At 39.8% G+C, this 144179-nt stretch overlaps 3 protein-coding genes across 4 annotated transcripts; 2 read left to right on the top strand and 1 right to left on the bottom strand.

Annotated features, from left to right (window-relative positions):
* Positions 1–13413: 13413 nt before the first annotated feature.
* Positions 13414–14791, top strand: LOC123603365. Its single transcript, XM_045488188.1, is given in 3 exon segments — positions 13414–14017; positions 14020–14428; positions 14506–14791. Coding segments are annotated over 3 exon segments (1110 nt in total). The 5' UTR covers positions 13414–13446; the 3' UTR covers positions 14636–14791.
* Positions 14792–67648: 52857 nt separating this feature from the next.
* On the top strand, positions 67649–120336 carry APPBP2 (amyloid beta precursor protein binding protein 2). Its single transcript, XM_045488184.1, has 13 exons — positions 67649–68108; positions 89127–89215; positions 91707–91858; positions 94609–94732; positions 100710–100878; positions 105147–105236; positions 106902–106969; positions 107050–107155; positions 107850–107974; positions 111117–111202; positions 113330–113520; positions 114595–114760; positions 115778–120336. The coding sequence occupies exons 1-13, from the start codon at positions 67971–67973 to the stop codon at positions 116029–116031; spliced, it is 1758 nt and encodes a 585-aa protein (XP_045344140.1). The 5' UTR covers positions 67649–67970; the 3' UTR covers positions 116032–120336.
* On the bottom strand, positions 68509–141497 carry CE1H17orf64 (chromosome E1 C17orf64 homolog). Of its 2 annotated transcripts, none has more exons than XM_045488185.1 (6): positions 141348–141497; positions 140110–140211; positions 139677–139852; positions 139106–139205; positions 134595–134790; positions 68509–68605 (listed from the first exon to the last, which is right to left on the bottom strand). In XM_045488185.1, exons 1-6 carry the CDS (start codon positions 141396–141398, stop codon positions 68517–68519), a joined length of 714 nt encoding a protein of 237 aa, XP_045344141.1. In that variant the 5' UTR covers positions 141399–141497; the 3' UTR covers positions 68509–68516. The 2 variants fall into 2 exon arrangements, with proteins under 2 accessions (XP_045344141.1, XP_045344143.1); XM_045488187.1 differs by lacking the exon at positions 68509–68605 and adding an exon at positions 131637–131911.
* Between the last annotated feature and the right edge of the window lie 2682 nt (positions 141498–144179).

Raw genomic sequence — 144179 nt, 5'->3', positions numbered from 1 at the left:
AATAAGTTTACATTCCTCCCAGACCTGAGTTTGTGTACTCACTACATCTGGATGTCTCTGATTTTCTCCAAGACATTTTGCAAAATATTAGGTAAGGTTGTGTGATGGTACTCTATAGATTCTTGTTTCCTTTTCTTTCTTTCTTTCTTTCCTTTTTTTTTTTTTTTTTTTTTTTTTTTGCCATCTTAAGCATCCTCTGCTTGATTTTTGCATTTCCTTTAATAGATAAGTATCTTCTGATGCAATTGGAGAGAAATTTTTAAAACACTTTTTGGGAATCACCACCTGAAAACAGAAAGCCAGCAAACTGTCTAACACTTTCATAAACTCATTATAGTGGCTTTGCTTTGAGGGGATAGTACACTCATACAGAGAGAAAGGGAGAGGGAGAGAGGCAACAGTTAGGCACCATCTCTTACTCAGATATCCTTTCCTTGTACTTTGTCTTGCTGGGGAGTCTTGAAGGTAGTTGTTCTGGGTGGTCTATACTTTGCCCAGGTTCTAAGTAGGGATTCTAAAGAAGATTTAAGTGATCCTGAGGGTATAGAGAAGTAACAGGACCGAAAACCATAATTACAATGAAACAAGGTGTTCTGCCTAGAGAACTATAGTGATTTGCTAGACATAAATTCTGTAGTGGGAATACTGGTGGATCTGTCATACTATCAGTAAGATATATAGAGACACGGGCATTCCCTAAGAATCCATTTGAAATTATAGACACAGTCATCCATCTGTGTGACTGGTAAGCAGTGAACTTAGAGATTCTTTAAGAATCTCTAAGATTCTGTCAGGCATAGGATTGTGAGAAACATACTAGAGATACATGATACAGATACAACACAAAGCCTATTGTGGAAGAAGTTTATAGCAGAGTCAGCAGAGTGCACACAGTCCCCTAGGGTCTCATTATCCCATAGAGAGGTAAGCTTGGGTCAAGCTTGGTAGGACATTCTACAAATAGTGCTCCAGGAAAACACACACACACACACACACACACCCTGCACCAAGCCGCTCTTCATATTTACAGGGAAATGGGAGGGAGTAGAGAACACTAATCAACGGGAGTTTTTTATTTGCAGGAATGGCCATGAATACAAAAGGGATATTCTGTGGGACAATTGTCTAAAGGAGTTCAAACACTGGTGCTGGTATCTACTAGTAGTATTATAGCCCTTTGTGCTGAGACAGATCATTTCAGCTGACCCAGCTCTTTGTCAGGCTACTCAAGGGTAGAGGCGATTGCCTTTGCAATCCAGCACGTAAAGGGTTTGTCTCCCCTCACTTCAAAATCTGGGATTTAAAGTAAAGGCAATGCTTAGAAGGGAATGAGCCATTCATGCAGGCAGCTACCACTGAAAATTGAATGAATAGTATAGTGGGGACTGGGTCAGGAAATAAAATGTGCCATTATGAGAATTATATCAGATCTATAAAAAGTATAATCTCTGAGATAAAATCCAGAGTATTCTAGAAATTTTTGGTTGCCATTATCTTCATTCTTTGGGAAGTAGGGTTTCCCAGGTCAGTCCTTGAGCTAAGCACAGATATTCTAAGTATGGTCCGAGGCATGTGTGTCATGTGGAACTGGCCCAGAACACTTCTACTTATATCCTATTGGCCAGATTTTACTCACCTGAGCACACTAACTTATAGAAGGCTGGGAAATGAATTCCTCTTTCTAAATGGACCGTGTGCCCAGATTAAAAATTCTATGGCAGTCTAGGCCAAACTCCAATTCTTCTTCTTAAAAAAGAATTTGTTGTGAGTGGCTCAGTTGGTTAAGTGTCGATTCTTGATTTCGGCTCACATCATGATCTCCTGGTCATAAGATTGAGCCCCATGTTGGCCTCCAGCCCCACATCAGGCTCCAGCCCCACACTGGGCTCTGTGTTGACATTGAGGAGCCTGTTTAGCATTCTTTCTGTCCCTCTCTCTCTCTCCCTCTCTCTCTGCCCCTCTCCAGCTCGCACATGCATTCTCTCTCTCTCTAATATAAATAAAATGTGCTGAGTGTGGAGCTCACTTAAGATTCTCTCTCTCTCTCAAAAAATTTTTTTTGTTTAAAAAAAAAGAATTTGTTATACAAATGTAGGGGTCTCTCATGGAACCAAAATTCAGGAAGCCTACCAGGACGAATTAGGACCTTGAATAGGGACTTGTCAGAAACCAAACCAAGGCAATTGTTCTCTTTATCTTTCTAGGGGCATAAAGGGCCTCAACTATGCCTTTCTCAGCAGACCAGCCCTTTAATTGTTCATCAGCACACTTTCACTCATGAAATATTGACTGAGCACTTACCATGGACCAGGACTGTTCCATGCACTGGGGACAGAGAAAGAAATAAAACAGACAGAAATATGTATTCCCAAAATGTCATCCATGCCCCTCCAGTCTATGTGTCCTTGTAACTGCAAGAATCTAATTTTTGGACTTCCTGTTTCTATTTCTCAATTCCAATTCTTCCATAGGATTAAGTGGAGTTCTTAAAACTCCAAAGAAAATTGGTTTCAAGTTAGAATAGTTCAGTCTCCTGAAATAATATCAGCAGAGGGAACCACTGAGCCTCAAGTACATCGAAAGAGGGTTCTGGAGCCCAGCCAGACCTCTTTTCTGACTTACGTGTTCCAGGTGTCCCTTCAGCTGTGCAGAGAGAGTTATTTCTGAGGTTTCAGTTGAGCCCTGGGAGCTGGGAGTCATCAGGCCAGTGGTGAGATGGCTGGCCTCCATGCAAAACATGGAGAAAGAAAGAAAAATTAGTATCCACTGGGAAACTAAAGTAGAAAACCAAACATAAAGTGCAAATAAAACGTCAGTCTAAAGGGAACAAGCTGAGACAAAAAACAAGTATAAGGAAATGAGACAACAGGAAGCAACAAGATGAGTAAGTTTGGAAGGTATATTATTCAAGATTAAATCCACAGGAAGAACAGACATTAGAACTGGTTGATCCAGTGATCCAGTGATGTCATGAGACGCATCTCATTCTTCACTCAGAGTTATAGGATGGCTGCCTGTAGCAATCAACATTACATGCTTCCCACATGTAGTGGGAGAAAAAGAATGGCTTTCCATAGCTCTTTCTCAAGTACAGAACTTTCCTAGAAATCTTCAGGAAACCTCTCTTAGTGCTTATTAGAACTAGGTCACATTAGATTGCTTTTAGCCACTTTCACCATAGGCACTTTTACCATAGGCACTTTTTCTCCTGAGAAGACATTTAGCAATATCTGGAGACATTTTTGATTGTCACAACTGGAAGAAGGGGCCACTACTGGCATCTAGTGTCAGGGATACAACTAAACATTCTCCAATGCACAGGACAGCCCCCACAAGCGTCTGACTCTTGATTTCAGCTCAGACCATGATCTCACAGTTCGTTAGTTTGAGCCCCGTTTCAGACTCTACACTGACAGCTTGGAGCCTGCTTGGGATTCTCTCTTTCTCTCCTCTCTCTCTCTGCCCCTCCCCTGCTCTCTCTCTCTCAAAAATAAAAAAATAAACATTAAAAAAAAAAAGAATATTGAGACTGGGAAATCCTGTTTTAGACCAAGTAGACCCACTCCTCTGAAGCACCAAGACTAGGTGAGGGAGGGGTACATACCAGAGAAAGTCTGATAATGAGACTTTCAGAGAGGTAGAAGATGGAAAAAAATGGCCTGTTCAAAAGCCAAAGGAAAATTTTAAGGAAGATATGGCCAGTATAATCAAAGACTGTAGAGAGGTCAAGTATGTTTATGACTAAAAATCATCCATTGGATTCATCCATAAAGGTGTTACTTGTTACCTTTGCCCAAGAAGTTCCAGGAGGGTGGTAGGAGCCAAAGTTAGGCTGATATAGAATGAGTGAGAGATGGTAGTCAAGAGACTTTAATTATGGTATAGGCAAATCATTCAAAAAGCTTGCGTGTGAATGAAAGGAAAGAGAGAAGTAGATGAAGGGGTCAGGAAATCATTTGTTTTTAAATTATGAAGAGACAGGATCATTTTTAAAAAGTTTTTATTTATTGGGGCACTTGGGTGGCTCAGCTGGTTAAGTGTCTAACTTTGGCTCAGATCATGGTCTCATGGTTCATGAGTTCAAGCCCCACATCAGGCTCTCTGCTGTCAGCACAGAGCCCACTTCAGACCCTCTGTCCCCTCTCTCTCTGCCCTTCCCCTGCTCACTCTCTCTCTCTCTCCCAAAATAAATGAGTAAAAAAAAGTTGCTATTTATTTATTTTGGGAGAGAGAGAGAGAGAGAGAGAACACTGATGGCATAGAGCCTGCTTAGGATTCTCTGTATTCTTCTCTCTCTGCCCTTCCTGCGCTATCTCTCTCCCCCTCTCTCTCTCAAAAATAAATAAACTTTAAAAAAATAAAAGTAAAACTAATTTAAAAAACAATAAAGTAAAATGCTGATCAGAAAGATCCAAAGGAGTGAAATGTAATAGATCAATAAAAATGAGCCTGGTCTCTGAGAATGTCATCTACAGCAGTGCTTCTCAAACTTTATATATGCATGTGAGTCACCTGGAGATCTTGTAATCACCCCTGGGATTCTATTGAATGCATATTCTGATTCAGTGAATCTGGATTGGGGCTTACAATTCCACATCTCTTTTTTTTTCTAAGTTTATTTTACTTATATTTGAGAGAGAGAGAGAATATGTGAGCAAGCTAGGGACAGAGAGGGACTGTGAGATCATGACCTGAACCAAAATCAAGAGTTGGACGCTTAACCAGCTGAGCCACCCAGACACTCCTTGAGTTTACATTTCCAACCAGCTCCCAGGTGATATTATCAGTGCTGCTGGTCCATGGACCCGACTTTGAACAGTAAGAATTTAGACCAGCAGTTCTCAGCCTTAAGTATGCACCAGAATCACCTTGGGTGCTTGTTAAAACAGGTTGTTGGGCCTCACTCCCAGAGTTTCTGATTCAGTACATCTGGGATTGGGCACGAGAATTTTTTTTTATTTTGGGACGTTTATTTATTTTTGGGACAGAGAGAGACAGAGCATGAACGGGGGAGGGGCAGAGAGAGAGGGAGACACAGAATCGGAAACAGACTCCAGGCTCTGAGCCATCAGCCCAGAGCCTGACGCGGGGCTCGAACTCACGGACCGCGAGATCGTGACCTGGCTGAAGTCGGACGCTTAACCGACTGCGCCACCCAGGCGCCCCGAGAATTTACATTTCTAACAAGCTCCAAGGTGCTGCTGATGCTGCTTGCCCAGGGATCATACTCTGAGAATCACTGATTTACTGTATGTATAGAGAAAATCACCTTCAAAGAGAGATCACTTCACCACTGAGAAAATAAGGAAAAGGCAAACACTGACAGGGCTGCAGATAAGTTTGTAGATTTTGGGGGGAGGTAGGATGCTAAAGAATTTCCTGCCTATTGGCCTGTATCTTCTCTGTGAAGTAGGAGTGAAATCATCAGCTGAAAGCAAGAGAGAGGAGGATGGAATAAGGAACATAAGTATTAGGTGAAGCTTAATGCCCTCCAATTAACTCTCCTCATAACACCATACAAAAAGTCTATCTATTTTGTTACTTATTAAAGGAATGTTTGCAATTAATTCATCCCGACAAGTTGACCAGGAAGTTATGTGGGGCAGTGGAAGAATTAGCAAGATTTTCCTTTAGCTGGTTAACTGGAAACTCCTGCTTCGGAAATTTCCATGCTTGAATATTGTTGACCATGTACTTTGATGTAGAAATTTAGGAATTCAATTGGTTTTAAAAGGCAGAGTGACATAGAATTTACTAAGGGATAGACTCTAGAATGAGAGGCTCTGATTTCTAATCCTGCCTCACCACATATTAGCGGTGTTGGGCAAGTGTGTTAACTTCTCTTGGCTTCAGTGTCTCACCTGTAAAACGGGGACATGAATGGGAATGGTACCTATCTCACAGAGTTTGGGGAGAATTAAATAAGATTATGCAGTAAGTACTTCTGCCCAATGTGTGTCATAGGAAATGCTTCAAGTCAGTTTTTCTCTTTGAATCTGTTTCATGAAGATCTTGTGGGAGGATCGAATTAAATCAAATCTAGAGCTACACCCAACTTCATCTACAACTCTAGGTGACCATTCAGGAGAAGTTGTAGAAAATATATATATTGTTGTTACTGTAATAGCTAACATTTATTGAGCCATTTTTTGTGTGTGCTAAGTATTGTTTTAAGCCCTTTACACATATGAATTCAGGTGATCCTCACAATAGCTCCATGAGATGGGTTCTATTATTATCCCTATTTTGTAGGTGACACTTGAAGAAAATAAGTTGCTCAAAGTCACACAGAAAATAAGTGGTGGGTTTTGATCCCAAACAGTCTAAATCCAGGGCTATGCTCTCAACCATGCCATAATGTAGTCTTTTGAGGGCTCTGTAATGTGAATTCAGTTCAGATTAAGTGTCAAGTAAGTGGGTCAAGTGCGGTAGCTTTCTTCTTTTTTAATACTATAGAGCTTAAAAACTTTTTGTTTTAATGTTAATTTATTCATGGGAGACAGAGAGACAGAGCATGAGTAGGGGAGGGGCAGAGAGAGAGAGAGGGAGACACAGAATCTGAAGCAGGCTCCAGGCTCTGAACTGTTAGCACAGAGCCTGACACAGGGCTCAGACCCACGATCTGTGCAAGATCATAATCTGGGCTGAAATTCGACACCCAACTGACTAAGCCACCCAGGCAACCCTGAAATGGCTAACTTCCATTTGGTATTAATGAATTTTGGGATTCCAGAATCTAGGATATGGTTTCAGGAACAACCTCTTTCAGTTTTGTTCAGATCCCAAGTGGTGATCTCTAGGGTGTAGTACCAATTAAACAGAGATTAGCTTTAAGCATATTACTTCACACAAACTCTCAATAGTCTCCTATTTAGGTTGCCAACTACTTATTCTTATTCAACTGGACTATTATACTTAAAAAAGTATAGTTTATGGGGAATTAAAATTATAATACTGGTCACTATTTGTCTATTTTATGCTGGGTTCCTTGTATGCTTAATACAATAGCTCTGCAAAGGTAAATACTAATACTATTTTTTTCCTTTTTTTTTTCAACATTTTTATTTATTTTGGGACAGAGAGAGACAGAGCATGAACGGGGGAGGGGCAGAGAGAGAGGGAGACACGGAATCGGAAACAGGCTCCAGGCTCTGAGCCATCAGCCCAGAGCCTGACGCGGGGCTTGAACTCACGGACCACGAGATTGTGACCTGGCTGAAGTCGGACGCTTAACCGACTGCGCCACCCAGGCACCCCTCTATTTTTTTAATATTTACTTTTAAGAGAGAGAAAGAGAGACAGAGTATGAGCAGGGGAGGGACAGAGAGAGAGGGAGACACAGAATCTGAAGCAGGCTCCAGGCTCTGAGCTGTCAGCACAGAGCCTGACATTGGGTTCAAACTCATGAACCTTGAGATTATGACCCACGCCAAAGTCGGATGCCTAACCGACTGAGCCACCCAGGTGCCCCTAATAGATAAGAATAGAAGTTAAAAATTTGCTGGGAGTCAAGGAAGTTTTCCTATTTCCTACATTTTAGAACAAAATTAATTACTTCCAGAAACATGGTGTAGGGTTGTCTGGGTGGCTCAGTCAGTTAAGCCTCTGACTCTTGATTTCAGCTCAGTTCATGATCTCACAGTTTTGAGTTTGAGCCCCACATCAGGCCCTGTGCTGGCAGCACAGAACCTGCTTGGGATTCTCTCTCTCCCTCTCTCTCTGCCCCCTCCCGCTCAGCACCCTCTCTACTACAGCATAGTAAAGAGAGGAGGAAACAAATCAATAAACAAACATACACTACAACACAATAAAATCGCAGGAGAAGTGACAACATCATTGAGATTAGATCTGTGGGAAAAGATTCAGAAGATGAAGTGAGGTAAGGAAATGTCACAATTGTAGATTGATTAGATGGAGATGATGGTAGGGAGTGAGAGGGGCAGGGAAATTCTGTTTAAAAGACATTTCTTCCACCTCATCTGGTAATGAAATGATTTCCCTATGTTCTTTTCAGAAGCTTGAGTCTCATAGACTTTTCAGTGAGTGACTCTTTTGGACATGTTTCATGGGATAGAGTACAATGAATTCTTCCCTCTACCTCCTCTTCAACAAACACACTTTCCTACCCAAAATTAAGTTCATCTGGTCAATACCCTTGCCTTTGGGCAGGATGGTCTCTGCTATTCCAGTTCCCTAGGATAGGCCATTCCCATCACACTATGGGATAGGCAACTCCCACCCCAGTCCTAGGACTGTTGAAATGGGACAGATAACTAATACACATTGAACACTCACTATATACAATAGCTTGGAAGTTATTCAATGATAGAGCCAAACTAGACTGGCTCCAATATGATTGCCTCAGCTCCCCAGCTTTGATATCATGATACAAATCCACTGAGACCTTATCTAGATATAGCCATCTTAGGAGATATCCTGAAGCCAGACACCAGGATTTCATCTAGAGGCCAGTTGAACTCACCTATCATTCTCGGATTTTGCCCAAAATATAGGCAACTCATCATTTAACCTCTATATCTCCCATTCTTTTTTTCTTTTCTTTTCCATACTTCCAAACCAAAACCACTTTATTCTCTCTTTCCTGACTCATCATCCCACTGCTCCCTTGCCTAAATTGCTTTTCCACTGTGCCTTCTGGGTATTTATTTCCATTATAAACAAACTTTCCCACACTCTTCTCTCCTATATTCTTCCCTCCCTCCTTTCCTTCTTGTCTTATCCTGAAAATCCTATTCCGGTTGCTATCCTGTTGAAGTTAGGGGGCTTGTGGTCTCCCATAATCCACACAGGATAGGGGTTGAGGGAATTTTGAATTTTTCTCATTTCCATTATTGCCAAACCAGTATTCCTCTCAGGTGGGTAAAAATCCCTCTACTACTTTCTCTCTTATCTTCCAGTTTATGGTTACTGTTCTACATTTATAAGAATAGCATGTAGTACTAGGCTCCTATCTACCTCTAAATCCCATATTGTGCCAGCACTCTGATAACTTTCTTTTGGAAGAACCATTAAACCCCTAAACCTCACACTTCCATGACTTTCTCAACTCAAGTGACATACATCCTTCACTCCAGGTCAACCAGACTCACACATGACCATGCTAGAAACTGCTCCACATGAGAAATCTCTGACTCTAATGTACCTACCATTCTCTGTCTTCCACCTTTTACCTGCTCTAACTTTCATTACTATTGTTCTTAGGTCATACAGAGAGACCTATAGTTTATTTTCATTTTCCATATTTATTGAGGTTTAACTGTTAAATACTTATAGCTTCTTGATCTTTCTTCTTTTCCCCACCCACCAGCCCCATTGTTGCCTCACTTCTTTCACTCTTTAGTCTAACCTCCATGGCTTGTCACCTCAGCTATTCTTTCAGAACTGTCACCTCCCTCACATCCCTTCCTTCTTCAATCAACCTACACATTAAAACACCATCTCTAAAATAAATTCTGTGCCCTTTTCTCTGCCCCATACCAAGAATGATGAGAAATGCCATGAAGATGGATGCTGCTAACAAATTTCTGGATCTGCAGGTGCAGAGTAATGCTCAAGAACCTTATACTTTGTCCTTGGTCAGTCCCCTCCTATTCTTCTCTCCCACCATCCCAAGCTTCCCCCACTCACCTCCAGCCCCCTGAAGTCCAGAGCTACCCACTCTGCAGCTCACTCTTGACTAGTTTTGAAATCACTTTCATGTTATACCTTTGTTCAGATCTTCTTTTGGTCAGTTTTAGTCATTTTTATTTTCCCCAAATCTTTCACTTAATCTAAATTTCTGACATAACACATATTTCTTTTAATTTACATATGCAGAAGAAATGTGACAAAATCATAGAGAAGCAGATAAGAGAAGGGATAAAAAGTATGATATTGCCCCTCCTTTTGAAGCACCCATCCTCAGTTATCTGAATTGATAGTCTTTTTCTACTTAAGCTAGTATGAGTTGGATTTCTGTCACGACCAGAAGTATCTTAACTAATGTTTATATATCTTGTGTATGCTCTGTTTATCTTTTTCTTCTATGTTTCATAAGAATCACAGACTCAGTGTCTTCCCTCATTATTCATATTTGAGTGAGGATAAGTCTAGGTCAGCAAGCTAGAGCCCATGGGCCATAACTGGCCAGCCACCTGTTTTGAAATTTACAGCCCACAACCTGAGAGATGTTTTTATATTTTTAAATGATTACATTTTAGATGGTTATATAAGTATCTGTATAATAGTCTTGATTGTGTCTTTTGGCCCACAAAGCCTAAAATATTTACCTCTCTGGCCCTTTAAGAAAAACCTTGCCAACCCCTGATTTAGATAGACATGATAATTGACTAAAAATATCATGTCTTTATTTTTCTTGGGTCCCTCACTATTTACCTGGCTGCTGTGGGAGTCCTTCATTATGTGGGTTTAAATCACCAGTTCAGTGTTTCAGCATCCTGCACAGGGTTGAGAGGAAGTCAGAGTCATGGGTCTTCTTATTCAGAACTTTGTCTTGGTAGAAATTTTCCCATTGTTTGTTCAAATTGCTGCCGTAGGTAACAGTTTTTGGTATCAATTTTCTGTTTGGCCTGGTTTCTGCTTTTGGGACAGGTGTATGACTTCCTTCCTGGCTGTTTTGTAAGTTGCGCTGAGGGTAGCTGCCTCACAGGGTCAGTTGTCCCTGAAAATAAAGAAACTTCTTCCAGCGTTGAGATGAGCTACCTGCTCTAATGAGAGGTACAGTCAGGGAAAGATGTCCCCACAGTTTTGTTTTGTTTTGTTTTGTTTTCATGGCCTCCTTTTCTAAATTCTGCAACGGCCTTCAGGTGCTATTTATCTGCAGCATCAAAAGAGTTTCCAAGTAATAATGGCCTCAATCCCTCCAAAAAACAGTTTTTTCTAGGAGATTTTGTTTTTTAGATTAGTAGGTACTAGTGTGGCTCTGCCAGGATTTCCTCTGCTTAGTTTTCATGATACTACACTACTCTCTTGAGAATGATATGTATGGGTTTTTGCCTTACATTGAGTCCTAGGTGGCCATTATCTACCAAAAATTCTTCTATGATTGTGGAATATATCCACATCTCCCTTCCATCATTTCATCATTGGTGTTATTTTCTTTGATTATTTCAATCAGCTCCATAGAGATAGGGGAGTAGGTGTATATGTCTTTCACCCACTCTCAATTGTTGGAGGGTAACAACAAGCTCATTAAAGACAGAAAACTTTTGTCAGACTAGCACCTAGGACCTGAAAAAGGCATAGTTCATGTCCTAGCAGTAAAGTCATGAATGACATGGAAATGATATGAACTGATTCTTAGGGGAGGGACTGAGAAGTCTGCAAAAAAGGCATTATTGATTGGCTCCACTAATGCCAAGTGAAAGGTCCAGAGCTAAGCAGGAAAGATTAGCACTTCATTCCAAATAGCCCATGATGCTTTTCCCTTCCCCAAAGGTAGCAATGATGGGTCAAGAACACATCCTGGGCGATAGGATGAAAACAGAACAAGAAGAATCTACTGGGATTTGTTTCAGCTAGGGCAGTTGTACAGAGAACTTGACAGCACTCAAGTGATCACCTTTTGTCAGGGTCTGCTGTCAGTAAGCAATCTTCTGTTGCACAGCAGGCTAGTGGGATGCTCTTGATGAAATATGTTCCAGTGATCTCTGGAAGTTCCATTTAAGAGAACCATACACCTTAAAGATAACTGGGATATTTCATATCAAAATAATTTTAAATCATGCTGTGACAAAGACTCGCATTCTGACCTTGATTCTGATGGAAGCAGCACAAACTTTAAATAAAAGCTCTGTTGCAGAGATGTAGGATATGTGAGAAGAACCATGTTTAGGAATGAGCTTGCCGGGAAATCAACTTCCAGAATAGCAGAATGAGGACCTCAGTGAAACTTGCTTTTCCACAAAAACAATGAAGATACTGGCAAAACAACTAAAGTGAACCATTTTAGAATTTTGGAAATTAACCAGAACCACAGAACAAACTAGAAGTCATCTATTGAAGAGAAACTACTGAACTTCGGTTAGAAAGTGGGATCTGGGGTATTTTAACTTGTGGATGGGATGCTATTTCCATCCACCCTCCATTCCCAGCTCACTTTGTGGTAAAAAAAAGTCAGCAGTCTCATGACCAATGGAGAGGACTGACCTCTTGTGGAGCTCAGTTAAAAGCAACATCCTCAGAGCACAGACAGTGTCTTTGTCCAAACTTTGCAGCTCTCTGGAAAATCTTTCTTTAGGTTGTTCTGGCTGTTTGATTTAACTCAGAATTCTTTCAGCTCAGTAGAAAGAAAAAAAAAAGAAAAGCCCTACTCCCAGGGCATCTTCAAAAATAATAGCCATCTACTGACAACATTGCTGCTGCGTAAGTCTTTGCTTTTTTGGTTGCAGTTAGCAAGAGACAGGATAGGAATTTTAGAGTACATCCTGCAGAACTGGATAACCATAGGGAACTCTGAAAAGCTACATCATATTCCAGGGAATCTGAAAGACTGTGTAGGGGCACCTGGCTGGCTCAGTCGGTACAGCGTGCGACTCTTAATCTCAGCGTTGTGAGTTTGAGCTGAAAGGGCGGGCCTACGCCGGCCGACTCCATCTTGTTTTGTGTCCTTCATCTAGACCACGCCTCCTCCCCTTGAGTAACCTCCCGCTCATCCATTCAAACTTCCTGATCAAAACACGCCCAGCGACCTGCGTAACAGGACTCTGACCCTTCCCCAGCCAATCAGCCGAGGCCACGCCCCTTCCCCAGCCAATCGGCTGCCCCTAGACCCCTATAAAACCTTTGTGCTTTTGAAACTCGCTCTCTCTCCCTGGTATCTCACCGCTGCGTCGGTGCAGGTAGGGGACTGAGCTCCAGCTAGCTCGAATAAAGGCTCTTTTGCTTTTGCATCGGACTCAGCTCCCTGGTGGTCTTTGGGGATCACGAATTCTGGGCATAACATTTGGGGGCTCGGTCCGGGATCCCCAAGACCCCCGAGGGACCCCCGACCTGGAGAGCCTGACTGGCCATGGTTAGTGTCTGTCCGTTTATTCTGTCTTTTCTGTGTGAGCTCTTTTCTGGAATTCTGGTAGTGCCCGACGCGGTCTAAGTGGACGCACTGGAGGACCACGGGCCGGGAGTTTCGGAAGACGTTCCGATTCTCCCTTCTGGAGGGACGTGGAATCCCCTCAAAGGTCTGAGACAAGGCGGGTCGCTCCTGCTAGCCGGCGTGAGGCCCTCGTCTTTGGAGGGACGTGGAATCCCCTCATCGGTTTCGGAGGGACGTGGAATCCCCTCATCGGTTTTGGAGGGACATGGAATCCCCTCAAAGGTCTAAGCTAGCTTGCAGTTTTGCTTCCATGGAATTGGAAGACTTTCTAGGGGCCCTCTGTTTGTCTGGTTTTGTGTTTCTGTTTTGTTCTGTGGACTTACTGGACGGACGTTATGGGACAGACTCAGACTACTCCTCTAAGTATTATGATTGATCACTTTAAGGATGTGAGGGGAAGAGCTAACAACCTCAGTGTGGAAGTCCGAAAGGGTCGGTTGCAGTTTTTTTGTTCTAGCGAGTGGCCAACTTTCAATGTCGGATGGCCACCAGAGGGGACCTTTGACCTCCCTACCATCCACCAAGTCAGGAGTATCATCTCTCGGCCTAAGATGGGTCATCTTGATCAGCTCCCTTACATTATCACTTGGCAGGACCTTGTAGAAGACCCACCCTCTTGGCTTAAGCCCTTCCTAGCCCTGCTCCCTCTGGAGCCAAAACCCATTCTTGCTTTGCAGGGGACAAAGAAGAAGAAAAGTCTTATCCAGCCTTCAGCACCCCTCTACCCTGTCTTACAGGGGGGTACTGAAGAAGAATTAATTTTTCCTCCCCCGTATAACCCCTCTAGGATGCCGGAAGAACACCATCCCCCCCCTCCGGGGGAGGCAGACGCTGTTCCGAGAGCGGGAGGCGGAAACGCTCCAGTGGGAAGCCCGCCCTTTACCAAAGGGCTCAGAGGGAGCAATCCGCCTCCACCGCCGACTCCACTCTTCTGCCTCTGCGAGCCACCGGACCCCCAGACGCGGAGGGGAATCAGCCCCATCACTATTGACCTTTCGCCACTAGTGACCTCTACAATTGGAAAGCTCAGAATCCTAAGTTTTCCGAGAAACCGGCAGGGCTTATTGATTTATTAGACTCTGTTCTTTTTACCCATCAGCCCATGTGGGACGATTGCCAGCAGCTTTTGCAGGTCCTGTTCACGACTGAAGAAAGAGAAAGAATCCTCAATGAGGCCCGAAAACTAGTTCCGGGCGCAGACGGGAATCCCACCACCAACCAGGCTCAGATAGATGCCTTCTTCCCCTTAACTCGGCCCCAGTGGGATTTCAACACGGCAAAAGGTAAGGAGAGGCTCCGGGTCTACCGCCAGACTCTAATGGGGGGTCTCCGAATGGCTGCTAGAAAGCCAACCAATTTGGCCAAGGTAGGAAATGTACAACAGGGAAAAGATGAATCTCCGGCTGCCTTTTTAGAACGGATCATGGAGACATTCCGTACCTATACCCCCATGGATCCAGAGGCTCCGGAAAGCAAGGCAGCTGTTATCATGGCCTTTGTAAACCAATCGGCCATAGACATTAGGAGAAAATTACAGAAAATAGATAGACTAGGAGAAAAAAGTCTGCAGGACTTACTGGTGGTAGCTGAAAAGGTATATAATAACCGGGAGCCTCCTGAGGACAGGCAGGCTCGCGCCATGGTGGCTGCCAGCAGTAAGCAGACTCGAGACCTGGCTGGCCAGAATACTACTAGCTACCACTGCTGACTTCCCCGAGGAACGAGACCGCCGTCTCCGGCAGCTGGCAGACAACGCAAGAAAAGGTAAAGGAACCACCAAGGGGGGGAAGCAGAGGCTGCAGAAGGATCAGTGTGCATACTGCAAGGAGATAGGGCATTGGGCCCGAGATTGTCCAAAAAGGGCCGGTAGGAAGGGAAGCAAGACTGATCGAGTAAAAGCCCTAGAGCTAGATGAACTAAGTGATTAGGGGAGTCGGGGTTCGGACCCTCTCCCCGAACCCAGGGTAACTCTTAAAGTGGAGGGGACCCCTATTGACTTCCTTGTCGACACCGGAGCACAACATTCGGTCCTCCGCACCCCACAAGGAAAACTAGCCAACAAGAAGTCCTGGGTACAAGGGGCAACTGGTATGAGCCAGTATTCATGGACTACCCGAAGAACAGTAGATTTGGGAACGGGCCGGGTATCCCACTCCTTTATGGTAATACCAGAATGCCCCTACCCGCTGTTAGGATGGGATTTACTGACCAAGATTGGAGCTCAGATAACTTTCAGACAAGGGGGGCCTCAGGTCACCGATGGCAAGGGCCACCCCATCCAGGTACTGACCATGAAACTGGAGGCGCTCCACCACCTCCTCCACCAGGAGGCGCTCCAGAGAGAGGATAATATAGACAGATGGCTACAAGAATTCCCCTCGGTTTGGGCAGAGACGGGGGGGATAGGACTAGCCGCTCATAGGACCCCAGTCTTGGTAGAGCTCAAGCCAGGAGAGAGTCCAGTAAGGATCAAACAATACCCCATGTCTCACGAGGCCCGGAAGGGGATCCAGCCACACATCTGGAGACTACGAAGCCTAGGAGTACTAGTTCCTTGCCAGTCTGCCTGGAACACCCCCCTACTGCTGGTCAAAAAGCCTCACACAAATGACTATCGACCGGTACAAGACCTCCGGGAAGTAAATAAGAGGGTCGCGGACACACACCCAACTGTTCCCAACCCATATACTCTCTTGAGCTCCTTGGCACCCTCCAGGGTCTGGTATACTGTACTAGATTTAAAGGATGCCTTCTTCAGTCTGCCGCTGGCACCCCAGAGCCAACCCTTGTTCGCCTTTGAGTGGCATGATCCGGAGGAGGGCTACAGTGGGCAACTCACCTGGACACAGCTACCTCAGGGATTCAAAAATTCACCCACCATCTTCGACGAGGCACTACACGAGGACTTGGGTGAGTACAGAAGGGAGCACCCTGGCCACACCCTCCTACAGTACGTAGATGACATCCTGATTGCTGCCGACACAGCCAAAGACTGTGAGAGAGGGACCCAGGACCTGCTGGCTACCCTGGGGGCCTTAGGGTACCGGGCATCTGCAAAGAAGGCTCAGATATGCAGGGAGAGGGTAAGTTACCTGGGATATATCCTGGAGGGCGGACAGCAGCGGTTATCAGATGCCAGAAAAGAAACTGTCCTAAAGATCCCTACTCCCACCTCCCAAAGAGAAGTGAGGGAATTCCTAGGATCAGCCGGCTACTGCCGCCTCTGGGTTCCAGGTTTTGCTGAGATTGCCAAGCCCCTATATGAAGCTACCAAAGAGGGGAAAACATTTAAATGGACTGAAAAAGAAGAAATTGCCTTTAATCAGTTAAAAAAGGCCCTCTTAAGTGCCCCAGCCCTGGGCCTACCAGACATTACGAAACCCTTCCACCTCTTTGTAGACGAACATAAGGGAATAGCAAAAGGGGTTCTAACTCAAGCCTTAGGCCCCTGGAACCGCCCAGTGGCTTACCTGTCTAAGAAACTAGATCCAGTGGCTGCCGGCTGGCCGCCATGCCTAAGAATTATTGCGGCGACAGCACTCCTAGTCAAGGATGCAGACAAACTGACCCTAGGACAGGAAATCTGGATCACGACCCCACACGCCATTGAAGGAGTCCTGAAACAGCCTCTGGATAGATGGATGAGCAATACACGTATGACTCATTACCAGAGCCTCCTACTCAACCCTCCACGAGTGCGGTTCCACCCCAGTGCAGCCCTCAATCCTGCAACCCTGCTGCCCGACCCTGACCTAGGTGCTCCACTACATGACTGTGCGGGAATCCTGGAACAAGTACATGGATTCCAGATGGACCTGACCGACCAGCCCCTCCCCAATGCCGAGGCTACTTGGTTCACTGATGGCAGCAGCTTTGTGCAAGACGGACACAGGTATGCGGGTGCAGCGGTGGTCACCGAAACGGACACTGTATGGGCAGAGGCTCTACCCTCCGGAACGTCAGCCCAGCGAGCAGAGCTCATAGCCCTCACCAAGGCGCTGATGCTGGGAGCTGGAAAACGGCTTAACATCTACACAGACAGCTGTTATGCATTTGCCACAGCTCATATTCATGGGGCAATTTATCAGGAGAGGGGGTTACTGACGGCAGAAGGACGGACTATAAAAAATAAGCAGGAGATACTTAACCTGCTTACGGCCTTATGGCTTCCTGCCAAGCTAGCCATTATCCACTGCCAAGGGCACCAAAAAGCTGATAACCCAGTAGCTAGAGGTAATCGAAAGGCTGACCAGGCAGCCAAGGCAGTAGCCCTTACTCCAGTCCCCACCATGACCATACAACTACCAGACCCGGGAGACCCAGTTTTACCAGACCAGCCCAAGTACTCCCAGGAGGAGTTACAGCGGATCAAGAAACTCCCCATGGCCCAGGAGATAAAGGGATGGTGGTATACACCTAACAAGGAGCTCGTGCTGCCAGACCAGCTCGGAGTCTCAATATTAGAGCACATGCATCGGTCTACTCACATGGGGGCCCGAAAATTAAAAGACTTAATCCGACATGCCGGAATCAAGATTCACCAACTGGACACCAAAATAGAGCAAGTTGTATCTGCCTGCAAGACCTGCCAACTCACCAACGCGAGAGCCACATCAAATAAAAAAGGAACCAGGCTCAGAGGCACCAGACCGGGAGCCCAATGGGAAGTCGACTTCACTGAAGTCAAACTAGGAAAGTATGGTTATAAATATCTTTTAGTATTTACAGACACCTTCTCTGGCTGGGTGGAGGCATACCCAACCAAGCATGAAACGGCTCAGACGGTGGCTAAGAAGCTACTAGAAGACATCTTACCCAGGTATGGTTTTCCTGCCATGGTAGGATCAGACAGTGGGCCAGCTTTTATCTCGCAGGTAACACAGGCAGTAGCCAAGGCGGTGGGGGCGAACTGGAAATTACATTGTGCTTATACGCCCCAGAGCTCAGGACAGGTAGAAAGAATGAATAGAACCCTAAAAGAGACCCTTATCAAATTAACCATGGAGACTGGCGGGGACTGGGTGACTCTCCTACCTTATGCCCTTTACCGGGTTAGAAACACTCCTTACACTCTGGGTTTTACTCCCTATGAGATCATGTTTGGCAGGCCACCCCCTGTTATTCCCAGCCTTCGAGCTGAACTTATTGCTGAGTTTAAAGATCAAGAACTTTTTCTTTCCTTGAGAGGGCTCCAGAGGGCGCATGAGGACATTTGGCCGCGCCTCCGTGCCATCTACAAGGCTGGCCCGACCCCGACACCTCATCAGTACAGGCCGGGAGACTGGGTCTATGTCAAGAGGCACCACCAAGAGACCCTCGAGCCACGCTGGAAGGGACCCTACATCGTGGTGCTGACAACCCCCACCGCTCTCAAAGTAGACGGCATCGCGACCTGGGTCCATCACACCCACGTTCGGCCAGCGGACCCCTCCTCGATCCGGAAGGACTTCGTCACACGATGGGCCATCAGTCGGGACCAACACAACCCGCTCAAGCTCAAGCTATAGCGCATTCGATCCACCTAATATTGGTAACTCTGTCAACTCTGCTTGTCATTGCTCATGCTGCCGGGAGTCCCCACGCCCCCCAGAACATCACCTGGCAGATCATAGACACCAGCTCGGGGACAATACTTAATCAGACCTCCCAGAGCCACCCCAGGGACACATGCTTCCCAGAACTTAGCGTAAAACCTCCAAACTCTGTTCCCCTTGTCACCATAAATGCGGCTGTTCCCATGATTGGGTCCGTAAGCTACATGACAAGGGGGGAATGAAAGGGCGGGCCTACGCCGGCCGACTCCATCTTGTTCTGTGTCCTTTACCTAGACCACGCCTCCTCCCCTTGAGTAACCTCCCGCTCATCCATTCAAACTTCCTGATCAAAACACGCCCAGCGACTCTGACCCTTCCCCAGCCATTCGGCTGCCCCTAGACCCCTATAAAACCTTTGTGCTTTTGAAACTCGCTCTCTCTCCCTGGTATCTCACCGCTGCGTCAGTGCAGGTAGGGGACTGAGCTCGAGCTAGCTCGAATAAAGGCTCTTTTGCTTTTGCATCGGACTCGGCTCCCTGGTGGTCTTTGGGGATCACGAATTCTGGGCATAACAGAGCCCCACATTGGGTGTAGAGATTACTTAAAAATAAAATCTTTAAAAACAAAAGAAAGAAAGAAAGAAAGAAAGAAGAAAGAAAGAAAGAAAGAATAAATAAATCTGAAACAGGAAGAAATAGAAAATTAGAAGAGACCCATAACCAGTAAGGAAATCGAATTAGTAATCAAAAATCTGCCAAAAAACAGGAGTCCAGGGCCAGATGGCTTTACAGGGGAATTCTACCAAACATTTAAGGAAGAGTTAACACCTATTCTCTTGAAACTGTTCCAAAAAATAGAAATGGAAGGAAAACTTCCAAACTCTTTCTATGAAGCCAGCATTACCCTGATTCCAAAACCAGACAGAGACCCCCACTAAAAAGGAGAACTATAGACCAATTTCCCTGATGAACATGGATGCAAAAATCCTCAACAAGATATTAGACAACCGGATCCAACAATACATTAAAAAAAATTTTCACCACGACCAAGTGGGATTTATACCTGGGATGCAGGGCTGGTTCAGTATCCGCAAAACAATTAACGTGATTCATCACATCAATAAAAGAAAGGACAAGAACCATATGATCCTCTCAATAGATGCAGAGAAAGCATTTGACAAAATACAGCATCCTTTCTTGATAAAAATACTCAAGAAAGTAGGGATAGAAGGATCATACCTCGAGATCATAAAAGCCATATACGAGTGACCCAATGCTAATATCATCTTCAATGGGGAAAAACTGAGAGCTTTCCCCCTAAGATCAGGAATGAGACGGGGATGTCCACTCTCACCACTGTTATTCAACATAGTATTGGAAGTCTTAGCCTCTGCAATCAGACAACACAAAGAAATAAAAGGCATCCAAATCGGCCAGGAGGAGGTCAAACTTGCACTCATCATAGGTGACAGGATACTGTATATGGAAAACCCAAAAGATTCCACCAAAAAACTGCTAGAACTGATTCATGAATTCAGCAAAGTTGCAGCATACAAAATCAATGCACAGAAATCGGTTGCATTCCTATACACCAACAATGAAGCGACAGAAAGAGAAATCAAGGAATCAATCCCGTTTCCAGTTGCACAAAAAAACATAAAATACCTAGGAATAAATCTAACCAAAGAGGTGAAAATCTATACACTGAAAACTATAGAAAGCTTATGAAAGAAATTGGAGAAGACACAAAGAAATGGAAAAAGATTTCATGCTCCTCAATAGGAAGAACAAATATTGTTAAAATGTCGATACTACCCAAAGCAATCTACATATTCAATGCAATCCCTATCAAAGTAACACCAGCATTCTTCACAGAGCTAGAACAAATAATCCTAAAATTTGTATGGAACCGGGAAAGACCCCGAATAGCCAAAGCGATCTTGAAAAAGAAAACCAAAGCAGGAGGCATCACAATCCCAGACTTCAAGCTATACTACAAAGCTGTAACCATCAGACAGTATGGTACTGGCACAAGAGCAGACACTCAGATCAATGGAACAGAATAGAGAACCCAGAAATGGACCCACAAACATATGGCCAACTAATCTTTGACAAAGCAGGAAAGAATATCCAATGGAATAAGGAGAGTCTCTTCAACAAATGGTGCTGGGAAAACTGGACAGCAACATGCAGAAGAATGAACCTGGACCACTTTCTTATACCATACACAAAAAGAAACTGAAAATGGATGAAAGACCTCAATGTAAGACAGGAAGCCATCAAAATCCTTGAGGAGGAAGCAGGCAAAAACCTCCTTGATCTTGGCCGCAGCAACTTCTTACTCAACACGTCTCCAGAGGCAAGGGAAACAAAAGCAAAAATGAACTATTGGGACCTCATCAAAATAAAAAGCTTCTGCATGGCAAAGGAAACAATCAGCAAAGCTAAAAGGCAACTGATGGAATGGGAGAAGATATTTGCAAATGACATATCAGATAAAGGGTTAGTATCCAAAATCTATAAAGAACTTATCAAACTCAACACCCAAAAAACAAATAATCCAGTGAAGAAATGGGGAAAGACACGAATAGACACTTCTCCAAAGAAGACATCCAGATGGCCAACCGACACATGAAAAAATGCTCCACATCACTCATCATCAGGGAAATATAAATCAAAACCACAATGAGATACCACCTCACACCTGTCAGAATGGCTAACATTAACAACTCAGGCAACGACAGATGTTGGCGAGGATGCGGAGAAAGAGAATCTCTTTTGCATTGTTGGTGGGAATGCAAGCTGGTACAGCCACTCTGGAAAACAGTCTGGAGGTTCCTCAAAAAACTAAAAATAGAACTACCCTGCAACCTAGAAATTGTACTACTAGGCATTTATCCACGGGATACAGGTGTGCTGTTTCGAAGGGACACATGCACCCCCATGTTTATAGCAGCACTATCAACAATAGCCAAAGTATGTAAAGAGCCCAAATGTCCATTGATGGATGAAGGGATAAAGAAAATGTGGTGTATCTATCTATCTATCTATCTATCTATACATACACACACACACACATACACACACACACACACACACACACACACACACACACACACACAATGCAGCATTACTTGGCAATCAAAAAGAATGAAATCTTGCCATTTGCAACTACGTGGATGGAAGTGGAGGGTATTATGCTAAGTTAAATTAGTCAGAGAAAGACAAAAATCCTATGACTTCACTCATATGAGGACTTTAAGAGACAAAACAGATGAACATAAGGGAAGGGAAACAAAAATAATATAAAAACAGAGAGGGGGACAAAACAAAAGAGACTCATAAATATGGAGAACAAACTGAGGGTTGCTGGAGGGGTTGTGGGAGGGGGGATGGGCTAAATGGGTAAGGGGCATTAAGGAATCTACTGAAATCATTGCTTCACTATACACTAATTTGGATATAAATTTTAAAATATAAAAAATAAAGTTAAATTACAAAAAAAAGAGAAAGAAATGAACAAAGAACAAAAAGAGAGAGACCAATCAAAAAATAAATCCATAAAATAAAATCTTTAAAAATAAATGAAATAAATAAATAAATAATGAATGAATGAATAAATTAAATAAATAAATAAGACTGTGCAAATGCACAAGGCTGTGCACATGCCCAGGAGACACATGTGAATGGAGAAGATTCTAGTTACTAATTTCAGGCTGACTTTAAGGCTCTTTGGAAGCAAAGTGAAAGCTGAGTCTGTCTTAGAGACTGCTTGAGGTTTGAAGTCTGTTCCTAATGGATTTTAATTTTTCTTCATATGTTTAGGGAATGAGTAACAGTATCTAGAACCCCATTCCCAAAGAGTACAAGAAGAAGAGAATTACTCCTCTGGACAAATTAGAGGGAGAAATGGAGAAAGCAAAATAACAGTGTGATCATATAAGGGTACAAAAGTGACCTAGCACTGAGGCTGCACCACAACTCCTGAACCCGAGAATCACATATACAGGGTAAAAGTGAAGAGCTCAATGCCCTTTGCCTTCCTATAACCTATCATGAATGTCTACCTGATGACCAGCTGGGAATATCAAAAAAAGCAGGGAGATAAGGGGCTAAGGAAGGGTAGGAATGAACTAGGGATTCTTGGCTATAGGGCCTGACCCATGCATTCCTTTCTCTCCTTAGAAGTTTCATATTTGTCATATATCATCCCTGGAATGGAGGTAATAGCCATTATTGTATGTTCCTGCACGTGTCTGGGGCTCACAGATCATATCAGAATAAGAATTAGGGAAGAATAGGAAGGGGGAGTAATATGTCAATGTAGCCTCAGTACAGTCTTGAGCTAGTCTCCTTTCTAGAGTGAAGGTGTATGCTCCTTTTGGATTGTCCAGGACCCCCACTGATCCTCTTCTCCATTCCATGAAAACCCTTCCTCTTCTGCCTTGTCCAGGTCTGAATTCTTTTCTCTCCTCCCTTATCTGTCTCTGTTCACTGCAGTATTATCCTATACTCAAAGCCATCAGTTTGTTCCCACATATCCCCAGCCACATGGTTCCCTGGAGGGACCAAGTGCCAAGATATCTGGGTTCCTGTACAGAGAACTCAAATACCAATGATGACTATTCAGTTCATCTGAAAGCAGAACCTGTGAGAAGGAATTGGGTAAAGGTAGTTTGTTTGGAAGATAATCACAGGAGGGACTGAGAGAAGGAAAAGATCACATAAAGGTCATTAACTAGATTGTTTTTGTGCGCAACAGGGGCTCCAGTTAGCTAGGACCTCCTGAGAAACTACAGGATGCCTCTCAGAATGGTCCGTCTGAAGGATGGGAGCCTGGATCATCATCCCCTCTCATTCCCCTTCAGATGAGTTTGCCCTGGACTGCACTTGTCTATGGGTCTAGCAGACTCCTGTGGCACTGGGGACTGTCCTAGGGCAGAATATGGAAGATGCACAGTATATGGCCATGGGCACTGTCAGCGCTAAACACACCTGACTCACTCAGAACTATCCACCACAGCTGTGACTGAAAGCAGAGATGAGTTGAGGGGATATAAGGAGGAAGCCCAGAGGGTCTGCCATAGACCCCTCCCCTTATTTCTAAAACTTTCTCATCAGAAACTATTATTGATGACAACTTATAATGGGTGTTTATTTCTGTCACTTCCTCTAACTGACAACATTCAAATACGAAATTCCTGGCTGGGAGAGAGGGAGAAATGTACTATTCCACTAACCCTAGGAGATAGATCAACAGGAGGGAAGAAACACAAAAGGGCTTCTACATGACTCAAGAAAAGTGAGGGGCGCCTGGGTGGTGCAGTCGGTTAAGCGTCCGACTTCAGCCAGGTCACGATCTCGCGGCCCGTGAGTTCGAGCCCCGCGTCAGGCTCTGGGCTGATGGCTCAGAGCCTGGAGCCTGTTTCCGATTCTGTGTCTCCCTCTCTCTCTGCCCCTCCCCCGTTAATGCTCTGTCTCTCTCTGTCCCAAAAATAAATAAACGTTGAAAAAAAAATTTAAAAAAGTGTAGTCACTGATAATTTGATGTTTCAAGTGCTTCTTTAAGTTTCATATAGTTTTTCTGTTTAAACCCAGATTGGATTTCAGTTTTTCTCTGACATTTCTCAAGATAAGATTTCAAGGATCTTGTCTAAAATGGTTCAATGTCTGAGGTCAAGGAATGCTTCTTACCTTTGTTTAAAAAAACTTCCAGAACTTTTGGTTGCTACTCTTATGCGTGGAAACAGTCATGATTTATACTTTTTGCAAGTAATAAGGCATCTATTGAATTCTTAGATGATATATAGGATTTTTGGGTTAGTGGTTTTCCTGTTGAGCACAGGCATTCTATGCTGTTGGAGAGTGGATATACTAGTAACTAACTTCCTGGGGTGCCTGGGTGAATCAGTTTAGAGTCTGATCTTGCACATGCTCAGGTCATGATCTTGCACAGTTCGTGGGTTCGAGCCCCATGTTGGGCTCTGTACTGACAGCTCAGAGTCTGGAGCCTGCTTCAAATTCCGTGTTTCCTCTCTCTCTCTTCCCCTCCCCTGCTCTCTCTCTCTCTCTCTCTCTCAAAAATAAACATTAAAAAAATTTTTTAATGACTAACTTCCCATAATTGCATAGCACTTGACCTTTACTGCATATACCTTCCCAAAATATCTTGCTACCACAATACCTAAAAACTTGGACAGCATGATAAAATAAATTGGAAAAACAAATATTTTCCTCTTAATAATTGTATTATGATTAATGTAGAGGGAAGCAGAAAAGACAAACAAAATGGTGGTGGTCATCAAAGGCCATATTGGCTGGATTACACGGAGAGTGAACCCAAGTAGAGGGGTTTGTTCACTCCCTGTGCCTATTCTATTATCTTCAATGACTGTTGTTAACTGTTACAAAGGAAAACGATACTAGTTCTGTCCACCAGAGGGCATTTTCAAAATAGAATGGATAACATTATGTTACAAAATTTGCTCTTGCCTAATTGGGGAATGATCCAAAGTTCTAAAATTGACATCCAGTTTCAGAGAGGGTGTGTCTCTTCTGAAGAAACCAGGTCCCTTGAGGACACTTGTTAGCAGAAAAGAAAGATACTACATATCATCAGGATGTAAGAGAGATTTCTGTTGCTAGTCCACAGTGAGTGATACTAAAGTATCATCTGGGTTCTAGATCTTAGTACATGATGGACTTAATGATCCTGATTGTTCATAGGATCACAGGCAAGTTCTATTTAGTTAGGAGTACCTGAACTCTCTCATATTCTCTTGGATATTAGGTATAATGCTTTGATCCCAAACAAAGAATTTTCTTATTGCCTCACCAAAATCCTAATCCATCCAGTTGACAGCAAAGTACTAAGATTGAACTTTTTACTTATCTCTAGAAAATCAACAAGAAAACAGACAACCTCAATCAAATTTATACAGACCTGATGGGTGGTTTCTTTGTGGGATCCTCAATTACTGAAGTACTTATTGCTTTTATCTGCTTGGCATCTCTGCCATCACTTTCTTCTGCTAGCAGACTCACGTTCTAGGCAGAGAGAAGGCATATGACCAAACTAGGTTAATCATAACACCTCACCTGCAGGGATTAGGGCACCAGCAGTCATGAACATGTGCAGATTCTATCTCCCAGGAATTGCAATTTTGAATGGAGACACATAGAAACAGTCTAGAATGGAGATGCCCTATGTCAGCATAACAAGAAGTTCTCTGAGGTACCTGGACTGCTCTAGGGTCTATTCTTTCCAATCTAGGCAGAGTGATAAGAAAGAAAGAAAGAAAGAAAGAAAGAAAGAAAGAAAGAAAGAAAAGGTATCCAAATTATAAAGGAAGAGGTAGAACTGTCTCTACTTGCAGATGGTATGATCTTATATGTAGAACACCCTAAAGAGTCCATCTGCCAAAAAAACCTGTTAGAGCTAATGCATGACATTAGTAATATTACAAGATACAAAATAAACACACAAAAATCGCTTCTGTATCTATACACTAGTTACAAACAATATAAAAAGGAAATTAAGAAAACAATTCCAAATAACTCATAGGAATGTTATGTGCAGCATAGCGACTATAATTAATAATACTGGTATTTACAAGTTGCTAAGAGAGTAGATTCTCGAAGTCCTGTCACAAGAAAAAAAATTTTTTTAAGTGTGTATGATGACAGATGGTATATTAGACTTACTGTGGGGATCATTTCACAATGTATACAATTATCAAAATGTTATCTTGTACACCTGAAACCAATACAATGTTATAGGTCAATTATGCCTCACTTTAAAAAAAGATTTCTGGGGCACCTGGGTGGCTCAGTAGGTTAAGTGTCCAACTCGATTTCAGATCAGGTCATGATCTCACGGTTCATGAGATGGAGCCTGGCATCAGGCTCTACATTGACAGCGTGGAGCCTGCTTGAGATTCTCCCTTCTCTCTTTCTGCCCCTCCTCTATGCTCTCTCTCGCTCTCTCTCTCTCACCTTCAAAATAAATAAATGAACATTAAAAACTAATGTAAAAAGGTTGCTTGTATATATACACTCCTAATAAAGAGTAAGCTCCTTGAAAACAAACAGGCAAAAAAAAATTCTATTTGTAATAGGATCAAAAAGAATAAAATACTTGGGAATAAATTCAACTAGGAAACTGTAAGACTTGTATACTTAAAACTATCAAATATTGCTGGATAAAATTAGAGACCTAAACAAATAGAAAGACATTTCATGTAATGGATCAGAAGACTTAATACTGATAAGATGTCGATACTACTTGAAGTGATCTACAGATTCGATGTAATCCCTAGCAAAATCCCATATTCTTTTGCAGATGGAAAATGACAAGATTCTTTTATTTATTCCAAGATTTCTCATATGATCACATTTAAGAAATGCTTCATTAAAAAAATTAAGTTTATTTATTTATTCATTTATTTTGAGAGAGAGGGAGAGCAGGGGAAGGACAGAGAGAGAGAGGGAGAGAGAGAGAATCCCAAGCAGGCTCTGCACTGTCAGCACAGAGCCAATTGCGGGATTTGAACTTACAAACCATTATGAATCAAGAGATCATGACCTGAGCGAAACCAAGAGTCGGATGCTTAACTGACTGAGCCACCCAGGCACCCAAGAAATACTTTCTAAATCCCATAAGGAATCAGTAAAAAATAAATGTTACTAGAAGATAATTTATGGAAAATAGTATGGTGATTCCTCAAAAAATTAAATACAGAATTACCCTATTATCCAGCCAGCCCAATTTGGGGTATATGACCACAAGAAATGAACACAGGGATTCAACTAGATATTTGTACACCCATGTTCACAGCAGCATTATTCACAAGCGCCAAAAGGAACCCAAGTGTCCACTCACAGACAGAAAAACAAGTATAAAAAGGGATGGAATTCTGATACATGCTACAACATGGATGAAACTTGAAAACATTACGCTAAGTGAAATAGGCCAAACACAAAAGGAAAAATATTGTATGAGTTCACTTATATGAGGTACCTAGCGTAGTCAAGTTCATAGAAACAGAAAATAGAATAGAGGTTACCAGGGTCTGGGAGGTTGGGAGATGGGGAAGCTATTGCTTAATGAGTACAGAGTTTCTGTTTGGGGTGATGAAAAAAGTTTTGGAAAGAAATAGTAGTGACATTGCACAACACTGTGATTAGAATTAGTGCCACTGAATTGTGCACTTTGAAATGGTCAAAACAGCAACACACACACAAACAAAACAAAACAAACAAAACAAAACAAAACAAGACTATTTTTTCCAAGGCCCATGAGCTGCTTCAACATCGAATTTCTTCTCTTTCCCTTAGCATGTAGCAGTCACTTTCTGTTTAAATCCAAAGGAATTTAACTGATCCACCACCACCACTTTCCCATTCTTTGCTGATTAGGAATTCTGAGTAGTTGTTAGATAAGCCTTTATACTTCTGCGTTTCAGACGTCCATGATGCCCATGCAACAACAGTGAACGGAAAAATCCATGTGAACCATGTGTGGCTTCTTGAAAAAAGTGGGAGAAAAATGAGTGACATTTTTGACCTTTAGGTTTATGAAATTTCAGTTAAAGAGAATCTACATTTGGAATCCTCAGCTTTATGAGTTAGGCTGAGAGAGATGGAGGAAGGGCCTCTGGCAGAAAGAAGAATGACTACCGGAAAAAACTTTTAGTAAGTTTATTTATTTATTTCGAGAGAGACAGAGAGAGAAAGAGTGAGAGAGAGAGTGCAAGTGGGAGAGGGGTGGGACGGGGTGGAGAATCCTAAGCAGGCTCCACACCATCAATGCAGAGCCCGATTTGGGGCTTGGAGTCATAAACAGTGAGATCATGACCTGAGCCAAGATCAAGAGTCAGACATTTAACCGACTAAGCCACCCAGGTGTCCCTGTGACTATAGGAAATTTTAAACAAAGAAGCAAACAGTAGTTTGTATACAGAATTGGCAGAGGATAGACTAGGGGTTATTAGGACATGAGGGAGGAGAAAGCCCTATCAGAAAAAAAGACTGTGCTCTTACAAGTGAAGGGACACATGAAAAATCTTTACTCAGATATAATGGTCTTGGAAAACAGGCAGTCCATCAATTGTTACTATTTCAGGGAGGATTGGGGACCCCAAAAGATATAACAAAGGAAGAATCAAGCAGTACCCTCAGAAGTAGCTGAATCTCCTCCTGGAAAAAAGTTTAGGAAATTGTGGAAAGTTACCCTCTGAGGGGCTCCTGGCTGGCTCAGTTGGTGGAGCAAGTGACTCTTGATCTCAGGGTTGTAAAGTTTAGCCCCATGCTGGGTATAGAGATTTTAAAAATAAAATCTTTAAAAACTAAAAAAAGGGAAAAAAAAAAGCTGCCCTCTGAAAGCAGTAAATAAAGAGCAGGGCTGGTAAGTGAGGCACTAGAGTGTACAATTAAGGAGGTGTTCCCTCTCAGGCTCCCAGAAGTGCAGGCTGTGTATAAAGCAGACCTATTCTCTACAATTCAAGTGTATTTTCTGACCTTGAGTCTCCATCCTGCCTGAGGCAGAAAACAATCTTGCCAATTTAAGGCAAACAATCAAATTCAGTTATGTCTTAATTCTTGTAGTGTGTTCAGGGGCACCTGGGTGGCTCAGTCAGTTAAGCATCCAACTTTGGCTCAGGTCATGATCTCACAATTTGTGGGTTCAATACCCATGTTGGACTCCAAGCTGGCAGTGCAGAGCCTGCTTGAGATTTTCTTTCTCTCCTTTCTGCCTCTTGCCCACTCACACTTTCTTTTTCTCTCAAAGCAAGTACATAAACTTAAAAAAATTTTTTTTAATAAAATACAATGTGTTTAGTTTTGCTTCTACTTGGTCCTTCTTCCCTTTGGACTTTAACCTCCCTGAGTGGGGATAGGAGGGTGGTCATGGAAGTAAGAAGTCACTTTCTCAGTCTCTACCTATCTGGTCTTCTCTGCTGGCTGTTTTTATTTACTTTCTTAGTATTTTTTGCTTTACAATACAGAAATGGCTTTTGAACTTACAATCAGAACTTACTGACTTTTGTTTCAGATATTGCACAGTGATGTCCCCACCCTTTTACCCCTGTTTTCCAAAACAATGGGGGATTCAGAGCTAATTCTATGTTGTGGAAAAATCTCTTCTGGAAGAAGCAAAAAAAAAAAAAAAATTGTGTGTGTGCATGTGTGCGTGTGTGTGTGTGTGTGTAAGCCCATCTTACACATAAAGACATATGCTAAAGGAGCATGCTTAGGATGTATATGAAGCTGGGCTTAGAATGTATATGAAGCCAAGGGAACCCACAGACACTGAGACACATGAAATGGGAGCCAGAAAGCTCCACAAATGACAGCACCACAAAAAGTCATACATCAGACTGGGTTGAATCCCCAGCTGACAATGGAAAGCTCATTCCCTAAGAACCCCACCAAGGACATGCTGGGTTAAGAGGAAGTTTTCAGACCTTAGGCTCATTGACTTCATATCTCATCTAGAAGCTCACCACAAGACAGGAGTTAGAAGGGTATAGTATTATGAAAATAATTGTAAGTGCCCGTATTTGTTTCCTAGGGCTGCCATAGCAAATTACCACAAATTAGGTATCTTTAAATGCTTATTTGTTTATTTAAAGTTTATTTCCTTTGAGAAAGAGTGAGCAAGAGAGCAGGGGATGGAGCAGAGAGAGTGGGAGAAAGAATTCCAAGCAGGCTCCGCACTGCCAGAACAAAGCCCCATGTGGGACTCGAACTCACAAACTGTGAGATCATGACCTGAGCCAAAACGAACTTAGCTGGACGCTCAACCAACTTAGCCACCCAGTCGCCCCAAATGTTTATCTATTTATTTTTGAAAGAGAAAGAGAGCAAGCACGTGAGAGTGGGGGAGGAGCAGAGAATGCCAAGCAGACTATGCTGTAAGCACAGAAGCCTGAACCCACGAACACTGAGATCATGACCTGAGTCAAAATCAAGAGTCAATGACGCTTAACCAACTGAACCACCCAGATGCCCCCTAGGTGTCTTTAAACAACAGCCCCTTTTGTGAAGAAATTGACCATCACTTCATCTTTTCATCACTGGATCAAGGCTCAAATCCCTGGATGGGAGCATTTGTTTGATTTTGTGTTCTGGCTGCTGAGAAGAAGAAAGATGGAGGGAGGATTTGCCTCTCTGGTTTATGTAGTGGGAAGAGAACTGCTACTTCTTACCAGGAAATAGTTGGATGGTGGACAGGAAAAAACAAAGCCCATTAATCTGGGTCTTAGGAATAACTATTACAAGTTTCCTTTCTCTTTTTCTTTTAAAGAGAAAGAGGTAATTCAGATGCTATTGTTTGAGAAGGGGAAGTTTCTATGTGAGGTAAATTTTTCTTCTCAGGCCATGGGAAGCTTAGCGTCACAACTTCTTACTGTGGACCTCCTCCCACTTGAAGTTCCATTACATAGATGGTATGTTCTGAATATCTGGAAGGAACTGATAAGACTCACGGCAAATCTAAAACAAGGAAGCCCTTTCTTATTTTCTCTACTTTCTAGCCCCAGCAATGCAAACTCTCCTAGATTGACACCTAGTCTGTGGATTTAGACTGCTATTAGATTATGGAAAACACTGTTGCTTAGGAAGTGAAGTTTTGTGGACAAGAGGATTATGCTGAAACATTTTCATGTGTCCTTCTAAAACTCAGGAAAAGTATAGAATTGGACTGCCACATTCTGGAAAGAGAAGAACCACAGTGGGTCTAGTGAAAGATGGATAGAGCTGTAGTAGTCAAAGAAAGAACCCTGATGATAAGCGGGTACGTGAATGAGACCTTTCCAGCTAAAATCCAGAATTGGGAAGGGGAAAATTGGGGGATTTTAATTTTTCTCTGGCAGATTCATTTTGGGGAACATCAGTTTCTCTTAAAACATAAGGAAAAGGGATCATTCTGTTAAAATCCAAATGTTATGATTTTAAAAAGAGCTAGCATAGTATTATTTGGGTGGTGTCATCTAATAAACTAGACTTGAGAAAAGGGGCACCTGGGTGGCTAAGTCGGTTGAGCCCCGACTTTGGCTCTGGTCATGATCTCAAGGTTCATGGGTTCAAGTCCTGCATTGGGCTCTGTGCTGACAGCTCAGAGCCTGGAGCCTGCTTCAGATTTTGTATCTCCCTCTCTCTCTGTCTCTCCTCTCTCTCTTTCCCTCTCCCTCTCTCTCTCTCTCTCCCTCTCTCTCCTTCAAATAAATAAAAAAAAAAATAGAAAATATAACTGAGCAGAAAATAACATGACTTCTCAGGTAGTATATAATGTAGCTGTTGGATAAAAAGTGAATGTTCTGCCTTGACCCATTTCAAAGGCTTCAGAGGCCAGTATCAAAGAGGCATTCATAAAGGCTTTGAGGAGCTAAACTAACAAGACTGCTTGTCCTACTTGCTCCAGACCAGTGTCTGGGAGCCCAGTCCAGGATGTGTGGGTAGGACTTGTCTGATATTACTTGATCTCTTTCCCTAACACATGCAAAGTTTACACTGTTCCAGAAAAAACTGATACAAAATGGTCAGCACATGACAAATTCTGAAAAACTTGCCTAGTGGACTTCAAGTCTGACAACATACTAGAAAACATTAAAAATACAAAACAGGGGCGCCTGGGTGGCGCAGTCGGTTGAGCGTCCGACTTCAGCCAGGTCACAATCTCGCGGTCCGTGAGTTCGAGCCCCGCATCAGGCTCTGGACTGATGGCTCAGAGCCTGGAGCCTGTTTCCGATTCTGTGTCTCCCTCTCTCTCTGCCCCTCCCCCGTTCATGCTCTGTCTCTCTCTGTCCCAAAAAAAAAATAAATAAATAAACGTTGAAAAAAAAAATACAAAACAGAACACACAGAAATATAAATTCCTCCAAAGCCAAAAATAACCATAAACAAAGACAAACTACAAAGGACAAACCAGGAGAAATATTTCGCACCACTTGATACGGGGTTCCTATTCTTAATATATATTATTAGAAGTAAATCATTCCCTACAGGGAGAAAAAAGGAGAAAAAAATAAACAGGCATCTCATGAAAAATAATAATCAAATGGCTAATAATACGAAAAGGTTTTCAATATCACCAAAAATTTAAAAATACAAATGAATACAGCAGTAAGAAAATGTTTTCATTTCACCTACCGAAGAGGCAGCAGTGTAAAAGACCGATACTACCAAGTGAATTTTCAAGTTATGGAAATGAGCAATCATGTCCTGTGAGTGAAAATGCAAATTGGTACAGCTTTTTTTTGCAGGGTTATATGGCAATGCTCGTCAACCTTTACAACATGTACTTCTTTTAAAGCATCAATTCCTTTTCTAGGAATGTATCTTACAGGCATATTCATATACATGGAAAAAGATACATGTAGAAGGTTGTCCACTGCAGTATTACAATAGGAACTTTAAAAAAACTTAAAAAAAAACCCCACCCAAGTTCAATGTAAATATCAAATAAAAAGGAAATTGTTAAATAAATTAGTAAACATCAAATGTAAATATGTAAATATCAAATAAAAAGGAAATTGTTAAATAAATTAGTAAACATCCATCTAATGGAAGACTCCGGAGCCATTAAAAATAATGAGATCAATATCTTTTTACCACATCAATGTTCAGCTCAATAAATTATTACAAAGCAATTACACCCACTAACAGTCCAGGTGCCCCTTCATGCACTTTCCTAGTCACAAGCATCTTCTCCAGAGATAACCATTTCCTTCATTCTATCACTACAGATTAGTTTTGCCTGGTTTGAACTTTATATAAGTGTAACCATACAGAATATTTTCTTTCATGTGGCTTCTTTGGGCATCGTTATTTGTAAGATATAGTCACATTGAATCTTGCTATAATTTGTTAATTTCTGTTTTTACATGGTATTTTTATTGAATACACTAAAATTTATTTGTGCAGTCTGTAACTGGTTGTCTCTAGTTTTGATTTATTATGAATATTTTTTATTGTTTCTTTTACATTTTTTTCTTTAGTCTATATATATCTACATTTCTGTTAGATATATACCTAGGAGTAAAGCTGTATACATTTAAGTCCTTTAAAAAAAATGACAGCATTATTTATTTTTTTAAAAAACTAATATATAATATTTTTCTTCTTTATCTTTTCTATACTCTGTACATTTTATAATTAAAAAAAAAAGCATGATCTCAAATATAAGGACAGAGATCTTGTGCAAAGAAATGGAAAAGATGATCAGGGTAATTAATAAGAGTAATAGCAGTTCAGTGCATAGACATCAAAGTTAACTTTGAGCTGCCTGACAGCCCAGACAGGATATACTCTGAGTAATTCAGGGTAAATAGGTGTTCTCAATGTTGATAAGAATGTCAAGAACATGATTCATCATGTGTTGCCTAATGAGGCAATGGCCGTTTTTTTAGCATAATTGAAAACTGGATTTCAAAAAATAGGGGAGTGGGGTAGAAGGCAGGGTAAGAATAATGAAAGAGGTAAGAAATGTAGGTTTGGATTCCATTGTGAAGGCTTTAAAAGCCAAATTAGGAGAATGTAGACTTTATGATTTGGACAATGATGAATCACGAGAGGTCTTTAATCAGGGAAGTAAAACAATATATTTATACTTTAGAAATGTACCCTGCTATCAGTAACTATGTAACAGTAAGCCAACATCCCACCTTTATAACTACTTGCCCCAAGAAATATAGCTTAATATAACCACTGGCACCAAAAATCAAGTGTCTACTCCATCCAACCAATGGAACAACAGAACAACAGTGAAGCAGAAATGAGCCTTTCCAGTCTCTAGTCAATTATTTTTCAAACCAAGTCTGACACCAGGAGGGAGAGGTGTTGAGCCCTGGAAGACAGAGCTCAGCTTGGTGGGGAACAAAGGCGCTGGCCAGAGCCATCTCCCTCTCCCATCCCCCATCCGAAATCCCAAAGGGAACCAGTTCTCCTCACTGAACTTGCTTGCACCGGGCAAACACACAATGCTGTGCTTCTGTGGATCCATCCCTCTGACGGATCTGCCTTCCTCCCAGTGCTGCAGGGCCCCTCCCTTGCCACCGATGGCAAACTGAGCTAAGCCTACTCCTCCCGCCCCTGTGCACCTTGTAGACCCCCCCCCCCCCGCTAATATGCCAGATCCCATCACAGCAGCACCACAAGCCTGGCAGTGTGCAAGTAGCCCAGACAGGGGCCACACCACTCCACAGTGAGTCCTGCCCCTGGGAGAGGGGAAGATAAGGTACACACCAGTCTGACTGTGGCCCCAGCTGTGGGCTGGGAACAAACATCAGGTCTGACTGCAGCCCTGCCCACCAACACAAGTTATTCCAGACAACACAGGGGAAGTGCCCTGCAGTTCCGCACCACCTTAGGGACTATCCAAAATGATGAAACGGACGAATTCTCCTCAAAAGAAACTCCAGGAAGTAGTGGCAGCTAATGAATTGATCAAGAACGATTTAAGCAATATAATGGAACAAGAATTTAGAATAGTAGTCATAAAATTAATCGCTGGGCTTGAAAAAAGTATAGAGGACAGCAGAGAATCTATTGCTACAGAGATCAAGGGACTAAGAAATAGTCATGAGGAGCTAAAAAATGCTATAAATGAGGTGCAAAATAAAATGGAGATGACCACATTTAGGATTGAAGAGGCAGAGGAGAGAACAGGTGAATTAGAAGATAAAATTATGGAAAAAGAAGCTGAGAAAAAGAGATATTAAAAAATCCAGGAGTATGAGGGAAGAATTTGAGAACTAAGTGATGCAATGAAATGGAACAATATTCGTATAATAGGAATTCCAGAAGAGGAAGAGAGAGAGAAAGGGGCTGAAGGTGTACTTGAACAAAGCATAGCTGAGAACTTCCCTGATCTGGAGAAGGAAAAAGGCATTGAAATCCAAGAGGCACAGAGAACTCCCTTCAGGTGTAACTTGAATCGATCGTCTGCATGACATATCATAGTGAAACTGTCAAAATACAAGGATAAAGAGAAAATTCGGAAAGCAGCTAGGGATAAACACGCTCTAACATATAAAGGGAGACCCCTAAGACTAGTGGCAGACCTATCTACTGAAACTTGGCAGGCCAGAAAGGAAGGCAGGAAATCTTCAATGTGATAAACAGAAAAAATATGCAACCAAGAATCCTGTATCCAGCAAGTCTGTCATTCAGAATAGAAGGAGAGATAAAGGTCTTCCCAAACAAATAAAAACTGAAGGAATTCATCACCACTAAACCAGCCCTACAAGAGATCCTAAGTGGGATTCTGTGAGTGAAATGTTGCAAGGACCACAAAGTACCAGAGACATCACTACAAACATGAAATCTACAGACATCACAATGACTGTAAACACATATCCTTCCATAATAACACTGAATGTAAATGGACTAAATGCTCCAACCAAAAGACACAGGGTATCAGAATGGATAAAACAATAAGACCCATCATTTGCTGTCTACAAGAGATTCATTTTAGACCTGAGGACACCTTCAGATTGAAAGTGAGGGGATGGAGAACTATCTATCATGCTACTGAAGTCAAAAGAAAGCTGGAGTAGCCATACTTATATCAGACAAACTAGACTTTAAATTAAAGGTTGTAACAAGAGATGAAGAAGGGCATTATATAATAATTACAGGGTCTACCCATCAGGAAGAGCTAACAATTATAAATGTCTATGCGCTGAATATGGGAGCCCCCAAATATATAAAACAATTAATCACAAACATAAGCACCCTCATTGATGAGAATGTGGTAATTGCGGGGGACTTTAATACTCCACTTACAACAATAGATAGATCATCTAGACACAGGATCAATAAAGAAACAAGGGCCCTGAATGATACATTGGATCATATGGACTTCATAGATATATTTAGAACTCTTCATCTCAAAGCAACAGAATATACTTTCTTCTTGAGTGCACATGGAACATTCTCCAAGATAGATCACATACTGGGTCACAAAATAGCCCTTCATAAGTATAAAAGAATTGAGATCATACCATGTACACTTTCAGACCACAATGCTATGAAACTTGAAATCAACCACAGGAAAAAGTCTGGAAAACCTCCAAAAGCATGGAGGTTAAAGAACACCCTACTAAAGAATGAATGGGTCAACCAGACAATTAGAGAAGAAATTTTAAAATATATGGAAACAAATGAAGATAAAAATACAACAATCCAAACACTTTGGGATGCAGCGAAGGCAGTCCTGAGAGGAAAATACCTTGCAATCCAGGCCTATCTCAAGAAATAAGAAAAATCCCAAATACAAAATCTAACAGCATACCTAAAGAAAACAGAAGCAGAACAGCAAAGACACCCCAAACCCATCAGAAGAAGAGAAATAATAAAGATCAGAGCAGAAATAAACAATATAGAATCTAAAAAAACTGTAGGGCAGATCAACGAAACCAAGAGTTGGTTTTTTGAAAAAATAAACACAATTAATAAACCTCAAGCCAGGCTTCTCAAAAAGAAAAGGGAGATGACCCAAACAGATAAAATCATGAATGAAAATGGAATTATTACAACCAATCCCTCAGAAATAGAAGCAATTATCAGGGAATACTATGAAAAACTATAAGCCCCAAACTGGACAACCTGGAAGAAATGGACAAATTCCTAAGCACCCACACACTTCCAAAACTCAAACAGGAAGAAATAGAAAACTTGAACAGACCCATAACCAGCAAAGAAATTGAATCAGTTATCAAAAATCTCTCAACAAATAAGAGTCCAGGACCAGATGGCTTCCCAGGGTAGTTCTACCAGACGTTTAAAGCAGAGATAATACCTACCCTTCTCAAGCTGTTCCAAAAAATAGAAAGGGAAGGAAAACTTCCAGACTCATTCTATGAAGCCACATTACTTTGATTCCTAAACCAGACAGAGACCCAGCAAAAAAAGAACTACAGGCCAATATCCCTGATGAATATGGATGCAAAAATTCTCAATAAGATACTAGCAAATCGAATTCAACAGCATATAAAAAGAATTCTACACCATGATCAAGTGGGATTTGTTCCTGGGCTGCAGGGCTGGTTAAACATTTGCAAATCAATTAATGTGATGCATCACATTAATAAAGAAAAGATAAGAACCATATGATCCTGTCAATCGATGCAGAAAAAGCATTTGACAAAATTCAGCATCCTTTCTTAATAAAAACCCTCGAGAAAGTCGGGACAGAAGGAACATACTTAAACATCATAAAAGCCATTTATGAAAAGCCCACAGCTAATATCATCCTCAATGGGGAAAAACTGAGAGCTTTACCCCTGAGATCAGGAACACGACAGGGATGTCCACTCTCACCGCTGTTGTTTAACATAGTGTTGGAAGTGCTAGCATCAGCAACCAGACAACAAAAGGAAATCAAAGGCATCCAAATTGGTAAAGATGAAGTCAAGCTTTCACTTTTTGCAGAGGACATGATATTATACATGAAAAACCCGATAGAGGGGCGCCTGGGTGGCGCAGTCGGTTGAGCGTCTGACTTCAGCCAGGTCACGATCTCGCGGTCCGTGAGTTCGAGCCCCGCGTCAGGCTCTGGGCTGATGGCTCAGAGCCTGGAGCCTGTTTCCGACTCTGTGTCTCCCTCTCTCTCTGCCCCTCCCCCGTTCATGCTCTGTCTCTCTCTGTCCCAAAAATAAATAAACGTTGAAAAAAAAAATTTAAAAAAAAAAAAAAAAAGAAAAACCCGATAGACCCCACCAAAAGTCTGCTAGAACTGATACATGAATTCAGCAAAGTCGCAGGATACCAAATCAATGTACAGAAATCAGTTGCATTCTTATACACTAACAATGAAGCAACAGAAAGACAAATAAAGAAACTGATCCCATTCACAATTGCACCAAGAAGCATCAAATACCTAGGAATAAACCTAACCAAAGATGTAAAAGATCTGTATGCTGAAAACTATAGAAAGCTTATGAAGGTAATTGAAGAAGATATAAAGAAATGGAAAGACATTCCCTGCTCATGGATTGGAAGAATAAATATTGTCAAAATGTCAATACTACCCAAAGCTATCTACACATTCAATGCAATCCCAATCAAAATTGCACCAGCATTCTTCTCGAAACTAGAACAAGCCATCCTAAAATTCATATGGAACCACAAAAGGCCCCGAATAGCCAAAGTAATTCTGAAGAAGAAGACCAAAGCAGGAGGCATCACAATCCCAGACTTTAGCCTCTACTACAAAGCTGTCATCATCAAGACAGCATGGTATTGGCACAAAAACAGACACATAGACCAATGGAATAGAATAGAAACCCCAGAACTAGACCCACAAACTTATGGCCAACTAATCTTTGACAAAGCAGGAAAGAACATCCAATGGAAAAAAGACAGTCTCTTTAACAAATGGGGCTGGGAGAACTGGACAGCAACATGCAGAAGGTTGAAACTAGACCACTTTCTCACACCATTCACAAAAATAAACTCAAAATGGATAAAGGACCCGAATGTGAGACAGGAAGCCATCAAAACCCTAGAGGAGAAAGCAGGAAAAGACCTCTCTGACCTCAGCCACAGCAATTTCTTACTTGACACATCTCCAAAGGCAAGGGAATTAAAAGCAAAAATGAACTATTAAGACTTCATGCAGGTAAAAAGCTTCTGCACTGCAAAGGAAACAATCACCAAAACTAAAAGGCAACCAACAGAATGGGAAAAGATATTTGCAAATGACATATCAGGCAAAGGGCCAGTATCCAAAATCTATAAAAAGCTCACCAAACTCCACACCTGAAAAACAAATAATCCAGTGAAGAAATGGGCAGAAATCATGAATAGACACTTCTCTAAAGAAGACATCTGGATGGCCAACAGGCACATGAAAAGATGCTCAACGTCGCTCCTCACCAGGGAAATACAAATCAAAACCACACTCAGATACCACCTCATGCCAGAGTGGCCAAAATGAACAAATCAGGAGACTATAGATGCTGGCGAGGATGTGGAGAAACGGGAACCCTCTTGCACTGTTGGTGGGAATGCAAATTGGTGCAGCCGCTCTGGAAAGCAGTGTGGAAGTTCCTCAGAAAATTAAAAATAGACCTACCCTATGACCCAGCAATAGCACTGCTAGGAATTTACCCAAGGGATACAGGAGTGCTGATGCATAGGGGCACTTGTACCCCAATGTTTATAGCAGCACTCTCAACAATAGCCAAATTATGGAAAGAGCCTAAATGTCCATCAACTGATGAATGGATAAAGAAATTGTGGTTTATATACACAATGGAATACTACATGGCAAGAGAAAGAATGAAATATGGCCTTTTGTAGCAACGTGGATGGAACTGGAGAGTGGTATGCTAAGTGAAATAAGCCATACAGAGAAAGACAGATACCATAAGTTTTCACTCTTATGTGGATCCTGAGAAACTTAACAGAAGACCATGGGGGAGGGGAAGGAAAATAAACAAACAAACAAACAGAGAACAAACTGAGGGTTGATGGGGGTGGGAGGGAGGTGAGGGTGGGTGATGGGTATTGAGGAGGGCACCTGTTGGGATGAGCACTGAGTGTTGTATGGAAACCAATTTGACAATAAATTTCATATTAAAAAAGGGGGGGGGCACCTTTGGCTCAGTCGGTTAAGTATCCAACTTTAGATCAGGTCAGGATCTCACTGTTCTTGAGTTCGAGCCCCACATTGGCTCTGTGCTGACAGCTCAGAGCCTGGAGCCTTCTTTGGATTCTGTGTCTTCCTCTCTCTCTGCCTCTCCCCCACTCATACTCTGCCTCTCTCTCTCTTTCAAAAATAAATAAAACATTACAAAGAAAAAAAAAACCAAGTCTGAGAAACAGACCCTAGTTCTCTTCCTCAACAAAAAGAATCCTTTGGGACTACGTCTCCACATGCGCTTTTTCATTCTGAAGCAAGAGAATACTCCATCATCTGGGAGCTATTCAACAGGGAAGATTAATTCCACTTTGGAGGTATTTCAAAAGGGCTTCACTTTTGGGGAGAGGCAAGATTTGAGATTTAGATACTGCTATTGGAAACCAGATTCATCAGGCCTAATAGAAAGTGGGGAGGATAAAAGTTGGGGCTTTAATTTATAAGACTAAGGGAATTTCATTTTTTGACTTTGATTTCTCTGCAAGACTGGCTGAGTGTGTGGGTCACAAGATCTGAATTCAGGCCAGCAATTGGAGTCTGTATTTTGGCCTCAGACCTAAGCTAAATTACAGCTTAGCATTGAAGTAGTATGATCTTGTCCATATTAATGGAATTGCACTTCAATTACCATTTGACCAATTTTTGGGGGGTGATATTCTTCATTAATCAGAATTGGGGTAGATATGGAGAAAGGAGCATCTAAAATCTCCAATAATACAGTTCATGAAGCTATATAGTGGTATGACATTTTTTTGAAAAAAATCTGGCAATATTTATCAAATGTTTAAATGTATATACTCTTTCACTTAGCAATTTCATTTCTAGGAATTTATTTTAAAGATAGTGTATAGGTATGTAAAGATATAAGGAATGTTTATTAGTAATATTAAAAACTTGGGGCACCTGGATGGCTCAGTCAGTCAGGCGTCTGACTTGGACTCAGGTCATGATCTCACGGTTTGTGAGTTCGAGCCCTGCATCGGGCTCTGTGCTGACAGTTCAGAGCCTAGAGCCTAGAGCTTCAGATTCTACGTCTCATTCTCTCTCTGTCCCTCCCCCACTTGTGCTCTATCTTTCTCTGTCTCTCAAAAATAAATAAGTGTAAAAAAAATTGTTTTTTAATAATATTAAAAACTTGAGGGGGACATAGGTGGCTCAGTCGGTTGAGCGTCTGACTCTTGATATATCGGCTCAAGTCATTCCAGTGTCATGGGATCAAGCCCAAAGTCTGGCTCTGTGCTGAGCATGGAACCTGCTTTAGATTCTCTCTTTCTTTCCCTCTGCCCCTCTACCTCCTTGAGCGGTCTCTCGCTCTCAAATTAAACAACAACAAAATAAAAATAAGCCTTAAAATAATTTAAATGTCCAGGGACAAGACAGGTTAAATATGGTTCCTCCATCTTATACAATCAATATTCTTCTGATAGCATCAAAAAGAAACAGACTCTGGGGCACCTGGGTGGCTCAACTGGTTAAGCGTCCGACTCTTGGTTTCAGCTCAGGTCATGATCTCAACAGTTTGTGGGTTTGAACCCCACATCGGGCTCCAAGCTGATAGTGCAGAGCCTCCTTGGGATTCTCTCTCTCTCTCCTTCTCTTTCTCCCTCTCTCTGCCCCTTTCCCCCTCTCTCAAAAAATAAGATAAATAAATAAATAAGTTTAAGAAAAAAAGGAAAAAGAAACAGACTCTGGGCGGTTTTGGGGGGGAAATTAGAATATACTAAAAATATCTTGTATTTCATGAAAAGGAAGGAAAAGTTGAAAAATTAATACTCAGGAGTTGCTGGAATCAGGGCAGTTTCAGAGAATGAGGTATCCTATTTACTTCATATAATTCTGTACTCTGTGTGTGTGTGTGTGTGTGTGTGTGTGTGTGTGTGTGTGAAACAAAGACACATTATGTTTATAATTTTTAAACTTTAGAAAAGAATTGTCATGTTTTGTTTTATTTTGTTTTGTTTTCCAAAAGCTAGTATGAGTGACATATTTTTAGGCAGCAGTTCAGATTCGTTTGGCCCAGCTCTTCCTATATGTATAAACCGTGAGTTAACTCTTTGAAATTTATCCTGGACATAGTATATTATCTATTACTATTACTATTACTATTACTATTACTATTACTATTACTATTACTATTATCTATTACTATTACTATTATCTATTACTGTATAGAATATTACCACAAAATTTGGTGGCTTAAAATAACAAACATTTCTTATTTACAGTTTCTGTGGGTCAAGAATCACAGAAGGGGCTCAGTTGGGTGTTTTTGACTTAGGGTGTGTCATCAGAGTGCAATTCAAGTATCATTTCGGGCTGCAGTCATTGCAGACTTATTGGGCTCCCAAGATGGTTCACTCACATGGCTATTAACAGGAAGCCTCAGTTTCTTTCTTTCTGTTGGCTGGGGGCCTCAGATCCTTACTACATGGGCCCTGTATAGGGCTGCTTGAGTATCTTCACAGCATAGCAACTGTTCCTCACCCCACTCCCAGTAAGTGATCCAAAGAGTGCTAGGCAAAAGCCATAATATCTTATTATACCCTATCCTCAGAATGGACATACTATCACCCCTGCAGTATACTACTGGTCACACAGACCAACCCTGTACACTGTGAGGGGAGACTCTACAAGGAAGTTGTTTATGGAAAATACCCTGTTTTCCTACTCTACTTCTGGTCATGAATTATGTGTTTTGTTGTGTTTTTTTCCCCACATACTGACCAATAGTCCAACAAATCCATTGGGTGTCCTACAATTCAATTCAGTTCTGACACCATCTCTCTGGAGTTAGCAACAGATCCCATAAGTTAGGGGCTCAGTCCTACAAGACCATCTTCAAGACTTCAGATGTCAATCACAAGTCCCAAGTTGTCACTCATACTTCTGATGACTGAAGCTATAAATTGGAGTTCTCATGACCCCATCCTCAGGTTTGATAATTTGCTAGAATAGGTCACAGAACAGGGAAATACCTACGCTTACCATTTTACTATGTAATAAAGGATACAGATGACAGTCATTCAAACATAGAAAGAGGTTTGAAAGGATCCCCATGTAGGAACTTCTGTCCCTCTGGAGTTTGGGTGTGCCATGCTCCCAGTATGTGGATGTGTTCACCAACTTGGAAGCTCCCTGAACCCTATAGTTCAGGAATTTTAATGGAAGCTTCATAATGTAGCTATGATTGATTATTAACTCCTCTTCTTGGGTAGGGTGTGGGGCTGAAAACCTTCTCATCATGACTCAGTCTTTATGGTGACCAGCCCCTGTCCTGAAACCATCCAGGAGCAGACTAAATCAACTCATTAGAACAAAAAATGCTTCTACCACCCAGGAAATTCCAAGAGATTTAGGAGCTCTGTCAAGAATCAGTGTCAAAGACCAAATATTCAAACAAAAGATGCTTCTAGCACCCTTATCATTTAGAAAATTACAAAGGTTTTAAGAGCTCTGGCCAGGGGTTGGGGATAAAGACCAAAACATATGCTTCTTATTACATCACAATATCAGAGGAGTAAATACCAGGAACCAGGGATCAGTGGAAGCCATCTTGAAGGCTGCCTACCGATATACCATTCTGATTGCTTCTGGGGAGGGGAAACTGATGGTTTGGGCCAGGGCAAGAAAGGAGGCTTTTCACTGTATATGCTTTTGTACTTAAAAATATTTTGAACCATGTTAAATATATTAAAAATTTTTAATGTTTATTTATTTATTTAAAAAATTTTTTTTAACGTTTATTTATTTTTGAGACAGAGAGAGACAGAGCATGAATGGGGGAGGGTCAGAGAGAGGGAGACACAGAATCCGAAACAGGCTCCAGGCTCTGAGCTGTCAGCACAGAGCCTGATGCGGGGATCGAACTCACGGACCGCAAGATCATGACCTGAGCCAAAGTCGGCTGCCCAACCGACTGAGCCACCCAGGTGCCCCTGTTTATTTATTTTTGAGAGACAGAGCATGAGTGGGAGAGAGGCAGAGAGAGAGAGGGAGACATAGAATTCAAAGTAGGCTCTAGGCTTTGAGCTGTCAGCATAGAGCCCAACATAGGCTGAACTGTGAGATTGTGACCTGAGCTGAAGTCAGACACTTAACTAATTGAGCCATCCAGGCACCCCCCATGTTGAATATATCAAGAACAACATTTCTCCTACCAGTTCCCTATGATTTAAAAGTAAAGTAAAAAAGATTCTCCTACCAGTTCCCCATGATTTATTTATGTGTTTGTTTATTTAAATCAGAACATATATTGTGTGACTAAATGCTGAAATCCTAAAGATGAACTGAATGCTGCAACAGCTGCCCCCTTGGGTTTAGGTGTTGTTCATGGGTTCAGGAATCCATGCCTGAATCTGCAGTATACAATTTTTAGGTGCCTGATTCGACCGGTCCCAGTGGTATTTGGTCTTTCAGCTTTGGCACTCCAGTTATACTTTCTCTTCTGCTTGGCAGGATAGCCACATTTACCACAGGTCAGCTTTTTTTTTTTTTTTTAACATTTATTTATTTTTGAGAGAGAGTGTGAGTAGGTGAGGGGCAGAGAGAGGGGACAAAAAATCTGAAGCCAGCTCTGTGCTGACAGCTGAGAGCTCGATGTGGGGCTTGAACCCACAAACCACAAGATCATGTTCTGAGCTGAAGTCAGACACTTAACCAAGTGAGTCACCTAGACGCCCACCACAGGTCAACTTCTGAAGGTGGTAGGCTTTGAAGCCCAGCGGTGGCACAACATGATGTACGTGACCCATAAGCGGGTCTTACTGTGATGTTTTCCAAATGATGACGCCCCCTTCGTCACCTTGTTTCTACAGCTGAGACCAAAGAGCCTCCATGATTTAGACTGGTGTTCTCAAATTTAACATGTGATAGAATCAGCAAAAGACTTGTTTTTGTTTTTTTGTTTTTTGTTTTAAGTTTATTTATTTATTTTTGAGAGAGAGAGTGAGAGAGTGAGTGTGTGCATGTGTGCATGCAAGCAAGGGAGGGACAGAGAGAGAGGGAGAGAAAATCCCAAGCAGCCTCCACAGTATCAGCGCAGAGCCCAATATGGGGCTTGAAACCAAGAACCATGAGATCATGACCTGAGCTCAAATCAAGAGTCAGATGTTTAATGGACTGAACCACCCAGGCATCCCACCAAAAGACTTATTAAAACACAGATTGCTGGGTTCCAATGTCAGAATTTCTGATTCAATAGGTCCAGGGTAGGGATTGAAAATTTGTATTTCTAACAACTTTTAGAGTGATGCTGATACTGTTGCAGGATGGTCAAGAAAGAATTCTTGAGATGTTTTATGGTGCAACTTAGTAAGTTTATTTAAATATCAGGAGGGCAGGACTAGTGGGCAGAAAGAGCTACACTTTTGCTCTATGAAGCTGGTGGTTATATGCTTTGTGCTCAAGGGGGAGGGATTTGAGCAGGGAGTATTACATCATATATGTTTCTTTGAATTTCTATTCATAAAACTACTTTCACAAGATTTCTCTGGTGCTTATCATTCAGTTCGATATTAGCTATTGGTGAGATATATAGGCAGTCATGAGACCCTTTAAGAATGTAGCAATCAGCATGTATTTGATCCTTATCGCAACTATGCAGGCTATAGGTCAGCCTCCTGGGCTGAAGGTGAACGTTTTTCTGCTTCTAGTCTTTATCTATTTATTTTTGAGACAGAGACAGAGCGTGAACGGGGGAGGGGCAGAGAGAGAGAGGGAGACACAGAATCGGAAGCAGGCTCCAGGCTCTGAGCCATCAGCCCAGAGCCTGACGCGGGGCTCGAACTCACGACCGTGAGATCGTGACCTGAGCTGAAGTCGGAGGCTTAACCGACTGAGCCACCCAGGCGCCCCTAGTCCTTATCAATACTACTGGTCCAGGGAGCACATTTTGAGAAGCTCTGATTTAAACCCACTCTGTCCAATACAATAGCCACTAGCCACATGTGACTACTAAGCACTTCAAATGAGTCTAGTCCAAATCGAGGTGTGCTGTAAGTACACGCTGGATTTGAAAGACTTAGTACAAAAGAATGTAAAATATCTCCTTAGTAATTTTCTTCATTGATTCTATGTTGAAATGTTAATATTTTAGATATAGTGGTTTAAAGAAAATATATTAAAAATTCCACGTTTCTTTTTACATGTTGGTTACCAGAAATTTTCAATTAACATATGTGGCTCATGTTACATTTCTGTTGGACAGTGCTGATTCAGACAATTCTTTGTTCTCTCCTCCTCAATGCTCACCATTTCTGGTCCTGTAACACCAAGATTTTGCTAAGAGATTAAGTCTGGTAAACTTATTGTCTAAATTTTTAATAAATGATGACTTAGTAAATTTGCTCAGTTAAAGCCTGTTTCAACCTATTGTCCACATGTAAAAGAGTAACTGATAGGAGGAAATTTTTTGACATCTTAACAGCCAGCTGGAGAAGATACCTTTGGTTAGTCAGACCTTCTCAACTCTTCTTGGCTCCCACTGAAGTCCAGCCACTTATGTGGTTTCAGCACAGGGAAGGACAGGACCCCCAGGCAAAAAAAAGAATTCATTCCCTTTTATCAGGCTTGACAGAAGTTTTTTCTCATAACATAAGCATGTTAAAAAAGAAAAACCAAATTAATGTTAAACTACAGAACAACTATTTTAAAGGATTTCAAGTTACCACTACATGAATGTCACATTATTTTTGTGAATGTCACATTCTTTCTTTATGTGGGTCAAAGGAATTTTTAAAAATATTTTTTAGGGGCGCCTGGGTGGCGCAGTCGGTTAAGCGTCCGACTTCAGCCAGGTCACGATCTTGCGGTCCGTGAGTTCGAGCCCCGCGTTGGGCTCTGGGCTGATGGCTCAGAGCCTGGACCCTGTTTCCGATTCTGTGTCTCCCTCTCTCTCTGCCCCTCCCCTGTTCATGCTCTGTCTCTCTCTGTCCCAAAAATAAATAAACGTTGAAAAAAAAAATTAAAAAAAAAATATTTTTTATTTTAGGGGCACCTGGATGGCTCAGTCAGTTAAGTGACCTACTTTGGCTTAGGTCATGATCTCACAGTTCTTGAGTTCCAGCCCCACATCAGGCTCTCTGCTGTTAGCAAAGAGCCTGCTTTGGATCCTCTGTACACCCCTCCCCCCCCCCCCCCCCCCCCCCCCCGCCACTTCCCACTCACATTCATTTTCTCTCTCTCTTGGGGCGCCTGGGTGGCTCGGTTGGTTGAGCGACTGACTTCGGCTCAGGTCATGATCTTACAGTTTGTGAGTTTGAGCCCTGTGTCGGGCTCTGGGCTGACAGTTCAGAGACTGCAGCCTGCTTCAGATTCTGTGTCTCCTGCCCTCTCTGCCCCTTTCCTGCTCACAGTTTGTCTCTCTCTGTCTCTGAATAATAAATAAACATTAAAAACATTTTTAAAAACACCTTCTCTCTCTCTCTCTCTCTCTCAAAAATAAACACAAAAAACTTAAATTTATAAAACTTAAAGTTTAATTTTATTTATTTATTTATTTATTTATTTTTAGTAATCTCTACACCCTAGGTAGGGCTCAAACTCAAAACCCCAAGGTCAAGTATTGTGTCTTCTGACTGAATGAGCCAGGGGCCCCTCAAAGGACTTTATTGAATCCATACACAAATAAACATTTTCTTTTTTTTTTTTTAATTTTTTTTAACGTTTATTTATTTTTGAGATAGAGAGAGACAGGGGAGGGGCAGAGAGAGAGGGAGACACAGAATCTGAAACAGGCTCCAGGCTCTGAGCTGTCAGCACAGAGCCAGACGCGGGGCTTGAACTCACGGACCATGAGATCATGACCTGGGCTGAAGTCAGACGCATAACCAACCAAGCCACCCAGGCGCCCCACAAGTAAACATTTTCAAAACATTAAACTTAATCACTTGCTAGTTACTTTATCAAGTAGAAAAATTAGCTTTTTATTTCCATATATGAATAATAATTAACCAGCTAATTCAATCATCATGAGTCTTTCCTTTTTTTTTATTTTAGAGAAAGAGAGAGAGAGAGCATGTGAGCAAGAGAGAGGGGCAGAGGGAGAGATAATCCCAAGAGGGCTCCACACTCAGTGCGGAGCCCAACACAGGGCTTGATTCTACTATCCTGGGATCATGACCTGAGCCGATATCTAGAGTCAGACATTCAACTGACTGAGACACCCAGGTGCCCCATAAGTCATTTTGTTTTTAATATGGTACTCCAAACAGAATTACATAAAATATTTTATGATTAGTTTTTTCAAAGCTACACATTCATGTACTTTCAAGAGTCAAATAATTCTACAAGTTCTAATATATAAAATAGCGGTTCTTTCCATTTTCTGTTCTCAGATTGTTTTAGATTGGAAACAGTTTCTCCTTCAAGGTTATTCACAGAGTGTATACACTAAGTAACAGTTTCTCAATAACGATGTTTCCATTGAAAAGCTTAATATGTTTGTTACTTATTTACCCTTTTTATGAAATATGTTCCCAAGAGGCAACCAATTTTCACCTTCTTAGGTAATTCTTTTGGAATTTACCTCCGGGTCTCTAAAATAACATGCATTGCTACTTCTTCTTTTTTTTTTTTTTAAGCTTATTTATTTATTTTCAAGAGAGAAAGAGACAGTGTGTGGGGGGGGGGGTGGAAGGGGGAGAGAGAGAGGGAGCGAGACAATCCCAAGTAGGCTTCACGCTGTCAGCACAGATCCTGATGTGGGGAACCAATGAGATTACGACCTGAGCTGAAACCAAGAGTCAGACGCTTAACCGACTGAGACACCTAGGTGCCCCTGCATTGCTGCTTCTTATTTTTCAAATTCAGGCATTATTTATTGTCTTCCTTTCACGGAAGATGAGGATTTAACTCTTTTGCTGTTCTGTACCATGTCACATGTACTCTTCCCATTTCCTTATGCTTCTCATATATTGAAATAGAATTTCAAAAGAGCAACATACAGCATTTGCTTTATTATAACTATGTAAATGATGTTTTCACGCACTCATCATGATGAGCACTGAGTAATGTGTAGAATTGTTGAGTCACTATATTGTACACCTGAAACTAATAGAACACTGTATGGTAAGTACACTGGAATTAAAATTTAAAACTTAATAAATAAAAAAATAAAACTAACTAAATAAATGCTATTCTTATTGAAGTTAGTATTATACTATGAGCACTTCTCCTTTCTTTCACATTTTATCTATTGTGATTATCTTGGTTTTTCATTTATTTATTTTTTTAATGTTTATTTATTTTTGAAGGAGAGAGAGACAGAGTGTGAGTGGGGGAGGGGCAGAGAGAGAGGGAGACACAGAATTCAAAGCAGGCTCCAGGCTCTGAGCTGTCAGCACAGAGCCTGATGTGGGGCTCAAACTCATGAACCGCGAGATCATGACCTGAGCCGAAGTCGGACGCTCAACTGACTGAGCCACCTAGGTGCCCCTTGGTTTTTCATTTATTAATGTAACCTCAAACTTCCTCTAGTTATAGAAATCTGCTTTTGATACATGCAAAAACATTGGTATTCTAGCAATAATATTTTATCAATTTAATCTACTTTTAGACATCTCTTCCAGAGCTTTCTGTATGGCTTCAGTCTATATTGGTTTCTCTGTAGACCTGTACCACTATTTTGCTGGTCTCCGCCTTTACCATCTTCCTAAGGGTTTTACTACTTTAGTTCTGTTTGATTGGGCCTTCGATTTTGTGTCATATTTTCCCCCCTTCCTGGTTTACTCCTTGACTTCGGTGGAGTCCATTTCCTAGTTGTTTTTGAGAAACGGTAAATGGTGAACACATTTTTTTTTTGAGATGTTCTATGCCTGAAAATATTTTTACTTTACTTCCACAACTGATAATTTGTCTGAGTAGGGAATTTTAGGTTAGAAATAATTTTCTCTCAAAGAGGTTTCCTGAGAGTGTACACTAATAAATATTTTCATAGTAATGTTCCTGCTGATAGGTTTACTGTCATTTTTACTGTGTTTTAAAATTCTGCTGGAAGGTTTTATTCTTTATCCTTGGTGCTTTGAAATTTCACAGTGATAAGCCTTGGTGGAAGCCTGTGTTCATCCATGTTTACTAGACACTTGGTAGACCTTTTCTGTCTAGAAACTCATGTCCTGTGGTTCAGTAAAATAAAATAAAATAAATCCTAAATTATTTCTGGATTATTTTTCTCCCCCCTATTTTTCTCTCTTCTCCCTTTTAAAAGCAAAAAACAAACAAAACTCCTACTCTTTGAAAATGTTATTGCTCTCAGTCTGATCCTACATTGTTTCCTCTTCTATAATTTTTTTTTTTTTTTAGTTTTTAGTTTTTCCTCAATTTTCAGGGAGATCTCTTCAAGTCAGAATCCCAAACTACAGCCAAGATTTTAATTTCTGTGATCATATTTTCAATTTCCAAGACTTTGTATTGCTCTTTAAAATTTAGAATTTAGGGGCGCCCAGGTGACTCAGTCAGTTGTGTCTCGACTCTTGATTTTGGCACAGGTCATGATCTCAGGATTTGTGAGATCAAGCCCTGCCTCAGGCTCTGTGCTGAGTGTGGAGCCTGCTTGAGATTCTCTCTCTTTCTCCCTCTCTCTCTGCCCCTCCCCAACTCACTCTCTCTCTCTCTCAAAATAAATAAACATTAAAAAAATAAGGTCTCTTTAAAAAAATTTAAAGTCCATTTTAATTGTAACTTATTCTTGTTTTATAGATGAAATATCTCTGAAGCTATGAGAAATAGTTTTTTTATTTGTTTTCTTCTTTCATATGATATAGATTTCCTCCAAGTTGCTTTTTCTGTTTTTTTTTCCCTAGTTATTGTGTTTCATGTTAGATTTTTCATTTAATGTCTGATGATGTGTGGCTAAGTGCTCATATTTAATATTGCACTTCCTCTAGCCTCTTTATGTGGGTAGGAATTGTTCACTGTGGCCTTTACTATATGGCAACCTGACTTAGCTGTTTTATCAAGGAACCATTGATGTCACTTTCTTTAACTGTTTTGGGCCGATCAGACTCTCTAGAGAAGCCTCTTCTCTTGAATGACAGATGTGGACCTGGATGTTAGCATTCTGGGAGCTGAGTCAGGAAGAAGGACAGGGGTAGGGAAGTATCTCAACAACTATATATATATATATATATATATATGTGTGTGTGTGTGTGTGTGTGTGTATATATATATATATGCTTTTAGTTTATTTTTGAGAGTGAAAGAGTATGAGTGTAGGAAGGGAAGAGAGAGAGAAGGACAGAGGATCCAAAGTGGGCTCTGCACTGAGAGCAGTGAGCCTGATGCGGGGCTTGAACTCATGAACCGTGAAATCATGACCTGAACCGAAATCGAGAGTGGGACACTTAACTGACTGGGCTATCCAGGCACCTCAAGATTTGTTATAAGAATTTTTATTTAGTATACTTGTTTCTAGTGTGAAACCCTTACCTTCAAATGAACCTGGTATCACCTAGTCCAGTGACCCTGTATTTTACCCTTTCTAAAGAACAAGCTTCCATTCTTCTGCCAGGATGGAAGAAGCAAAAGTCGTTTTGTCAGCAGATGTGTGGGTGGGCACCCGGGAGCCTAACATTTCCTAATCAGATTTTCAATCTTTCTGTCTTTAGCCTCTCATTTTCCCCCAATTCAGAAGTGTCTGGTGCCACCAACTTCTGAGTCTTTTATGAGTTTCTCTGATATAAATCAGATTGATTCCCTGTTTTCTCCATTGTTGCCTTAAGATCTGCTAAGTCAGTTAATACCCATCCATCTCCATTCCAGTTGCCAAAATATGATTGCTATTATCGTTTTTGTTTTCTTTATCCTTACTTGTTTATTTTTTAAATACCTTCATTGTTTCTATAATGGAGTTTTGCAAGAGGGAACTTTGGCAAAAAAAACAAAACAAAACAAAACAAAACAAAAAAGAAACAAAAAACCCCACAGTTGTTCAAAGTACCATTTTAGGGTCGCCTGGGTGGCTCAGTCGGTTAAGCGGCCGACTTCGGCTCAGGTCATGATCTTGCGGTCCGTGAGTTCGAGCCCCACGTCGGGCTCTGTGCTGACAACTCAGAGCCTGGAGCCTGTTTCGGATTCTGTGTCTCCCTCTCTCTGACCCTCCCCTGTTCATGCTCTGTCTCTCTCTGTCTCAAAAATAAATAAACGTTAAAAAAAATTAAAAAAAAAAACCAAAGTACCATTTTAAGTAGAAGTCAGAAATGTTCTAAATATTGTTTAGTAAAAAAATTAATTAAAAAAAAAAACAGATGTTGAATTGGCCAAGGTAGTGAACAAATCACACACTTCTACTTCCTATCTTTCCAACTTCCTGATGAAATGATTCAAGAATTGTAAAAAAAAATTTTTTTCTGGAAACTAAAGAGGAACCCATTTCCCACTTTAATCTTGATGTAATTTCTATGGATCTAAGTCTATTGAAAGGTTTGGAGCAGAGAAGCAACTATATAGACAATTTTCTAAAGTTTGGGACTATCTCATTTGGAGATAAAACAAAAGAAAACAAACAACAAACAAACAAACAACCTTGTGCATTGAGAATTCCCCAAAGATTACCTCTTTTGGGGAAAAAAATATAAGCTGGTATTGTCTTTATTTTAGGTTCCTAAAAGGTAAGCCACATTTAGATATACTGCATACATTCAATTCAACAAATATTTATTGAGTACCTGCTATGTGCTGGGTACTGCTCTAGTCACTGGAAATATAACAATGAACAAAACAGACAAAAATCCCTGCCCTTGTGGAACTTCATTCCAGCAGGAGAAGATGCAATAAACAATACACATAATAATTATGAGAATATGTAGTATGTGAGAAGACTGTAAGTGTTATGGGAAAAATAAAGCAGAGAAAGGAGAGGATCTGGAGTAGATGGGTTGGAGGGCTAGTTACAACATTATTTAGGGTGACCAATGAAGGTCTCATTTGAAAGGTATCATTTGAGTAAAGACTTAAAGAAGGCAAGCAAATTAATAGTGAAGTTATTTGTGGGAAGAGTGTTCCAGGCAGAGAAAACGGAGGGGCAAGATGACAACTGTGGTTGGAATAGAATGAAGAAGAAAGCATTAGGAGATCAGATCAGGGAGGTGAAGTAGGGTGGGAGGAACCTCAAGTTTTGTGGAGTCTTGTTGGCTATTACAAAGGTTTTGTTTTTACTTTGAGTGAAAGGGGAACCATTGCAGGGTTTTGAGTAGAGGAATAACAAGAGTGAATACAGTGAGATCATTTTAGGAACTATCTCAGCATCCAGGGGAGAGATGATGATGGCTTAGACCAGGCTGGTGGCAATAGATATGGTGTGAAGTAATCAGATTCTATATGTAATTTGAAGGAGGAACTAACCAGATTTCCTGGTGGGTAGGATATGCACTGTGAGAAAGAAGGGAACCAAAGGTGATTCCAAATGAATCCTGAGGACTTTCTTATTCCAAAGATAAGTAGAAACTCATAAGATTCCATGCATTCTCATATGTAGATGAAAAATAACAATGGAATTCTGCTGTTTTAAGGGGAAAAGATCATGATCCTAGGCTGTTATACCTAGCTGTCTCTGAAGTGGCAAATTACTGTGGCAGTCAGAGAGATCAGCTGGCTGAGATCAAACTAATTTTAGGCAGCCACAATGGAAAAAGATAAAATGAGTAAAAAAAAAAAAATGTTCATCACAACAGTCAAATGACATCAATGAAACACCTTAAGACCACCGCCTCCTTTGCTTTCTTGCCTGGGAGGGTCTTCTCTTGCAGATCTGTTCTGTGCCCATGTATCACCCCTAGGGTAAAGCCTGCCAGCAGAATGCTGCAGCCTTGGCGTGGGAGGCCTAGCTCAGGGGAAATTGAACAGTTCAGTGACTGACACAAGTTCTGAGGGAGTGCAAACCATCTATCAACAGTTTTTTGTCCTTAATAAAAAAATTAATCACAATAAAAAGCTCAAAAAAATCATGATATATAAGAAATAGTGATAAGCAAAGAAACTGGAAAGCTTAGAGTTAAGTATAAATAGTTGTTGGTAAAGTGATTTTGAAGTTTAAGGTGATTCCTAGAAGAAATTCTTAAAATAGGAAAGACAAAATAAGAAAAATTAATAGCAATCTTGAACTGACTCACAATAAAAGTGAAAGTAGGGTAAAAGGAAGGGGAGAATAAAGTCTTGGTAAAAGTATCCTCTAACATATGCAATAGGAAAAAGTCTCTTCAACCAATGGTGTTGGGAAAACTGGACAGCTACATGCAAAAGAATTAAACTGGACCACTTTCTTACACCATACACAAAAATGAACTCAAAATGGATGAAAGACCTAAATGTGAGACCTGAAACCATAAAAACCCTAGAAGAGGACATAGGCAGAAATGACTCTGATATTTGCCATAGCAACATTTTTCTAGATATGTCTCCTGAGGCAAGGGAAACAAAAGCAAAAATAAACTATTGGGACTTCATCAAAATAAATGCTTCTGCAAAGCAAAAGAAACAATGAACAGCGCTAAAAGACAACCTACTGAATGGGAGAAGATATTTGCAAATGACATATCTGCTAAAGGGTTAATATCCAAATATGTAAGGAATTTCTACAACTCAAAAAACCCCAAATAATCCTAATGGGCAGAAGACATGAAAAGACATTTCTCCAAAGAAGACACCTTGATGTCATTTGACTGTTGTGATGAGCATTTTTTTAAACTCATTTTCATCCAAAGAAGCCAACAGACACATGAAAAGATGTTCAACATCACTGATCAATGGGGAAATGCAAATCAAGACCACAATGAGATATCTCACACCTGTTGGAATTGCTAAAATCAAAAACACAAGAAACAGCAAGTGTTGGTGAGGATGTGGAGAAAAAGGAAAACTCGTGCACAGTTGGCGGGAATGTAAAATGGTGCAGTCACTGTGGAAAAAAATATAGTGGATCCTCAAAAAATTAAAAATAGAATTGCTGTATGATCCAGTATTCTTCTAGTGGGTATTTACCCAAAGAATATGAAAACACCAATATGAAAAGATATGTGCATTCCTATGTTTATCGTAGCATTATTTACATTATATATATACATAATATATGTGTATACACACATATATACATATTATATACATATATATTGCCATTTGCAACAACATGGATGGATCTAGAGGGCATAATGCTAAGTGAAATAAGCGAGTCAGAGAAAGACAAATACCATATGATTTTACTCATGTGTGAAATTTAAGAAACAAAACAAACAAAGGGGGCACCTGGGTGGCTCAGTTAGTTGAGTGTCCGACTCTTGATTTTGGTTCAGGTCATGATCTCACGGTTTGTGGGATCAGGCCATGCCTTGGGCCTGTGCTGACAGTGCAGCACAGATCCCTGCTTAGAATTCTCTCTTTCCCTCTCTCTCTAGCCCTCACCCACTCATGCGTGCACACATGCACTCTCTCTCTCTCTCAAAATAAATAAACATTTTTTAATTAAAAAAAAAAGGAACAAAACAAAAAAGAGACAAACAACAAACCCAGCATCTTAAATACAGAGAACAAACTGGTGGTTACTAGAGGGCAGGTGAATGGAGGGATGGGGGAAATAGGTGAAGGAGATTAAAAGCACACTTATGATGAGCCCTGAATAATGTATAGAATTGTTGAATCACTACATTATACACCTGAAACTAATATAACACTGTATGTAAATTATACTGGAATTTTTAAAAAATTTAAAAATTACAAATAAACAAATTTTTTTTAAAAGAGATGAGATTAGGACATAGAATGCACAGAGGGAATGCCACGTGAAGACACAGGAAGAAGGTAGCTATCTGCAAGCCAAGATGCAAAGCCTCGGAAAAAATCAACTCTGTCAACATCTTTTTTTGTTTTTTAGAGTTTAAGGAATGCAAGTTTATTTTAATAACCAGAAATAAATAATAATTATTAAAACACACTAAAATAAACAATTCATGTTGGTAGATCAGTAGATAGTGAAAATGTATTTGACTAAATTCAATAGCTCTGGGTTTTTTTTGCCATACAACTTCTCTATATAAGTAATATATTAAAAATAAATACTAATAAAATATGATACAGACTTTTTTCTCCAAAAAACTAACCCCATAAAAATATAGGCCTTTGCAATTAAATTATGATAGTCATAGAGCACATTTTATATTGGACTTGAGGTGTTTTAGTGAAATGAAAAAAATTTTATGTTTCTCAAGTTTTTGAAATTCTGAAAAGGTAAAATTTGTAAAGAGTTATGAAATTAAATCAATAGTTAAAAAAAGATTTGAATTTAATTAGGAACTAGACAGGTATGTCTATTGTCAACATTATTATTCATTGCCTTAGAAGTTCTTGAGCATCCAATGTCTTGCATAAACACTAGAAAAACAAGAATAAAATGCTCTATTTTTGCTGATGGATTATATTTCCATAAAATGCAAGCAACCAAGAAAAAATTAAAAACGTTTAGAATCCATCAAAAAATTGGGTAATGTGGGGGCACCTGGGTGGCTCAGTCAGTTAAGCATCCGACTTCAGCTCAGGTCATGATATCATGGTTTGTGGGTTCAAGTCCCGCGTCGGGTTCTGTGCTGATAGCTTGGAGCCTAGAGTCTGCTTCGGATTCTGTGTCCCCATCTCTTTCTGCCCCTCCTCTGCTTGTGTTCTGTTTCTCTCTCTCTCAAAAGTAAACATTAAAAAATTAAAAAAAAAATAAAATGTTAAAAAAATTGGATAATGTGAATGGAGGGAATAAACATAAACATAAATCAACCCATTTTTTTCTACTGCAGCAATACTTAGAAAAATATAGGTCAATCTGTAGTGGAAATTATTAGTTATAGCAAAAATACCCTGAAAGTACTTAGTAATAAATTTAGGTAAAAGTGATATAAGATTTACATGAGAAACTCTGTCAACATCCTGATCTCAGACTTCTAGCCTCCAAAATTGTGAGAAAAATAAGTTTCTGTTGTTAAGCCAATACATAAAATAAAATAAAGTAAAATAAAATAAAACAATTGTTTATAGGGGAGCAAAAATTAGATAATGTATCTTGATGGTTATAAAAAATGTTTCCCATCATAATTCTTAACAATTTATGGGTAACCACATGTAAAAGAGAAAAAGGATGGAAACAAAAATTGCAAACTCAAATGTCCACAGGGGTCAGAGAGGTAACATAGAAGTAGGCAGTCTTACCTTTTTTTTCCCCTTGAAACATAGCTGTATTGTTCAGCTCAGGCCACCATAACAAATACCATAGACTGGTTGGCTTAAACAACAGAAATTTATTTGCCCACAGTTCCAGAGGCTAGAAGTCTGAAAACAAGGTGCTAGTATAATCTAGTTCCAAGTGAGAGCTCTCTCCCTGGCTTACAGATGGCTGCCTTCTTGCTGTGTCCTCACATAGAACAGAGAGAGAACAAGCCCTCTGGTATCTTTTCTTATAAAAGAACTAATCCCGTCATGAGAGTCCCACCCTCATGACTGCCTCTGAACCTAATTATTGCCCAAAGGCCCCATCTCCAAATACTATCACTTGAGGGTTAGGACTTCAACAGGGGACACAATTCAGTCCATGGCAATGGCCCTCTTCAGTCTTTAATAAAAATGATCAGGGGCGCCTGGGTGGCGCAGTCGGTTAAGCATCCGACTTCAGCCAGGTCACGATCTCGCGGTCCGGGAGTTCGAGCCCTGCGTCAGGCTCTGGGCTGATGGCTCAGAGCCTGGAGCCTGTTTCAGATTCTGTGTCTCCCTCTCTCTCTGCCCCTCCCCCGTTCATGCTCTGTCTCTCTCTGTCCCAAAAATAAATAAATGTTGAAAAAAAAATTAAAAAAAAAAAATGATCATACCATGAGAACAGAGGCATGTTCTACCATAAGAAAACAAAAGTGCAAACAAAGATTATAAATACAAAGTGAGATTTACTTTCCACCTTGAAAAGAAGAACACAAAATGGTGAGAAATATGGTAGACCAGAGGGCACATACCTCCTATAGGGGACCAGCCACCATTTAGTTCCAGATGATTGTTGCCATGCTAGGAGCACCTTATTATAGATCTTCTGGTTTTTCAAGTGTGGCTAGACAGATACCTGAATTTCTATGTGAAATATCCAGAATTTTAAATATTAGCTCAAAAAAATTTAAATACTCTATGAGGCCAAGACAAAAACAAAAAGAAAACCCAACCATATCGGTGGGCTGAATATAAACCATCAATTTGCAACCACTGATATAGGACTTCAAAATTACTAAAGATCAGGAAAGTAAAATACATAGAATGCATGAGCCAAAATAGCAATAATAAGAATAGATATGATTTAAGTACAATAAAAGTAAATGCAGTAAATTCTCCCATTTGTAGGCACTCGTGTTGAGAAAAGAAAAATCCCCAAAGACACACCTGAAATAATGTGACTAAAACAGTTTGAAAATGAAGGGAGATGTTTTATATTAAAACATGTGCCAACAAAAGAAGGCTTTTGTGGGTAAAATGATAAGGAAATGTATTGGCTCATATAACTGGAAGGCTAAAGTTAAGGAGGGGTTTATGGTTATTTCTATAGCTCAATGATTTCACCAAGGACCCACTTTATTTGATCTGTGTGATTTGTACCCTGCAATATTATATTCATCCTAAACTAGGCTTCCTTTATGATAACAGGATGGTTGCCAGTTACAATCTGAATATAGGTTTTAATGTTTATGGGTAAGTGGAAGAGAGTTGCTCACTTAACTATTTGAAAAAAAAAAAAAAAAAAAAAAAAAAAAAGGAAGCCTGTCCCTTTGGTAGATTTGGGACAGTTTAGTAATATGGCTGTTCCTAAACTAATAGAGTTTACCTGGGAATGCCATGTTCTCATTGGCTTAAGTCTTCTATTAGTTATCTATTGCCACATAACAAATTACCCTAAAACTTCATCACTTAAAGCCACAACAAACATTTATTGCCTCTCAAGGTTTCTTTGGGTCAGGAGGAGCTTAGCTGAGCAGCATTGGCTTGGGATTTCTCATGAAGATTCAGTCAAGATGTCAGGTGGAGTTGCAGTCTTCTGAAATCGCAGCTGAGTGTGGAGGGGCCCCCTTTCAAGATGGTTCACTCACATTGCTGATGCCTCAGCTCCTCTTTTCAGGTCCATTTCACAAGGCTATAGGAGTCATAACATGGTGACTGGCTTACCCCAGAATGAATAATTCAAGGGGAACACTGAGTGGAAGCTATGTCCTTGGAAGTCACATAGTATGCTTTCCACCATATTCTATTTGTCACAGCAGAGAAAGAGAATTTCTTTTTCCCAACAGTTTCAATCAATATTCTAGAATTGTTTCTCATTAGTCTAGCCTGGGTCCTTATCACTGACCAAACCTCCTGAGTCTTGTGCTTGGAGCTGAGGGGTGGGATCAGTCCCATCTGAAACATATGGACTGAAAATGAGGGAAAGAGAGAGTTCCTCAAAGGGAAATCAGGATATTGTTACCAGAAAAGGAAGAAATAGATACAGGACAAGCAAAAACAAAAGATGTCCACTATGGTGGCCATGTATTAATTGAAATTGTTACAGGAAGTGTGCATTACTTCTTTGAAAAAAATTTAAAGACATAAAAAGTTTAAAGATATTAACAGTGATTAACATCTACATGGTGGGATTACAGCAAAATTTCTCCTACTTTTCTATTTATTCCAAATTTCTTTTCATGGGTATGTATAACTTTTATAATTAGAAAATAACAATAACTATTATTTTATAAAAGGTAAAATTCACTGGTCTAAAAATGGAAATAGGGTACAGTACTTAAAAAACACAGATTTAAAAAAAATCGATTTAGCCAAAGGGACAGGAAAAAGAAAGGAAACAAGAATATACAATGATAGAAAATGTAAACCATGATCACTAGAGCAAAATTATATATACCACTTATTAATATGAATCTATATATCTTTTAAAAAGATAAAGTCCAACTATATGCTATATTGACCATAAAAATGACGTGAAATTGTTGAGAATAAAGTAAAAATCACATCTTTACATTATTGTCTTTCTCTCTGGAAACAAAGCACGTCCTCCCTTTATTAAAAGAATCTTTAAAATGGAAAATATTTTGGGGTGCCTGGGTGGCTCAGTTGGTTAAGCATCCAACTTTGGCTCAGGATCATGATCTTGCAGTTTGTGAGTTCGAGCCCCGCATCTGGCTTTGTGCTGACAGCTCAGAGCCTGGAGCCTGCTTCAGATTCTGTGTCTCCCCCTCTCTCTGCTTCTCCCCTGCTCTCCCTCTCTTTCTCTCAAAAATAAAAAAACATTAAAATAAATAAATAAACTAAAATATTAAATCTTTACTTAAAACATTTTTAATGTCTAAAAAAAATTTTAATGTTTTTTGTTTTGTTTATTTTTGAGAGAGGGAAAGAGAGACAGAGCACAAGATGGGGAGGGCAGAGAGAGAGGGAGACACAGAATGCAAAGTAGTTTCCAGGCTCCAAGCTGTCTTGCACAGAGTCTTATGGGGCTTGAACTGACAAACCACAAAATCATGACCTGAGCCAAAGTCAGACACTTAACCGACTGAGCCACCAGGTGCCCCTAAAATGCAAATGCATCATGGGAATTACCCCCAAAACCAAGAGCACACTGTACACACTGCATGTTAGCCAATCTGACAATAAATTATATTTATAAATAAATAAATAAATAAATAAATAAATAAATAAATAAAATGTAAAAATAATCTTTTCTACTTGATATAGTCTTGGTGAATAGTCAATTATATTGCCTTGTACTCCCCTGGCCAAAGGTAGACATGTAACCCAAGCTAACCAATCAAACTCTCTATTCCTGGAATTTGAATCTTGAGTCATGTGATCTGAGAACCAAAAAGGGTTGAAGCTGTTTTATCTGGCTAATGATCAGCATCTTCAAGATGTCAATGTCCTATTTAGATCTTTGCCATAATCCATGCCCATCACTGCTGTACTTTTCTCCTTCTGGATCTCAGAGGTTCTTAAGAGACACATTCTTTCTCCTCCCTCATGGGCACTTTCTGTAAGTTGGATTTTCTGCCCCTGTGACAGGCAGCCAGTGACCAGCTCTGGGAGGCTGTGTAAGGCTCTTGGGCACAGAAATTGTTCTGAGCAACTCTTGGGATGCTGAAAGCCCTTCATAAATGCTGGTTACCCCCAAATAATTAAAGAAAGTCATTCTACTACTCTCCTATCATGCTGGAGAACCCTGTGATGTTCTTAGGCTCATCCGCCTGGGCCTGTCATCAGGCAGCCCTTCTCACTGTACATTCTTACTGCCTTTCTGGATTCTGCTTATGAAAGTAAACCTTCTGCACTTAGACCACCCTAAATCTTCTTTTCATAGCTACTCTAGGATCCATACAGAGATGTGGAAGTGAAGGGTAGTTGTGGTCAGGGTACAGCATGTAGGGCACTTCCTTCATTATCAGGTTCCTATTCTTTTTCTCTGGAATCTCTCGAATACACAGTCGTCCTTTCTTTTTATATACTCTCTTGTCTTCAACTATCATAAACAATCATCATTTTACTTTGGGTTTTCCCTCTTCACTCTTTCTCTTTTCCTGGGACACTGGCTGGTGTAAGGGAGGGGGAAGCTCTACTGATCAAATCTACTGAGTTGTCCATGCATATAAGTTCTTTCTGTTTCCCTGCAGGGCCTAGACTTTTAAAATGCAAAGGCAAATAAAAGGTTCCTTGTTTTCCCTCTTCCATGTCCTCTCACTAAAAACAAATGGCATAGAACCATTCTGTCTGCTGTCTCAATGTGGAGGGAGGGGGAGGACTGTTGCTGTACATATTTTAAAACTGATAACCACATAAGCTGTGTGAACATCCTTATATATACGTCTATGTGAACACGTGAGGAAACATCTATAAATTAAGTTGGAATTTGAATATTTTTAACGTGAATTTTGGTGGAACACAAAAATATTCTAATACATTTCACAGTCATTAGGATGGCTACTATCCAAAAAATGAAAAAATGGAATTTTTTTTTTTAGTGTTAGTGAATATGTGCAGAAATGGAAACCCCTGTGAATCGCTGGTGGGAATATAAAATGGGGGTGGAAAATAGTTTGGCAGTTCCTCAAAAAGCTAAAGGTAAAATGACCAAAATGTGCAGCAATTATACTCCTAGGTATATGTCTAAAAATATTGAAAACAGGGACTCAAACAGATGTTTGTATACTTCTGTTCATAGCAGTGTCATTCACAATTGCCAAAAGTTGGAAAAAGTGGCCATGAACAAATTACTGGATAAACAGATGTATTATATACATACATTGGAATATTATTCAGCCTTAAAAAAGAATGAAAGTAGAAAAAACAAAAACAAAAACAGAAAACAAATAATAGGGGTGCCTAGCTGACTCAGTTGGTTGAACATGTGACTCTTGATCCTGGGATTGTGAGTTTGAACCCCAGGTTGGATGAGATTACTTAAAAACAAAATCCTTAAAAAAAAAATGAATGAAATTCTGATACATGTTACAACATGGATGAACCTTGAAAACATGCTAAATGAAATAAACCAGGCACAAAAGGACAAATGCATGATTCCACTTATATGAGGTACTTAGAATAGGCAAACTCATAGAGACAGAAAGCAGATTAGAGGTTACTGGGGATGGGAAGAGGGGGTAAATGGGGAATTGTTGTTTCATGGATACAGAGTTTTTGTTGGAGATGATGAAAAAGTTATGGAAACAGATAGTGGTGATGACTGCACAACACTGTGAATGTACTTAATGCATTGTACATTTAAAAACAGCTAAAATAGTAAATTTAATGTTATGTATATTTTGCCACAATTTTTAAAAAAGGAACAAAACACTTTAAAGAGTATGTTTTTGAAAATTTGAGTGTAAAATAAATATTTTACAAAGCAGCAAATTGTGTGGTTCGCCCCCCCCCCCAACAAAGAGAGGTAGGAAGGCCATTTATCAATCTAATTACCAAATGTTCACTTTATGTCTGCTAGTGCACCAAGACATAAGGCTTTGTATCTGAAACACACACTATTTATGGTCCAGTCCTCAAGATGTTAATGAGCGCTTTGGGGAGATAAGGCATCCATGCATGATATAATTGACGTAAGACATCATTATAAGAGATGTTACAGGGTAGATTATAATGTGATCTCTTAGTTTTTTCTCTTCTCTGGAATACACAGTCTTCCTTTCTTTTTATATGCTCTCTTGTCTTCAACTATCATAAACAATCATCAAGATTTTTTTTTTCCCACACTTGAAACCTTTCCCAAGTCTGCCTTTGTATCTTATAGATATATCATACTTTAAAAATCCAAAACTGGACCTAAGCTCTTCAGTATGTTGTTAAGCTCAGTAAATGTGTTCACCGTACATTTTGTCATCTAAGTTAAAAATCTGTATCATTTGTATATTTTAACTAAAATGTTCAGTGGGGCATTAGAGGTGAATGGGATCACTCAGGTAGGATAATGGCATTTCTCTAGGATGGCTCAAGAGTTATTACTATATCACTTAGCTCGTTCCTATTTCTACCTCATTGAAAAAGCTAAAACTTTTCACTGTCACTATTGAAGAACTACAATTTTCACTCTTTTCCATGTGTTTTTTACATTCTGATAATTAGGAAATTTCCCCAAAATTCGTGGTGTAGTGTCATGGCAAAATGAACTTACTTATAATTGTTCAAATGAATCTATTCAAATGTTCTTTTCCTATGAATTTCATTGAAACTAAAAATACTTTGAGAACTAACCTACATTGGAACCGTTATAGCATTACTATATCCCAAACCAACTCAGTATCTCTTTAGTACTCCCACAATGTCCTGTGCAAACTATCACAGTATTTCTCACACTGTATTATTATTATGTGTCTGTCTTTCCAAGAATGATCTGTAAGCCTTTATTCCATACGATGGACCAGCATCAGCAGCATAAGTTTTCTAGGGATATGGGTAATAGTACAGAGGAATGAGAATTAAGCCAAATCTCCTATCTGCATTGTTTTCCCAAATGACAAGAACTTGTTGACAAACCCTTGCTCTGTTCTTCGGTGGCTGCAAGTTACATGACCTAGTCATTTTGCCTCTATGATGTGTGATGTCATAGGTGTGCCTTGACAATCTTATTTCTGAGGTCCATGTGATTTTTGGTCTGTGGCTAATGGGTGTTGAATATGTGGATTTAGACTTGGAGGGTTCTGGAAAAGATTCTTCAAATTTAGGACAAAAATCATTGTCTCTATGCTGATACTCTATGGTTGGACAATTCATCAGAAAGTTAAGATTGTCTAGCATGGGTTGTGAATTGTATCATTTCATGAATGCATTTATATCCTTAGTAATATGTAGCCCTGCAAGGGCATAGGTTCAATATGCAGTCTAAGGTGATGCGTTCCTGAACTTTAGGGGACTGGAATGGGGTGTTCCAGTGATCTACTATAGCATAATAAACCACCCAACCTTAGTGGTATATTAACAATCACTTTATTATGCTCCTGTGGGTGAGGAACTCAGAGCAGAACAGGGATGCTTGTCTCAGCTCCATGGTGCTTAAGCCCTCATCTGGGAACACTGGCTTAGGGTGACTCAAATGTCTTGGGAGTTGGAATCATCTGGAAGCTTCTTCACTGAAATAACTGGTACCTGAGCTGGGATGACTCAAAAGTTGTACTCACCTGGAATTGTTGACTGGAGCACTTACGCATAACATCTCCATGTGGCTTGGGTTTTTTGAGAGCATGGTTGCCTCATGGTAGTTCCTCTTTTTAATATGGTGGCTCAGGAATCCAAAAATTAGTATTCCAGAGAACAAAGTGGACTCTGTATGGCTTTTTCTGACCTAGCATCACTTCTGCTGAACTTTCCTTGTTGAAGCAGACACAATCTAACCACATTCAAAAGGAAGGTACTTAGACCCCACAACTCGATTAAGGGAGTAATTGCAATTTAAAAATGGTCACGATGTAGATTGCCTCTTAGGATTCTTTTTGGACCAGGTTCATGCCTCATATAGCTTTGTATGCTAGAAAGACTTCTGCCAAATTTGAGGCTACCAAGGCTTAAAGAGGATTTGGTGCACTGTAGAGGTAACTTCGTGATAAAAGGGACATCTGTCCATCAAATGTATAGGTGGTCATGACAATTTAGTAGGCCTCTTCTGTATTCTACCCTCCTATAGCTAAGAGTGCATGATTCTGGACCTTCTGGCTCTTCCATCATAGATGATTTCTGTCTTCTTTCTGACACATAAATCTGATCCTTTTACTTCCCTGTTTACAATCCTTTAAGGATTTCCTATTATCTCTAAGATAAAGTCCCAGTCCATTAGCATTACATATAAACCCCCTTCATGATCTGGCCCCGACCACTGAAAACTCAGATGCTATGCTATTGTACAATATATGGCAAGACACTATTTATATAATTATTGAGTTCAAATCCAAGTTCTGCTGGGACTCATTAATTTCCTAGGCACAAGGGAGAACCGTTCTTCCCTCAGTTGATGGTAGTGTACAAGAAAAATAGCCTAGTTTCCACTGGTTTCTTTGTTAAGCCAGTTCTTGAGGGCCCAAACCTGCAGACGGGTCTAGTTCTGGAGTCAATGCTCCCCTTTGATGCTTAGTCCTTTGTACAGATGCCAGCTATTGGTCCCGATTCCTCCAACCCTCATGTTGAATTGTTTCTTGGGGGTCCTGTCCTTTCAGGCAATCTGTCACCCTTGGTCAGGGCTTCCCAGTCCATCAAACACATTTTAATAACTTTCAATCTTAAAACAATGGAGAAGGGATCAAGAGGCCCCTTGATTGTCCATTGAGACCCCTCTGTCTATATACATTTTTGATGTCTAACTCTGCCCAGCAGCATCAAAGGTCCATATAGCAATCAATAAATGTATCTGACACAGCTCAACCTTTTTATAGGACTTGAACCCAGGTCTTGATTCAGTCAAAATTTCCTAGAACATCTGCATTCAATTTCAGGGCATTCATGGATCTCTTGAGGTAAGATTGCTGGATAAAATACAGATGCCTAGTCGAATGTGAATTTCAGGTGAACAATTAATAATTTTTTAGTATAAGTATGTCCCATGCAACATTTGCATGGATAATATATGGATAATTATACATTTTTGTGGAAAAAGGTCCAAACAGCCTCAAAAGATGTAAGAACTCCTGATGCAGAATTTGTTGGAAGAAACTGATGTGCTAGAGTGACTTGAAATGGGTGCGTAAAACTACTGTACACAACATACTTATATTAAAAGCCATTCCATGTTTATCTGAAATTAAAATGTAACTGGGCATTTATATATTTTTTCTACTTGCTCGGTCTGCAACCCTACCTTATGGCCAACCAGAGCTTTCCTAGATTCATGGATTATAGAACTGGTATAGACTGAGAAAAGAACTGTGTTTCTTTTTTGCCAAATTATTTAGACATTTAACATAGAAATACCAAGGTGAACTCCAAGAACCACTTCCAATTCCTTTAGCTCTAAATGTCAGGACATATTATGATTATTGTCTCCAAGTTTTGCATTGTTATAAAGTGACTATGAAACAGTTTCATCAATTACGGCCAGTAACTTCCTTGTTAAATTCCTAGAGCAGAAAGATATTGCATAAAGTTGTTGAGATGGCCGACTTGGAAAATTAAGTTACATAAATAGCAGATGTTCAGGCTGAGTAAGGAAGGGAGCTGAAACAAGTTTTCTCAATTATTCAACAATCCCCTGAGGCTGGGACTAGAATTATGGGAGAAAATTGAAATCTTGATTTCTATCTCACCATTGACCCCTGACACAGCCAGCAATTAGCCCTTTTTCTCTCACCACTATTTGTAATTCCATAATCAGGCTAACCTTCCTACCAAATTCTTCTACAGCAGGAGTTTTCTTCTTCTTATTTTTTGTTTGTAAGTTTTCTTTGGAAAAAGAAAATATTGTAAAAAGTTCAAAAATGCAAGTGGTTAGTTATACAATGACCTATGCCGACTCTTAGTTCCTGGACCGAAGGTTCGTAAGTTGGCTTAAGGACCCGAATCTAAAGAAGGGTGTTGAGACCCATATGAATTCCCTGAATGCCTAATTTTCAGTGTGCAGATACTGTGCACTTTTATGAAGGATCCAAACTTTTACCTGAGCCGCGATACGGTCCATGCCTAGGAACTCCCGTGGCACGACTGACGCGCCCGTGTAATCGGGAACGCTAGAGCGTTACTCATCATAGTGTAAAAAGTCCACCCCCACCCACCCAATTGCGGCCCCTTCGGAAAGTACGTTCTCCGCGAAAAGAACCACCACTCTTTTCTTCCCAAGTTTTCCGCCTGCCGCATTCCTTCCCTCCGGCGCGTCAGCGTGCGCTGACGTCATGACGCCGCACACGCAGCCCCGCCCCTGCAGAGCTCGGTGCTGGGACGGAACCCGGGTTTCTCTCAAACCCGGAATGTGAGGCCTGGGCTTGGCTCTCCCTCTACCCGTGCGCCGCTGTTTTCCCGGGTCTGGGTGCGCCGCTGCTGCCCTACAGCTCGCCCCGAAGGAGTCAGGGTGGCCGTTCGCTTCTGCCGTGTGCCCGCGTGGCTGCCGCCGCCCGTCCGAATCCTCCGGGGCCGCAGAGGAGTTCGCTACGGAGGGAGGCGGGGGCCTTCGGGAGGAGGAGGCGGAGGAGGCGGAGGAGGAGGGAAGGAAGATGGCGGCCGTGGAACTAGAGTGGATCCCAGAGACTCTGTATAACACCGCCATCTCCGCTGTCGTGGACAACTACATCCGTTCCCGCCGAGACATCCGCTCCTTGCCCGAGAACATCCAATTCGATGTTTACTACAAGGTACGCACCGTAGGCCTGCTCTCCGCTCCCCTGCTGCAACCCCTAGGGCCGCACCCCCTTCCACGTCTGCGAGCCCCCGCAGTTAACCCCTCACCCCTCGTAGCAGGATCGCCTCCCCAGACATCTGGCGCGGTCTCGTGGTTGCCAGGATAGGAATACTCTGTCTCCATATCCTCTGTCTCTCAAGTTCTTGGGCCTTGATTGGTATCTCTTCCTAATGAATCTTTCCGCGTATTTTGGTGTTCCCTCCAACACTGTGCCCCCCACCCCCATAGGCCTTTTGCTTGGACTTCCTCTATTGCTCCCCTGTCCCACTCAGTTCTTTACTTCTCACCTGTGTCTTCAGAATATTTTCTCCCTTTTTACCCATATTAAGTGTCAGCATCAGCTGAACTTTTTGCTCTGCTCTTATCCCTCCTTCCTACTTACTTTCTCCTCTTGCCAAGCATTTTTTTTTTTCTGCTTCGTGTTCGTTTCGCCTTTCGTGTTCTTCGTTCCTAATTGAGAGGGAGGTGAGGAATTAGTAGAAGTAGTTGTCTGCTTTATTGGCATTTTTTTTTAAACTTTGGTTTTTGTTTATACTTGGGGTTGAATTGGAGATTTTGTTAATATGTGAGTGGTGGTAAACTATTTGAAAGGAAAGGGGGAAAATCTTTCCTGAAAGAAAAAATACTTAAATTCTAAAGTTACGTTCATGTATTTGAAAGTTGCAATCTTGCCGCATTCCTAAATAGCTCCCCCTCAGAAATCTGAACAAAAAGTCTCCCAAGTCACTCTCCAAGGAGTTTCAGGGGTAAATGTCTTAGACTTGGACAGTTTTTGCAGTGTTTAGAGAGGGAGGAGATACTTTACGGACTCGGAGCCTCCCTTTTCCTCTCCCCCTACATTTGAAAGTGAACAGTGGATTTATTATTCAGTCCTCACTGCCTTGAATCTGCGTAGATAACCCCTACTTGCCAGTAGCCACCCTGCAAAATGTGACCAGAAGTGGAATATGACTTATTTTTTAGATCTTAAATACTTCCTCTTGATTACTAAGTTGGCAGAACACAGTGTAAATTGATATTTAACAGATGTGTATATTCTTCTGTATGTATGGGGTTTTATGGCAGTTGTTTTATTGGGAAGATTGCCCACCTTCTCCACCCCACAGTATTTTTTCAGAAAGCAACTGATTTGCTACATTCTACTCAAGCCAGCTGCTTTACACCAATTCTAATAATTAAAATGTTTTTTCCCCCCATAAATATTTGGAGAGGATTTGTTTTGGTTATTCATTTTATTATTTGGGCCCCTAAAGTAAAGAAAGCCTCCATTCATTCAAATCCCTTTGGTACATTGATTTGCTTTTGTGTATATCTAGGGAAACTTTGTATATTTGAGATCCATTCCTCCCAAGGAAGGGTGAGTTTAGATTTGTCTTTCTCAACCTGGGAAACTACAGCTTTGTGTGTATGCTTACTCTGTCCATTTTATTATATTTTATGTAATCTTTTACACTCCGTAGAGGAGAACATTGGAAATTCAAGCTAAGTACATTTAGTAGTTGAATTCCCTCAAAATACTTGAACATCTTTTAGTAACTTGTGCTACTAATTGAAGCCTTTCATTTGAAGGTTATTATTAGTATAAACAGATGGTGCTTTTACCACATTTTCTGTTTCAAATAGTTCACAAAGTTTTAATATTGTTTCTTTTTGGTACACTTTTACTTCTAAATAGTTGTATGTATCTTGGAGTATGGCATTGCGCTAAAGTGAAGGAAGGTATTTAATGTGTTCCTGGAACTGTGCTAAGTGCTTTTACACGTCTTGTTTAATCCTCACAGTTAAACTGTAGAGTAAGGTATAACCCTGTATTAAGGGTGAGAAAGTTAAGTAATTTAATCAAGGTCTAATATTTAGTATTTAGTTCCTACCTATCCTGCCTTCTTGCTCGAGAAGATTTTGCATTTTGAGGTAATCGATTATTTCATGAAAGACGTTTATAGAACTAATTCCCTGGACTTGAATCTTTGATAGAAATATAAGGAACTTTTCTTGCTTTAAAACACCGTTTTGGTACATAAATATAAAATGCTTTTTAAGCATTTTAATGCATATAAATATAAGATACCCCTTGCCCAGTTTTTGAGCATTTTAAGAGATTGCTTATAGTTTCCAATTTTATCCAATTTAGAGCCAAGGAGAAATTCATAATCAGATTCCTTCAGCAGTCCCAACTTCCATCAATAGGCATAGTTATAGACAAAATCATAGTATTTGTGGAACCAAAAAAATACCCAGTTCCTCTTGATTGTTGTAGTCCAGTGTCACTGTTAATTTTTGTGCGTAGCTTCAGGCAAAGGCAGTCATAAAGCTTTAGGAGATGGGGTAATGGAATGAATGGAAGGTGAAGTAGGCATGCTGACTTTTCCCTAAGTAAGGAAAGGAAGGGAGAAATATGTTGATATGTAGAAAGGGTAAAGTGTGAAGGGATTTTTTTTTTTTTTTAATGTTTACTTACTTTTGAGAGAGAGAGAGACATAGTATGAGCAGGGGAGGGGCAGAGAGAGAGGGAGACACAGACTCTGAAGCAGGCTCCAGAGAGCTCCCAGTATGAGCAGGGGAGGGGCAGAGAGAGAGGGAGACACAGACTCTGAAGCAGGCTCCAGAGGCTCCCAGAGCCCGATGCAGGGCTCAAACTCATGGACCGCGAGATCATGACCTGAGCCAAAGTTGGAAGCCCAACCGACTGAGCCACCCAAGCACCCCAGGATTTTTTTTTAAAGCATGGACGACATTAGAATATATTGGCTGAATTTATTGGCTGAAAATGGAATGAGAGTTTAATTGTATAAGTTAGGTGGGAAATGAATTATGGAGTGGAGACCTGGAACAAGAGAATTAATTAATGAGTCTTGCCTCTTCCTTCACCATGTGTAAATTAAGGTATGGGTCTTAAATTGTAGTTGGAGAAAGAGTACTTTTTTCTCTAAGATCAAATGGAACAAGTTAGGGACTTCAGGTGTCAGCATAGCTAAGTTTGCAAAGAATGGTTATCCTGAATAAGGAGGTAAGATCATCTGCTGAGAGTAAGGGATAGGAGTGGTGTGGTTTCTATGTAGGGAAGCTAAACTGAAGTTGGAAGTGGCTGTTGATGTATATGGGAAGGGAAGTTTATTAACAATTTGTTTTAAAAAGTGACACGTGGAGGAGCGCCTGGGTGGCTCAGTCGGTTAAGCTTCTGATTTCATCTCAGGTCATGATCTTGTAGTTGGTGAGTTTGAGCCCCACATCGGGCTCTGTGCTGACAGCTCTGAGCCTGAAGCCGCTTCAGATTCTGTATCTCCCTCTCTCTCTGCCCCTCCCCCTGCTCATGCCCTGTCTCCCTCTGTCTCAAAAATAAATAAACATTAGAAAATATATTTTTTTAAAGTGACAGGAGTAAAAAAATAATAAAAATTTTACAAAGTCACAGGTGGTATAGATGGTTCAATAAAAATCCATATGTTGTAAAATAATGTCTTTGAATCTGTATAGCTTTTAACCAGGAGTGCTCAACCATTTAGGTATAGAAATGGAAAGATAAATAGAAGGAATTGTAAAGCTGTGTACCAAGTGAAAGCAAATATAGAGTGAAGGGCTGGGTTTTTAAAGAATGAAGTTTAGGATCTTTTTAACTGCTGACTGGTCTGTTTTGTGTCCTATTCCAATTACAAAATTGGCCATAGAGTTAAGTTTTGGCTAGGTGAGGTGTTTCAGTAATGTGTTCTGTTTATTTATTTTTAATTTTTTTTTTAATTTAAAAAAGTTTTTTTTATTTTATTTTTGAGAGACAGAGACAGCATGAGTGGGGGAGGAGCAGAGAGAGAGGGAGACACAGAATCCGAAGCAGGCTCCAGGCTCCGAGCTGTCAGCACAGAGCCCAATGCAGGGGCTCGAACTCACAAACTGTGAGATCATGACCTGAGCCACAGTCGGACGCCTAACCAACTGAGCCACCCAGGTGCCCATAATTTTTTTTGTTGTTTTTTAATTTGAGAGAGAGCATGCAAGTGGGGCTGAAGGGGGAGGGGGAGAGACAGAGCGACAGAGAATCTTAAGCAGACTCCATAGAGCATGAAGTCCTGACACAGGGTTCAATTCCATGACCCTGGGATCATGACCTGAGCTGAAATTAAGAGTCTGATGCTCAACTGGTTGAGACACCCAGATGCCCCAGTGTGTTCTATTTATTATTTTTAGGTTTTTTTTAAGTTTGTTTATTTTTGAGAGAGAGAGAGAGCGTATAAGCAGGGGAGAGGCTGAGGAGGTGGGGACAGAGGATCCGAAGAAGGCTGGGCTGACAGCAGAGAGCCTGATGGAAGGCTTGAACTCACCAATGGCAAGATCACAACCTGAGCCAAAGTCAGATGCATAACTGAGCCACCCAGGTGTCCCAATTTATTATTTTTAGTCTTAACTTCAATGATTTTGGCTTTGTCTCATGCAGAAAACCATACAAATTAATGCCTTTACTTGGTATTAGAGTCAATTTTTTCTTTTTCTATGTATATTTCTATGTATATGTATATACATTTATACATATATATATACATATATGTATATACATTTCTATGTATATGTATATTTCTATGAATATTAGCCTCAACTAATATCCTTGGTACTCTTAAAATTGGCTGGTAACAAATTGAAAAAAAAACCTTGCAACATATTTGACAGCCAAAGAATTAATAATCTTTTCATATAATGAGCTCTTCGGATTAATAAATTGAGAGCTAAAAACTTTATGGGGGAAGGGCATAAAGAACATAAATAGCCCAACATACCATGTATCTCTGGATGGTAAGGTAATATGTTATAATGTCAGCTCATCTCAATTTAAGCTGTGAATTCATCTGATATATGAATCAGATGCTCAAAACTTTACCAGTACAGGAAAGTGACTAAATATGAAGTTCATCTGGAGAAATTGCTTACATGAGAATAAAGGAGTCAAAGAAATTTCCAAGATGCACAATATTTAGGAGACATATGCATTATAATGTAGTCCAGTGCATTAGAAAGCTACATATTTTATTTATTTGAGAGAGACTGTGTGTGTGTGTGCGTGCACGCACGTGTGCACACAAAAGCAGGGGAAGGGAGAGGGAGAGAATCTCAAGTAAGCTGCCACGCCTAGCACAGAGCCTGACGTGGGGCTCCATCTCTTGATCCTGAGATCATGACCTGAGCCGAAATCAAGAGTCAGATGCTTAACCAACTGAATCACTCAGGCGCCTTAGAAAGCTACATATTTTAAAATTGTGTAGCATTGGCACAAGAACAGCAGAGAGATAAATTGATTCATAGAACATAGTAGGCAGTCTAAATAGAAGTGAAAGCACATTTAAGAATTTGTTAAATGATACGGGGCGCCTGGGTGACTCAGTTGGTTAAGTGGCCGACTTCAGCTCAGGTCATGATCTCATAGTTTGTGGGTTCAAGCCCTGCGTCGGGCTCTGTGCTGACAGCTCAGAGCCTGGAGCCTACTTCAGATGCTGTATGTCCCTCTCTCTCTGCCCCTTCCCCCCTCCTGCTTGTGCGCGTGTGCACACACACACACACACACGCTCTCTCAAAATTAAACATTAAAACAAAATTTTAAAAAGAATTTGTTAAATGATTAAGTAAAGAGACAATGCTATATTTTAATTTTTTAAAGTTTATTTTGGGAGAGAGAGAGCGAGCAGAGAGGGACAGAGAGAGAAGAAGAGAGAGAATCCCGAGCAGGCTACATACTGTCAAAACAGAACCTGACTCAGAGCTTGAACTCACAAACCATGAGATCATGACCTGAGCCGAAATCAAGAGTTGGACATTTAACTGATTGAACCACCCAGGCAGGCACCCCAGAGACAATGCTTTATTTACTTTTGAGAGAGAGAGCATGCCTGCGAGCGAGCAAGGAAGGGGCAGAGAGAGAGGGAGACACAGAATCTGGAGCAGACTCCAGGCTCTGAGCTGCACTTAACTAACTGAGACACCCAGGTGCCCCAACAGTGCTGTATTTTAATTGGGGAAAATATTTTTGAGACAGAGAGAGACAGGGCGTGAACGGGGGAGGGTCAGAAAGAGAGGGAGACACAGAATCCGAAGCAGGCTCCAGGCTCTGAGCTGTCAGCACAGAGCCCAACGCGGGGCTCGAACTCACGGATCGTGAGATCATGACCTGAGCCGAAGTCGGACGCTCAACCGACTGAGCCACCCAGGTGCCTTAATTGGGGAAAATAAAATACCTTGGGCAGCTGGCTGTTTGGGGGAATATATTCGCACTGTATATTAAAATGACTTCCAGGTGTATTAAAGATTTAAGTGTGGCAAATGAAATCATATAAGTATCAGAATAAATTATTGGGCCATTATTCTGTTGTGGGAAATGACTGAAATTTCTTCTTTGAAGAAATTATTAAGGTGCTTTACAAATGTAAAGAATGTCAAACATTATAGGGGCACCGGCTGGCTCAGTCAGTTAAACATTCGATTCTTGATTTCAGCTCAGGTCATGATCTCAAGGTTTGTGGGATTGAGCCCCAAGTGATTCTCTCCCTCTCTTTCTGCCCCTCATCTCACTCACATGTGCGCTCTCTCTCTCTCTCTCTCTCTGAAAATAAACATAAAATAAAAATAAATTTAAAAAGTCAAACATTATAAAAATACGTAACGTAAAAGACGAAGTCCTACGTTACTCATTTTGCCAACACTGTGATGCCATCTTGGCATGGAGAAGGCTTTTCTAAGCGTGAAACCAGAACCTAGAAGGAAAAAAATCAATACTTCTAAGTACATTAAAAAAGTAGGGGAAAAAATGTAAGCATTTTTTTAAAGACTATGGAAATGACAGCATTTGACACATGGGTTATATTTTTTCTTCCTTTTTTTTTTTTAATGTTTATTTATTTATTTTTGAGAGAGCAAGAGATAGCTTAAGCAGTATGCTAGGGGCAGAGAGAGAGAGGGAGACAGGGAATCCCAAGCACTGTCATAACAGAGCCTGATGCAGGGCTCAAACCCACAAACTGTGAGATCATGACCTGAGCCGAAATCAAGAGTTTGGATGCTTAACTGACTGAGCCACGTAGGTGCCGTGCCCCCTCCTGTTTTTTCTTTTTAATGTTTATAAGGGGTGTATTTTCTAATTGAGAAAGATGTAATACTAATCAGTATGTGAAGAATAACCAGCTCATTTCCAGAACACCTGAACAGCCAGCTCATACAAGAGGAAGATATGAATGGCCAGTAAACATCAAAAGATGCTCAACTGAAATGCAGAATCAAGCCAAAGCAATCATGAGGAACAAGAAAAAAAATCTGGAGGACTCACACTACCAAGTATCAAGCTGTAGCAATTAAGATTAATGTGGCATTGGCACATGGATAGACAAATAGATTGATGGAATAAAACAGTCCAGAAACAGACTGATATGTATACTGTCACATGATTTATGATAAAAGTAACACAGTGGTACAGTGGGGAAAGGAAAGTCAAATAAATGGTGCTGGTCAATTAGATATCCATATAGGAGGAAAAGTATCATGATTTTACCTTACCACCATATGCAGTGATCATTTTTGGATGGTTTGCTGACCTAAATTTGGAAAACAATTCTCACCATGTCAACAAAGATATATTTACAAAATGGCCCAAACATCAGGATAATTTCATAAATTGGATTATGTTAAGATTAAGACCATGTATTCATTAAAAGATACCATTAAGATCATGAAGAACCAAGCACAGAGTGGAAGAAGTGGGAGAAGATGCTTGAAGGACATATGCCTGATCAAAGACTCATCCTGCATCTAATATTAATACACCCCCTTTTTTTTAATGGGAAAAGAACTTGAATAGGCACCTAAAAAGACCAATATTCAATGCTATATTTTAATATTAGAATTAGAACTTGAATAGGCACCTAAAAAGACAAATATCCTGCATCTAATATTAATATACCCCCCTTTTTTTTAATGGGAAAAGAACTTGAATAGGCACCTAAAAAGACCAATATTCAAAGGACCAAGCAAGTGTTTGGAAAGCAATCATGATTGCATGAAAGGGGCTCAGCCTCATTTTGGGAAATTGCTGTGGTAGTGTACATTCTTCAGAATGACTAAATGAAGCAAAACAAAACAATGTTAGGACATGGAGCAATCAGAACTCTCAAACATTGTTACTGGGAGTGTAAATCGATGAACTATCTTGGAAAACTAGCCTGTCTGCTAAAACTGAGCATATACATACTCTGGAACACAGCAATTCCACTTCAAGAAATGTACACTTAAGAACATTCAGGGGCGCCTGGGTGGCGCAGTCGGTTAAGCGTCCGACTTCAGCCAGGTCACGATCTTGCGGTCCGTGAGTTCAAGCCCCGCGTCGGGCTCTGGGCTGATGGCTCAGAGCCTGGAGCCTGTTTCCGATTCTGTGTCTCCCTCTCTCTCTGCCCCTCCCCCGTTCATGCTCTGTCTCTCTCTGTCCCAAAAATAAATAAACGTTGAAAAAAAAAAATTAAAAAAAAAAAAAAAAAAGAACATTCACAGTGAACAAAGAAAAAAGAGAGTCTTAAATATAGAAAACAAACTGATGGTTACCAGAGGGGAGATGGGTATGTGGGGGGGTAGTTAAAATAGGTGAAGGGAATCAAGAGTACACTCATTGTGATGAGCACTAAGTAACATATAGAATTGTTGAATCACCATATTGTACATTGAAACTAATATAACACTGTATGTTAACTAAACTGGAATTTAAATTTTTAAAATTCACACACACCATCAGTAGAATTAGTAAGTAGTGGAATAGTCATGTAGTGGAATATTATGCTATGAAAATGAACGAATTGCAGCTGTTTGACACAATATGAATGAATCTTACAAGTGATACTGTAAGAAACCAGTGACAGGAATATACACCAGAGGCTCCCAGACTTTCTCCCTTCATGGTACTTGGTTCATGGCACTTGTGGGCCAAAAGAAATACCTAAACTGTTCTGTTTATTAAGTGGTAGATATGAACAACTTAGTAATACTTATGTCCCAACAAGTTAAGAGCCATTAAAATAATGCACAAAAATTGAAAAAAAATTAGTACTTTTACTTCATTTTTAAATAACCACAGTTAGTAATGGGATGTATACTTTCAACACTGTACAACTTCTCAAATCTTGGAATCAGATTGGACACCCACCACCCTCATTTTCTGTTCCATGTTGATTTTTACACATTACTTATTATTATAGCAACCACTGAAAATGGCAGCTTATTAACAAAGATTAGACATCACTGAAAAGAATATAGCAATCTAGTAGTTGGCATGGTGTAATACAGATGTTGAATATCGTTTCTCTCAAATTTAAAATAACTTGCAGTCCCCAGGCACCCTTAGTGCAGTTTGGAAACTGGGTATATTGTGTATTTTTCCATTTATTTAATGTTCAAAAACAATCAAAATTAATCAAAAGTGTTGGAAGTCAGGAGAGGATCTTTTTTTTTTTTTCTTTTTTAGTCTTTGGAGGATATTGATTACACAGGGTCACAAAGGGAGGTGCCTGGAATTCTGATAATACTCTGTGATCTAGATGTTGGTTTGCATGTGTATTCACTTTGTGAAAATTTATTGTTACATTTAAATATGAGTTGTACACTCTAAGTTATGCTTCAGTAAAAAGGTTTTTAAATTTTTTTTTTCAACGTTTATTTATTTTTGGGACAGAGAGAGACAGAGCATGAACGGGGGAGGGGCAGAGAGAGAGGGAGACACAGAATCGGAAACAGGCTCCAGGCTCTGAGCCATCAGCCCAGAGCCTGACGTGGGGCTCGAACTCACGGACCGGGAGATCGTGACCTGGCTGAAATCGGACGCTTAACCGACTGCGCCACCCAGGCGCCCCAAAAAGGTTTTTAAAAAATAACATCTGTCTTTAACAGATTGTCAAACTTAAAGATTGAAATCATTCATACCCTTTAACCACAATACCATTTACAGATTTTAATCCTACAGGACTGCTTGTGAATGTGGGAAAGTTCCATTTAGGGATGTTCACTACAATGTTGTTTATGATGGAAAAAATTGGAAACAAACTAAATGCTAATCAAACAGGAACAGAATATAATACTGCAGTTATAAAGAATGAGGAGGCTGTATATACTGAGGTAGAGATGCCAGAGCACATCAAGTGGGGAGAATAAGAAGCTATTTATAAAGTAGTATGAATAACATAATCCTGTTTGTGTGTTTTTTTTTAAAAATGCTTATTTATTTATTTTGAGAGAGCGAGCAAGTGTGGGAGGGGCAGAGAGAGAGGGAGAGAGAATCCCAAGCAGACTGTGCACTGTCAGCGAAGAACCTGACATGGGACTTGATCCCACCAACCATGAGCTCATGACCTGAGCTGAAACCAAGAGTCAAGACACTTAACTGACTGAGCCACCCAGGGGTGTGTGCGTGCACGCGTGCGTGTGTTTTAAAGTAGAAGAATATATGTGTATGTTTCTATGTGCGTTGAAATAAAGAATCTAGAGAAACACAAAGTTTTAATGGTATTTATTCAAGGGATAGGATTGCAGTTGCTTTTTACTTTGCACATCCTTTCTGTTTTATTTTAATACTTGGATTTTTATGACCATGTATTATTTTGATACATAAAATAAGTAAAATTGAATTTTTTTAAGTTTTGTTTATTTTGTGAGGGAGAGAGTGTATGTATGTGCCCGAGCAGGAGAGGGGCAGAGAGAGAAGGAGAAGCAGAGAATCCCAAGCAGCCTTCACACTGTCATTGTGGAGGCTGACATGAGGCTCGAACTCACAAACTGTGAGGTCATGACCTGAGCCTAAATGAAGAGTTGGATGCTTAACCAGCTGAGCCACCCAGTCTCAGTTGAGTTAAAAATTGAATTTTTAAGATAGGATATCTGAATGTGAAATCGTCCTAAGAGGAAAATAGCCTAAAAACTCAAATATTTGTCAGTGTGAATGAGAACTAAGTCCATGTAGTTTAATACAAAAAAATAATTCAACTAATTAATTACATAGTTGATTCAGTAGCTAGCCAAATCAAGAAACATGAGTGAAAGCTCTCATTTTCAAAATTAAGAATAAGAAAGAAAATAATAAAACCACACAGATACACTGGAAAGAGGAAAGTAGCTTTTTAAATTGTAGAATGGCTTCTTTAGTTGTAGGAGAGCGTGTACAATTCTATGCTAATCTGCCTGAAAACCTTACTGAAATTATGTTTCTAGGAAAATATAAATGACCAAAGAAGTTAATAGACTAAAAACCATTTTAAAAAGTTGAACAATTAAAAAAAAAAAAGTTGAACAATTACATTTCTCCCTTTGTACATCTGCCTTCTCCCTCAGCAAGCAAACAACTACCACTGACTTCAGGAACTTTCTTGAGTGTATTCAGAGAAGAATTGATGCTACTGGAACTTAACCTGTTTCAGACCAACCTAATTCATTCCAATTAAAAAAAAAGGAAAAGAGGTCAGCATAGGGTGCCTGGGTGGCTGAGTCAGTGAGCGTCCAAGTCTTGATTTCAGCTCAGGTCATGATCTCACAATCATGGGATCCAGCCCGAGTTGGGCCCTGTGCTGGACCTGGAGCCCGCTTGAGATTCTCTCTCTTCTCTGCCTCTTCCCCTCCCTCAAAAACAAAACAAAACAGGTCAACGTAACACTGATACCTAAACCTAAAGTAGCAACAAAAAGAAGATCTCTTGAGAACCTCACTTGTGATTCATGAGGCAGAATTTCTAAATAATAACAAATACAAATCAGTGTGTCTATTAATATAATTCATCATATTAATAAGACAGGGAACTATCATCATAATATAAAAACCTAAACGTCTCTCCCTTTAAACTTTTAATAGGAAATACAGATTGACATTATAAACATACTTAAAAGATAATATATATATATAAACAGGAATACTTAGTGGTGAAACACTTAAGGCATTCCGATTAAAATCAGGACTATAATAAGATACCTTCTATTATCCGTATCGTTGCCATTGTTGTTTCTTTTGGCCACTGAAGCCAGACTGATTTTTTCTTTTTCTTCTTCTTCTTCTTCCTTTTTTTTTTTTTTTTTTTTTTTTTAAGATTTTAAGTAATCTCTATACCCAATATGGGGCTCAAATTTACAACCCCAAGATCAAGAGGTGCATGCTCTACCAACTGAGCCATCCAGGCACTCCAGACTGATTTTTTTCTTTTTTCTTTCTTTCTTTCTTTTTTTTTTTTAATGTTTGTTTATTTTTGAGAGAGAGAGACAGAGGGTGACCAGGGGAGGGGCAGAGAGAGAGAGGGAGACACAGAATCAAAAGCAGGCTCCAGGCTCCAGGCTCCAGGCTCTAGGCTCTGAGCTGTCAGTACAGAGCCCGACACGGGGCTCAAACAGCCTTTGAACTATGAGATCATGACCTGAGCTGAAGTTGGCCACTTTACCAACTGAGCCACCCAAGTGCCCTGGACCGATTTTTTTCTTAAGTGAAATATAGTTGAGTATCATTCAGTTTTTTTGTTTTTATTTTTTTAAGTTTATTTTTGTTTATTTTGAGAGAGTGTGCACTCGAACAGGAGAGGGGCAGGATGGAGGGAGAGAGAGAGAATCCCAGGCAGGCTCCACACTGTCAGTACAGAGCCTGATGTGGGGCTTGGACCCACTGACTGTGAGATCATGACCTGAGCCGAAAGCAAGAGTTGGATGCTTAACCAACTGAGACACCCAGGCACCCCTAGATTTTTTTATTTTTATTTTTATTTTTTTAAGTGTTGACTTTTCATACTTCTTTCTGGAACTGTATACTGCATATTCAGGATTTCTGAGGTGCTGATTAGTGCAATTAGAATAAAGAAATTTAAGGGGTGCCTAGTAGCTCAGTTGAGTGTCTGACTCTTGATTTCAGCTCAGGTCATGATCCCGTGGTGGTGGGATTGAGCCCCACATTTGGCTCCCTGCTGACAGCATGGAACCTGCTTGGGATTCTCTCTCTCCCTCTCTCTGCCCCTCCCCTGCATGCTCTCTGTGTCTCTCTCAAATACAAATTTTTAAAAATGTGAAATGGAAAAAGGTTTTAATTTACATAATGGAGTATTAAAGTTTATGAAACATACTCAAGGCTCTTGCAAATCAGTAAGAAAAAGGACTGAAAAGAAATGTGCTATTATGTTGATAGTGATTTTCACTAGATGGTAAAATTGAGTGAATGTTTTTCCTTTTTATACATTATTTTCCATATTCTCTAATTTTTCTAAAAACATGTAATTATTCTAAGTCAGAGGAAGCAAATTGTTTAAAGTTGGTTACCTACAATACAGAATGAGTTTCCATATAGAGACAGAATGTATTTCTTAGAACTATACTGCTGTCTTTCTACTGCCTCCTGGATAGACCTAATTTTCACCGCAGATTGGTAATGAAGCTTTGAGAAGCTGAGAAACTTCTTATCAAATAATAGAGATCACAGACACATATTGACTTACATATGGCTGGTTATCGTTGTTAGGTATTACTACTAACCCAGATTTTTTGATCATTTATATCATGGTAGCCTCTTCCACCATTAACATACTCATGTAAATTACACAAGTGACCCCCTCAAGTGAGGGATAGAGTTAGAGAATCTGTATACTAGACCTGATTTCATCCTCATAATGATTGGGGAAAAAACTCTTAGTTTCTTGTTAAATGGATGTGGATATAATAGCATCTTCATATGTGGACAGCATATTTAAACTTTAGTAAAGGGTTGCCCTCTTATTTGAGTGTTAACTGTTTCTTGTGCTTTTTAATAATATGAGTGTATTAACCTCTTGACTTACTTGCCAATAAGCAAAGCATTTGCCCTGCAAGATAAGAATAATCATGTTGGTCAGTTGAATTAAATTTAAAAAAGTATGACATGGAACCAATGAGGGTAGAGCAGCTAAGAAATTAAAATGTTAATAAGAAGCAAGACATTTAAGTGTTGTTTTCAAAAGAAAGCATTTACCTTTTAATTATGTGTGTATTATGTTAAAATACTTCTGTGACACTTTAATCCAAGAATTTATAATCTGAGACCCCAATGTAATCAGTTACAGGATTTACTATATTATATACAATATACGAGCAAAGGAAATATTATATTACAATGTGAATTTTTTTAGAGCTACATTTCAGATGAATTTTGAGATTAGAGAATTTTTCGAGTAAATATATCTTATGAGTGAAGATAGTACATGTGTATTAAATAGAACAATTTGCTACTTTCTTTTATTTTAGAGGTGAAGGATACATTTGTTTAGAGATAAAGGAGACATTCTTTTTTAAAAACCTTTTATTAAAAAGTTTAAATACAAAAGTAGATAGAAGACCTCTGTGTGTCTGTTGTCCAGCTTTAACAGTTACCAGTTTTTGGCCAGTCTTGGTAAATCTGTTCTACCACATCCCCCTTTCCTATAGTATTTGGAAGCAAATCTAGGCATCATATAATTTCATCTGCTAATGTTTTAGTAGCCACCTTACTCTTACAACCCCTAAAAAATTTAATAGTAGTTTCTTACTGTTACTGAATATACAGTTATTCGATTTTCAGTTTTAAATGTGAAATTTGTATGTAATTTTACAGTTTGCTTATTTGGGTCAGGATCTAGATAAGTTCTACAGGTTGGCTGTTGGTTGATCTCTTAAGTCTTTTTTGATCTATAGGTGGCCTTTCCATCTGTTTTCTTATCTTTGCAGTTTATTTGAAGAAAGAGAATCTTTTGTCTTACAGACAGTACATAGTTTTCCTGTAGCCTGGATTTCAGTGATCATGATATAAAACATTTTCATCATCCCTTCTAGATGTTTTAGTCTTTGTCTCTGTGGGGGCTTCATGGGTTTCACTGATTTCAGATTTCAGCTTTTAATACCAAGTTTTGGGTTTGGGGTCTGTAAATCATTTAGGTAGTATGAATTGGGACTGCATAGTCCTATGTGTCTTAGGTTTGAAGTTTCAGTTTTTCACTGCAGACTTTGAAGGCTGTGGATATTCTTGACTTTTTTATTCCTGGTTTAGGCAGGTAGTTCAGCTCCAAGTCCCTTTGCTTACAAGGATCTGCTGTCTGGACTCCTTCCTATCTGGTGTTTTGTACTCTACCCACAACCACTCAGAGGTATAAACTATTCCTGTTTTTCTTCCTTCCCAGCTGTTTTTGAGTTTTGACAGCTGTGAAGTTTTTGCTCTTGGTTTCAAACTCAGCTATTTATCCAAAAGTTCTTTTCTGATAACTTTATTCAGCAGTTCCTTTTGTTTGGAAAAGAGCTGGAAGGTTTTCATATGTGTCGCTGTCATCTGCCTATTGCCAGAAGCTTTACTCCGGTTTGTCTTCAAAACTCAGCTGAAATTCTTCTTAGAGTAGTTACTTCATTTGTGATACTAAAACACTCTGTTTACCTCCATTGTATAATCTATGAGCATTATCTTTCTGCTCTGACAGATTCCACATTTTTTGAGATCAGAGAACAACTCTTACTTTGTATTCCTGTGATGACCATAGTCACTAATATATCCCTGATACCTAGCACAGTGTCTTACACAAATGTTCCTGATATTTATTAATGAGAAAATAAGTAGAATATTTCTAGCTATAGTTTTCTTGCCTTTGACGTGAAAAATGACAAAGATAAAACAGGTTCAGTAAGCCATGAGTTTCATGTACTGAATATGCCAGGGTACTTGGTAAAAGATCAGATGTTAATAGGAAACATCTATTTTTGTCTATCAACTTAAGCATCTATTATTTAGAATTTGTTCTTGACTTTCGCATTTAGGTACTGGCAGTTTATGTTCTTCATCGCTAGGGTACACTAGTGTATGAAGTTTGCATTGAAATTTGTTCTCAGAGTTTATTGTATGAGCTCTATTGTATAGAGTACTATGGAGAAAGGACATAAGATTATGCCTAATCAGTGTTTCTCTTTAAGGTGCTCACAGTGTGGTTGGGAGACAATAACTAACTATGTTATAGCTGGGGTTTTTCCCTAAGTGTTGAATTCTTTAGCTAAATTTGGGCAGTTTCAATAAATAATGATAGAATAACAATACTAAATATTTGATTCTCTAACTGTAAACTTCAGAATAGAGACTGTGTCTTGATATTTTTGTTTGTTTCTTCTGAGATTGAGTTCCATCCAAAGTAGATCATTACCAATTTGGATTATGGATTCGGAAAGCATTGAATGTATATCTAGCTAATGCTATGCAATGTGCTAGGTATTGGGGGTATAGTGATAACAGTGGTTACCTCACGGAGTGTAGAGTGTAATGGAGTGACATGTTGAACAAGTTTAGTGAATGTGTGCATGTATGTCTTGATGCTGATATGGAGGAAAATACAGTGTGTCATGAGAAAGTATAACAGGGAACAGAATTTAGATTGGGGAGTAAAGGGCAGGTCTCTATGAGAAGGTGACAAATTAGTGGAGACCATTAGGAAGAGTTATAGATTAACCCGGCAAAGAATCATGGTACTAGTGCTTCATGTGGAGGCAGTAGCATATGTGTGCAAAACTCACAAGGTGAGATAGAGCTAAAAGAAAGCTAATGTGGCAGGAATATAGGAGACAGGGAGAAAGAATGGTAAAAAATGAGGTTTGAAAAATAGGCAGGAGTCAGATAACTTTTAGAGACTTGTAGCCCATATTAAAAATTTTGAATTATGTTCAAACTGAGGCTGCCATTGAAAAGTTTTAAACAAGGAATGCCATGAAATAATTTACATTTTTAAAAGATCATTCTGGCTGCTGTGCGGAATTGATTAGAAGAGGACAAGAGTGGTAATGGAGAAGCCAGTTCTACCTAACCTTTTCAGTAATCCAAGTGAACGATTTGAAATATAAATCCTGTCTCACAGATGTGCAGTTTATTGAATATTGTCCAGCTTTTGAAAAAACATACACATATGTAATGGTAGATAAACAATTTAAAAACAAAAGAGGGCTTATATTGCTCAAATTTTTCTAAAACTTGTTCATTTTTACGTGTCATGGTAATTTTTCTTTGATAACAACTGCTTTTCATTTCTGAAGATTTTTGCTCTTTACTGACTCTTCAAGAGGGGATAACAGTTTCAAACATGAGTGAGGTACATGAGTTTCATAGATTGTGTCTGTATGTTCTTAGACCATAGTTTGAATTCACTTTCTTTTATATTTTTTTCTAAACCTTTCCAAGTTTCTGTTGTTGGGAATTAGCCAAGATTATTTTGTATGCTAATCTGATGTCAAAACTAAGCTGTTCAGTCTTAGCCTGTGGTGATTTTGAATTGGCTGGGAAAGCAACCAATTAAAAATCCCTCTGGTTAAGGAAGACTTTCATCCCCATCTTTATCTCCCAAAGAGTTTTCTGGGTTTGGGGATGGCTTGCATTGCCCTTGCAGTAGTTTTTCCTTCAGTATGTTATAAGATTTTTACTTTAGTCTGTTCTAAAACATCACCAGGAATTCCATCCCTTTGTATCTTCAAGGTGTTAATTCTTATATATGTGTGTTACTAATATTTTACTCGGTTTCGTTGTATTTACATTTTTTATTTATAATATTTTATATTCTTGGGCATTTTAGGGTTTTATGTAATCACTTATCTCTATGATTTTTGCCTGTGATATGTTTCAAAAGGCAGTGTTTACCAAGTAGCTTTTAATATTGCTGTCATTTAAGTCTGGAATTTATTTTTACTATATTTTATTAGGAGACATCTAACTTTGCTTTCCCATTTTTTTCTTTTTTTAAATGTTTATTTTTGAGTGACAGCATGCACACGAGCCAGGGGAGGGGCAGACGGGGGACAAAGGGATCTCACTAATCGTGAGATCATGACCTGAGTCAAAGTCTGATTGATGCTTAACCTACTGAGCCCCCCAGGTGCCCCCCCCCCGCCCTTTTTTTTTAAGTTTTGAGAAAGAGAAAGAGAGTACATGCATGCACCCACAGGAAGGGTGGAGAGAGAGAATCTTGAGCAGGCTCCACATGGGGCCTATACCTGGAACTTGAGATCATGACCTGATCTAGAGTCGGATGCCCAACCGACTGAGCCATCCAGGCGCTCCTTCTTTCCCCATTTTTATGCACTCTTTGTTAGCTCCTTCTTCAGTGATCAAAAAATTTTTTTCTTCATCATGTTAATTTTTTACACATACTGTGGTCTACTTTTGAAGTTTGCATTTTGTTCCATTGATTGGTTTGTCTTCATACCTTTCCAGTATTGTTTTAGTTGTATTATAATGTCTGGTTTTATATCTCTTGGGAGGTAATTTACCTACTTCTAAAAATAAACTATTTTCCCTTAAAGAACCAAAAGTTGATAGTCTTTTAATAGCCTTGTTATTCATTGGGTACAGAATATAATATGAAATACTTAACAATGAACTGAAGTAAGTAAGATTTTAAAAAAAATTTTATAAAAAATTTTTTTTAACATTTAAAAAAATTTTTTTTTAATTTTTGAGACAGAGACAGAGCATGAACGGGGGAGGGGCAGAGAGAGAGGGAGACACAGAATCTGAAGCAGGCTCCAGGCTCTGAGCTGTCAGCACAGAGCCCAATGTGGGGCTCGAACTCACGAACTGTAAAATCGTTACCTTAACCAACTGAGCCCCCAGGCACCCCCTAAATAAGTCAGATTTTTAAAAATCTAATCAGAATTCTTACCAAGGAATCTGGAGCCTCAGTTTCCTCCAAGCTCTACTCTATAAGCTGTATGAATCTATGAAAGAATAAATCTTTAAGTCTTCTATAAAAACGTTAAAAATTACCCTATTTATTTATTTATTTATTTATTTTTAATTTACATCCAAGTTAGCATACAGTGCAACAATGATTTCAGTAGTAGATTCCTTAATGCCCCTTACCCATTTAGCCCATCCGACTCCCCCCAACCAAGCTAAAAATTACTCTTTTTATATATACTCTTCCTTCCTGATAGATTATCTTTAAGAGGCAGTGTAGTGTACATTATTAAGAACATGGATGTAAAGACAGACTGCCAGGGGCTGGATTTGTGCTTTACCCCTTTTTAGTTGTATGATTTTGAGCAGGTTATTTAATTTTGTATGCCTCAATTTCCTTATCTGTGAAAGTATAGAGTGAGTTACTTATGTAAAGCACTTAGAACAATGCCTGGCACATATTAGATCTTTTTAAGAACTAAATGCTATTTTTATTCTGGATCAGTATCCACAAATCCCATTCACAGAATGTCTAAGTTTGCATTTTTGGATAAACCTAGTAAGGATAATTGGAAACAATTAAGTCATTACCCTCTTCCCAGAATTTAAATGTGAACCCATTTTTAGCTAGAAAAATTGAACAGAGTAAAAGGGGGAGGGGCTTGTGTTAATAAGGGCATGTTTACATTGTAACTAAGGAAGCAACTTTTCAGAATTTTAATTTCAAATCCCATTTAGTAAGATATACCAGTTTTCAGTCATTAAAGGCATACGATGAGTTGTAATGTATACAAAGCTTAATTGTCTTTGGTGAGTACAGGCAAAAAGGTTGTATAACTTGTTTTCATTTCTCCTATCTTAAAGAAATTCTAAGCCTTAAGTTTGCTAATGATAAGTTATTTTGGTAAGAAGTGAGGTTTTTTTGTATTATACCATTTTGGGAGTGTGTATATATATTTATTTTGATAAGTAGATTTACTTTTCTGCCCTAGATAAAAACTTACCACATTGTTAAGCTTCCAAATACAGATTAGGTCATACATTCTCAACTTTATTTTCTGAGTTATTCTCTGTCGGTTAATAGTCAAAGTAAATATGACAGTGATTAATAATAGTGAATTTTACTGTTTACATTCCCAGAAGCTCTTACTGTAGCAGAAAACATAATCATCTCTAAAATTAGCAAATCTTTCCTTACGAAAGTTTACTGTTAATAAGAGTATCCAACCGTTTTATGTGAAGATGACATTTTGCTTCCCCTTCCTGGGCATGTGGTAGCCCCTTATCTCTTCTCTTCGGTAATTGTTACGGATTTTTCACAGCAGTCCTTATTGATTTGCATTAATATACTTATGTAATTTGACCTGGCTTCCATTGTGACTAGTGATTTATGCCCAAGAACTAGTTGATTGAGTTTGTAGTGTATTTTCCCAGCACAAAGTTAACTGGCCCATTTTGGCACATGAACTCTAGATCTTGTCTTCTTTTTGAAACCCCTGTTCTGTAAACTGAGCTAAGAGTTAAGTGTAATATAAAGTGAATAAGATAAAATTCCAGCCTTCTAAGGCATTATATTTATATAGCATATAAAAATTCAAAGCATTTGGTGAAGCTGGAGTGGGAGAAGGAGGGACAGTAGTATTTGTCTCTTTTTAACCATGTGCATATATTATTTGTGATAAACATTGAACACATTTGTTAAAATGTTACTTTTAAAAGAAGTTCTAAAAAGGCAAAATGAGTAAGGGATTGTGACATGATTAGAAATCCTGCCATCTTGGATTATTTTAATTTATTTATTTTTTCATCCTGGATTACTTTATTTATTTAAGATTTTATTTTTAAGCAGTCTCTTTACCCAATGTGGGGCCTGAACTCACAACCCTGAGATCAAAAGTTGCACACTCTCCTGACTGAGCCAGCCAGGCACCGCCCCCCCCCCCCCCCCATCCTGGATTACTTTAGACATGATCTGTTAATTTTAAAAGTTTCTTGACCATAACTTTTTATGTTTATTTAATAAGTGTATAGCACTTTGTAGAATTTAACATGTACCAGATACTAATTTTTAAATTAAATTAATTTTAAATGTTAATTTTTAACTTTATATACAACTATTAAAATGTCTTGTATGAATTGTAAAAACTTGTTAATTTACTATTGCTGTGGAATCATACTGACTTTGGGTAGTACCCATTAAATTCATTAAATGTTAAGTCCATCAAATTATATCTAGAAGTATAATTAAAGTAAAATTAAAATTAAATTAAAAATTTTTAATTACCTTTTTTATTTTTCATTTCAGCTTTACCAACAGGGACGCTTATGTCAACTGGGCAGTGAATTTTGTGAATTGGAAGTTTTTGCTAAAGTATTGAGAGCTTTGGATAAAAGGTAAATACACTTTTTAAAAATTGTAAGTGAACTATACATAACCTAAATTTTATCATTGTAACTTTTTAAGTGTACAATTCAGTGACATTAAGTACCTACCTACCCATTGTTGTGAAACCATCATTACCACCTTGCTTTTGTGTTCAAGAAAAGGAGACTGAATTCATCTTCCCCATTTTGGCTGTTACATGTGGTGGAGCCACATACAAGTATAGATGACACAGCCTTTGATTATATACTTGCTGTTCTCTTTAGCATTCTTCCTGAAATTTGCTTTAAATGCTATTTCTTTTTCCTAACCCACACTTCTAGGAAAATAAGAATATAGTTTTACAAAATACTGCTAATTTCTAATATGAATATTGCCAAGTTGTTTTATTTGTTCAACAAATTAACTAAGTATATACTTGTTCAATGCCTAGTACGAATCAGGTACTGTTCAAGATGCTGTGAATAAGTTCTACAACATCTCTTCCTCATGGATTTTGTATTTGAGAGAGGAAAATAATAGGTAAATAATATAATTTCGCTGTTAGAGGTAACTTTGAAATGTGGCCTGTGTACTGTAGAGAAACTTTTTGGTTAGTTGAATAATTAAAATTAATCTGTAAAATAAATAAATGAGAACTTCATTTTGGTAAAAGAAGGCTATAGCAAAACTTTTAAAAAAGCATTCTTTAAGAAAAGGTTACCTTTCTGGAATTTAAATTTCTCTATACAATTCTAAACGTAGCCATTGTAAACATTTAGTGGAATACCTCTCTTTCATCTCTCAGGTTATCTTTCACCAAGTCAAAATCCCTTGGTAAGTGTTTAATGTATTTGTGAAACTAAAAGCATGTAGTTTGACTTTTTTCCCCTTTATCCAAAGCAGTGATTCTGGTATTTACAATTTTGTTATTTAAAAGTTTTTTATTAAGATATAATTCACATACCACCACATTCACCATTTTAAATTATATAATTAATTCAGTGTCTTTAGTATATTCACAAGGTTTTGCAACCATCACCACCATCTAATTCTAGAACATTTTCATCACCCCATAAAGAAACCCTGTACCCATTAACAATCACTTCCTATTTCCTCTTACCCCCAGCCTACCATTAATCAATTTTCTGTCTCTAGATTTACCTGTTCTAGAAAAGAGAATCATATGGTATATGGTCTTTTGTGACTGGCTTCTTTTACTTACAATGTTTGAAAGGTTTATTCATGGTGTTGCTTGTATTAGTACTTCTTTCCTTTTATGGCTGAGTAATTTTCCACTGTATGAATATACTGTGTTTTATTTATCTAGTCATCTGTTGGTGAACATTTTGGCTGTTTGGCTATTATGATAATACTGCTGTGAACGTTTATGGACAAGATTTTGTGTAGGCATATGTTTTCAATTGTGTATATAACTAAGGGTGTATACATATGATAACTCTGTTTAATTTTTTTAGTAAACTCTAAACTGTTTTCCATAGTGGCTGTATCATTTTATGTTCCTACCATCAATGTATGAGAGTTCCAATTTTTACATATTTTTGTCATCACTTTTTTAGAATAATGATTACATCCTAGCAGGTGTGAAGTGGTATCTCATTGTGATTTGGGTTTGCATGTCCCTAATGACTAATGATGTTGAGCATCTTTTCTTGTACTTATTGGTCATTTGTATACTTTCTTTGGAGAAATCTCTATTCAAATCCATTTCCCATTTTTAAATTGGGTTATTATTGAATTATAAGATGATTTGGTTTTTAAAAGTTAGTTTTAGGGGTGCCTGAGTGGCTCAGTTGGTTGATCATCTGACTCTTGATTTCGGCTCAGGGACTCTTGATTTTGGCACAGGTCAGGATCCCAGGGTTGTAGGATTGAGCTCCACGTCAGGCTCCACACTGTGTGGAGCCTGCTTAGGATTCTGTCTCTCTCCCTCTGCCCCTCTCCCCTGCTCGTGTTCTCTCTCTCTCTCTCTCTCTCTCTCTTTCTCAAATAATTTTTAAAAAAGAAAAGTTAGTTTTATTCTTTTTTATTGACGTTTGTTTACACATACAGGAACACACAGTGATCTACTGAATAAAAATATTAGGCTAAATTATGGATTATTATGGCCTCATAATTCATAAGGCAGAAAGTTTTTTGTATCTTATTCCATCTTGGAAAATAATGGTAGTGTTATTTTTTAAAAAGAAAGCTAGTGGACGCCAGGGTGCTCAGTCAGTTAAGTGTCCAACTCTTGATTTGGGCTTAGGTCATGATCACACAGTTCGTGAGTTCAAGCCCTTCATTCCCAGCGTGGATCCTGCTTGGGATTCTCTCTCTCCCTCTTTCTCTGCCCCTTGCCTGCTTGCTTGCACACACCTGTGCACACCCATGCACATGTGTTCTCTTTCTTTCTCCCTCAAAATAAATAAATAAACTTAAAAAAAAATAAAAATCAAGCTAGCACTTTCTAAAACTGTAAAATATGTTATCTTTATAAAATAATCTTTTCTTCTCTTTCAGACATTTGCTTCATCATTGTTTCCAGGCTTTGATGGATCATGGTGTGAAAGTTGCTTCAGTCTTGGCCTACTCATTCAGTAGGCGGTGCTCTTACATAGCAGAATCTGATGCTGCAGTAAAAGAAAAAGCCATTCAGGTTGGCTTTGTTTTAGGTAAGTAATAGTAAAATAGAGGAGTGTTTTATTGTAGGACATGACTCATTAAACCTACTAATGATAAAGGATTACTTACACCAGAACATTCCCAAAGTCTACATAAGGAGGTTGAGAAAAACATCAGAAAAATTAGGTGTGATTTATTGAATGTTAACTTTGTGCCAAACACTAAAGTAGGCATTTAAATGTTATATTTTCCAAATCCTCATAACGTTCCAGTGGTGTGATGGTATTAATGGCACTTTACAAATGAAAGATTCAGAAAAGTTAAGAACTTGCTCAAGTCACATAGCTGGTAGTGTACTAAAAGTTTAGAATCCTGCATCTATAAATTCCTTACCACATGTTTTGCTAACATGTCCTGCTGCCTCCAGCCTCTTTCACCAGCTTACCATATGCTGTGGCATGAGACTTAATCCTTTTAAGGCCTCAGTTTTTCAGTCTCTAAAATGAGGGTAATCCTGTATTTCCTAATGGGATGTTACAAGAATACTGAAAACATATGGGGAAGGAGTCTGAGAAGGTTTTGTTTGTTATATACAGAGAAAAATACTGTTTAAATTTTGTGTAACATTAAAAAAAATGTTTATTTGGGGGTGCCTGGTGGCTCAGTCAGTTAAGCAGCCAACTTTGGCTTAAGTCATGATCTCGCGTTAGTGAGTTCGAGCCCCGCATTGGTTCTGGCAATTTGGAGCCTGGAGCCTGCTTTGGATTCTGTGTCTCCTTCTCTGTCTCTCCCCCACTCGTGCTCTGTTTCTCTCTCTCAAAAATAAATAATAAGCAATAAACATTAAAAAGAAATTTTTTTAAATGTTTGTTTTAAAGACACAGAGAGCGCGAATGGGGGAGGGACAGAAAAAGATGGAGATCGAGAATCCCATGCAGGCTCTGTTCTGTCTGCACTGAGCCTGACATGAGGCTCGAACCCATGAACCATGAGATCATAACCTGAGCTGAAATCAAGAGTCAGACAGTTAAACGACTGAGCCACCCAAGCACCCCTGCATAACATTTTATATATTTTTTACAAATCTACATAGATAAGTATGTTTCAGGCAACTACTTATTAAAGTTGTTACTTACCCTTCTTTTTACTTTCTTTAAAAAAATTTTTTTGAAATAATTATAGATTCACAGACAATATCAAAACCAAGAATTGACATGACTTTAACACTATTTAAAAAAATTTTTTTTAATGTCTATTTTTGAGAGAGAGAGAAAGAGAGAGAGATATGTGGGGGGCAGGGGGGCAGAGAGAGGGAGACACAGAATCTGAAGCAAGCTCCAGGCTCTGAGCTGTGAGCACAGAGCCTGATGGGCTCGGACTCATGAACCGTAAGATCATGACCTGAGCCAAAGACGGACGCTTAACCAACTGAACCACCCAGGTGCCCCCAAGTTTAGTACTGTTAAGTAGACTACAGACCTTATTGCATTTTCAACAATTTTTACATGTACTCACGCGTGTGTATGTTTCTATGCAGTTGATTCCATGTAAAGATTCATATAAGATGTCATTACCATCAAGATACAGGACTGTTCCATCAACACAGACTCCCTTTCATTTTTTTTTTTTTTTTTTTTTTTTTTAATTTTTTTTTTTCAACGTTTATTTATTTTTGGGACAGAGAGAGACAGAGCATGAACGGGGGAGGGGCAGAGAGAGAGAGGGAGACACAGAATCGGAAACAGGCTCCAGGCTCTGAGCCATCAGCCCAGAGCCCGACGCGGGGCTCGAACTCACGGACCGTGAGATCGTGACCTGGCTGAAGTCGGATGCTTAACTGACTGCGCCACCCAGGCGCCCCTCCCTTTCATTTTTAACTCCTTACATTAATGTGTGCACATGCCTGTTTTAGCTCTCTTACACATGCACATACACTTTCTTTGCTAACAAATTTTCATGATCATTTCCTTCAATCTTAGAATAATTCTTTGTAGAGGTCATAGACAGTTTGCTGGAAGAACTTCAGAACATTTTTCCTGAAAAGAAATTTATCCTCTGATAGTCCCATGGAATAAAACTGCAACCAAGAATTGTCCCCCAAAAATGTCTCTAGCAAAAGAGTATCTGTGATCTTGATGAATGTTAAGGTTGACATCCCTTTGGTCCTAGATAATTATGTAAAAATCTGTAGAACAACTTCAGTATCAACCAAAGTGAAAGGCAGAAAGTTTTTAGTGTTCATTGACGTCCTCTGTCAGCTCCACAAACATTTATACCAATGTCTGGTTGTTATAATGAGCCAGACTGAAGAAATATCTTGCAGGTAGAATCAAGTTCTAACAAACTCATAGTTAAGTTATTGGTCTTGATCCTAAAATTACCGCAATTTGGAGACAATGGAGACAATTTTCTTAATAATAGCTTTATTGAGATGTTCTTTGAGATTGGGTATAAAGAGACTGAAAATGTTAGGATTATTGAAATATATGGCTAATTAACTGGAAAATGTCAATTCTTAGAGTATAGAGTATTTTTAGAGGGTTAAAACTCTTGACTCCTTATTCAAGGTCTCAACTTTGATCTAATCCCCCTAGTTTGAAAGTTTTTGTTTTGTTTTTTGTTTACAGTAGCTTTGTTTTGGGCTAAACACAGGACTTTAATATTATGGGTGTTTTCATTTTAGATAATACTAATTTTAAGCGTGTCATTTTAGCTTTCAAGTGATTTATTAAATTATTTTAAAAATTACTTATTAAATTATTTAAAATTATTTAAAGTTACTGGTTTTCTTGTCCTTTAGGTGGCTTTCTTTCAGATGCAGGGTGGTACAGTGATGCTGAGAAAGTTTTTCTGTCCTGCCTTCAGTTGTGTACTCTACATGATGAGATGCTTCATTGGTTTCGTGCAGTAGAATGTTGTGTGAGGTAAGTTGGAAGAAATCCTACTGTAATGGTCCTTAGTGGCTTTTATAGTTTTAGCTTGTATAAGTATACTCCTAACAATTGGACAAACCTCAGAGGTTATATTTGTTTGTCATAGTTTCATTAGTCTGGCCTCCTATCTCTGATCACCAAAATATAGTTAACTTGCTATGGGCATCTTAGTTTAGATTTGAATATTATGAACCACACTGTATATTTTATGTATGTATGTATGTATGTATGTATTTTTGGGAGAGAAACAGAGAGCATGAGAGTGGGGAGGGGCAGAGAGAGAGAGGGAGACAAAGGATCTGAAGCAGGCTCTGTGCTGACAGCAGAGAGCTCAATGTGGGGCTCAAACTCACGAACCCTGAGATCATGAGCTGAACTGAAGTTGAATGCTTAACCAGCTGAGCCACCTAGGTGTCCCTATTTTATATATATATATTTTTGCTATGTCGTAGAGCTTGTGTGTTCATTCACTCAACAATTATTTATTGAATGCCTCAGTGTACCCAAAACTGTGCTAGGCACTGGATGCTGGGAAAATAAAAACATGTTTTTCTTGGGTGTTTATTTTTTTTACCCCTGTTTACATTTCTAGAATTGTGTAATAAGATTAGTATTTTATTTATAAATAACTATTTTCTTTAAAAATACATTTTTTAACATGTACTTAAAGGAAAGGCAGGCAAGGCTAGAAATAACTCTTCTTTTTTACTGTCTTCGTTTTTTCTATGTAACATTTAGTTATGGGTATTTTTATGTAAGTTTTCTCTCTGTCCCAAAATTTGATTTGACATTTTTTTAATGTTTATTTATTTATGAGAGAGAGAATGAGAGAGAGCCTGCGCATGTGCGAGCAGGGGAGGAGCACAGAGAGAGGGAGACAGGATCTGAAGTGGGCTGTGCTGATGCAGAGAACCCCATATGGGGCTCAAACTCGTGAACCACGAGATCATGTGACCCAGAATCCAGAGTTGGAACTCAACTGAGCCACCTAGGCGCCCCATCTTGCTCAGTCTTAACATGAATATATTCATAAGCTAATAACTTCTAAACTTGTATATTTTCCTTCCAAACAGTGAATAGTTTAACCAGTTAAATAGTAATTGCTTTTGACAATAGCTGTTGATCAGGTAGATACAAATGTATTTTCTCATAAAAATAACATACTATGGGAGGGGCATCTAGGTGGCTCAGTCAGTTGTGTCTGACTTCAGCTCAAGTCGTGATCTCACAGTTCATGAATTTGAGCCCTGCATCAGGCTTGCAACTGTTAAGTGCAGAGCCCGCTTTGGATCTTCTGTCCCTCTCTCTCTGCCCCTCCCCTGCTTGTGTGCCCTCTTTCAAAAACAAAACATTAAAAAAGAATAACATGCTATGAGAAAGAAGGTATATGAGAAATCTGTACCTTCTCAGTTTTATTGTGAACCTAAAACTGCTCTTAAAAATAAAATATTTTAAAAGATAATAAAATACTATACTTACATTGTAGAACCACATTTGGAGAACCTTGAGAACCTACTTTTCATTAGACTGAGTATATTAAGGCAAAATTGGATCCTCAGTTGGATCTAAAAGTTTCTTGGATCCTTCATCCTGTTCTGTGTCAGCCCAGATGGACATACAGACCCTGAAGAGTCTCCATATGTTTAATTTGCCCTTTTGTTTCAGTAGACAACCAGCAGGAAGTGGAGAAAATATCAAGCTGTGCATTTCTGGCTTAAAATATTTAGTTTGATACCCCATCATATGCCAATTATTAAATAATTTCTAGAAATTTATTTTTAGTGAGAATATAGTGAATATTGTTGGAAATGCAATTTCTAGTATTGTATAAATGAAAGGTGAATACTGTTCTTTTCCTTCTGTAAGTTTACAGCCTGTGCTTGAGTTTAACCTTTTCCTCATTGAACCCTTTGGATCACTACCAACTCTGTATCTCTAATACGCATCCTTTTTTCTCAAGGTCATTTTTGGGTTTTTTTGGACTGTTGTAATACCTTCTGTCCTGGTTGTCTTCCTTTCACTCTTGGCTTTATTATAATCCATCTTCCACACTGTAGCCAGAGGAGTCTTTCTAGAGTTGCACTGTCCAGTATATAGTGATTAACCATGTACAACTTTATAAAATTAATTAAAGTTAAAAACTGGGTCCTCAGTCACTTTAGGCACATTTCAGATACTCAGTAGACACTTGTGGCTGGTGGCTACCAGATTGAGCAGAGCAGATATAGAATATTTCAGGAAATTCTATTAGCGTTGTTCTAGAGCATAAACCAGATCTCACTGTTACAGCCAAAACTCCTTACCCTGACCTGGCAAGGCCCCATTAAATCTTTGTTATCTCTGCTTTCTCATCTCTCTCTCTTTTTAAAAAAAATTTTTTTTAATGTTTTATTTATTTTTGAGAGAGAATGTGCGAGAGAGAGAGCATGAGCAGGGAAGGGGCAGAGAAAGATGGAGATATAGAATCCAAAGCAGGCTCCAGGCTCTGAGCTGTCAGCCCAGAGCCCGATGTGGGGTTCAAACCCATAGAATGTGAGATCATGACCTGAGCTGAAGTTGGACGCTCAACTGACTGAGCCACTCAAGTGCCCCCTCTCTCTTTTTTTAAGTTTGTTTATTTTGAGAGAGAGAGAGAGGGAGGGAAGGGCAAAGAGAAGGGGAAAGGGAGAATCCCAAGCAGCCTCCATGCTGTCAGCACAGAGTCCAACTAAGGGCTTGATCTCCCAAACTAAGATCATGACCTGAGGTGAGATCAAGAATTGGATGCTTGGGGCGCCTGGGTGGCGCAGTCGGTTAAGCGTCCGACTTCAGCCAGGTCACGATCTCGCGGTCCGTGAGTTCGAGCCCCGCGTCAGGCTCTGGGCTGATGGCTCAGAGCCTGGAGCCTGTTTCCGATTCTGTGTCTCCCTCTTTCTCTGCCCCTCCCCCGTTCATGCTCTGTCTCTCTCTGTCCCAAAAATAAATAAACGTTGAAAAAAAAAAAATTAAAAAAAAAAAGAATTGGATGCTTAACCAACTGAGCCATCCAGACACCCCTGGTTTCTCATCTCTTTTTACATAATCCTTTATTCATAATACTTCAGACATGTTGGTCTTCTGTCTGTTCTTTGATTATGCCACATTTTTTTCCCTTTCTCAGGGCTTTTGCAAGTTGTTATTCCTTCTGTTTGAAACATGCTTCCTCACAGACCTTCACATGATTGCTTCTTCATCATTTAGGTATCAACTCAAATGTTAGCTTCTCAAGAGAATTCTTCCATATCTACCCTGAGAACCTTCTTTAGGAAGTTCCTGATCATGGGGCACCTGGCTGGCTTAGTCGGTAGAGCATGACTCTTGATCTTGGGGTTGTGAGTTGGAGCCCCACATTGGATGTAGAGAGTTCTTATTTTGTTTTTAATGTTTATTTTATTTATTTTGAGAGAGAGAGAGAGAGAGAGAGAGAGAGTGAGCAGAGGAAGGGCAGAGATGAAAGGAGAGAGAATTCCAAGCAGGCTCCTTGCTGTCAGCGCAGAGCCCAATACAGTGCTTGAACTCACGAACTGCGAGATCATGACCTGAGCTGAAATCAGATGCCCAACCAACTGAGCCACCCAGGCACCCAGATGTAGAGATTTCTTTAAAAAAAAAAAAAAAAAAAAAAAAAAAAAAAAAAAAAAAATTTAATTTGAGAGAGAGCAAGAGTGAGTGGGGGAGAGAGGTGGTGGGGTGGAGAAAGATTGAAAGAGAATCTCAAGCAGGCTCCACGCTGAGTGTAGGCTCAATCCCATGACCCTGGAATCACGATCTGAGATGAAATCAAGAGTTGGATACATAACTGACTGAGCCACCCAGGTGCCCCAAAAATAAAATCTTTAAAAAAAAAGGAAGCTCCTGATAATGTCACCCTATTTTTATAAGATTCGTAGCATTTATATTTTTTTAAGTGTATTTGTTATTTTTGAGACAGAGAGGCAGAGAGAGGGAGAGAGAGAATCCCAAGCAGATAGCCTCGTGCAGGGCTCGAACTCACAGAACCATGAGATCATGACCTGAGCTGAAATCAAGAATTGGATGCTTAACTGACTGAGCCACCCAGGCACCCCGCATTTATTTTTAAATGAATGTCTTACTTTTTGGTGTGTTTGTCTGCCTATCCTATACTCCTTCCCCCTAGAATGAATCTCCTTAGGGTCTTATTTACCACTGCATCCCTTTCACTTAGAAAAATGACTGGCACATAATAGGTGTTCAGTCAATAATGGACTGTAAGAGTCTCTCAAAACTTTATCATATCAACCAGCATATTTCTTTTTCCAGTAATCTTTTACTAGTTTTCAGTTCTATTTTCCTGTGCGTAGTTTCCATTGTGACAGGGATCGTTGCTAACTACTTGACCATTAGAATAGCAATTTGGCAGTCAAATGACATTGTCTCTTTTTTCTGTATCAGTACACTTACTTTAGCATTAAAAATTTTCTATATACCAGGATGCTGGGTGGCTTGGTTAGTTAACCGTCTGACGTCAACTTGGGTCATGATCTCATGGTTCGTGGGTTTGAACCCTGCGTTGGGCTCTCTGCTGTCAGCACACAGCCTGGAGCCTGCTTCAGATCCTCTGTTTCCCCTCCTTGTCTCTCCCCCACTCATGCTCTCTCTCTCAAAAATACAACATTGAAAAAATTTTTTTACTTGAAATGTATACCAAAACATATTTTTTTCTTTTATATTTCTGCTTAAAAATATAAATCCATTCAATTCTCCATTCTAGGAAAGCCTGAAAATGACTGCTTATTTCTGCTTTAAGTTTGAATTTGATGTTATAAAAAATTCAGAATCTTTGGTTAACCTTAGTATATTATTTTGCTGGAGGGTTTTAGTCTTTTCTAAAAGCAGATAACTGTATGGAGAATGTTGGAAGGATACACACTGGCATTGTATACTGTTTGCCACCTTAATCAGTTGTCTTGATTCATTTGAAGTTATCCCATCTGTTTTCCCTGACTGTACAAAGAAATGATAGCGATTAGAAGACTGTTACATGTTTCTCATTCCGAGTCATTGATCTGTTAATATTTTTGGTATAGTTAGAAAAAATAAATTTTAAATATCTGTTTTTTATATTCTTGAAGAATCCTTCCCAGATTCTCCATACCTGGTTTCTTTCAAATGATTTTTATACCCTGTTCCCTCTCAGGGCTGAGCATTTTCAGAAGATTGTATTGGCATAATACATGCACATAAAGTTCTAGCCAGCATTATAACAGATACATAAATATATGTCAGGTCCTCACTGTTCTGTCTTGCATAGTCTATACAGATGTATGTAGTCTGTTGGTACCACAATCTGACCTAATGCATTTTGCTACTCTTACATATCATTAGATAGTGTACATGGTTTTACAGTTACTTTGTCTAAAGAACTGTATTTTTCCACCGTAGAAGATAAAGGTTATAAAAGAAATAGGTGACAATACCACTATTTTCAGTCAACCTACCTTACTGGAAAGATAACCAAAAAATGAGCATTTATGAAGCAACATGAGATAAAGTTAGTAATCAAGTATTGCACAAATAAACTACAACAAAAGAATGGAAAGTAATGGTAGGTAATAGTATTTCATGTTGATCTTGTTTTTTCATTGTTTTCCAATTTTTTTATAATGAGACTGCATTACTTTTGGATTTGAAACAAAAAGAGTTAAGGGTTAGATGTAGCACATTCTGAGTGCACAAAGTATGCAAAATATTTAAAGAACAAAAAGAAGCAGAGTTGGATGAGATTAATCATGGGTAGTTTTCTGGGAAGAGACAACTCTTTGTGTGCTTTAGTCAGTCATGGTTTGGGCCAGATGGTTATTTTCCAGTGCTGCCTCGTACTTCTTACATCTAGTTTCCTTAACTCATTTGGGTGGTACTAAGTAGCGATCTGTGAGAGGACCATGCTAGAAATGTCAAAAATAGAGGAATGTTATTTCTGGTTTTGCAGGTTGCTTCATGTGCGAAATGGAAACTGCAAATATCACTTGGGTGAAGAGACGTTTAAGTTAGCTCAGACATATATGGATAAACTCTCAAAACATGGCCAGCAAGCAAACAAAGCTGCACTGTATGGAGAACTGTGTGCACTACTATTTGCAAAAAGTCACTATGATGAGGTGAGTGTTTTGAAGTGCATTTCATTGTGATCAGCAGGTAGCTATAAACAGGATAAAATCAAAACAAACAGATAAACAAAGAGAAACTAATAGTTACAGGCTGAAGGGATGGGAGAAATAGGTGAAGGATATTAAGAGGTACAAAATATCCAGTTACAAAATAAGTCATGAGCTTGAAAAGTACAGCATAGGGACTGTAGTCAGTAATATTGTAATAATGTATGGTGACAGATGGAACTACACTTATTGTGGTGAACATAGCATATTGTATAAAATTGTCAGATCACTGTGTTGTATCCTGAAGCCACTCTAACATTGCATGTCAACTGTACTTCGATTTAAAAAAAAGGATGGAGGTGCCTGGCTGGCTCAGTCGGTAAAGCATGTGACTCTTGATCTCAAGTTTGTAAGTTTGAGCCCCACACTGGGTATAGAGATTACTTTAAAAAAATAATGAAATTTGTTTAAAAAATGAAAATAAATACTAAAATAAAATAAAAATTTTGAAAGGATAAATCATACAATCTTATATTTGTCTTAATCATATTTTTACATACTGGATTTACTTAAAGCAATACACATTTGTAATGGAATATTTATTATTCGTTTTGATTTTATTTTTTGTAATGGAATATTTAAAATGAGACAAAAAAACATTCTGTGAGATGTATTTTAAACATATATATGATTTATGGCCTATTTTTGTTTTTAATTTGACCAAATATATTGCTATCTAAATTATTTTGATGGGCATGCTCTGTCAAATGAACCTTTAGTAGATGGTTTCTTATTGGATGTGCAGCTCTGGGTAAAATATCATAACTTGAAGGCATTCATTTTAATGGGAAGCTAGGTTTTATTTATTATACTTTATTGCGTTGTTTTTCTCCTTCCTCTGCCTTATGAGAAAGATAACTTTGCTCCTGTCTTTATACTATTAAATTAATGCTTTAGTGCTAATGAATATGTAGTTGAGAAGTGATTTATGTCTTTTTAACTCCTTTACTTGGTTGCTTTACTTATGGAAGGATATCATAATTATTTTATGCTGCCACATAACTGTCATTTAACTTTCATATTTTATAATTATTCCTAGCTTGATTTTTGCCCCATTAATATATTCCATATTCTCCATAAAGGAAAATTACAATTAGAGGTAAAGCTAGAAAATTCTAGAATGATTGTACAATGACATGCAACCCTGCTGCTAGGATCATCCTGCTATTCATATCCATGTAAGAAGACATCAAACCCACCTGTAAAAATCTAAAACCTTTACCAACATGCCTGCAATTTCTTAGGGGTGTTATGTATGTTTTTCTGGTTACGTTTGATGATGAATCCTATATCTGCTGAATTAGTTCTGTTGATGGATTGTTTTGCTGCCCCTTGTGTGCAATGATTGTTCCATAGCTTCTCAACCCAAATATAGAACTTAGCCTCTTTCTTTTATTTTCACACACCAAGAACAAAGAACCCATTCACAGAAGGCCTTTGTGTGGATAGCTGACTTTATGAGATCTCCAATGACAGTAAAGGAGGAAGTGAGAGAGAGATCTCCAACAACAGTTTGAGTAGTAGAGATGCTTACCTTAAGGGGCACCTGGGTGGCTCATTTGGTTAATCATCCAACTCATGATCTTGGCTCAGGTCTTTTTTTTTTTTTTTTTTTTTTTTTTTAAGTTTATTTATTTTGAGAGAGTGATGTGCACGCATGCTCCCACAAGCTGGGAAGGGGCAGAGAGAGAGAGAGAGAGAGAGAGAGAGAGAGACTCCCAAGCAGGTCCAGGCCTAGCACAGAGCCCAATGCACAGGGAGGGCTCCATCTCACCAACCCTGAGATCATGACCTCCGCCAAAATCCGGAGTCTGATGCTTAACCAACTGAGCCACCCAGGCACCCCTCAGCTCAGGTCTTGATATCAGGGTCATGAACGCAAGCCTGGCATTGATTGGGTTGCGTGCTGGACGTGAAGCTTACTTAAAAAGAAGAGGGGCGCCTGGGTGGCTCAATTGGTTTAGCGTCCGACATTGTCTCAGGTCATGATTTCACGGTTCATGAGTAGTTCAAGCCCCATGTCGGGCTCTGTGCTGATAGCTCAGAGCCTGGGGCTTGCTTCAGATTCTGTGTTTCCCTCTCTCTCTGCCTCTCTCCCTCTGCCTCTCTTTCTCGCTCCCTCTCTCCAAAAATGAATAAGCGTTTTTAAAAAATTAAATTAAAAAAGAGAGAAAGAAATGCCTACTTCTAAAGTTCTTCAGGTGTGCCCCCCCCCTCCATCTTTTTATATCTCTGCATAGGAACTCATCTTAGCCACTTCTGATTCCTCTTTTCATTCCTGTTGTTCATACTGTCCTCTGGAACTCTGCACTCTTCTTTCTGTCACATAGATTGATTCATATCTTGCCATTCTTTGCTTCATACTCAGTTCTACCAATGTATTGGTGGTCCAGACTCACCAGTGTATTCAGTGGAACAAAAATGCCTTTTATTTATCAGTTTCCACTTTCTTTACTAGGCAGTTACTGTTTAATTGACAGTTATTTTGTGTCTACATTTAGATTAAGAGTTTATACTGTTTTTTATTCGTGGTCTTTGCAACACTCAGCACATTCATGAGGAATGTTTAAGGCCGTAAATGTATTTTGAAGGATTTTGATAGTTTTTTTTTTTTTTTTAAGTAAACTCTATGCCCAGTGTGGGGCTTGAACTCACCACCCCAAAATCAAGAGTCACATGCTCTAACAACTGAGCCAGCTAGGCACCCTAGATAGCTTATTCTTTTAAAAATAGGTAAGTTTGTCATTGATAGCTACAGAAAAGTGTGCAAATATCGAGGATATAGCTTAATGAATTATCATCATATTTTGATATTAGCATGGCCTCAGCTATGCCGAGGTAATATAAGCCCCAAAATAGCAATGACATGGAAAAATAAGGTTTTCTTGCTCATGCTACATTCTGTCTTGGGATGCCTGTGGCTCTGCTTAACATTGTTTACACTTTGATCAAAACTATGTGGTGAGCATCCTCTATTTAGAACATTACCAGCCTTAGAGCAGAGGCAAAAACATCATGAGGAAGTATTACTTGCTCTAAGAGCTTTTTCCCAGAAATCACACATTTCACTTCTCATATTTTAATTAGTTTTTAAATTGGCCAAAGGAAATCACATGACCATGTCATCTTTAATGTGGAAGGGAAGTATATCCTTCCCCAAAGAGGAGCTGTAAATATTTTAAATTTTTTTTTTTTTTTTAAATTTACTTTAAGAGACAGAGCGGACAAGGGACAGAGAGAGAGGGAGAGAGAGAATCCCAGGCGGACTCTGTGCTGTCAGCGCGGAGCCTGATGCAGTGCTCGAACTCATGTACCATGAGATGATGACCTGAGCCAAAACCAAGAGTCAGACACTTAACTGAGTGAGCCACCCAGGCACCCCAGGAGCAGTAAATATTTTAAAGCAGTATTACAGTCTACTACAGTTTGAAGGATTTTAACTTACTACTCTGAAACAACATCTGGTTATTTAGTGTCTTAACAAACCAGGTTTTCTTGGCCTAAATCACATACATTTCATTTTTATATAAAAATTGCTTCTGAATCTTTTAGGTGGAATGGAGAAGGAAGCTTGCAAAGGAAGTATTTTCTTCCACTAAGCACTGGGAGAGGAAGGACATATTGTTTTATTTCCCAATAGATACCTGGGTGTTAACACATTGCCTGGCACTAAATCTCTCTGCACCTCATTTTCCCATAGTAGTTTGCATCTCATAGGGCTGTTGTGTCAGTTAAATGTGTTAATACACATAAAGTGCTTAGAATAGTAGTTCTCACAAAGTAAGCACTCAACTAGACAGGTAGTTAAGATACAAAATAATAAGCATTGCCTTAGGAGAAGAAAGTATAGGAAGCCTAATCTAGGGCTTGAAAGACAAGTTAGGTGGGTTTAACTTAACTAACTTGGTTAACTTAACTTGGGTTTAAGAGTTCAGGAAAGAAGAATGTATACAAGGCAGAGGGAGCAGTATCTGCAAAGGCTTGTGGGCAAGAGAGAACATGCTCTTGATTTCTTCATTGTCAGTTTTTCAAAGAAAAATGTAACAAACTTACGCCTTCAAGAAAACTTAGTCTCAGAAAATTTTAAGTGTAAATACTTTGTGTGTGTTCTTATTCAGGTACTTGAAAGCTTAGGAGAGAGATACACAATCATTTTATTACATACTGTCAGTTTGATTAATCAGTTTTTACTCTTTGTAAATATTTTTTAGGCTTACAAATGGTGCATTGAGGCAATGAAAGAAATCACAGTGGGCTTACCAGTCAAAGTTGTGGTGGATGTTTTAAGACAAGCTTCTAAGGTGAGTATAATGTTAAAATTATTAATGAATTACAAGATTTAGCAAGCTTTAAATCTGTTTTAGTTAACTTGTTATTTAACAAGCTAGGTATTATGTACTTCATGGACCAACAAGGTCTATTTTCTAAGTTTCTATGCTCACTTTTAGAAAACTGGTTTCTAAAACTATCCTATGTATAGAATTGAGCTAATTTTCCTATATCCAGAAAACCCATGAAAAAATTCATTTTGATAATACAACTCACTGAAGTACAGATTGAAACATTATTGTGGTGCTATCCTAACTTGAGTTTGCTTTTCTTTTTCTTTTATGTTTATTTATTTGAGAGAGAACGTGCACGTGCGTGCGTGTGCATGAGAGGGGGAGGGGTGGGGTGTGTGTGTGGAAAGAATCTGAAACTGGCTCTGCGCTGTCAGTACTGAGCTGGACATGGGGCTAGAACTCAGAAACCATGAGATGTGACCTAAGCTGAAGTCAGATGCTTAACTGACTGAGCCACCTAGACGCCCCAAGTTTGCTTTTGTTTTTCTTAGCCTTTCCAGCAGCCTCAATTCCTTATGCCACAATTGTAGGGACTTTGGTCATTTTTCTCCTCAAGGCTAACCTAGTATTAAATCTTAGAGTGGTAGTATTACAGCCTCACAGTGTCATACTTTTCAAGTATATTCTTTGTACCCAGAGGTTTTTCAGTTTTGAGTATTCCATTTTGGTTGATTTTAATTATGGAAATTTCAGTTAGAATAAAGATCCTAAATTTGTAATTTAAAAGGGTCTAAGATTCTGCGAAACTTCTTAAATAAGTCATTTTAGACAAGTAAGTGGCATAACTTTATTCAGGTTATCAGAGCTAGAAGAGGGATATTACTATATTTTTAATTAATTTAAAACATTGAATATACACTTAATGTTAAGACAGTTTAATATATATGCAAGATTTAGGAGTGCCTAGGTGGCTCATTTGGTTAAGTATCCAACTCTTAGTTTTGGCTTAGGTCATGATCTCATGGCTCATGAGTTTGAGCCCGCACTGGGCTGTGTGCTGGCATCACGGAACCTACTTGGGATTCTCTCTCTGCTCCTCCCCTGCTCATCCTTTCTCTCTCTCTCTCTCTCTCAAAATAAACTTAATATATATAGGTGCAAGATTCCAAGATTTGTATTTCTATATGCAGATAATATTTAGAGTTTGAAAACTATTGGCTATTTTCATGAATCAGAGTATTTTAAGAATAAGAAAACTTGAAATTCTATGCATTTTAAAATTAACAGAGGAAAACTACAAGATACTTAAGCCACTCTAGAACTGAGATGTAAATAAGCAGCTTAGAAAATACTATATTGAACCCTCCCCCCCCACTTACTTATTATGTAATCTGGAAGGATGGGAGTATACCAGCTTTGTAAGATAACTTTGTTATAACAGGTTTGTATTGGGCATGACTGTCAAAATTTTTAATTTTGTAATTTCCCAGAATATGTACAGATCTGCTTATAATAGAATTTTCAAGTGCTTGGAAGGGAAGAAATTAATAAATAGAACCCTTTTATTTATGTTTGAAGATGCTTTTTTTCTTTTGACCTTTATAGTCTGAATATATAATACGTACTTATTTTAGCACACTAATTAACTGAGAGTTATTTAATAATCTTTTGCTTTATCCTTAGGCTTGTGTTGTAAAACGTGAATTTAAGAAGGCAGAACAGCTAATTAAACATGCAGTGTATTTGGCACGGTAGGTGATTATTAATAAAAATACCATTTCAAATTGTCTCTCCCTGCTTTATATCCTAATAGTTTTATATCTTTTTATAGGGATCATTTTGGATCCAAACACCCAAAATACTCTGATACACTGCTAGATTATGGGTTCTACTTACTCAATGTAGATAATATCTGTCAGTCTGTTGCAATTTATCAGGTATGTTAATGGTTGCACTTTTTTCTTTAAACTGGAATTGCCTTGCTGACCTGTATTTGTTTGTGGTGTATAACCCGCTTTCTAAGAACAACTCTTTCTGAGCCCCTCCTCAAATATGGCACATTATTTTACTAAATAATATCTAGAAGGATTAAAAGTAAATGTTTTAAGAGTTAAAGAGAACTATCCAGGAAAAGAATTTTTAGCTTGTGGGCTCATATTTAAGAGTACTTTTCCATTTATCATTTTGCCCCCGTAATGACTTGTCTTCATTGTTGATTTGGTATGAGTCATTAGACCTGTCTTTGTAATAGCAACGAGAGTTGATAACAATTCTTTTAGGTCTTATATTAGTCATTCTCAGGTAAATGTGTTATGCCATCACTCTGGACAAGGCATTCTTGATTTTATAGTTCACTTTTGAAGAAGGACATAGACAAAAATACTGATATGATTCCTAGATATATGAATGATTTTTAGTATGAAACCATTGCCTTTTAAGTTCGATTCAGTCTTCAGAAAATCAGGCCTTATAAGTGATTTTTATGTTCTCTTGTGATTTAAATACAGCAGGACTTTTGCCTCAAAACTGATGAGATTGTACATAGAATATATATTTAAATTACTAGGGTGCTTAATATTACTGGGTAGCATTTTCTAAGGATTTATAGTAGTGTTTTCATTACTCTTTCAGGCAGCCCTTGACATTCGGCAGTCCGTGTTTGGTGGCAAAAATATCCATGTAGCAACAGCTCATGAAGACTTGGCTTATTCTTCTTATGTTCACCAGTATAGCTCTGGGAAATTTGACAATGCACTGTAAGTTCCACGTTCCTTTTCAGTGAGAGATTAAATGTTGTTGCTGTTATTTTGTTTTTCTTAATCCTTTATGGATTAAATTTGTCTTCCTGGAGTCTTAACAAGATGCCTAAAATGTTTTTGAAGTCATCCAAAATAGTACCAATTTATAAGCCATTCATTTAGATTTTATGTGGTTTAATGTTGGGACTTGTATATCTTCATGCAGAATATGGCTTATCTTTTGAATGCTTTAATAATTTTTCTTTGGGTATAATACAATAGCCTCTGTCTAAATGATAGACTTAGAAACATTTTGCTCAAAACATGCAGAAATACTGAATAAAATATAACAATCATCTTTTTATTTTTTTTTTTTAATTTTTTTTTTTTCAACGTTTATTTATTTTTGGGACAGAGAGAGACAGAGCATGAACGGGGGAAGGGCAGAGAGAGAGGGAGACACAGAATCGGAAACAGGCTCCAGGCTCTGAGCCATCAGCCCAGAGCCTGATGCGGGGCTCGAACTCACAGACAGCGAGATCGTGACCTGGCTGAAGTCGGACGCTTAACCGACTGCGCCACCCAGGCGCCCCAACAATCATCTTTTTAAATGTGTAACTGAGCTTCAAGGAGAGAGAGGAAATCCCCAAGGGCCAGTCATGGACTAAAATCCAATAGGGTAGACATGAACTATGGCATAACTGCCCTGGGGTGACGAGAAAGCTTAGAAGTTTCTGTACCCTTGGTTCGACAGCAATCCTGGATTCAAGAGGCGTTTAGCCCACAGGAAGGTGTGAGTTAGAAGTGAAACACTCAGATGAAGCCAAGATCAAGGTTGCACCCTCAGGGAAAGAAAGGGCAGACTGGGAGGGAAAAAAAAAGTTCCCATTGGCAAGAAAGAGGGCAAGGAAACTTGTTCATCTCAGGTTGGACTCTCAGCTGAACAAAAAAGGAGCCTCCTAGCAGAATTTATAACTGTCATACATTCAGGAACCCCCAAACTGAGGAAAACATTTAAAAAGTACTTTAGGACTGCTAGTTCTCCTGAGATGCCTTTTGGAAGAAAATGCAAAACTCTCGAAAATGATTAATTCTCAACTGAAACCATACAGATTTTCCATAGATCTAGCTCTACCTAAGATGAACTCACCATAAAAATATTTCAAAATAGGGGCACCTGGGTGGCTCAGTCAGTTAAGCATCTGACTCTTGATTTTGGCTCAGGTCATGATCTCACAGTTTGTGAGTTTGAGCTCTGCATCAGGCTTCGTGCTGACAGCATGGAGCCTGCTTGGGATTCTCTGTCTGTCACTCTCTCTCAAAATAAATAGACTTTAAAAATATGTATTTCAAAATCCACTAGGGAAGCATTTCTTCTATTAGTGGGAATCAGCAGATATAATGAACAGGATTAGAACCCAAACAGTATCAGCTAATAAAACTTTTTGGTTGATAGTATAAAGTAAGTATTCTTAAATGATTAAATATATAAAATGGGTTAGCAAACTATGGCCTATGGGGAAAATAGTTTTATTGGAATATAGCAATACTCATTCACTCATGTATTGTCTGTGGCTTTCATATTACATCAGGAGAGTTTGGGAAGTTGGGACAGAGTATATGGCCCCACACAACATAAAATATTTATTATCTGTTTCTTTACAGAATAAATTTGCTGACCTTGATGTAAAAGAAGGAATCAGTAATATTTTGGAGGGTAGATAAAGGTGAAAAAAAGGGCAGATTTTAAAATAAAACAAGTGATAGATGCTACAACCTGGATGAACCTTGAAAACATTCTTCTAATTGAAAAACCAGTCACAAAGGACCACATATTGTATGATTCCATTTGTATGAGATGTCCAGAATAGGCAAATCTGTAAGAGACAGAAAGTAAATTGGTGGTTGCCTAGGGCTGATAGAGTTGGAAGAAAGTCAAGAGAGACTTTTTTTGTTTTTGTTTTTGTAATGTTTATTTTGAGAGAGAATGCACATGTGCCACACGTGAGTGGGGGAGGGGCACAGAGAGAGAGAGAGAGGGAGGGAGAGAATCCCAAGTAGCCTCCACGCTATCAGTGCACAGTCCTATGCAGGGCTCGATCTCACAAACCATTAGATCATGACCTGAGCTGAAATCAGGAGTCAGATGCTTGACCAACTGAACCACCCAGGCGCCCCCTGCCCCACCCACCCACCCCCCGCCAAGCATCCCATGCCAGAGTTTCTTACTAGAGTCATGAAAATATTCTGAAGTTGCTTGTGGTGATGGATGCACAACTCTGAATATACTAAAAACCACTGAATTTGTACATTTTAATGGGTGAATTGTGTGGTATGAATCATATTTCAGTAAGAGCTATTTGAAAAAATAAAATGTAATAGCTAGTATTAGAACATAGTCATTGACATTAAAACTCAGTAGACAAGTTAAACAGCACATTGGACACAACAAAAGTGACCATTAGTGAATTGGAAGACAGATATGAGAAAATTAATAATTACCTGGCAGATGGGGATAGAAGACTTGGAGTTATTTGAGAGGAACTGGTAGATAAAATAGGCAGATAGCTTACCTTCTATTTGGTGAGAGGGGCCATAAACAAACAACCAAACACATCAGATGAGAATACTTGCTATGTGAAGAAGAATAAAATAAACTAAGAGTAAAGAACTATAGTAAATTTTTTAGGGACTTTTGTATAGGCTTGTCTGGAAAGGCTTTTCATTGAAGAGTAAGCCATGGATGGATATTCAGGGGCAGAGTATTCTGTAGAGACGGTAAAGCAAGTGCAAGAATCTTAAGTGAGAGTATGCTTTTGCATGTTCAGAAAACTGCGATGCCTTTGTGTTTGGAGGGCAAGGAGAGGGCTGTTCTGAGAATGTAGATGAGGTTGGAGAAGCAGCCCCAGTGAAAGATCATGTTGAGACTTGTAGGCTGCAATAACAGTTTCACAGTTTATTCTGTGGGAGATGGAAATCTGTTGGATGCCAAAAGTTGAGTCCACAACAGATTGGAAATTTAAAAAACAAAAACCAGCACCCTTTACCACAGATAGTTTTAGAAATTCCATCGGTATTACATTATAAATTGTGATTTTTTAAAAAATGCTTTAATTATTTGTAACTAAAAAATGCCAGAATATATCTGTCTGTATTGCAGATTTCATGCAGAAAGAGCTATTGGTATCATTACCCACATTCTACCTGAAGATCATCTTCTTTTGGCTTCTTCAAAGAGGGTGAAAGGTACCCTTTACAATTAGTCTCCAATATATGTGTGTGTATATATATATATATATGTATATATATATATTTTTAGATTTCTTTTGCTGTCAGTTGTAATATATGTCTAGTCTCATATTTTTTTTAATGATATATGGTATATGTTAAGACTATTTGTTTCCTTGGGTAGTAGCATAGGATTAGACTATATCTACATATTACTAAGATAGCCAGGTCACTGATTTAATGTATCTGCCTGCAGCTCTACTTCAGAATCTCCAGTAGTTCATAGTAAAAAGGTTAACTTCTCTCATATAGTATTTTTAATAAGCCAGAATATCTTGTGTCTCTTTTTTCTTTCTTCCTCCCTCCCTTCCTCCTTTTCCTCTCTGTCATGCCTTCATTCATTCATTTCTTTTGAGAGGAGGATGAAAGAATAGCACATGATTATTGCACAGTAACATGGATAGCAGACTATAGATGAGTTTTTACATACCTTCAACTTCATAGTGCAGGATTTTGAAGCGCAGCTTCATATCAGGTTACCCTTAATGTTGCAGGACTCTTACTAAATACCACTTTCTTCTCTTCTTTTTTTAAAAATTTGTTTTAATGTTGATTTATTTTAGAGAGACAGACACAGTGTGAGCGGGGGAGGGGCATAGAGAGAGAGGGAGACAGAATCCAAAGCAGCCCCCAGGCTCTGAGCTGTCAGCACAGAGCCTGATGAGGGCTCGAACTCACAAGCCATGAGATCATGACCTGAGCAGAAGGTGGGCGCTTAACCGACTGAGTCCCCCCAGGTGCCCTGACTTTCTTCTCTTCTTATTTTCACTTTTCTTCTAATCACTACCAAAGCCCTTTCATTGAAAGCATTTATTTTGCCAGCATGATTGGGCCACTAGTGTAATGCCATGCATATTGGAGAAGTTTTTACCTTAATTCTGGAACTGGTTCTTTTTTCTCTCTATGTTTGCATTTTTAAGAAGCACAAGTAATACATATTTAATGTAAAAATTAAAAGTTAGAGAAAAAAGAAAAATAATAAGTTAAAGGTTATATTTGGTTAAGGTTAAATTTCTGAATCTTCTGAATCTTTCCAGATTCAGCATTTTGGTGAATATTTTTTATACTGTTTTTCCCCAAATTATGAAATGAATGAACTTTTTTAGTTGTATTTTGCTTTTTTCACTTTATACATTGTGAACATGTTTTCATTGCAGTACATGCGGATATATATCCTTTTCTAATGTTTTTAACCTCACCTCTATTATTTGTCCTTTATATTGTTTTTAACCTTTTGTTCCTTAAAAATGCTATAATGGGGGTGCCTGGGTGGCTCAGTCAATTAAGCATCTGACTTTGGCTTGGTCATAATCTCACGGTTCATGAGTTCGAGCCCCACTTTGGGCTCTGTGCTGACAACTCAGAGCCTGGAGCCTGCTTCAGATTCTGTGTCTCCCTCTCTCTTTGCCCCTTCCCTGCTCATACACTGTTTCTCTCTCTCTCTCTCTTTCAAAAATAAACATTAAAAAAATTTTTTTAATGCTATAATGAACTAAACTTCTTTTACTTTTGTGCATATGGACAATTTTCCTAGAAATAAAATCACTTCGTAAAAGAATATGTATTTTTAAGACTTTAAGTGGAATTTGAAAGTCTTGTATGTGACTTTGAAATTGCACTGTCTTCTTGCCTGATTTAGTTGGTCAAATGAGTAGGAGGAAACCAATTCTTTCTGTTGTATTTGGTTAAAGGTTATATTTTATGAAGTTTGGCTTCAAAATGTTCAACAGTACTTAGGTACTCCTTGACACAGTTTCATAACTTTAAAAATTTTGCCTTTTCCTCCTTGTCTTGGATTGCTTTACGTAAGAAATTCACATTGGCAAAATATAACACTCTAGTAAAGCAGAAATTAATTCTGCAAAATATTTGATGTGTACCATTGTTTTTAAATTCGAAGTTCATTATACTATCCGAAGTAGAATGACCCTCCCCAAAGTATATTTTTTCATTAAAGTGGAATATTTTCATCTTTACCAGTTCTAAACCATAACCACAAACATTTGTTGAATTTAATTTTAAATTATATGCTCTGATTAGCTTTGATGGTTTTATTTACGCTAATTTTATTGCTTTCTTAATCAGCTCTTATTTTAGAGGAGATTGCAATTGACTGTCATAATAAAGAAACTGAACAGAGGCTGCTTCAAGAAGCTCATGATTTGCACCTGTCTTCACTCCAACTAGCTAAAAAAGCTTTTGGGGAATTTAATGTACAGACTGCAAAACACTATGGAAACCTTGGAAGACTTTACCAGTCAATGAGAAAATTTAAGGTAAAAGCCTGTTTTACTACATTTTTCTCTTACTAAATAATTTTAGGTAATAAAGTCCAGTCTTAAATAACAAGTCTTAAATAATACATCATCAGTAATCTTAACTATTTAAGTGTACATTTATTGGGGTGCCTGGGTGGCTCAGTCAATTAAGCATCCTACTTCGGCTCAGGTCATGATCTCATGGCTCGTGAGTTCGAGCCCTGTGTCAGGCTCTGTGCTGACAGCTTGGAGCCTGGAGCCTGCTTCAGGGTGTGTCCCTCTCTCTCTGCCCCTCTCTCACTCACCCTCTGTCTCTGTCAAAAATGAATAAACTTTAAACAATTTTTAAAAATAACAGAGTGTACATTTATTTTACTCCCACCTTATTCCATGAAAAAATTGAGAAGATAGCTAGTATAAAACAACAGAGTCAAAATATAAACAAAATTCAAAATCCAGACCCTGGAAAAATAAGAATACATCAAAAACCATAAAGGCTATTATGGTTATTATAGTTAGACTATAACTATATAGTCTATAGTTATAGACTATGTAGCTAACTATATAGACTATATAACTATAGACTATATAGCTAACAGCGGGGCATCAGGCTGGTATACAGGGAATGTCAGATACTAAGGTGTTATTAATTGTAATGATAAAAATTTACTGAATTCTCTTTCAGAATTTTGGGTTATAAATTCTTAATCAAGTGTATGCCTATGTGAATGAACGTACTATAGTATGGGGTTTCTTAACAAGGTTCAATTAAATTTGGGATCATGTTAACAAATAATTTTCATTTTAAAAGGTTTTAATGTTAATTTCTTCTAATAATTTTTTATTACCAGGACAAGTTTTCTCATCATTTTTGGCATAGGACACTATTACTGTCATCAACTAAGTGTGTAACTTCCCAAAGTAGTAATGCTGCGCATAGGCGACTTTTGGATTAACATAGTATGGTTTCTGATCTGATTATGTTATGCCATCCATGTTTTGGGCATTTAGAAGAATCTTGCTTGTTGGGTAAGAATTGTTAACATAAGAAAGAATATAATCTAATGCTAATACAGCTTCATTTTTTTTCAGGAAGCTGAAGAAATGCACATCAAAGCAATTCAGATTAAAGAGCAACTTCTTGGTCAAGAAGATTATGAAGTAGCCCTTTCCGTGGGACATCTGGCTTCTTTATACAATTATGACATGAATCAGTATGAAAATGCTGAGAAACTTTATTTGCGCTCTATAGCGATTGGTATGTTATTTTAAAATTTTGTTAGTCAACTGATTAGAAATCAACATATCAACATGTCCCAGATGTTGTGTAGGGAAGTGTAATTACTAAGACTTCAATGAGTTTAGAGCTGCTAAGGATATCCAGAAACCACTCAAAACTCATCTGAAACATTTGCTAAAGATGATTTATTGATGTTGAAGCCAGTAGCAAGAAGTATGACAGTTTAGGCAGAGTGTCAAGGATAGGCAAAAGCAGGAATTCTAAACTATTTGTGTAGTTACTGCTCCCTTCGCCTCCCTTTTCCTGACTTTTAACATCATAGATCAGGTTTACCTGTTTTTGATAAAATAGAATCATACAATGTATATTTTTATATGTCTGGTTTCTTTTGGTGAACGTTAATTGTGAAATACATCTGTGTTGTTCCATATCGCTGTTGTTTATTAATTTCCAGCGCTATATTTTATTGGATTAGTATATCATTATTTATCCATTCTGCTGTTAATGGATATTCAGAACATTTGGTTTCCATTTTCAGGCCTTTTACAAAATAAGATACTGTGGCCATCATCTAAGGTGCCTGTTAAAATTCTTCCCTGTTTTGGGGCACTTGGCTCGTTCAGTCAGTAGAGCATGAGTTTGAGCCCCATACTGGGGGTAGTGATTACTTAAAAAGAATTCTTCCCTATTTTTATATTGAATTGCCTATCATTCCTTATTGGTTTATAGAAGATCTTTATATACTATGGATGCAGCAAGCCCTTTGTTGGTTATATGTGTTGCAGGTAGATAACTTTCACTCTGTTGCTTGTTTCTAAATGGTGCCTTTCAAAGAACAGAAGTTCTTAATTCTAATGTAATCGAATATATTTATCTTGTCTGTGGGTACGCAATCTCATTAGTTTCTCATTTATCCTAGGAAATAAAACCAAGCCACCTTATTTAAAGAATTGAAGTTGTGTTGTCTTTAAGAACCTCTTGTTGCTTCATTATTTGAGCTTTCTTTCTTTGTGTGTGTGTGTGTGTTACTTTCAGGGAAGAAACTGTTTGGTGAAGGCTACAGTGGACTAGAATATGACTACCGAGGTCTCATTAAACTTTACAACTCCATTGGGAATTATGAGAAAGTGTTTGAATATCACAATGTTCTGTCTAACTGGAACCGGTTGCGAGATCGTCAGTATTCGGTGACCGATGCTCTTGAAGACGTCAACACCAGCCCCCAGTCCACTGAAGAAGTGGTACAGTCCTTCTTGATTTCTCAGAATGTGGAGGGACCGAGCTGCTGAGGGAGTACCTCAGTTAACTAATTTACCTTTTCCCAGATTCCAGGGAATTCATACTGTGAAATCAAAACCATGTTGTTTTTTGGGGCTGGAATTTGCATTGAAACACTGGTCCAGTCCATTGACCCTATTTGGGTGATCCCTATCTTGCAGAGTGTCCGTAGGAATAAGCATATATTCAGTTATATTCAGCATGTACCGCATGTATAAGTAGTCTGGCCCATATTTTCAACCTAGTAGAACAAACAACAGGAAATCTTTTTGTTGTTGTTGTTTTTTTTTTTTTTCATTTAAAAAAATAATTCATTTTGCAGAAAGCCTGAAAAGAACCCCTAAATAAAACTATTTAAGAGTTTAAAAGAGTTGCATTCTTATTACATAAGGATGATTTTAACAACTTTTTAACATATAATTCTTCCTTGTGGAGGTATTCAATACTGTATTGTAAAGAAATTTTATGGGGAAAATCTTTATATGCAGTATGGAAAAGTTAACACAGTGCTGATAGAAGAGGGACATCCTGACTTAGGTTTGGCCACCTTGCCCACGGAAGTGGATACAACCACTCCAGAGCTCTCTTACGGGAAGGACTGTCAGATTCATCTGAACTGGACCAGTGTTGATCTGTAAATCATAGAAAAGCTGACAGACCAGCACTTTTATTAACCCTTTGGTTGTGTTGGGGTTTTTTGGTACAACAATGCAAGATGCTCTGATAGCATTTGCTGACAGGACCAGGAGGACCTAAAATGGACCAGCCTAATCTAGAAAGGGGTTATTGGGACCAGAGGCTTTAGGTTATTATTTTAGCCCCTGCATATACTTTTATCAGTAGAATGTTTCATTTAGATATATGATGAAAAGTAATAATGCAAAACTTATATTCATGTAATTAGACACCAAACTTGGGAAATTTGGCAATTTCAGTGGCATATCTTTAGTCAGTGTGCACAGATGGCAGTGCCATAAGCAAGTCTATAAATATCTGCCGCAACCAACCCCCTCATTTTAAATGTTACCCTAATAATCAGTGCAATTAACAAGTATATTGGCTAAGAGTCATGAAATAATAGCTCATGTTTGGGAGGGACTTTTAGGTTACTATGTGGTTTGTGGGGATTCATGGAAAAATGAATGCCCAAAAGAAGCAATTCTTCTGAGATCCTTTGTTTTTATGGTAATAATAGTACAACTGGGTCGTTTTATTTGAACTTCAAGAGTCAAATACAAAGATCCCCTAATTATATATCTATTTCACTAACTTGTCTTCCTTTTATTGGGTTTTGATTTTTTAAATTTTAACCCAGTCGGGTTATTTAATGTTGAGGTAATTAATATTCAAATTTGGGAAGTTGTAACATGTAGCAATTCAAGAAACAAAAGGTCTTTTGCTGTTACCTCAGTTCTTATTATAGTGGCCTATTGGGTGCCTCTATAGTTAAGAATCAGGGTTTTCCCCCCTATTTTCAGGGGTTCATGACTTGGCTGTTAGAGATGTTGCTCTTGGCTAATGCTTGGAGTAGTCTGTGGGTGAGTGAATGTGTGTTGAATTTTGGTTTTCTTTTAACATGCACGTTGGGGTTGGAGGGGGGAAGAAATCTAAACTGTCTGCCACATTGAGTACAGAAAAATTAATTAGAGATTTCAGATCAATTTGATTTTAAACACTTTTGAACTTCGCAAATCTAATCTTGTTTAAAACTATTATTTGCAGTCTTGTTAGTTATGAGCCAGTGTTTTTAAGACCCCAGGAGGGGATTGACTGGGGGAGGTACGTAAAGAGATGAAACAAGCCTGGACCCTAGGATTATAACTATGATTTCAAAACCTGAGTTTATTCCTCAAATTGAATTAGTTTCTTTTTAATTTTAAAAGGAGTACATTGGCACACCTGCATCTCCCCTCCCAGCTCATTGCAGTCTAATGCCAAGAGGCACCTCTTTGTTAATTACCAAATAGTCTGTGACCAAGGACTAACATTTTTTAAGTTACTCAGCTCTATCCTTGTGGGCCTATATATTTAATACCTCCAAAGATATTTTCAGGATAGGCTTTGTATACTTTTGTTGGTTATTTAGAGTCCTGTGGTATGTTTGTGGTATAGGAATGTCATGGTAAATTGTTTTTCAATAAATATTTTGAAACTCACGTTTCCATACGAAGTTTTTTTTTTTTTTTTTTGTAATCTGTATTTTTTGGTTTTGTGCACATACAGCATTTCCTATGATAAAATCAAGCAAATGACTTAAGGCCTCATCCTCTCTTAATTCAGTTTGAGCTATAAAGCAACATGATATTTAGAAGCCTAAGATCACAGGGTGATAATGTTAAGTGGCAGCCAGTTTTTCTAAAAACCATTGGTAGTTTCCCTTTATTACCACTGCTTTAATGTAGTGTTCTGTAAATCTGTTTGATTTAATGCAAACACTGTAGGTTGAGAAAAGAGATTGCCAGTGTCTGTTAATGATCTAACAATATGTTATTAATTCTGGTTCTAATGAATAATACCCTTATGATTTTAAGTGTGGGATTTATCCTTTTCCTAGGGATGTTTAGGGTAAATTAGAGAGGTGAATGTCACCATGATTTATGGGGTTAAAAAGAATCTCAAAGAAAGAAAAGAATAAAATTTACCTCACAATAACCAATAGCTTGCACAAGCTTTCACATAGGGTGGGGTTAGGTGTAAGGAAGCCTAAACCAACCTAAAGATATTTCTGAAAGTTCAGCAAAATAATAAAGGGCCTTTGGTCTCATTCTTCCTGACTTTCATTTCTTTCCTCTTACCCAGTCTTTTTCCTAAAGTTTGGTGCTATTCAAGTTGGGTGCATCAGGGGGCTCTACAAATACTCATGTGCTACAGATTGTCAGTCACTCCAGCATCCAGTGTAATAGAACTGATTGGGTTTTTTAGAACACCATATTTAAGGGTTCCCAAAGCTGACTTTGCCCAAAGCTTTAGGACCTCTATTGTCATCAAAGCTCTGTCTCTGCTTGGTTAAAAACAAACTCACCATTGCTCTGTAGTAACCCTTGTGCAGTATGCGCTCATTAGTGAAAATAAAGGATTTGACAAAGGCCTTTGTTCCCAGCCTGTTTGGGAAGAGTGCATAATGTTGTGAAAATTAAGTACATCGGCTGCAATCTTATACATAAATGGGAGTGCCATTTGGTAGCTCCTTACGTGCAAACAGAATGCTGAACAGTAAACACACCTGAAACACAATTGAAGCTTGTGGCCGTACTTTACGAATTGAAACAACGGTTTGCTTAGTAGCAGGTATTCTTAACTGCCACTTGGTCTTTATTTTTCTCCCCAGAATTTGTAGCCTTGCTGCTTGCAAACTCTTCCTTTCCTGGATGGCAAAGTTACTACTGGAAAAATACTTATTTATATAAGTATAGACTTTTTTAAGAGTTTTATTTTTGCTTTAAAAATTAATGTATATATTTCACCTCTTGGCTTTGGAGGACCTCAGTTCTTGCTAGGAAAAAGAAAATTTTTTAATCTGACACTTGGATTACTATCCAGCTTGAACACTAGTAGTTGTATTGTCCACAAATCTCAGGAATGTGTTAGGCAGAAAACTGGTTTTACCCTGTTGGTGATCTGAAAGAATGTGCTTTAGGATTTATTAAATAATACTATTCTTTAATTGCAATCCTAGGTATCTATAGCATGAGTGGCCTTAGTGAGTTTGTTGAAGTGCACATTTTTTTCAAAAGTAAAATTTAAGATTAAAAATATATGCTATATATAGATATCTAGAAAACCTGGTTTGTGGTGCACAAATTAAGTGTTGGATTACTAAATAACTGTTGCAGGTACCATTTGTGTAACATTACTCATTTCTGTATATTCCTTTTATGGAAAGATATGTTGCCATGGTAACTAAAACTTTTCAATTTAGTTCTACTTTTATGATGTGAATGAATGCTACATTTTATTAAATATTACCAAGTCAGTACTATTTTTATACTTTATTAAGCAACAGGGGATTTTAGGTTAGTAGACTCAAAAGCTCTTAATGAAACAAATTACTAACAATTCTTTACATGAAAATCCCCACGAATAGTGCCACAGTAATTTCTATAGAAATATCTAGGGTCATTGATAGATTTTTTTAAGACGATTCTTCATTGTGTCAGAATGACCTTTCATATCATCCTTAACACAAACTTGTAGTGCCCACCATTATGTGTAACCATTGAACCATACTAAGTATGTTTGTAACCAGCATTGTGATATATTCTGTACTTGTATTGCTAAAAATGAATTATTGACCTAATAAATATAGTGTTCCTGCATTCATAGTGTATCTGTTTCCAATGTAGTTGTGATCGCTTTTGGTCAGGACTTGGGATTATTATTGCAGCCTGTCTTTATTAGAGAACAGTGTGAGAGAAGCTGTTGGAACCAGAACAAAAGTGCTCTTGTTCAAGAAAAATAAGATGTGTGGCAGAGGAGACACGTGGTAACCGCATCTGGAGATGGTGCTCACGAAGGTACTTGGAAAAGACAAGGTAGTACTTAATGCAGGAGGTGTTTAGTCTTTACAAAAGTAACTACACCATTTTCCCTAGTCTTCTATCTCTGAAGCTGAAGGCGGGTGAGGAGACCTGGTGAAACTCTGCTGGCAATAGTGGAGAGAACCCTGGATTTGGGTTTCAGTTCCAGCTCTGCCTCTGAGCAGTAAGAATCTGAGATACGTCATTATGAGCCTCTTTGTGTTTCATTTCTTCATCTGAATGGGGGGGGGGGGTGTCAAAATAGGTCTTTTAAAACATCTGCCATGAAACAACATGAATCTTAAGCACTCAGAACAGCAAGTACAGGAAATGACACCAAATTTTAAATTACTATTAAGAAAATTAACATTTAAAAAATTCCACCTTCACTTCCAATAGCACTGGTTTTATCTCGACTGCCACCTTCAGTGATACTTGTAAAATTTTTCCTTTTACGTTCCATGACTTTGAACATGCTGTTCTCTCTTTTGTATGGAATCTCATTTTCTGCCTAAACTTTAATTCATCTGTCAACCTCAAAGGACAAGGAAGCCTTCCCTGAAACTTCCCTGAGTTGCCTCTTCTTGATACTTAAGCAGCATTTTATTTAAAGCTTTGCTAAAGCCATTACCATATAATCGTGTAACTCAAGAATTAAAACTTCCCAGCTTATAAACATTGCTGATTTGTGCGTTTAACAAATTTAACATAGAGTTTACTCCTTGACAGATACTCTTTTTTTAGAGAGAGAGATTTTTGTGTGTGTGTGTGTTTTGTTTTTTGGAGAGAGAGGGCTCAAGTGAGCAAGGGGCAGAGAGAGAGAGAGAGAGAGAGAGAGAGAGAGAATATCGTAAGCAGGAGTTTAAGCTCGACATGGAGCTCAGTCCCACAACACTGGGATCATGATCTGAGCTGAAATCAAGGGTCGGACACTCAACTGACTGAGCCACCCAGGTGCCCCTGACATATTATTCTAAGTGTGTTAGCAAACCACACTCACTTACTTTATAGACATTTATTTTTGTAGTTTGAAAATTCAAGGCAAACTCATCAGTATATATATCCAAAATATATAAAGAACTTCTACAACTCAGTACCAAAAAACAATCCAATTGAAAAATGGACAGAAGACATGAACGGATATTTCTTCAAAAAAGACATACAGATGGCCAATAGACACCTGAAAAGATGCTCAACATTATCATCGGAGAAATGCAAATCAAAACTACAATGAGCTATCACATCACACCTGTCAGAATGTGTGCCTGGGTGGCTCAGTTGAGCAACTGACTCGATTTCAGCTCAGGTCATGATCCTGGGGTTGTGGGATTGAGTTCTGCATGGGGCTCTGTGCTGAGCATGGAGCTGCATAAGATTCTCTCTCCCTCTGCCCCTTTCCCCTGCTCACGCTCTCTCTAACAAAACAAAACAAAACAAAACCCAGAAACAAGCATTGGCAAGGATGCAGAGTAAAAGGAACCCTCTTGGGGCACCTGGGTGGCTGTCTTGGTTAGGAATCCAACTCTTGGTTTCGGCTCAGGTCATGATCTCACCATTCAAGTTCAAGCCCGGCATCAGGCTCTCTGGAGAGCCTTACAAACGTGGAGATTCTCTTCCTCTCTTTCTGCCTCACCCACCCACACATGCATTGTCTCTCAAAAATAGATGAATAAACTTTAAAAAAGGAACCCTCTTAACACTGTCCATGGAAACACAAATTGGTGCAACTATTGTGGAAAACAGTACGGAGGTTCCTCAAAAAATTAAAAATAGAACTACCCTATAATCCAGGAATTGTACTACTGGGTATTTACCCAAAGAATACAAAAACAATCAAAGGGATATGTGCTCCCTGATATTTATTGCAGCATTATTTATAATAGCCAAACTATTGGAGCAGCGCAAGTGTTCATCAGTAGATGAATGGATAAAGAAGATGTGATATATAGATATATAGATATCATGAGATTGCATCACATATATATATATATATCTCCATATATATATATGAATATTATTCAGCCATAAAAAGGAATTAAATCTTGCCATTTGCAACAACATGCATGGAGCTGAAGAGGATAATGCTAAGCAAAATAAGTCAGAGAATGACAAATATCCTAGGATTTCACTCATGTGGAATTTAAGACAAACGAGCAAAGGGAAAAAAAAAAAAAAAAGACAACGCAGTCTCTTACTATAGAGAACAAACTGGTGGTTACCAGAGGGGAGGCAGGTGGGGGACTGGGGGAAATAGCAGATCAGAATTAGAGTACACTTATGATAAAAACAAACCAAATAACATGCCAGTTAAACATTAATAGGAATGTGGTTAGATAATCATAGATTCAGTTAATGAACAATATGCAGAAGATCAAACGATTGAAATGATTAAAATACCAAACTGTATGTTTATGTAGAAATAACCAAGAAACATGAATATAGGAAAAGCCCATGGTAAATAACTAGTGATTACTTTATGTAAACAAAACCCATACATATTTATGTAAAAATATATGTGAAACCATTTTTCTCAAAGTATATTCATTATAAAAATATATTGACAATGATCACCTTTGGAAAGAAGGAGTAGGGGTAGAATTCTAATAAGGGAGGAAAAACTTTTCATTTTGTAACTATCTTTACATTTTAAATATTTTTACTAAGAAAAATTCTTGTAACTGTATAACCAAGAGATAAGTACATTTAAAATATTGGCACATTTCTCTCTTTTTTTTCCCTGTATATGTGTATTTCACATTTCATTCATGTTTCATATGCATTTTGGTATCCAGCTTTATTTCTATCAAACTGTTTCCCTACACTATTATATATGGAAAATGTTATTTTAGTATACCACCATGTGGGTGGACCATAATCTATTTAATGCATCTTCTATTGTTGGAAGTGTTATCTATTGCTTTACAGCAAATTACCCCCAATTTAATGGCTTAAACAAAAAATATTTATGAATTAACAATTCCTATGGAACTGGAATTCAGGAATGGCTTAGCTGGGTGGTTCTGACTTAGGGTGTCTCATGAGATTGCATCAAGATGGCACCGGGACATCTGGGTGGCTCAGTTGGTTAAGCATCCGACTTTGCCTCAGGTCATGATCTCACAGTTCATGAGTTCGAGCCCCATGTTGGGCTCTGTGCTGACAGCTCAGAGCCTGGAGCCTGCTTTGGATTCTGTCTCCCTCTCTCTCTGTCCCTCCCTCGTTCATGCTGTTTCTCTCAAAAATAAAAAGGTTTTCAAAAAAAGATGGTATGAGGGTTGCAGTCATCCTAAGACTGGTCTACGACTGAAGGATCTATTTCCAAGATCTCTCCCTCTCATGGCTATTGGCATGTCTTAGTTCATTGTCACATGAGCTCTCCATAGGGCTGTTTGTCTTCATGACATGGCAACTGACATCCCCCAGGACAAGTGATTCCAACAGAGAGAGCAAGACAAAAGCCACAATATCTTTCGTGATCTACCTGGAAGTCACACTGACCATTTTCACCATATTCTGTTCATTAGAAGTTGGTCACTGATGACAGCTCACACACAGGGAAGGGGAATTATTCCCATGCCTTGGAAGGAGCAGTATCAGAATTTGTGGATATACTTTAAAACCACCGTACTAGAGTTTTTCCCTATTGTAATTACCTCTCTTAATGATTATGCTTGACACTAAAGCTTTGTGCACATCTCAGATTCATGTCTTATAAATTCCTCATAATGAAGTTGCTGAGTCCAATTTTGACACACAGTGCCAGGTTGTATTAATTTCCATTCAGGGTGTAATATATCAGAATTCTTATTTTTCCACACCCACAGCAACTCTGGGCTTTATAATTTTTTTCATTGCCAGTGTGATACAAAGAATCTCATTCTTTTCATTTGCATTTCTTGGATTAGTGCAATAAGATGATGTGTTTTAGGTTTGTGAACCACTGACTTTTCAGAGACTTAACTCAGAAGTCTCCTGCTGGCAAACAATGCCCCTGTATCAGTCTTTTTTTTTTTTTTTAATGTTTTTTTAATGTTTATTTACTTTTTGAGAGAGAGAGAGAGAGTGAGAGACAGAGCACGAGTTGAGGAGGGGTAGAGAGAGAGAGAGAGGGAGACACAGAAGTCAAAGCAGGCTCCAGGCTCTGAGCTGTCAGCACAGAGCCTAACGCAGGGCTTGAACTCACGAACCACGAGATCATGACCTGAGCTGAAGTCGGACGCTTAGCCAACTGAGCCACCCAGGCGCCCCATCCCCCTGTATCAGTCTTATGTGCATCAAGAGCATTTCCTTATTCCAGAACATCTTCCATGACTCTAATACTCCTGTTCCAGTTCTCTGGAAACTTGTCAGTTATCTGGAGTTCAAGACTTGAATTGGATTCTAGTCTGCCCCTTCATCCCACCTCCTTATAGAAAAACAATCCTAAGGGAAGGATCTGTTTTGGGGCAAGTTTCTAGGCTTACATCAAGGCTGAAGACTATCCTCTGTTTTAAATCAGGAGCATTATAGCTCTTTTAGAAATAGGAGAGAGGCAATGGATTAGCTAATCTTTTGAAACTTTTTATTAAAAAAAAATTTCAAATATATGCAAAAGTAGAGAACCTGGGATAAGGAATTGCCTTGTACCTCTCATCCAATTTATAAATCCATGGCCAATCTTGTTATGACTATTCCTTCATCTGCTATGGACCCTGCCTTTGCTGCTGGATGGATTTATTTATTTATTTGTTTATCTATCTATTTAAGTTTACCTATTTATTTTGAGAGAAAGAGAGAGAAGGGCAGAGACAGAGAGAGAGAGAGAGAGAGAGTCCCAAGCAGTCCCTACACCATCAGCACAGAGCCCAATGCAGGACTTGAACTCATGAACCATGAGATCATGATGTGAGCTGAAATCAAGAGTCAGAAGCTTAACAGACTGAGCCACCCAGGTTCCCCTACCACTGGATTATTTTAAACCAAATCCCAGACGTCTACAAATAATACATTGTTTATCTCTAAAACATAAGTACTTTAAAAATACATAACTCCAGGGTCGCCTGGGTAGCTGAGTCCATTAAACATCTGACTTTGGCTCATCAGGTCATGATCTCGGGGTTCTTGAGTTCAAGCCCTGCATTGGGCTCTCTGCTGTCATCACAAAGCCTGCTTCAGATCCTCTGTCCCTGTCCCTCTCTGCCCCTCCCCCACCTCCCTTTCTCCTCTGCTTGCTTTCTCTTTCTCAAAAATAAACACTAAAAAAAAAATTTTTTTTTAAATACATAACTCCAGCAGAGAGCTTCTCCTCTACGGTTCTGCCCACTGCTCCCTTGTTTTATTCAATAAACTTCTATCTCCTTTTTATTTTTATTTTTTTTTATTTTTATTTTTTTTTAATTTTTTTTTTTCAACGTTTATTCATTTTTGGGACAGAGAGAGACAGAGCATGAACGGGGGAGGGGCAGAGAGAGAGGGAGACACAGAATCGGAAACAGGCTCCAGGCTCTGAGCCATCAGCCCAGAGCCCGACGCGGGGCTCGAACTCACGGGCCGCGAGATCGTGACCTGGCTGAAGTCGGACGCCCAACCGACTGCGCCACCCAGGCGCCCCTTCTATCTCCTTTTTAAAAAGTACATAACTCCAAAAAGTTATTACCATACTCAAAAATATTTAGTTATGGGGGCGCCTGGGTGGCTCAGTCAGTTAAGCGTCCGACTTCAGCTCAGGTCGTGATCTCGCGGTCCGTGAGTTCGAGCCCCGCGTCGGGCTCTGTGCTGACAGCTCAGAGCCTGGAGCCTGTTTCAGATTCTGTGTCTCCCTCTCTCTCTGACCCTCCCCCGTTCATGCTTTGTCTCTCTCTGTCTCAAAAATAAACGTTAAAAAAAATATTTAGTTATACCTTTACATCTTCAAGTAGTCAGTTCATGTTTGATTTCCCTGTTTTATAGATGTTTCTGTGTCATGTTTATGTTTGTTCTAATCAGTATGTAAACATGGTCCTCTTTGGCCATATCTTTTCAGTCTCTCCTAATCTTTAGATTCCCTCTCCCCCCCCCCCAACTTTTATTTATTAAAGTAAATGGTTCATCCATTCAGTAGATTTTCCCCATAGTCTAGAAATGTGGATTCTGTCCCAACTCATAGTGTCATTTAATATGTTCCTCAGTCCCTTGTATTTCCCATGAACTGGAAATTTGATCAAATTCAGGTTACATTTTTCTTTTTGCAAAAATACTGCTTAACTGGAGTTCCATAATGTCTGGTTATTTTTCTTTATGATATTCAGATTGACCCATGAATTCAGATATTCTTTACTGTTTAACTTGACCAGTAGGTTTTTAATATCAATGATGATTTTTCATTTCTAAAAGTTGTATTTGGTTCTTTTTAGAATCTGTCTATACTCTTTTCCTATCATATGATGTTTTGCTTAATTTTTAAAAAATAATCTCTACACCCAATGTGGGGCTTGAACTCACAACCCCCAAGATCAAGAGTCACGCTCTACCAACTGAGCCAGTCAAGTACCCCTTGTCATACACTGTTTTGTTATTGTAGTATATTTTTCTCCTTTTTCATTAAAACCCACTACATGGACACACAGATCAATGGACCAGAACAGAATGTTCAGAAATAGACACAAATAAATCAGGAATTTAAAGTATCATAAGAGTGACATTTCAAACAATTCAGGAAAGATGGATTTTTTCCCCTATATGGTATATCCTATAAATACACTCCCACATGTGCAAGGACACTTTTAGCCATCTGGAAAAAAAAAAAGTTGGATTCCTATTATACAACTTATACCAAAATAAATTTCAGATAGACTAAAGATTTAAATGTAAAAATTGAAACACTAGTGCTAGAAGGAAAGATACAATTTTAAATATTCTCTGAGTGGGGAAAATCTTTCAAAGTCCTAAAGAAGCCATTAAAGGAAGGACTGTGAATTTAACTACATAAAAATAAAAAATGTCTGTACAGGGTGCCTGGGTGGCTCAGTCAGTGAAGCATCCAACTTTTGATCTTGGCACAGGTCAAGATCTCATGATTCATGAAATGGAGATGTGACATGGAGCCCTGCATTGATTAGGCTCTATGCTGACAGCTTGCTTGGGATTCTGTCTCTCCCTCTCTCTTCCCCTCCCCCACTCACAGCCCTCTCCTTTTCTCTCTTTCAAAATAAATAAATAAACTTTAAAAAATGCCTTAAAAAAAGAAAAAATGCATGCGCAAAAGAAAAATCGTAAAACACAGGAGCACTGGGTGTGGAGTCAGAAGACACAGAAAGTCAGTATTTCAGTTCAGCTGTGCCAGCCTCTAAGCTGTGCTTAGCTGTTTTCTTCTCTATAACGGGGCAGAGTCTCTCCCACAAGCTTGTCATGAAGATCCAATGCGAATGCATACAAAGCCTTTTGCCATCTGTGTTGAGTTACATGCATTTGTGGTAATGTTATAGGAAGAGGAGGCTGCCAGCTGACTCGTGTAGCCTGGAATAGGAGTGGGTCAGGCAGTGATCAATCAGTATATCTGTGGTCGGGAGCCTCTTCCGTTTAAGACTTTCCACTATTCTCTAGGGAAGGGACTCTCCTTGAAGGCTGCCTGGTCTGGCTATCAGCGAGGCAGTTTCCCCACAGTAGACTACCCCTATGGCACTATAGGCCCCTGCACCTCCAAATAACCTTCCCCAACCACCTGCTTCTGGTGTCTCCAAGTCCAGCTTAGAGAGTCATACTTTATGCAGAGATATGTTAACTAAGAAAATACAAATTATCCTAGAAGCAATACGTTAAGCATTTTGAGTTATTTGAGTGATACAAGCATTTTGGCCAAGAGCAAGGAGAGCACGTGTCATTGGTGTATGGGAGGTGGCCGGCATGTATGTATGGCCAGTAGGCATCAAGTCTGAATTCTAGTCCCAGTTCTGGTGTTTGACTTACTGTCCAAACTTGAAGAAGTCAACCTTTCTTCTTGGGCCTCTTTTTCCCCCCCTCTGAACCAGGAAGTGTTTGGACTAAATGCTCTAGTTTGATTTGTTAGTTCATTCATTAATTCATTCTACAAATGTTTATTAAGTACGTACTCTGTGCTGGGTCCTGTTGTAATTGCTTGGGATATAGCAATGAACAAAACAGACAAAAAACTCTGCCCTTGTGGAACTTACATGTTAGTGGGAGGATACCATCAATAAATAAGAAATATAATCATTATATTATATAATATTTGAGAGGTATACGTGTCTTAGGAAAATAAAAATAGACTAAGGGATATTCAGAATGTGTGTAGTTGTTGGAATTTGAAAGGCTCCACTGAGAAGGTAACATTTGAACAGAGATTTGAAGGCAATGAAGGAGTTAGCCAACTGGGTATCTTAGGAAAGAACATTCCAGATGGAGGAAACGGCCAGTGAAAAGGCCCTGAGGCAGGAGTATCTTGACAAGTATGAGAAAAGAATGAGTTCAGAGAGGTAACATAATGGACAGTGGGAATATATCATAGTAGGCGTTATAGGCCCTTGCAAAATCTTTGGATTTTAATCTGCATGAGATGAAGAGCTGTTGGAGGGTTTTATTCCTTTGTTTTAACATTTTTGTAGAGCAGTTGTAAGTCCACAGCATATCTGAGCAGAAGATTCAGAGATTTCTCATATACCACTGTTCCCACACACACATCGTCTCCCCCATTATCCACATCCCCCACCAGAGTGAAACATCTGTTATAGTGACACATCCTCACCCAGAATGCCTAGTTTACACTAGGGTTCACTCTTGATATTGCCCGTTTTATGGGTTTGGGCACATGTATAATGACATGTATCCACCATTCTAGTATCACACTCAGTATTTTCACTGGCCTAATAATCCTCTGCGCTGTTTGGAGGGTTTGGAGTGAAGCAATGTTATGTGATGTTCGTTTTTGGAATTATGAGATCTCACTAAATTTGAGGAAAGAGTTAAGAGGGTTCAAAAACCAAGACTGTTGCCTATTTTGCCTTCAGGGATCCTGCTGGTCCCCAGGCTGATATAAAGTTCCCCCCACTTCCTCCTGGTGTCTGCCTCTGCACATACCTTGCTATAGAATCCCGTTATTCCTCTAGGGGGTGGTGCTGCCTCACACACAGGACACCTCCCTGTTTTCATCTGTTCCCAGAACCACTGGCCCTTTTCCTGGGACCTTGTCAGTGAAATCACTCAGGAGTAGAGAAAACTGGAGCACCTCCTCCCCATCATCAGGGACACCCTCCAGCTTGCTCGCCTTCTCTGGCAAATCCTCCCTGCTTTGTTAGGACTGTCAGGGACCAATGGAGTGAGGCTGTCCTGCAGACCTGTGCCTCAGTACTCTTCATCTTGCCATTTCTGGGAGGCGATGAGTGTGAAGAACAAAGAGAGAGCTGGGGCCTTCTTTCATGCATTATGCTTCCCTGTCATTTAAGCTTTTTAAATGTTTATCATTTATCATTTTATCATTTAAACATGTTGATGATATTCACTCATGAAGACAAATCGAGGGAAGGGAGAAGAAAGGGTCACACACATATATTCTGGTCCTACCCCCTCCAAGGCAGCACTGGGCATTGTCTGCTGCTGCCTCAGGCAGAGTTCTGACTCTGCCGCGTTTTCAGAAAACGATTGCACCTGCTTCTCTTCCTGGAGTTGAACACCATCTACAAAAAATCTATCATCTTCACTTCCTCCTCCTCCCTCCCTATCTCTCACATCTGTCACCTAAAATTGTCAATTTTATTCTATCTAATGTTACAAATGTACTCATCCCCCTTTTATGCACACCTTCATTGACTTTGTATATCCCCAAGGTAGCAAATATGAAAAGCCAGAAGAGTCAAATGGGTGATACAACTGGGTGAAGAAGGTCAGTGTGTAACGCAAGAGAGAGGGGGTGGAGACTGTGGTGAACTAGAAAGAATATCAGTGAAACCTGAGCAATTGTTTCTGAGCTCCAGCCTCGCACGGTCATGTGGGAAGGCACATCCAAGTGGGGCAAGTTTTTAAAAACCAGAAATCTGTTGTTGTTGTTGTTGTTGTTGTTGTTTTGAGAGAGAGGGAGAGAGCACAAACGTGGGAGGGGCAGAGAGAGAGGGAGATACAGAATCTGAAGCAGGCTCCCGGATGTGAGCTGTCGGCCCAGAGCCTGACGCGGGGCTCGAACCCATGAACCGTGAGATCATAATCTGAGCCGAAGTCAAACATTCAACTGACTGAGCCACCCAGGCGACCCTGTTGCTGTTTGTTGTTTGTTTGTTTTTTAATTTTTTAATGTTTTTGTTTATTTTTGAGAGAGAATAAGAGCATGAGCAGGGAGCAGGCAGAGAGAGAGAGAGACACACAGTATCCAAAGCAGGCTACAGGCAGAGCCATCAGCACAGAGCCTGACGCAGGGCTCAAACTCATGAACTGTGAAATCATGACCTGAACTGAAGTCGGATGCTTAACTGACTGAGCCACCAAGGTGCCCCTGTTTGTTGTTTTTAAGGTGAAATGTACCAAGTTAATATTGGCAACTAATTTTTTTTTTTTTAATTTTAAACAGTAAGTAGACCACCACAACGGGCAAACAACTAACACATCAGTGGTCTGAATTCAGCACGCAGCTGCTGACTTTTGACCACCAGTTTGAACCATCATCCCAGCTAAGGCTACTGATATGATTTCACTCAGCCTTCACTCTCTCTCACTTCCATGCACTGTGCTCACTGCCTCCGGAGCATCTCCCCAATCGCCAGGTCACAACAGCTCATTCCACTGCTTGACACCTCCCTTACCTCTCTCCCCCCAGGTTATCCAGGAGACCAAGTCCAGACAACTGAGGCAGACTGCCAGACTTCTCCCTTTCTGCTGCAAGGCCCCCTCCACTCTCCACTGTGCTCTCCCCTGGCACACATCACTCCTTTGTCACCTGCCGAGGTTTCCCTGTGCACCTCTATTCAGCCTGTTGTAATGTCTATTCATGTGTGTCTCCTGCACTCGATATGATGGTGATCACTTCTTATTCATCTGTGTTATTCATCTGTGTTATTCATACCTGCCAATCAGAAGGTAGCTGGCAAACATTTTTTAAATAAATTAAAAAGACGAATGAATGATGATTGTTAGCCAAGTAAGGTAGAACTGTCTTAAGGTTGTTTATTTCCCACCCCATTTATACGTAACTAAGACCTGAGCATCCTTCTGATAAAGACAGTTTTCTTCTTTCCCTTCATTGGTCCCAGCCCCCAGGGTGCAGAGGTGTTGAAGACAAGTGCTCTGGGACCCAGGGCAAGCTGGCCCTCTGTTCTAGCCTGATGTTCTTATGGGCAGGTCTCTGGAGTCTCTGGGGCTTCCTTAATTCTCTTATTCTTGAGTTTTGTTTTGTGAGGAAGTTTCCTTAGAGAATCTGAAAAGGGAAGGTCAAACAGAGTCCTGATAACATCACAAAGAGTAAGAGAATCTCAGGCTGTAACATTCGGGGGATATGGTAAGGACAGAAAGGAAGAACAACACAATCTTATCTTAACTTGCAACCTATGTCCCTCTTTTCTCAAAGAACCCTGTGGCAGAGGAAGATAGTATCACCCTAATTTACAGATGAAGGATCTCACCCAAGCACAGAGTAAGGAAATAGCCCACCCAAAGCCCAAGGCAAGTTAGGGGCAAAGTCAGGACTATACCATGTGTCTTGACTCTAATTCTTCCCCGCATCCCTCTCAGGTTTCATGCCCCAGGTCCCAGGACTTTGCTGCTAGACTGTTTGCAAACACCACCGCCATCTTTTTTCGTAAAAACGGACTTATGAACATAGAGTCAAAGAAACACCACATGGGATACATTTAATATCACGAATAGACTCAGTGATTGACCTTACTTAGCCCATTCCTGGTGGGCCCACCAAATAGTGTGTGTTTTGTCATATTACCACAATGTGAAGAACACAACCTCGGCTCTAATGTATCCCAAACAAATGTTTAACGTGAATTCACCAAGACTTTTTATCTAAAGAGGAACAAGCTTTAAAAATGCCAAAAGGAAGCAACAAGAATCAAAAGTGGAACATTCGGCAGATCAGTGGCCTGATCTCCTCAACAAGTCAGGGTGTAAAAAAGAGGACATTGTTAGGTTAAAAGAGATGGAAGGGGCATAACCAGGGCAATGCATGCTTGAGAAACCAGCGCAAAAAATATCTTTGACTACTTGGAAAATTTGAATATGAAGTATTTAATCCAACAATGAGATGAAATGAAAACGTTGACATGGAAGGTTGATCTAATTAACTGAAAAAAGCAAGTTCCAAGCAAAATCCTACACACAGCAAGGTCTCATTTGGCTAAAATACAGGTATTTATATGCGTAAAAAACATCTGGAAAGTGCTAGCAGTAGTGATAACAATGTGGTGTTTATATTTGCTTATTTTTGTTTATCGGTATTACCCAATTTTCTATGCTATGCTTATGTTTATAGGTAGGAATAAAATGTTATTTTAAGAATTACATTTAAAAAAAAAAAAAGAATTACATGAAAGCCAAAGTTCTTAACCTACCATGCAAGGCTTTTTCCTATTACCCCCCACCCCCCCACACCCCCCCAGACCCTTCCATCCTCCCCTCCTCCCCATCCTGCACTTCTCCAACCTGCTCTTCCATTCACCTCCAGGCTCCGGACTGTCCGCTCATTGCCCCTCACCTCTGCACACACCTTTCCTCTCTCCTCCTACTCTTCCTTCCCCCCTCCTCTTCTTTTCCCTTTCTTTAAAGCCTGTCCCAGAGTTCCTTCCTCCAGTCAGCCTGTCCCACCCTTTGCCCTATGGCTTCAGATTGCTCATTTGTGCAAGGGGGACAATAATACCCTCCTCATGAGGATGTTGCAGGCGTTAAGTGAAATAAAGAGATACAGAGCACCTGGTACAGGGAAAGGCTGACCCAAAAGCCCAGACCTCACTTTCCTGATCTGATTCGTGAGCTGCTTGGCCTACATCATCTTAATGACATCTTGGCCTTCATCCCATTGTATGTTTTGCTTTCTCAATTTAAACTGCAGGCACCAGGGCCAAGGACCCTCACAGAGCCCAGACAGGGCTCTGGGTCTCTGGAATTGCCTAACTCATGACCACCGCCCCCTCCCTATTCTCACCCCTGCTCTCCCACTCGGTGCAGCTATGACTGGTAGAAGAGGCCCCGAGAGCTGCTGGCCTGCATCAGCCCCAGGCAGCCTGACCCTCAGAGGAGCACCTGGTTCCAATTTAGGACCACACTTTGAGGTCCTAGGCCACCCTGTTTGCCTTTACTTTCTCCCCCAATAGCTAAGCAAGAGCAGCTAACTGGGGTCCCCGGAGCCAGATCCGGAAGAGGGAGGGGTAAGTGGCTCCCACATCTCTTTGCACCTCAGTGCACAGGAGGGGGCCTTCGTAGGTTCCGACCTTGGCTGGGACCCCTCGCTGCAAAGTCTCTGTCCCTAACCCCACAGCCTCCGTCCAGTGGGCCAAGCGGTGCAGTCACTGCAGAGACCAAAGCTGCTGGGAAGGCCATCCCCAGTCTATCTGACTCGACTTTCTCCCCACCTTGGGAATGAACCACTCCCTTAGCCCGTAGCCACCTGAAACAGGGAGTAGGCACCCTGCCCCTGTTTGGAGCCCCCACTCTTGGCTGCTAGAAACTTTCTCTGCTTCTAGTCTTGTGGGAAAGCACCTTCATTTAAACTGTTAACTGAAAAATGCAGGAACCAAAACTATATATCACGAGACCTCTGGAGGGAAATCATACAGAACACTGAAGGCAACACACCCAAATGTTACCTGTCATGGTCTCTGGGTGATGGGTGATTTTCCCCTCTTGTGTTTTATACTTATCTGTACATTTCAAACTTTCTATGATAAACATGCCTGCAGGGAGGGGACAAAACAGAGAAAAGAAAAAAGTGCAGAAGAGGAAGGAGAATGGACAGAAAGAGAAATGGAGGGCTAAAAAGAAGATGGGAAGGGAAACGTGTCAGGCTACTGGGGGCGGGTGGGGGTGGGTAGGGAGCATGTGGCACCGAGGGCGAGGCCCCTCCTCCAGACATGGTTCCCACATGGAAGGGGCATTACCTTTCATGACCTGGATCTGGGATCTTGGCTCCCTCAGCAGGGAGGCCTCTCGGCCAGGGGCCTGCATCTTGGACAGCCTCTCCTTCATGCCGCTGATGTTGCCGTGCAGCCCCCAGGCGCTGCAGAGCTTGGGCAGACTGTCTTCCTGGTTGGCCAGCAAGGAGCTCTCTGGGGTGTCCAGGGGACAGAATGCCACCTGCAATGGGCCCATAATGTTTAGGAGAGTATGGAGAAGACAGGCCCCACACTCCAGAGCCCCAGCCCTGCCCTTGTTAGGAAATTACTGTGGTCTGGCTGCACCTCACACGTGCCTAGTCAGCAGGAACAAAGGGTCACAGATGTGGGAGAGAAACAGAGACACTGAGGCCAGGCTGCCAACTGTCTCTTACTGGGTGGTTCTTTACTTTGATATACGTCCTCCAACTCTTATCGTTATAGTATCTTTTTCTGTTCGTTTCAAGTTTGTATTCAAATTCTAGTTAGCTGGGGCTCCTGGGTGGGTCAGTTTAAGCATCCGACTTCGGCTCAGGTCATGATCTCATGGTTTGTGAGATTGAGCCCTGCATTGGGCTCTCTGCTGTCAGCACAGAGCCCGCTTCAGATCCTCTCTCCCACTCTCTCTCTGCTCCTCTCCCCCAAAATAAATAAACATTTAAAAAAAATTTAATAAATAAATAAATTCTGTTTAGTTAACGTATAGTGTAGTATTAGTTTCAGGAGTAGAATTTAGTGATTTGTCACTTACATATAAGACCCAGTGCCCATCACAATAAATACCCTGCTTAATACCCATCACCCATCTAGCCTGTCCCCCACCCACCTCCCCTCCAACAAACAACCCTCAGTTTGTTCTCTATAGTTAAGAGTCTTAGGTTTGCCTCTCTTTTTTTTTCCTTTCCCACATGTTCATCTGTTTTTATTTATTTTTTTTTTTTTGTTTATTTTTGAGAGATTGAGAGACAGAGCTTGAGTGGGTGAAGGGGCAGAGAGAGGGAGACACAGAATCCGAGGCAGGCTCCAGGCTCTGAGCTGTCAGCACGGAGCCCGACACTGGGCTTTGAATTCACGAATAGGGAGATCATGACCTGAGCCGAAGCCAGACATTTAACCAACTGAGCCACCCAGTCTTCCCTCATCTGTTTTGTTTCTTAAAGTCCACGAGTGAGGGGCGCCTGGGTGACTCAGTCAGTTGGGCGTCCAACTTCCGCTTAGGTCATGATCTCCTGGTTCCTGAGTTCGAGCCCCTAGTCGGGCTCTGTGCTGACCACTCAGGGTCTGGAGCCTGCTTCATATTCCGTGTCTCCCTTTCTCTTTGCTCCTCCCCCACTATGTTCTGTCTCTCTTCCCTTCAAAAATAAACATTATTATTTTTTAAGTTTATTTATTTTGAGAGAGAATGAGAGAGGGAGCATGAGCAGGGGAGGGACAGAGAGGGAGGGAGAGGGGGAGAGAGAATCCCAAGCAGGCCTTGCACTGTCAGCATAGAGCCCAATGCGGGGCTTGATCTAACAAACCGTGAGATCATGACCAGAGCCAAAATGAAGAGTCAGATACTTAACCAACTGAGCCACCCAGGTGCCCCCCAAAATAAACAAACATTAAAAAAATAGTGAAATCATATGGTAGTCTTTCTCGGACTGACTTATTTCACTTAGCATAATACACTCTAGCCCCATCCATATCATCACAAATGTAAGATTTCGTTCTTTTCTATGACTAATATTCCATTGTGTATATGTACCACATCTCCTTTATCCATTCATTAGTCACTGGACATTTGGGCTCTTTCCATAATTTGGCTATTGTTGATAATGCTGCTATAAACTTTGGGGTGCATGCCCCCTTCGAATCTGTATTTTTGTATTCTTTGGTACAACACCTAGTAGTGTAATTGCTGGAACATATGGAAGTTCTATTTTTAACTTTTTGAGGAACCTCCATACTGTTTTCCAGAGTGGCTGCACCAATTTGCATTCCCACCAACAATGTAAGAGATCCCCTTTCTCCGCATCCTCGCCAACACCTGTTGTTTCCTGTGTTGTTAATTTTAGCCATTCTGACAGGTGTGAGCTGATAACCTCATTGTAGTTTTGATTTGTATTTCCCTGATGATGAGTGATGTTGAGCATTTTTTCATGTGTGTATTAGTATAGAATTATAGCGTCTTATGCATTTCTTTGTAATGAAACAATGGTACTTATTTTAAAGTCCTTGACAAAATTAAAATTGAGAACCTGAAAATATCTTTTGAGATTTTCCTGGCCAGTGAAATCCAGGTATCACTAAAATGGCAACTCCTTGTATTCAGAGGAGGAATCACTGAAACGACTCACCCATTCATGTTCAGAGGAAGAAATAGAGACCCAAGGGGGGAAAGGATTTCGTTAAAGCTGCCCAGCAAGAGTGAGGTGCCATAGTTAGAGGAGGGCTTTCCTCTGAACCAGATGTTTGAACCTGGCTCTTCCCTCTACTTGCTATGTGGTCTGGGTCAAGCTCTCTGCATTTGGTATCTTCATTTACACACTGTGAACACTATTTCTAATTACCATGTAGGGTTACTTTTTTTTTCCCTAAATTGTTTACTTTTGAGAGAGAGAAACAGAGTGTGAGCAGGTGCAGCACAGAGCGAGATTCAGGGCTCAAACCCATGAGACATGAGATAATGACCTGAGCCGAGGTCGGACGCTTAACTGACTGAGCCACCCAGGTGCCCCAGGGTTACTTTTGAAGATCACGGGAGGGAACATAAAGTGCTGGAACATAGAAACTGTTACCCATGATTATTATTTTGAATTAGTGATTCTCAAAGTGTGCTCTGTGAGCCCCTGGGGGCCCCTGAAATATTTTGACCTCACTGACCCCCTGAAAAGTGGGGTCTACCCAAAGTGCAAGAGAGAAACCAATGGAGTCTAATGTAAGCCAGTGTGAAAAAGTCATTGATACAAATCTGAAAAGGCTACATACTGTGTGATTCCAACTATATGACATTCTGGAAAAAGTAAAAACATTGCGACAGTAAAAAGATCAATGATTGCCAGGAGTTTGGAGGGAAAGAATGAGAGGATGAATACGTGGAGGACAGGGCATTTTAAGGCAGCAAAACTATTCTGTATGCTTTGTAATGGTGGATACATGTCATTATGCAGTTGTCAAAACCTGTTGAATGTACAACACAAAGAGTGGGCCCTAATGTAAGCTACGGACATTATTTAGTTAATAATGTGTCAATACTGGATCACCAATGGTAACAAATGTACCTCTCTAATGCAAGATGCTAATAATAAGGAAAACAAGAGGGGGTAGTACATGGGAAACATCTGAACTTTCTACCCAATTTTTTTGTAAACCTAGAAGTGCTAAAAAAAGAAAAAGAAGTATTTTATAAAGTTCATTCATATGGTTTCAGATTCCATATTGCTACTAAGTAGCTGCCACTTGTTGAGTTTTGGTGTGGTAGCAAAGAAAAATATACAGGGGCATCTGGATGGCTCAGCAGGTTAAGCGTCCAACTCTTGCTATCAGCTCAGGTGGCGATCTCGCTATCATGAGAGTCAAGCCCCGCATTGGGCTATTCACCGAACATGGAGTCTGCTCTCTCTCTCTCTCTCTCTCTCTCTCCCTCTGCCCCTCTCCCTTGCTCTCTCTTTCTATCAAAGTAAATAAATTTAAAAAAATATCCACAACTATCTGAAAATGCTAATAAAATATTCCTCTCTTCTCTAACTATACAGTTGTGTAAGTCTGGGTTTTCACATCATGTACTTAAGCCAAATCACATATCATAAGAGATTGTAGAAGCAGATATGAGAACACAGCTGAGTTGTCTTCTATTAAGCCAGACACTAAAGAGATTTGCAAAAATGTAAAACAATGCTATTATTCTCACTAATTTTTTTGGTTTTGGAAAATACAGATGTTTCTTGTAAAAATTATTTATGTTAAAATGTAGTGGGCTCCTTGCTTTTATTTTTAATTGGATTAGTAAGTACTTATTTTGAATTTTTTCTTTAGTTTTAATTTCGGATGAGGCAAATATCGATTGATATAACCTACATAAATGCTTTTGTGGCTTCTCAATGGTTTTTTAAGAGAGTGAACATGACCTGAAACCAAAATGTTTGAGAGTCACTGTTTTTGACCAAAGCCAGGCCAGACTGTTGCTAGTCCTTGGAGCCTTCCCCAAGCTGGCTGTGCCTTTCTGCCTGGCCTCAACCATCCCCACCTATAGCTCCTCAGGAAGGTCCCTGCCCTTGTTAACATCAGGGTGTTGGTGTGGAGAGTAAGTATCAAGAACTTGAAGTTGAGCCTCTGCCCTCTTTGGCCTCACTTTGCCCCCTATAGGGGTAAAGGTAGGGGCAGTGGGGTCTTCCCCAGCCAGTGAGTGTGGAAATGACTGGAAGGATGCTGGTGGTATCAGAGGGACCCTCAGCCCCAGGCCTCCCCCCACAATCCAAGAATGTACCAGCCAACCCTCAGCCAGGCCTGGGGAGGAGCTTTCCTGAGCGCCTCACCAGGAACTTGGCTGTCTGGTTGCTCTTGGTGTACTTGTAGAGCCTGCGAAGCTGTTTTGCCTCCAGTTCTGAGAAGAGAGAGACAAATCGCCAGAGCATCCTGCAGGGGAGAAACCAAGGCTGAGGGAGGCAGAGCACAGCCCCTCTCCCTTCAGCATTTGTCTTGTGTCTAGGACCCACCCAGGGAGAAATGGACCACATGCTGCCTCCTTGGATTTCGCTGGGGACGTGGAGAGGTGGAAATTTGCTAGACCTTGAATACCCCATCCTGGTGATGGGCACCCACACCACACAGCAGTTGCTCAATCAGGGGTCATTCTCCAGAGTCAGGAGAGTCCTTTGTCCACTGTGTACGTAGCTGCCATGCATCAATGCTGCCCTGAGTAACTAGAGATCCCATTCTCTCCACCCCCTCTTCACCATGCTCACTCTAGGATCCTGACTCTTTCACATAAAGACGAAGGAATGAAGGACTCAGGGATCTTGACTGAGGTGGGACCTTGAATCAGGGGTGGGAAAGGTATGTGGCCCAGGAGTGGGAATAGTGGGAAGGGCAAGGAGGCTGCCCTACTTCCTCCAGTGCTTGATTTCCCAGGTTCGGCAGTAGTGTTGCAGAAAGGTGTTGATGTGGTCCCCTAGGGCCACCAGGCTCTGCTTCATGTACTTTAGCTGCTTCTTCTGGGGAAGGTCCCTGGGCAGGTGCAACTTTCGCAGGAACTTCTTCAGTGGTCTTAGATATTCTTTACACTGAGGAGGCAACAGGTCAAGTGAGGGGTCATAGGAGAAAAGAGGCAGATGGGCAGCCCCAAGTAACCAGAAGCCTTTATGAGCCAGGAAGTGTTAAGCGGGTTAAGTAAGGAGGCTCCAGTCAAGCTCCTGCCCCACTTCCTTCCCAAGAGCATGACAAGTGGGACAATAAGCTATGGTTCTGAGGCCTGCCAATTCTGATCCAGGTCTCCTGACCTGTAGGGAACAAGAGACAGGGTCCTGGGCTGGCCCCTTACAATTTTGAAGGTGTCCTGGTCCAGACCCTTGGCATGGCGTACAAGTGAGTCTCCAGAAGGGGTGGTGCGGGAGCTCTTCTCTAAGTAGGGTGCATCTCTCACCTGGGCAGAGGCAGGAGGCAATGGTCAGCTGGGGAGCTTAGGCAGGTGCTCTTGAGGGGCAGTGCTAGGCAACCAGTGGTCCAAATTCCAGCCAAAGCCCTTCTCCATTTTCCCTGAGGACCCTTTCTTGGCCCAGTCCTGAAGCAGTAAGCCCTAGCAAAGAAACTCATCCCTGAACATCCCTGCTTAGGAAACCTAGAATGCCCTACCCATTTCTTTTATAATAATTATAGCACAGAATAGTAGTTAATTGTACAAATCACTTGATAAACATGAACTCATTTTATTCTCCCACAAATTCTGTGAGGTTTATTATCCCTGGTTACAGATAAGAACACTTTGAGGCGCCAAGAGATGTAAGAAACTCCTTGGGGGAATGAGCAAGGAGTCATTTATTCATTCATTCAAACAAACATTTACTGAGTGCCTAAGCCCCAGGACCACCTCTAACCTTTAGCATCATGTCATGATAACAGGCACTCAGAAAACCATGTGACAGTGATGGTGATGAGGAGGAGATTTCTGACAGCAAAAGTGGGCCCCCCAAAAGCTGAAAACTAATGAAGACAAAGTGACTACGAAATAATAAAGTCAGAGCACAGGATTAAACTGACATGGTGGGATTTGCACCTGACCTTTCAAAAGCCTCTCAGAAAAGGGAGCATTAATTCTTGCTTGTGCTCAGGGGAAACAAGGAAGATCCCGGCCCAGACCACTCTGAAGGGAGAGACCAGGGAAACGGAGGAAAGTAGATGGAGAGAGTATGTATCTTAGGCTCCTTCAGGCCCCAGAGAGAGGGGACTCTGGCCGATCAACTCTATAAACACACCCCTCACACCACACAACCACACACACAGACCATGACACAAGTGTACACACACACGTACACCCACACACACACACACACATGCCCTTGTGTCTCCATAACCAACAATCATCTTGCCAGGAATACACGTCTTTGATAAACTTGTGTTTGAATGAATTATCCTTTTGTTCTTTTGGTCTCTTGCTAACTTGTGTACATCAACATTTTTCCTTCTTCTTTCCTTCCCTTAATTTCATGTTCTCTGCTTTCCAAGACTAGCCCCTCAAGGACCTTCTTTCTTCCCTCCCTCACATCCCTCACCCCACTTCACCTTCTTTAGGGGCTTGTCTCCTTCACCCCCTTGCCCATTTGAGGCCTCCATCTCAACAGGTGCACTGGGGGGCTCCAGAGTAGCACTCCTTATATCCCCTCAGGCTTCTGACCTGCTTCTGTGACCTGAGTGTCTCAGGGGGTGGGCAGGTTGGCTCCAGAACTCGGAGTGAAACCATGGCAACTGCCAACACAGAGCCTAGCTCCCCTCCCCCTACCAGGCCCTCATTCTTAGGGGTGGCCCATCCATCTTGTTCAACTGGGAACTGGAACAGGGAAGTGAGCAAGATGTGCTGGGTAGACCCAGGACTTTCTTAGAGCTCACAGCTGGCCAGGAGGGGTTGGCACCCCTTCTCCCAGGAGAACTGTCAGATGCTAGTGTTTGTGAACACTGGTAAGACTTGTGAAGTAATTTTCTTGCATGTGTACCATTCACGACTCCTCAGTCACACCATGGGCTCCCTGAGATGAAGACCATGGTTTATAACATTTCTTTCTGGATTTGGGGCAAAGGACTAGAGGGTGCACCAAGAGAATTGAATACAGTAAATCTCTACTGAGATCTTCTCTTCTACTCCTCTGTAGCCTCCAGGAAGTTAATAAGTCAATTGTGTTGGGTGTTGGTTGAAGAGTGGTGGTGTTTTGAGGGAGTGTGCAAAAAATACAAGCCACCAGGTATTATCTCAATTAATCCTCACAACAGTCTTCTCTGAGGTGGTACCATCAGTGATCCCATTTCATAGAAGAGGAGCCCAGACGCATAGATGTCCCGTGACTTGCACAGGTCGGCGGCCACTAAGTGGGGCGAGGGGCTTTCTGTTGGATCCCAACCGCTCTAGCCTTTCCCACCGACACCGCCCTCCAAGGAGAGTAAGCGCTGCCGGCGGGGTCCCTGCGTCTCCCCGGCCCGTTCAGCCCGTGAGTTCTCGGAGGCGCGAAATCCGACCTCTTCCCTCACGCGGCCCCAGAGCCCGCTCGCGACCTCCACCGGCGCGCACCGCGGGGTACGGCGCTGATGGGACCGTTGCAGCCTCCGTTTACACAACCCGCATCTTCTTCCCTGCGACGCTGAAGTCCGTCTCCAGGCCGTTGCCCTCATGTCCTCTGCGCCCGGGGCCCGTCTCCTCCAAGTCCATACTTTCCACTTCCTCTCCTGCCTTCGGCCGCGCGGGGTCGGGTCGGATCGCCGTGGCCAAACGAGCCGGGCTAGTATTCCCCACCCTCCAGACCCCGCAAGGGTCGTCCCAGGCCTCCCTCTCGCCATCTGGCGGCGGTACCTGCACCTGATAGGGACAATGTGGCTCCTGATAGTCCTAGGGGAATGTGGCTCTCCTCCAAACTGGAAGGTGTGGTCTCTGAGCATTAATCCAGGACTATTTTGTGGCTATTAAGGAAAATTAGGGGCTCCTGAGTGGCTCAGGTTAAGCTTCGGACTTCTGCTCAGGTCCTGATCTCACAGTTCCTGAGTTGGAGCCCCCCGCCGGGCTCTGTGCTGGCAGCTCAGAGTCTGGAGCCTGTTTAGGATTCTATGGCTCCCTCTCTGTCTCTCTGCCCCTCCGCTGCGCGCGCGCGCTCTCTCTCTCTCTCAAATATAAAACATGAAAATGGACTTTAAAAAAAGAAGGAAAATTATATTTGCAAGAGTACGGGGAAAGGGGCTCTCTTACTTCTGGGAATAATGCAAAATGTTAAATGTACATTCCCTTCGGCCCACAAATTCTACTTTCAGGAATTGGTCCCGAGGGAAAATGTATGTATGAGGACGGTTGCAGTGGTGACAATTTGGAAACAACTGAAGTGTCATCAGTAGGAAAGGGTAAATAAATTATGGGACACCAGTACTTAAAAATACTACTCTATTAAATAGTAAACAAAATTAATTTTAAAAATGCCTTACCACCAAAATACTACTAATTATTAAAAAATTATTTTATATTTATATAGTAATAATTAAAATTAAAAATGTTTTAATTTCAACTTTACATCTATATTTAACAAATGGGAAACAAGACCTAAAGCAGCATGTCTGGTATGATTCCATTTTTGAAAGTATGTAATTATACATGCATAAAAAAAGTCCTGAAGGGTACACTTCAAAATGATTTTTCATTTTTTGGGCATATTGTCTGCATTTAAGAAATAATGAATATGCTTTACATTTACAGTAAAAAAAGAGAGCTGAATCTGTTTTTAAAAGGAATAAATAACATCATTAAAAATGTGATATAATACTAAGTTTAAACACAGAACACAAAAGAACACATTATAAGTCCTACTTAGATAAGTTGACATGAATATGGACCGACACTGGAAGAAAACAGTAAAAAGAAACAAGGAATTGAATATAGATATAAATGTTATATATCTATCCTTCCCCCTGCCCCAAATAATATTTACAATCGAGAAGGGGGAAGTAAGTCAGAATCTCAAAGCTTATCTGTCCCTGCCTGCTCCCTCAACCCACTCCACTTCTCTTCCCTCCAGAGCCTCCAACAAGTCCTAGACTCTGGATGCCTGCCCTAGTCCCATAAGCAATCAACCTTAGGGAGTAGCCTGAAGAGACCATTGAGTCTGACAGCAGCCAGGAATAATGGCTCAACACTCAACATTAACTAAAACAAAATAAAAATCCATTGCCTTTGGGAGACAGTCTTCAAAATCCAACCAGTTAGCTGAAAATGACTCTAAAATGGCCAGTTAGCAAATCAACTCATTAACCTGAGTTATTCCTCCAGTAGTTAATTTTGAAAACTCTATGTGCCATATACTTCAGGCAGGTGGGTCTGGAGTGGAGAAGGTGGGGGTGAAGATGTTAATTTGTTCACCCTCTACT

The sequence above is a fragment of the Leopardus geoffroyi genome, chromosome E1 (assembly GCF_018350155.1).
Source record: "Leopardus geoffroyi isolate Oge1 chromosome E1, O.geoffroyi_Oge1_pat1.0, whole genome shotgun sequence".
NCBI classification, from domain to species: domain Eukaryota; kingdom Metazoa; phylum Chordata; class Mammalia; order Carnivora; family Felidae; genus Leopardus; species Leopardus geoffroyi.
Note: the sequence above shows the minus strand (reverse complement) of the source record. Positions and strands in the feature narration are given on the sequence as shown.

Excerpts from the sequence above, each read along its gene's own strand:
- APPBP2 (XM_045488184.1), top strand. The coding sequence starts at position 67,971 with ATGGCGGCCGTGGAACTAGAGTGGATCCCAGAGACTCTGTATAACACC. Across the intron at positions 106,970-107,049 it reads CATGCAGTGTATTTGGCACG|GGATCATTTTGGATCCAAAC; the intron begins GTAGGTGATTAT and ends ATCTTTTTATAG. Across the intron at positions 107,156-107,849 it reads AGTCTGTTGCAATTTATCAG|GCAGCCCTTGACATTCGGCA; the intron begins GTATGTTAATGG and ends TTACTCTTTCAG.
- CE1H17orf64 (XM_045488185.1), bottom strand. The coding sequence starts at position 141,398 with ATGGAGGCCTCAAATGGGCAAGGGGGTGAAGGAGACAAGCCCCTAAAG. Across the intron at positions 140,212-141,347 it reads GAGACAAGCCCCTAAAGAAG|GTGAGAGATGCACCCTACTT; the intron begins GTGAAGTGGGGT and ends GCCTCTGCCCAG. Across the intron at positions 139,206-139,676 it reads GAAATCAAGCACTGGAGGAA|GATGCTCTGGCGATTTGTCT; the intron begins GTAGGGCAGCCT and ends TCTCCCCTGCAG.